General features: G+C 42.4%; 1 protein-coding gene across 1 annotated transcript; it reads right to left on the reverse strand.

Moving 5' to 3' along the window:
* Nucleotides 1-25,701: 25,701 nt before the first annotated feature.
* LOC126252418 (forkhead box protein C1-like) lies at nt 25,702-80,435 on the reverse strand. Its single transcript, XM_049953308.1, has 3 exons — nt 80,168-80,435; nt 34,609-34,864; nt 25,702-25,798 (listed from the first exon to the last, which is right to left on the reverse strand). The coding sequence occupies exons 1-3, from the start codon at nt 80,433-80,435 to the stop codon at nt 25,702-25,704; spliced, it is 621 nt and encodes a 206-aa protein (XP_049809265.1).
* Between the last annotated feature and the right edge of the window lie 63,744 nt (nt 80,436-144,179).

Here is a 144,179-nt window from a genome sequence, read left to right on the forward strand (position 1 = left end):
ACGTTAACCCCCCTGATCTTCCTTCTTTCTCTTCTTTCTAATCTATGAAAAAAGGACAACTGGTAATTATGCAATACTTGCTGAGAAAAGTGTCGAACTTGTTAAGTACGAGAAAAGTTGTTAGACCATTATTAACTCATGTCTGTTAAGGCAGTCCTACTCTAGACTATCTGAACAGATATGACTTAATAATGGTATAAAAAGTTTTAACTTGATAATGACATAAAAGCCGAAATCTGGGCAGTACATAAGATTAATATAATAGTACACACTCAAATGGCAGTTAACTCTTTTAAAAAGTATTGTATGACTGCGGCTCAATCCAATCGAAAAATTTTTACAGTTGAAATCCTTTTAAATGTGTTTTGAAACAGTCAGCGTAGTCCCTTTTTGAAAATTCGTTTAGTATTGCAGTAAAATTTTCTTGGATATTCTTAACTGCGTCATAACGCTGTCCTTTCATTACCAACTTCAATTTGGGCAACAACCAGACGCTGGGGCCAAATCCGGTGAATACAGTGTGTGTTCCAGGACTACGGTCCATTTGATGACCAAAAACTCGTGCACAGTCTTCGCTTTGCGGGCTAGGGTATCGACGTGGAGGGGCAAGTAGGAACCTGCCTATCGGTATTCAGATCCACAAACGTTGGAGGACTCATAAAACTTGAAGTTGCCTCTCTGCTCCATTTTCCGACGAGTGTCAGGTAGGAACTGTTAATTCGCGTCCAGGATGCCTGCTGCAGCAGTGCTAGCGCGTTGACTGTTTACATAGATGTTTTTGAAACTGCAACGCTATGTCGCCATGAGATAACATTCCAGTTTGAAATTTCGCACGAGCAGTCTTAATGGAACTGGGACACACTGTGTATTTCCAGATATCTTTGTGCTTGTTCTGTTAACCTGTCGCTTCCAACTATAAGCTATTATCAGACTTAGGGCATCTTCCACTGTTGTTAGTAAGCGCCAATCTAATAACAGCCCACTCACCAGAACTCATGCTCCACCACTGTAGTAATTGTGCAAGATTTATCAAAAAGAATCATCAAAAAATCGTAACTTTACGTCATTTGAGATACGTGCATGAACAGGGTACTGTTGGAAAGAGCAAACCCACCAGTTTTACACGGTTGCCGCTAGACAGCAGCAGTGTGCGCCTACTTCAGTTCTAGTAAAAATGGTGTTGGGACAATAAAAAGCGTTTTGTGTTCTACGTTTTGTGCAGTGCGGGTCAGTAATACCTGTTCAGAGTGACTTTCGTATTAGGTATGCTGTGGACCATCCTACAGCGCAGAGCATTAGACGGTGGCATGAACAATTCCGAGAAACAGGTTGTTTGTGTAAAGGCAAATCGTCAGGACGTCCCCGAGTGTTTAAGACAGGCGTCGAACGCAACCGCCATAGTTGCACAAGGAATCCGCAAAAATCCGTTCGTCTTGCAGCTCGACAACTCAGCATGGCCCCGACGTCCGTCTGACGTGTGTTGCGTCGACGTTTCCACATGAAACCGTACAAAATTCGGCCACTGCAAGCTCTTCGTGAAGCTAACAAGCAACAATGTGTGGAGTTCTGTTCAAAAATGGCTCTGAGCACTATGGGACTTAATATTTGAGGTCATCAGTCCCCTAAAACTTAGAATTACTTAAACCTAACTAACCTAAGGACATCACACACATCCACGCCAGGCCGTAGCGGTCGCGCGGTTCCAGAATGAAGCACCTAGAAAGGCTCGGCCACACCGGCCGGCTGGAGTTCTGTAATTTCGTTCTTTGCACTATGGAGGACGACAGTTCTTTTTTCTACGCTTAGTGTTTAGTGACGAGGCAACATTCCATTTAAACGGAAAGGTGAACCGTCAGAGTGTGAGGATATGGGGTACGGTACAACCACATGAAATTGTACAACATGAGAGGGACTCTCCAAAATTCGATGTGTTTTGTGCAGTTTCGCGGGAAAAGGTGTATGGTCCATTTTTATTTTCCGAGAATACTGTTACAGGAAGCATATATCTCGATATGCTTGAGAACTTTTTTTTTTTATAACAGTTGGACACGGATTCGAACGATTTCATTTTCCAACAGGATGGGGCACCGCCACACTGACATCAGGGATTATAAAAAAACTCTGTTTATGTGCCTCCGTTAGCAACAACAATGAATGAACTGAGCCATGCATAAGAACAGATGTGGAAGCTGTAACTCAAAACAGGCTCGGTGCAGTGTGGGAACAATGTGAATAACGTACTGACATATGCCTTGAATCTCAGGAGGGGGCGGGGTATATTGAAACCTTTGAAGAGGTATGGAAAGAAAAACTTTTTGAGTTCCCCGTTCATCAAAAAACAAAATACATTCTATATGTTTATTAGTTTCAGGAATATAGGAGTGCCAAACGGGATGATTCTTTCTGATACTTGTGGTATAAAAATTCCACTGTGTCTCCTCAGGATTACTGGAATGAGGAGTCGAAGGAAAAAAATCGGATCTTAAACAAAGCTGCTTATGCATTACGGTGCAGATTGTAAGTAGGCTGTTTGGGTTTTTATGTTGGTAACGCCACGTAGCGCTCTATATGAAAATCACTGACTGTTCTGTGTGAAGGCTGTGGTTGGTTTGCATTGTTGGAGTATATGCTATTGTAGTGTTGGGCAGTTGGCTGTTAACAGCGCGTAGCGTTGCGCAGTTGGAGGTGAGCCGCCAGCAGTGGTGGATGTGGGGAGAGAAATGGCGGAGTTTTGAGAGCGGATGATCGGGACGTGTGTCCATCAGAGACAGTAAATTTCTAATATTGGATATCATGGACTGATACATATGACTTTTGAACACTATTAAGGTAAATACATTGTTTGTTCTTTATCAAAATCTTTCATTTGCTAACTATGCCTATCAGTAGTTAGTGACTTCAGTAGTTTGAATCTTTTATTTAGCTGGCAGTAGTGGCGCTCACTGTATTGCAGTAGTTCGAGTAACTAAGATTTTTGTGAGGTAAGTGATTTGTGAAAGGTATAGGTTAATGTTAGTCAGGGCCAGTCTCTTGTAGGGATTATTGAAAGTCACATTATTGGCGGTGAGTTTAGTGTTGATCAGAATAGGTAAAGAGCGAAATGTCTGAGTACGTTCAGTTCTGCTCAGCTGTTTGAAAATCAAATAATGTAAGAGGTTTATGAGCACAGTAATTCATTAATTTTTCTAAGGGGACAGTTAATGAACCTTGTCTCTCAACCAAGGACAACGGAAACACTTTTCGTTCATTCACAGGTGTTGAGACGTTGGGCGTCTACGTTCTCATTGAGGTGACTACTTTGGTTTTGGGTGGTGGGCTGCATCTGCAGAATTAATGTCGACCAGTTTCGTGTGTGTTTAAACAGGTTTGCACCGAGAGAACGTGGGCAGTGTTTAGCATAATATCGGCCATTCATCTCCCGTGTCGCCGTCAGTGGAGACTGGCAGAGACGGCGTCGGTAGCGGCGACGGAACAGCGGTCGCCTAGCGCCCGTCTCTCCTCTCTCATTGTATGCAAATCCCAAATAGGCACGTGAACGATTCGCCGGAGACATTCCATGAAAGTGACTTCTTACTATTTTTTCTCAGTCGCGAGCTGAACAGAACATTAAGAACTACCCCTGAAACGTCTTTTCTAGTAAACACAACAGTTTTATCATATTACAAAAACTGCTGTCGTATCTAGTAGCACGAAAATGCGTCGATGTCGTCGGAATTTCTGCCCGAATACTTGGAGTTTCTGGTGTATGAGGTGAGATTTCATTAGCGTGCCCGGCCGCTGTGGCCGAGTGGTTCTAGGCGCTTCAGTCCGCAACCGCGCGGCTGCTACGGTCGAATCCTGCCTCGGGCATGGATGTGTGTGATGTTCTTAGGTTAGTTAGGTTTAAGTAGTTATAAGTCTAGGGGTCTGATGATCTCAGATGTTAAGTCCCATAGGGCTTGGAGCTATTTGAATCATTACCGTACTTAACGTTCAGAAAGGATTGCCTACTTTCAGAACGAATCCACAGTCATTTGAAGGTAATGGAGAGCCATTGGTCGTACTTCATCACAAGTGCACTGAATAAACAATTCACTGCACTGAGAAAAGCAGTAATTCTGTAAGGACTCAGCACACAAGTAATACTCGTTAATCACTCTAACCGTATGTACACACAATAATTCTGCTACGAGCACACCGCCGATCAAATCGATGATGTAGTAAACCACGACTTGCACCAAGAGTTTAGGGAAGCTCTGTATGACAACACATTCACGCAGCTTCAGACGCTGCTCCAAGTTGTGCCTTCTGGGAACCAACGGAACAGACAGCTCTACGGCCCTGAAATATACAATTATTACCCAGACGATCCGTCAAATCCATTACACTTTCTCGATGGTGCTTGCTGGTTCCCTGTGAAACGCAGTCTCTGCGGTGCTCGACGTTCTGCCGTGCCTTCCCCGACCAAACAGGATAGGGCAGCTCTACAGCAAACAACATCGGACGTACCGCACTGCAGCAGATCGGGCAGCACTCTCTTCTTAATGGCTGTCGACTGAATCACGGCTGCCTAGGCAAGCGGGCAAAGCCATTCAGCCCGGTCGTTCGGCGGTGCCTCCAGGTTGCCTGTGCCTTCTGATGTATCTTCTTTTGTGATGCCCAACGTTCTGCCTTGCAACATACATCGATCTCTCTCTTCGGCTCCGGGGGACGCTGGTGGACTGTGGCGTCCGCTGTCACTGCCGTCGCGCTGCAGTGATGGCGCCGACACAGCTCTAGTTGCGGGGACTTTGAACTTGTCGCTGACGGTGACGTCTAGTGAGGGCGCATACTCGTAGATGTGTTTGTTGACTAGGGACAACTGTGACGATTTATAATTTTGCTTTGTGCTGTTTCGTGGTTATAATTTGGCAACAGTGGAGACTGGGGCGACGTGAACTTTGTTCCACTACTTAGATAATCAAATTTGTATGGAAACCTCGGCAATCCAGTCCTACTCGCTCTTAGCCAGATTTTAAAAAATTTAAAGACAAATATTCCATGAACATTCTGTCTGAACTTTCCAGTATTGGTTAAAAACAGTCTTTGTTGCAATTCTATTTTTTTTAGTTTCTTTTATTTTTCAACGACGCGTTTCGCCTTGTTTAGGCATCTTCAGGTTATCTTTTCTAGATGGACGCGAGAGGCACCAAGATCTGCATAACGCGTTCCCGTTCACAGGAGCGAGTAACGGGAACGCGTTATGCAGATCTTGGTGCCTCTCGCGTCCATCTAGAAAAGATAACCTGAAGATGCCTAAATAAGGCGAAACGCGTCGTTGAAAAATAAAAAAAATTAAAAAAACTAAAATTGCAACCAAGACTGTTTTTAACCAATACTGTTAAGCACTGGTTTGCTGTTACGCCACATACGGACTGTAAGAATTTCATTCTTTCCACACAACCAAAGGATATGATGGCTAACGACCCTGACATATCCAAATTTAATAAGTATCAACATTTTTATTGAAATGTAAGATCATAATGCAGGTCGAATGCACATTTTACACCCTATCAGATACGAAAAAAACATACTTCTTTCATGCTGACCATTATTCAGAAGTTTAAATTTGGTTTCTTTTTGATATTCTGTCGTCAAGAGTCCACAGTTAGACACATCTTGGGGTGCAAAAAGATTATGGCGACTCTTTGTTTGTCCCATGCTGTATTTGGTTGGGAATTAATATGCAGCTACAGCATATGCTAGCGAGGCGCATTCGGTGTTGTTTATAAGTTGTTTCCTTTGTTTATACCTGTAACATAAGGGATTTTAATAAGAAATTGCGTGTGGAAATTTTTTCTGTTTCTTTTTTGGATAACGTGTGAAGATATTTTTGTGCTCACGACCATTAACTATTGTTAAATTTGTGACAGCTGTAGTTCACTATGCAGTAGATTATGGTTACAATTCTTTTATCCTGCTCACCTTCATAGCTGAGTGGTCAACGCGACAGGCCCTCATGCGAGGATCCAGCCTCGATTCTCAGCCGTACCATGGATTTTTCCTTGGTGGTACACACAGGTTCATGATACCAGCTGAGAAACTAACTGATAGAGAGGCAGCAAATGGTTCAAATGACTCTGAGCACTATGGGACTCAACTGCTGTGGTCATCAGTCCCCTAGAACTTAGAACTACTTAAACCTAACTAACCTAAGAACATCACACACATCCATGCCCGAGGCAGGATTCGAACCTGTGACCGTAGCAGTCGCGAGAGGCAGCAGCACCAAGTCTGAACGTCGACAACGGCTGGGACAGCGGTATACTGACTCCGTGCCCTCCCACACCAGATCCGAGGTCCCGCCGGAGGTTCAAGTCCTCCCTCTGGCATGGGTGTGCTTGTCCTTAGGATAATTTAGGTTAAGTAGTGTGTAAGCTTAGGGACTGATGACCTTAGCAGTTAAGTCCCATAAGATTTCAAACACATTTGAACGTTTGAACCAGATCCGATGATGAATAACTGAGGAAGACATAATGATCGGTCGACTGTCACGTGGTTTTCTGGATATGATCACGGGGTATCCATTTCCCTGTTTTTCTTATTCTCTTGTACATGAATATGCTTAGTCGACGGCCATATGGAGAGGCACGGGAATGTTTTAGTCAAGAAGATTCGATGGAATCCTTCGAAGTGATGTCGAAATTCCATGAGGGGGAGACAGCAGCAGAAACTGAGTTGCCTGAACCCTAGGAAACCGCACCAGCAAACGAACAGAGTGAGGCTAGCGTGACTTGAGAAACGTATTTGACAGTGGCACAGAGCAGCTCAAATTTCGGAACCAAGGAGATATTCTCCTCTGGATAAAACATGTTCTACAGGAAGTTGAGGAGCGGAAGGAAATAGGAGAAAAGCCCGATTCAGATAGGAAACAAGCAGAGGAGAGAGATAGAAAGGCCGAAGCAGATAGGAAACAACGTGAAGCAGACAGGAAAGAATCTAAAACAAATAGGAAGCAATTTTGGGGAAAGACAGCAGCGTTATGTTGAGAATTCGGTGGCTGATTCAGATCTATTGACAAAAAGCTGGTCGAGGTTTCAGAAACAATAGAAAGCGACTTGACAAGGCAGGCTCAGGCTGAGTCGAATTTGAAGAATTTAGGGTAGAAAAACACCGCTCTTTCTCAAATAATGCAGGTTCTGTATATGTAGTGTCTGCTTTTCCGGACATGTCTGAAAGAACAGACATTATTTTGATCCTGCAGCCACTATGAATCAAGATACAAGGGAATTAAAGACATTAGCTGCCAGTGGACATTGATTTATATCGACATGGCAAGGTGAAATTTTGTGCTAGAGCAGGATTCGAAGTCGGGTCTCCTGTTTACTAATAAGATGTGCTGACAACTGTGCCATCTGGACATAGTAGTCACCAGAACTGCACCGACTACCCCAGCACGCCTCCTGTCACACCCAAATTTTTAACTTATACCACACACTACTGATGTAGTGCCTCTACTCATTAGCCTCGTTACTCACTGTATCTCGCGGATTCCCAAAATAGTTCGAGCTTCGTATGCATTTGGAGGTGCGAACTGAATCTGAAGCTACAGAACTGGTTCAGTTCTCAGAAACCGAGGAATTTCCCTGTTCGAACGACATCCAGAAAATGTAAGGATGAGATTGTGCGACCGCAAGCCACTGAGCCATTACTACCGCTAGCAGAGAGTAGATTGAGTATCAATAATGTGTGGCATACTTACAAGAGTTCGGAGCCTAGTGGTGAGCCATCAGCAACACAACACAGGGAACGTTATTGTACTCAAAAAAACTGACTTGGCTTCCTGAGTTACACCAAAAACTGATTCTGCATGAGATTACGGAATGAAAGTAAACGAAATGTGGAAGCTTTTGTAGTTTATATCAGCTATGGTTCAAATGGCTCTGAGCACTATGGGACTTAACTTCTGAGGTCATCAGTGCCCTAGAACTTAGAACTACTTAAACCTAACTGACCTAAGGACATCACACACATCCATGTCCGCGGCAGGATTCGAACCTGCGGCCGTAGCGGTCGCGCGGTTCCCGCCCGTAGCGCCTAGAACCACTCGGCCACCTCGGCCGGCTTATATCAGCTATCTCTGACACGTTCACACGTGAATTGTTATTTTTTTAGACGCTTCAACAATTATTCAGCATTAACTATTGAATTTATATTCAAGATATAATTGTAAGAATTTAACATTTTCAACCTCTTCTACCTACTTGGCGTTATACTTTAGGAGTGTATTTGGAAAGCTACTCCGAAGTATTGCCGGGTTCGCTAGTGAATTTCGCTGAGCTATTGGAGTCTGCAAAATTGAGATATCGGATGGCAGGCTTCGTGGGGTGTAAAATCCATGTGCTCTCCAGGGCGGAGTTGATGTTTCCGTTGTATACTAGCCGCGCGTGTGGCCGTGCGGTTCTAGGCGCGTCAGTCTGGAACCGCGGGACCGCTACGGTCGCAGGTGCGAATTCTGTCTCTGGCATGGATGTGTGTGATGTCCTTAGGTTAGTTAGGTTTAAGTAGTTCTAAGTTCTAGGGGACTGATGACCTCAGCTGTTAAATCCCATAGTGCTCAGAGTCATTTGAATCATTTCGTTGTATACTTCTGAAGGCACGAGCAGATGATCATTAGTGTTCGACCAAGTTACTTATCGCGTACGGCACACTGAGAAATTCCGGAGTGTGTTCCCAGGTGAGGACGTTGAATAAGGTTAGGCACTTCCCCATTTTTCTCGGTGACTGTTACAGATTAGTGAGAGTGGACTTGTATGTTACTGAACTCGGAATAACAAACTTCAGTTAACTTTTTTGACATTTTATCATAACGTCTACAACCTTTTGATTTTAAAAAATTTACGGTGGATATTACTTTTACTGACGTAGTGGTAGCTGTATACATATTACTCTTCTGAAAGCTAACGTAAGTCAACCCCATCTTTTCAGTAGCAGTTACGAAATGCTAGTAAAAAGTTTTCCAACACTGGAAACATTTTTACAAATGTACTCATTAACTTCTATGCTTGTTTAATATATTCATCTCTGATTTTATCAATCTCCTCCTTTACTTCATCCCATATTCTCTTTATTTTGTTACCTTGTGTGACTATCTTTTCCTCGTAATATATTTGCTTTGCTAACTGTATTACCATATTCACCATTCAGTAATATGTCTTGTAGTGAACATCAGAACCATTCCTGACTGACAGATAGTACTACTTTATTTTTCCTTTTTTTTACAATTAACTATTGTTTGAATGAAATATGACTTTTTTGTAGACTCGGTTTAACCTGAGTTAGTTTTGGGGAGAAACGAGTTCCAAATAAGGCACAAACATCATTAATGAAAGTACTGTATTTTTCGTTCTCGTCATGAACACTGTACAAATAACGCCAGTTCATGTCCTTGAAGGGTTTCCTAAGATAATTAGTTTTTGGTTAATTGACTACCCTCTTACATTCAGAGCTAGTACGTTTTATATCCTTGTCAATATTAACATTTAATGAAAGAAAGTACATGTCATGGTCTGAGAGGTTGTGCGAAAGAAAAAAAATGTTCAAATGTGTGTGAAATGTTATGGGACTTAACTGCTAAGGTCATCAGTCCCTAAGCTTACACACTACTTAACCTAAATTATCCTAAGGACAAACACACACACCCATGCCCGAGTGAGGACTCGAACCTCCGCCGGGATCAGCCTCACAGTCCATGTATGTAGCGCCTCAGACCGCTCGTCTAATCCCGAACGGCATGTGCGAAAGAGCTCAGGAAGTTATGCTCCTACAGTCTTCCCACATCATCCTTTGAAATATGTGCTGATGTTCTGTCTTGTTTTCTTCTGCACATCACCATGAACATCATGTGGAAATATGTTCCTAAGAACATATATTGTATTGTTATTGAAGAAATCACACTCTACTCTTTCGTTCCCGAACTTTGTTACATTAATGACATCCTGTGTATGAGCCCATTTTAGCTGATTATTAAGTGACGTAATGATTACTTACGGTAATGGAATTACACCTTACTAATGAAAACACTTGAACATGTCCCGACCTCGCTCGGAAGGTATGATGATGAAATAAAACATCTTCTCATGTGTTCACAATAGCCAAACTGCAGTGCCACTGAGACGCTGTTGCCTGAATAGCAGTATTATTTTAACTACTGCTATTCAGGCAACAGCGTCTCAGTGGCACTGCAGTTTGGCTATTGTGAACACATGAGAAGATGTTTTATTTCATAATAATAATAATAATAATAATAATAATAATAATAATAATAATAATAATAATAATTATTATTATTATTATTTCTTTCCTTTCTCAGACCTTAGGTCTGGTTCGAAATGAAAGTGACACGGACCTTGATCAAGCGTGACTTCCTTTTAACTGTACGGTATATGTTACATTGCGTTTAGGAACTTTCGGGTAATTGAACATGTATCAATAATTACGGATTTCTGTAGTTGCATATATATGTTTGGATGTAGCTGTATTGCGTTGATGTACTGGTGGATATTGTGTGGTATGACTCCTGTAGTTGATAGTATAATTGGTATAATGTCAACTTTATCCTGATGCCACATGTCCTTGACTTCCTCAGCCAGTTGGATGTATTTTTCAATTTTTTCTCCTGTTTTCTTTTGTATATTTGTTGTATTGGGTATGGATATTTCGATTAGTTGTCTTAATTTCTTCTTTTTATTGGTGAGTATGATGTCAAGTTTGTTATGTGGCGTTGTTTTATCTGTTATAATGGTTCTGTTCCAGTATAATTTGTATTCATCATTCTCCTGTACATTTTGTGGTGCATACTTGTATGTAGGAACGTGTTGTTTTATAAGTTTATGTTGTAAGGCAAGCTGTTGATGAATTATTTTTGCAACATTGTCATGTCTTCTGGGATATTCTGTATTTGCTAGTATTGTACATCCGCTTGTGATGTGATCTACTGTTTCTATTTGTTGTTTGCAAAGTCTGCATTTATCTGTTGTGGTATTGGGATCTTTAATAATATGCTTGCTGTAATACCTGGTGTTTATTGTTTGATCCTGTATTGCAATCATGAATCCTTCCGTCTCACTGTATATATTGCCTTTTCTTAGCCATTTATTGGATGCATCTTGATCGATGTGTGGCTGTGTTAGATGATACGGGTGCTTGCCATGTAGTGTTTTCTTTTTCCAATTTACTTTCTTCGTATCTGTTGATGTTATGTGATCTAAAGGGTTGTAGAAGTGGTTATGAAATTGCAGTGGTGTAGCAGATGTATTTATATGAGTGATTGCTTTGTGTATTTTGCTGATTTCTGCTCGTTCTATAAAGAATTTTCTTAAATTGTCTACCTGTCCATAATGTAGGTTTTTTATGTCGATAAATCCCCTTCCTCCTTCCTTTCTGCTTAATGTGAATCTTTCTGTTGCTGAATGTATGTGATGTATTCTATATTTGTGGCATTGTGATCGTGTAAGTGTATTGAGTGCTTCTAGGTCTGTGTTACTCCATTTTACTACTCCAAATGAGTAGGTCAATATTGGTATAGCATAGGTATTTATAGCTTTTGTCTTGTTTCTTGCTGTCAATTCTGTTTTCAGTATTTTTGTTAGTCTTTGTCTATATTTTTCTTTTAGTTCTTCTTTAATATTTGTATTATCTATTCCTATTTTTTGTCTGTATCCTAGATATTTATAGGCATCTGTTTTTTCCATCGCTTCTATCCAGTCACTGTGGTTATCCAATATGTTATCTTCTTCTTTAGTGTGTTTTCCCTTGACTATGCTATTTTTCTTACATTTGTCTGTTCCAAAAGCCATATTTATATCATTGCTGAATACTTCTGTTATCTTTAGTAATTGGTTGAGTTGTTGATTTGTTGCTGCGAGTAGTTTTAGATCATCCATGTATAGCAAATGTGTGATTTTGTGTGGGTATGTTCCAGTGATATTGTATCCATAATTTGTATTATTTATCATGTTGGATAGTGGGTTCAGAGCAAGGCAGAACCAGAAAGAATGAATCTCCTTGGTATATTCCACGCTTAATCTGTATTGGCTGTGATGTGATATTATTTGTATTTGTTTGGATATTAAGTGTGGTTTTCCAATTTTTCATTACTATGTTTAGGAACTGTATCAATTTAGGATCTACTTTGTATATTTCCAATATTTGTAGTAACCATGAGTGGGGTACACTATCAAAAGCTTTTTGGTAATCAATGTATGCGTAGTGTAGCGACCTTTGTTAGGTTTTAGTTTGATATGTCACCTCTGCATCTGTTATCAGTTGCTCTTTACATCCTCGTGCTCCTTTGCAACAGCCTTTTTGTTCTGCATTTATAATTTTGTTCTGTGTTGTATGTGTCATTAATTTCTGTGTAATGACTGAAGTTAATATTTTGTATATTGTTCGTAGGCATGTTATGGGGCGATATTTAGCTGGGTTTGGTGTGTCTGCTTGATCTTTAGGTTTCAGATAAGTTATTCCATGTGTAAGTGTATCAGGGAATATGTATGGGTCTTCAATGTAACTGTTAAATAATTTAGTTAGATGTGAATGTGTTGAGGTGAACTTCTTTAGCCAGAAATTTGCTATTTTATCTTTTCCAGGGGCTTTCCAATTGTGAGTAGAATTAATAGCTTGGGTGACTTCATGTTGCAAGATTATCACTTCAGGCATTTGTGGTATCATCTTGTATGTGTCTGTTTCTGCTTGTATCCACCGTGCATGCCTGTTATGTTGTACCGGGTTTGACCATATGTTGCTCCAGAAGTGTTCCATGTCTGTTATGTTTGGTGGATTGTCTATTTTAATGTGTGTGTTATCTATTGTCTGGTAAAATTTCTTTTGGTTTGCGTTGAATGTTTGGTTTTGTTTCCTTCTATTTTCATTTTTTTTTGTATCTCCTAAGTCGTTTGGCCAATGCTTGTAATTTCTGCTTCTTCTCATCTAATTGCTCTATCGCTTCTTGTGAGATTTTACCTAACGTTTTTCGTTTTTTTCTGACATTTCATTTCTTATAAATTGTGTTAGCTGTCCGATGTCCTTTCTTAGTTTTACTATTCTGATCTGTAGCCTGTGTTGCCATGCTGGTTTTGTGGGTTTCTTCTGTGTGTTGGTTGGTTCTGATCTCTGCCTAGTGTGTATATTTAGTGTAGTGAGTGCTCCTATATAAACCAGTAGTTGTAACTCTTCCATAGTTGTATATTCATTTATTTTGTTTTGTATGATTGTGTTGATAGTTTTTATTGTTGTTTCGACTTGTGGGTTACTTGGCAGTCTATGCAAGAATGGTCTAATGTCTGTATTTGTGTCTTATTATTATTATTATTATTATTATTGAGGAGGAGCAACATGTTCTATAGATAAAGCTGTAAAAGCAGGAATCTGACAGCTAGCAGTAAAGTTTTCGAAGATGATATTAAATGGTGTTTCATCTTTTCTTGACACATACGTAAAAAAATAAAACGTATGTTAGATGGACGCAACAAAAGTGGACCTGCACATCTTGAGAGGACAGAGTTCATAGCAAACATAATGACAGAACCCAGAGTATCGCAGGTGAATTGGGGAATAATAAAACATGTAAAAAACTTTAAAGGGATATCTCTGAAAAATAATACCTTGGCCCCAGGCAAAGACAATGGGGGATACAGCAAAAGATCAAATCATAACCTGGCCGGATAGCCGCGAGCGATAGCCCATCGCTTCTGCCATTCGGGAAGGCGCTCTGGCCCCGGATCGAACCAGTTCTGCAGGGTTTTTAAGCTGTATATTACATCCGACAGGAGAATACTGGCGTTGGTACATTCATTCCGCCTCAGTTACACGGTCCGCAAACGGTCTAACTTGTGGCAACCTTTCACATGGTGGAACCTTAGACGCAAACAGACGAGGTACACAAATTCCATCCAGAGGGAGAAGAAGTGACGACGGGAAGACTGTCTGAAATTCCTCTACCATGAAAATTGTCAAACACAGATTAAGATCGCGACTCCACTAAGACACGGGATAAGGCAATGTGAAAGGAGGAGGAAAAGACAGTATGAGCTTTGGAGAAAATTAGGGACATCATTCGAAAAAGGAGAAAACGTTCCTTTGGTTGCGTGGAAAGAATGAGTTCAGGCAGAATGTTCATGGAATATTTGTCTTTAAATTTTTAAAAATCTGGTTAAGAGCGAGTAGGACTGGATTGCCAAGGTTTCCATACATATTTGATTATGTGGGACAAAGTTCACGCCACCCCACTCTCCACTTTCGCCAAATTTATTCAAGTTGGTGGCAATAGATATGGCATTGTCGCAATGACGTCATAGTGTCAAGTTCAAGTTTTGATTGGAGGATAGATCAATTCGGCTACCTCCAGTAACCTAACCCCGTCCCCCTCCACCTCTCCTGTCAGCCCTTCCCCTCCCCCAGAAAATGGTGGGAAGTTCAAATTCCAACAGGACAATGCAACATACCATGGCTACCTCCACTAACCTCAGAAAGTGGCAGGAAAATAGGTCACTTGGGCTACTTCCACTAGCCTAAGTTATCCGGCTGCCACCTCTTCCCAGGAATTGGCAGGAGAAGGACTCAGCCTGTGCTGGATAGAAAGGACGTAAGTCTTTATTATGCAGCCAGTATTTATTTAACACCAAGGTCTGGAGTCCAACTGACGTACACAGTACCGCCGTTAGAGGGCACCATCATCCCTCCCGTGACATAATCCAAGATGGCAGTCTGGGGGTGAAGGGGGGGGGGAGGAATGGTGGGAAATGGAATCACGCTGCGCTGAGCATCTAGAGAGGAAGGACTGTACTATATTTATTTTGGAACAATTTATTTAGGGACGGATGTCACATAGTTCATTTATTACACTGATATGAAGCACTATACACAGCTTACAGACCTGCAAACTACTCGTAAATCACCGAAATAATGCAGTACACTGATGTGCAGACACGTTCACTAATTATAAACTGTCGAAATAATGCATACAATTTATTTAACGATGGATTTCACCTACTTTATTTATTACACTGACACAAAACACTCACCCTGGCTTGCTTGAGGTCGCAGTAAATAGTCTGCAGACCTGCAAGCTACTCGTAAATCACCGAAATAATGCAGTACACTGATGTACAGACACGCAAACAACTCCTAAACTGTCGAAACAATTGAAACGTCCCCTTTGAAAAATTTATACAAGACTGTCCTTATACTGACACACAATATTTTTAGCGCAACGCAATCTGACTTTCACTAATCTCTACAAGAGAATGGCCCTGACTAACATTAACCTGTACTTTTCACAAATCACTTACCTCACAAAAATCTTGGTTACTCCCACTACTGCAATACAGCGAGCGCCACTACTGCCAGCTAAATAAAAGATTCAAACTATGGAAGGCACTAACTACTGATAGGGATAGTTAGCAAATGAAAGATATTAATAGAGAACAAACAATGTATTTACCTTGATATCATCATATATATATATATAGAGCAGTTCATGACAAATTTCAAAACTCCGCCATCTCTCTCCCCACATCCACCACTGCTGGCGGCTCACCTCCAACTGCGCAACGCTACGCGCTGTTCACAGCCAGCTGCCTAACACTACAATGGTTGAGTATTACAACAATGCAAAGCAGCCACAGACTGCACACAGCACAGCCAGTGATTTTCATACAGAGGTGGCGTTACCAATAAAAAAACCTAAACAGCCTACTTACATAGCCCCCATGCTCCCCACAAAAAAATTTTACAAAATTTTTTGGGCACTGGCCAATACAAATTTGTTAAAATTTTTTTCACAATTACAATAACAAAGAAATCAAATGCACACACTTATTGATACAATGTTGGTTAAAAGCTAAAATTTTCTCACAGTCCATAAAGACAGTCCTGATCATTCATCACATTGCAGTGTTTTTCTCAAAGTCTGAGCAGTAAAAGAAAATGCACACGGAAGTAGTGGATTTCCATGCAGTCTTGAAGAAGTAGTGTTGTCCTTCCAACGGAAAGACAGTGCTGACTCGACATGCAGACAGGTAATGGGCCACAACAGAGTAAACCCACAGCAGAGTCAGTCGACGTTTTGAAGAATATTGGTAGTTAGGTCATCATAGAGCAGACCCACTGTAGTCCTGGTAGAGATAATGGTATTGGTGGGCCACCAGAGGCGCAGACACACTGCAGTCCTTGTAGAAATAATGGTATTGATGGATCATCAAAGAGGTGGACCCACTGTAGTCCTTGTAGAGATGGCCAGCAGCCAGCTGTTGCAAACGTGCAGGTACACAATCACCATCGAAGAGTCTTGCGGACAATATAGCAAGTCCATAAACCACCACTTGTGCACTCACAAAGTTTTTTTTGGAATTGTCCTTAGAACCAGCAATGCTGTTATCCAGTCCCTTGCTGAATTTTTTAATACACGTGCAAGCACTAACAGTCCCTACTTCTCACATATTGTCCATATACTATGACCAACAGAAACGTGTGCAGTGAAATGTAACTTGCAAGTCACTTAATTTGATGAACTGGTATCAATTACAATTTTATAGCATAAGAATACAATAACAACGGTACAAAATACATCATTAAAAACATAATAATACAGATAACATTTGTAGGAATAGGGGCTTTACAAAAGAGTAGAAATAAACATATACATCAGTGTTACAGGAATTATGACATGAGTACTTACATAAAAGATCAGAATAACTTTCACAGAACAGAATTAATAATGTCTAAACATCTTTACAAAGTAAAAAACATATTATTAATGCCAATTGTATTTGACGATAACAGTATTCCTCATCATAGTCAATGTAACTTAGTATTAGAAGAGAAAAAAGTTCTATGAAACAGTACACAGAGACAGGAAGAAAACAAATACACAAGGGTACACAAACACATAGGGGGATAACACAATGGAAAGGACAGGGTTCGTTTTCAGTGTAACTTTTGGAACTGCAGTATTTTGCGAACAAAACCTATTTTGTTCTTGGACATCTCCCTTCGTTCATCATTATTCCCAAAAAGTCCTATCTATACCTGCTTTCTGTATTCTATTCATATTTCTTTCAAAATAATTATTTCTCAGTGCACAATACTCATTTTTGCCAAATCTGTTTCATATAACCTCCAAAGCATTCTTTCCCTATTCTCCATAGTTAGGTTCATATATAGTCTACCCCCTCCTAAGCTAACTTAAATCTACTGAGCTCAGATATTAAACTAAGGGACGAGGCAATGCAGCAGCATAGAACAATTAAGACAAACAACAATGATAAAAAATAGAAAAGGCAAAGCAAGCAGCATAAATTAGCAAATCAAATGCAATATTACAACTAATATAAGGCAATGAGCAGCAAACAAGAAAAATAAATCTGGCTTAGCAGAGTAACACAAATTCAAATTCAGCAACACTATGCCTGGCAAACAGCAGCAGAAAATGAAATATCTAAACATGACATAGCTCAAGCAGAAAAAATAGTACACTAAAGATAACAATGCAGATAAGGGAAATGTATAATCACATCTTAATATCTAAGTAATTAAAGTGGTGCACCACAGGAAGTTATTCTACCAAAAAAAATTACCCAGTAGTTGAAAAGAAAATTCCGTATGCAATTCCTGTGAAGGGAAATATCTTTATATGCTCCTTCGTTTTTTTGAATAGATCATAAAGTTATTTACTGGATCTGTAGGCATAAAATATTTATATTAGTACATCTATAAAATTTTATTTTAACCAATGCTGCAGTGCAGCTAGAAACTAGATATTAAACAAAATGAGTAAATATGTACAAAGGAAGGCATGAAACATCATTCATTAGCCATAGGGCATTTCATAAGGTAGTACAGAAAATCTCTCAACTCTCGTAGAAAGACGCTTGTCATAATCAGGTGTGCAGATGTAAAAATATTTCTCGTCATTTCATTAGGCATTTCTGTAAATATCATAAATTAAGAGCTCCACAGTGTCAACATATGTTTTCAAGTTCGACCGTGTCGTTTTTGCGATGCTCTCTACAAAGGAACGTCAATAGCGAGGATAATGGCCTCCCTTTTTTTTTTTTTCTACCTGTGCCGGTGGAAGGCACACGCTAATGGCTTTTTTTCTCGGGCGGCTGTCACCCATCTGGGTGCCCACGACATATTATGTGCAGGTGGTCACTTAACTTTCTTACGGAAATATTTACAACAGCAGTTTCCGCTACAGTGGCAGTCTTATATAAAAATATTTCACCGGTCAAGAATTAGCATTGCAAATCTGTAGAAACAAAATCCTATAAATATAAGTGTCCAAAAAAAGTATTCGTCAGCATTGTGATACAGTCACACATTTACACACATTTCATAACCTTGAAGTACGATTCTTGGGTTCCAACAACCTTTTCCACAAGTCAGAGTCCCTAATCACTTTTCATTACTCCTTACCTTATTACACATATACATATTCGTCGACACGTCAATCTTGCAACGACACTTCACTATTTCATCGTAATAAATACACAGCATAATCAAATTCCCCATATAGCATCAAATTGTTCATCATAAACATACCTCAACAGCATAATACACATCGTCGTAAAAATAACATCATAACACCTCAGTCAAATCTCAAAATCGTCGTAGCTTCCTCCAATAATTTCAAAACCTAAAAAAATTCTCTGTTCATGTCAAAAGTGTCATCTGCCTCAAACGTACTTTAAAATCATGATCCCATACCAAATACATCATTCAAAGCTCTTATAGTATCACAATGGTTCCGAAAAAATATGAACAGGTCACAAAGTACTGACAAAATGCAATTTCATACGTGTGAAGTTATTCAACTGTGTAATTACGTAAACATCTGTTACTAATGTAGTAAAAAAAATGTTTATCTCTCAGTTACATGATCAGATAGCTGTGTAATTTGTGTGTTAGAGAAATATGGTACCGATGTGTATAGTTGTATAATCAAATACCATATTAGCTAGGGTTCCTTGTGGTTGCCACACACATGGTACACAAAGTAAGCGTGTACCCCCCTGAGGATTAATGTAATTATACCCTCAGGTGTTACAGATTACAGCAATGGAATGAAATGTATCATGGAAAACTTTCTTTGTAATTCAAAAATCTTGAAAAATAAATGGCATAAGTACAAAATTAATCTCTCAAATGCGTGTCCTGTAGCGCTAAATGTGTGTCTTGCTGCAAGATAATTCTGTGGAAGTGTCGTAGTTATCGTCCTCTGAAAGCTAAGTTCTGCAGAAGTCAATGTACTTACCTCATGATAAACAAAAGTGAAATGCTTTGTGTATAGATATCGTAGTTATTACGCTTATTGGCGTGATGAAGAAAGTACTGTACAGTAACGTATTGTTGTGCCACGAAAAAGGCTGTCTCATTGTTGCTATACCATAAAAGTTACTACTAAAACATGTTTTACTTTCCAGAACAATACAGAAAAACTGTGCAGATATAAAACAGAAACACTGCAACAGCAACATTGTAAACTGTCACTCATTAGTAGCGTTGTGATAAAAATCGTGTAGCTGTCACATAAACTAACCACTGTGTCGTCTGGTATCTCACAGAAAGCACTTTAATTTCAGAATGTATTTTCAAATAAACCAAAATGTTGCATTAAAATCTCATTAGCGGTGCCGGTATATGTTCTAAGTATGTCAGCCTTATAGTCGTTACGTAATCGTGCAACTAACACGCAAGAATGTACAAATAACAACACTGTGTCGTCTGTTCACTATAACAATGCAATCGTAATTTCTGTTTAAAAATGTTCCCTAGGTTCTAGACTGGATATTTAACTTCAAACATTTTTGCATGTTAACAGTGTCTCAGTGTGACAAATTGTACTAGTAGTGTGGAGTGAAAAATTTTATGGCAAAGACTAAGTTAAAAAACAATTTATCTCTCAGTAAGCGGTTTTACATGTGAAGTGTGGTGCAATCCTTTACTCTTCATTGTACTCAGAGTTTGAACTTGAATGCAATTATCATGCGGTATGCGTCGGTAAAGAATACTGGAATTTTTCTCAAGGTTAGCGTCTTATGTTATTTTTCTCGGAGCCAGCGGGAGCACGTGGCTGCCTGCTGTGCGAGTCATTGTCTGTCTCTTTGTTGGCGTGCGTCGTTATTGGGATTTGGAGACCTAACTTCTACAAATTCACCGTGACGAGAGGGCCCTGCTCTGTTTAAATCCCGCCAGTTCTGATGCAATTCAGGTCTGTCGTTACGATCATATCGTCTATCGTCATGTCGGTAGTTTCTGTGGTTTCTTTCTTGTCGGTTAAGTGGTGGAGAATATCTCCCTGAATCGTAACTGCGCGCTGGACCGTTTCGTCTAAAGTTATTCTGTCTCTCGTAATAATAATTGTTTTGGTTCCCATATTGTCTGTTTCTCTGATTGTCTCTGTGATAGTCATTACCGCGGAGAGGTGATCTTTCCCTGTAATTATTACTACTCTGCCAACGGTTGTTATACGGGTGGTGTCTGTTTCGGTCACGATTTGTGTTGTGAGAATAGCCTTGTCGCGTCCAGTTATTATTTCTTTCATCGCGGAATTGCGACGGATGTGATCTGTAATTTTTGTGCTCCTGCGTTCCGCGATTGTCAGTGTCAATTTCCAGTTCTTGTAACAGTCCCTGAAAAGCTTTAATGTCGTCTTTGCAACGTCCTGCCAAAATAATATGTCGTAAATGTTCAGGTAATTTGATTAAGCAAATGCGGATGAGTTCTGAGGGGCTGTATGGGTTTGACAGGTATTAATTCTTGTGCAACATGCCTTCAAAATATTTCACAAGACTGGAAAATTCAGATTGTTCGAAATGTTTCATCATTATGATGCTATGTTTTACTCGGTCTTGTGTAGCTTGAGACCAATATGCTGAGAGGAAGGCATGGTAAAATTCTCCTTCACTGTGGCAATCGTGAATGACCGATCGCATTCTTACAGCTGGTTCATTCTCTAAGTAGCCACACATAAATTCTAATCTGTGTTCTAACGACCAGTTGGGAGGAAAACAATGAGAGAATTGATGGAGCCACGCTTGTGGATGAATGTCGTTGCCAGAATTCTTAAATGTTTTGAATTTACGTGTAGTAATGAACAGCTTATAGTCAAAATCATCATGTCGGCGAATCGCATATCGGTCATTGTTAGGTCGTGTCGGCCGTTCCATCTCGAAATTCGGTGCACATTGCCAGTTTCTTTCATAACTTCCGAAATGCCCTGTGTTATTATTTTGCGTCTTTTCCGTATTTCTAAGTCCCTCTTCCCGTGTTGGGGCGCGAGTGTCCTCTGAAATACGTAATTCTTGTATTACCTGTGTCAGCTGATCTTGTACTTCCCGGATTTCTCTTTGGTGTTGCGTATTAATTTGATTCTGATTTTGTTTGAATTTCCTAATTTGTTCATACTCTTCTGTGTCAGTGAAGGCTACGGGTCTTGTGTCATTCAGATCATCATCTACCTTTGTAGATAAGTTAGTGACCTGATCCGAAAGTTCGGCTACTTTATCCGATAGTGTACTTATTTCCTCAGTGTGTTTTTCTGAACCAAATTTCAGAGTATCTACTGTGTCCTTTAAGTTTTCCTGAGTTTTTGCAAGTTGCGTAACCGAATCGGTAGATGCAACTGAGTCAAATTTAGCTTGCAAGGTCTCATGATTTTCATGAACAATAGCTTGCAGTTCTTTTATGGCTGCTTCGTGATTCTGTAATGCATTTTCATGCCGCGAAAAAACAGGTTGAAAATGCTCACAAATTTGTGTTTGTACGTCATTACAGGCTTTTTGACATTTCGATTCAATGTTATGTAACTCAGTAGTTAAATCTTCACGTGTTTGTTCAAGAGTTTGTTCCAATGAGTCTAACTTTTTAAGATTTTGTTCCACTGTGTCTAACTTTTGAAGCTGTTGCTGTGTTTGTCTCTGATTTTGTTCCATTGTGTCTAACTGTTGCTGTGTTTGTCTCTGGTGTTGTTCCATTGTGTCTAACTTTTGAAGCTTTTGCTGTGTTTGTCTCTGATTTTGTTCCATTTGCTGCATTAATTGCAATAATAATGTGTTAGTGTCTGGAATCGGTTCCTCTCTGCTTTTCGGCACTGAATTTGCACCGGCAACATTTACATTTTGACAAGCAGAAAATGTGTCTTGACTTATTTGAGAAAACGGAGAGGATCCAAAACCTGAATCTACAGTATTTGAGAGATCGTGTCGTGTCATTTCGGATTCCTGAGCCGAGCTATTGCCGACCGATCGATCGATAATGCTTCCCTGCTCACTAATTGTTTCACTGCCTACGCCATTGTTTGCAGCCCGCTCCATTTCCCTATGCACAGTTACCAAATTACTACTTTGAACGTCTGTTAATTCATTACACAATTGTGCTGGCAAGCTACGCTCGTCGTCACTATTATTTCTCAGTTTGCTTTGGAGCCTAGTGTTACGTTTTTCACACGCCATTATTGTCACAGTATTTCACACGACAACACAGAAAAACACAATTTGAAGAGCAAAAATAAGAGAACACATTAACGTAACACTGAAAATAATATCTAGTTAATTGCAGCTGCGAAATACTTGGTGCAAATCTACATGCATGCCACAACTGTTTTACTGTACAACAATGAAAGACTGCAACTACAAAGGAGATTTTCTCTACAATTACGCGCTAGCAATAAACAAAAGCTACACTAATTACACAAACTACAAGAAAAAAACAGAAGATTCCAGGGAGGTATCCTAGGCTAAAGGTCGACATATGAAACGTCCCCTTTGAAAAATTTATACAAGACTGTCCTTATACTGACACACAATATTTTTAGCGCAACGCAATCTGACTTTCACTAATCTCTACAAGAGAATGGCCCTGACTAACATTAACCTGTACTTTTCACAAATCACTTACCTCACAAAAATCTTGGTTACTCCCACTACTGCAATACAGCGAGCGCCACTACTGCCAGCTAAATAAAAGATTCAAACTATGGAAGGCACTAACTACTGATAGGGATAGTTAGCAAATGAAAGATATTAATAGAGAACAAACAATGTATTTACCTTGATATCATCATATATATATATATATATATATATATATATATATATATATATATATATATATATATATATATATAGAGCAGTTCATGACACATTTCAAAACTCCGCCATCTCTCTCCCCACATCCACCACTGCTGGCGGCTCACCTCCAACTGCGCAACGCTACGCGCTGTTCACAGCCAGCTGCCTAACACTACAATGGTTGAGTATTACAACAATGCAAAGCAGCCACAGACTGCACACAGCACAGCCAGTGATTTTCATACAGAGGTGGCGTTACCAATAAAAAAACCTAAACAGCCTACTTACACAATGCATTTCATAGTATACGGACACGCAAACGACTAGTAAACTGTCAAAATAATGAATGTAAAACGTTCTGGAGACACACTAGCTAACTATAAACTGTCGAAATAATGCATTGCACAGCATAGAGACATGAAACAACTCGTAAATGGTCAAAAAATAATGCATGTGTAACGCTACACAAACACGCTCACAACGCTTAAACAGCTGAAAATAATGTAGCGCACAAACACTCACGGCATGTTAAAAACGCTTTCGAACTAATGACAACTGCAACGTATCAGCGAACTGTTCCAACACGCGAAAGCACTTTGCAGGGCCAGCTGGATGCAAGCCAGCACCATAGCGCGAGCCATCGTTCTCACGACGCTGCAGTAGGCAGCCAGCAGGTGAAAGTTGCGTCTATTTTCGGGTACACAGTTAGAGTTCTTCGAGTGTTATACTAACGTCACATGTCTATGTAAATAAGCGCCACGTCACCCTCTGGGTTGTACATGCGTGTTTACCATTGCTGATGCGAAATCTCTCTACCTATGTGTACTGACATCACAGGTTGCGCTACAGAAATCTGTTCCATTGCTTCCCATAATAACACTGAATGCTTTCTTTCTCACAACCCTAACAGGACACCCCATCCATTACTTACCAGTCCCTTGTAGGAATTGTGTCACAGAAATAGTTAACCATTGCTTTTGTTGTCACTTTCGTGATGTCTCAGCTTGTCTGAACTGAAATTCTTGTCTTAACAGGACTTGTTAACGTAAATCGCTCAGAGTAACATCGATTGCATTCTTCCTAATGGTCCTAATGAGGCATCACGTGTTACACTTCCCGGAAATCGTAATATCCTGCTTTCAACATACGTCTCAGAAATGGTAAACTTCTCACCACTAAAAACGTTATTACTTGGAGAGAGAGAGAGAGAGAGAGAGAGAGAGAGAGAGAGAGAGAGAGACGATGGTCGCATCAAGCCCTTCCAGAAATAGTGACGTTTGATAAAAGCTTCTCATTGGCTGTACATTCATATTAAGCTCTCTCGTTGGTCGCCTCAGTCTGTATATAAACCCACAAACAACCTCCATTCCTCAGTCCGCTGCTGTCCACCTTATGTTGCATTCCATTGTCTCTCTGTGTGCACTTGCTCTTTCCTCTTCACAAGATGAAGGGAGGTAGCTGCAGCAACGCTTCAGAGTGTACTGGCAACAGGCATAGAGATCTGGAGACAGGATTACCAATTCCTATTTTGAGTGTAAATTTTCGTGTGTGTATGTTACATTCGCCTTATCAATTCCGTCTTTTGGTTATAGTACAACTCCAGGAATTTGTTTTGGAGTGTGACAAGAGACAAGAGGGGCTTGGACCATGGCAGACTCTCGAAATCCAGCCTCTTGTGTTGGCTTTACACCCATAATTGCCATGTGAGTATAATTTTCATTTTAATTTGTTCTTGTGTAGTAGCAGTTTAAAATTTTCTTATTTCATACTTTTTTTATATTTTTATATTTTTTATTTTTTTGTTACCCTCTAGCTTACTTGAAGCAATGCAAACTGAGCTGGCGGCTGAAAACAACTATCTACTGCAGAAGCAGCAACGCTAAGTGGAAGAACCTCCAGTTGAGGATAACCAACAACAACACTCACATAAGTACAGGAAAAAATATCCACCTGTGAACTTTCTGTGAAGCTCGACATTCAAAATAATTAAAATTACGTCTCATCATGTTACAGGAACAGCTCTAGAGAAGTTAGATTTGTTGGACAGGCAGCTGGAGGCTTTTCATCAGCAGATGCAATAACAGCCTCCAGCAAATAATGAGATGCCTGAGCAACATACTTGCAAGTGAAAAAAAATAAAGATTACGTTTTGTATGTGCCTATAGTAGTAGCGATAGAATTAGTAAAGAAATTTTTTTTCTGTAACAAATCGGCTTATGTATTTTGTTTGCTGTAGTTCTTGTAGGCGAGACAGACCAATTGCCAGATTCTGACAAGGAGAGGTGCTCTGATCTGGCCCTATTAGATGATGATGATGATGACTCTTTTGAGGGTGCAGTGGAGTCAGCCGTTGAAGTGTTAATGCCCCGCAGCCAGAGCAAGAAAGGTAATTACTCACTCTGCTTATAGCCTTGCGATAGTCAGAATTCTTTCTTTCACTGCACCAGCAGCGGTAAGCAATGTACTTAAGTAATATTTATTTCATCTCTTCTTCTACAGCGGTCGCGCCTCTGCGTTCTCAACACAGTGTGGCGCGCATACCGGTGGCTGCTAAACCTTATTCCGCACCAAACGGAGCCCAGAAAGGCATGCATCGCCAATAAGGGCGCTGCTACTCGCTGCGCGGGAAGTCACCACTGCTGCCGCCGCCGCCGCCGCCGCCGCCGCCGCCGCCACCACCCCGGCACCACCGCTCTGGCGTCCGTGGACTGAGAAACGAACGACCGCCGTTCAAGTTACCGGGTCAAGTCTACAACAGCATCGGGAGCCATCGGCGCAGCCTGGCTGTTACCATCACGCTGACCAGTTAACACGGCAACATCCTCCTCTGTCATCATCATCATCATCATCATCGAATGAGCCTTGTCGGAATCGGCATAAACGCAAGGTATGTGTGCCTTACTACATACCGTCTTGCCCCTCCCCAACGCCATCATCAACGGGGTGGACTCAGAATAGTGTTAATACTAATATAGATGATCCTGTGGCTAGTGGCAGTTCTCTCCCTTTAATGAAGGCATCAAGTCAGTGATACCATACCGCAGTTAGATTACTTGGTGATTGCAGACGCTTTTGAGGAGCAAACCTGGTTCACAAGGATTGAGAACCCGGCAGGAAGGTACCGCAACCCTGTTGGTTTTCTAGGTGCATGCCTTCCTGTCGTGGAAACGGAGTTCCTCAAGGTAGTCAATGATCCGCAGTATCCCGCCATTAAACGCAGTGTTGTTTTCCGCATCAAATTATCGCAACACCCCAAAGTTGAGTCGGGTGTTGAAGAATGTAGGCTTCAAAAAAAAAAAAAAACAAAAAAAAAAAAAAGAAGTTAATGGTATCCCTGAAATACGTACCCTCAGACTCAGGGTTGAAATATTGAAAGTTTTGGCTGGTTTCGTTGCCTAGGGGTGGGATACGTAGTTGCCACATTATATGCCTAATACTGTTGAGTCTGCAGTATACAATATGAATTAACGCATGAGTCGAATGGTTGAAGATTCCTATCAATTGGCAATTGCGAATTTTGAATGTAACATAGAAATTTATAAATGAAAGATTGCAATTAAATAAAATCTACAGGTCCTATTTGAATGACTTTAATTGATGAGTACGATAGCAGAAGTACATTTAAGAATTCTGTTTATTTATGCAAAATGCTTGTTGGTGTCAATGGTCCAGCAATTAAATAAAATATAAGGTGAGTAACAGGGAAACAATAGGTTCCTAGGCCGGCCGCGGTGGTCTAGCGGTTCTCGGCGCTCAGTCAGGAACCGCGCGACTGCTACGGTCGCAGGTTCGAATCCTGCCTCGGGCATGGATGTGTGTGATGTCCTTAGGTTAGTTAGGTTTAAGTAGTTCTAAGTTCTAGGGGACTTATGACCACAGATGTTGAGTCCCATACTGCTCAGAGACATTTGAACCAATAGGTTCCTACTTCACATAATTAGTTATGAGCAACAACATAGCCCGCGAGATACTCACTTCTAAACGCATTCTACGTCTTCACTGCAGAAGCCACGGAAATCTCACAAGTGCACCAGTCGCCACTACGAACTATTTGTATATCCCGCAACCACGCGCAAACTGTTCAACACTCTCCAAATAGTTCCTGTGACCATCCATTGCGCCTTCCCGTACAACACTCTCCCTTGTCCTAAGCAACCCGATGCTCCTCCCCCACTTCCATACGATCTCTCCACTGACTTCGGTCATCACCTACGTAGTGTCAAGTGTTGTGATTGGCTAAAGCCCTCCCGCCATATCTCCAAGCCAACACACACTCACAAACATATTGAAACTCATACAAAATACTGGATTTACAGTTAAATAACTTGAAATTCAATAAATATTCATACAGCTGGACGATAAACACGCTCTAAGACACATTACTAAATACATAAACAGATTAAATAAACATATATCAAAGGAATAGAAGCAAAAGTAGGACAGTAGACTAATGTCTCTGTGCTTTCTAAAACACAGTAAATATTTGACCAATTTCTTCACGAATAGTATATATCAACAAAGAAATAGACGAATAAATATATTTGTAAGTATGCTGCTACCGTTTATGCGTGTAACTGGGGAGTACTTATGGCGTCATGCGAGCAATAGTAAACTGCCACTTTAACTTCCAACAACTCATGCACTATCCAAGTTACATGCCTGTAATTCATACCAATTTAGGCTTACACTAATAGCTTTCTAAAGACACATCGATCGACAAAATCGGATGAACGGTTTAGATTTTGGAAATTTGTTGCTGTGTGTTACTTGTATAATTTACAGTCAGACACTTAACTTAAAACTTATAAAGATATTGAAAATCTGATTCCACTATCAGAATTGTCGTGTAAATAATGGTAATGTACATGTCTCTTTTTAAGGTATCATGATTCCTCTGGTTGTTATTAATTTCTACATGAATTGTGAAATGTCTGCCATTATGGTTCCACAAAGTCCGCCATTTTTGGCACTCCTGACATACAAATCACGTTCGTTGGCACAAAGCACAGTCCTCGACACAGCGCCAACATGGAATTCCCAGCCACGCTGTCAGCATGGACCATGCGCAGGGGCACCCCTCTTGCTCCGGCTAACGTTCGGCACCACGCGTTTCCTGATGAGCCCCGCCTTGCCGAGCACCCCGTGTGGTCACCACAACTCTGAACTTAGAATATTTTCAGGGCGCCACAACTCGCCTCTTACCTCCCAAGAGACAACTCTTCATTATCTTTGCAGAGAAAATGGCGTGATAACGTGGAGCACATCAATCACCGAGTGGCTTCATAAATCCACCTTGAGTGCTATACTGGCCTGGTTTTCCAAGAGGGAGGTCAAAGGGTCAGCTAAAGCACTCAGCCGAATAGTACACCTGGACATCCATATACATATCTACGATCCGGTAAATGGAGGGTCAAGCTATTTCAAGCTCCCTAAAGATTTAGCTAACACAAGGGCATGCACTAATGTTGAAAATAGAAATGATCAGGCTTGTTTTGCGTGGTCAGTCCTGGCTTGCGAAAGAAACTACAATTACAGGGATCATCCTTACCGTCCAAGTACATACCATGTAGGTGATAAAAATGGTTCAAATGGCTCTGAGCACTATGGGACTCAACTGCTGTGGTCATAAGTTAGAACTACTTAAACCTAACTAACCTAAAGACATCACACACATCCATGCCCGAGGCAGGATTCGAACCTGCGACCGTAGCGGTCGCGCGGTTCCAGACTGTAGCGCCCAGAACCGCTCGGCCACTCCGGCCGGCGTAGGTGATAATATTTGTGGGTGTTATAATTTTGATGATACAGAGTTCCCCGTCAAGATCCAGGATTTACCTGAATTTGATGTGCAGAATACTGGCATACCGGTTCATGTTAATGGCCTGGAGAAGAAAAGCAAGTCAGATGAGCAAAACAAGCATATTGTCGTCGGCCCCCTCCCTTTCTCAAAATCTGTTGGTGAGTGTGAGCTGCATGAAAACATGTATCTCTTCTCTGAAACTGATAATTATCACTATGTTTGGATTAAAACATGTCCCAACTATTAACTAATCATCATGTAAAACTTATTTGCTTAAAGCGCATGAATTATTTCTTCTCAGACAAGTTATTAGCGGTGCATCTAGTAGACTGTGCTTCCAAGGACGCAGTACATGTTATTATGGCTATTGAGGAAAACAAATTCATAAAGTTCAAGAATGCTCACCACCAGGACCCTACAGCCTCTTATACCACCTTAACAGAACAACACGTACCATATGCGGCAGTGTACCAAATTGTATTGTCATATGATTCCAGTCTTAACCACTAAAAAACTTATGTTGGGGATAATCCAGCGGTTTGGCTGCTCACTGAGCTCGAAAAATTTTTGTGGGAGAATGAATATTTGTACAATAACGCAGTTGACTGCCGTATTTATGGGCTGCCGTTAGACAGAAATGCAGGAACTCCTCGTCGGGACAACTGTCATCTTACGGGGAAGTTCTGTGGTGCAGCTCACAATGCATGGAATTTGAAGTACCAGCTACCAAGACACATAGCCGCTTTCTTCCACAATTTAAGTGGGTATGACACTCACTTTCTAGTTGAGCACTTGGCTGATTTTGGTTTGGGGAAAGATCAGGTCAGTATCCTACCTGAGAGCGTCAAGAAACAAATTTCATTCTCCAAACAAATGACGCCAAGAATTATGCTCCGCTTCCTTGATACGCTACGTTTTATGCAGCTGCCACTCCAGAAATTCGTTGCAACTCTACCTTGGGGAGATATGCATATCACTCGAGCTGCATTTCCCGACGTGGATTTTCTCATATGAGCATGTAGATAGTATGGCACAACTCAACGAAACCAAGCTACCAGACATAACTGCACTCATCAGAAACCCTACAGGCGATGCCATAACGGATGTAGAGTGTGAGAATGCCGTGAATGTCTGGTGGGAATTCAATATTAGCCCTTTAGGAGAGTAAGCATGGCTTTACATGGACACAGACGTGCACTTGCTTGCACACGTTTATGAGAAATTCCGGAATCTATGCATGACCACACAATCTCTGGATCCTGCCTTTTATTACACTGCACCTGGATTGTCTTGGGACGCAATGCTCAAGAAAATGAAGTGCTGCATTGAATTATTGACCGATGCTGACATGCTTCTTTTCTTTGAGCGAGGGATCCACGGGGGACTTTGCCAATGTGTCCATAGGCACGTGAAGGCAAATAAGCCGCGGATTAGTGACAGGTTCAATGCATTCCTTGATTTAAGTTACATAATATACCTGGACATAAATAACTTATATGGGCACACCATGCAGCAATCACTGCCGATCGCTTATGGGTTGGCTGTATTTGTGTGAATCGACTCCCGATTTGTCTTCGTGATTGCACAGCCACTACTTAGTGTCTTTCAAGTCTTCGTGCAAGCGTTTGTCAAACTGTGTGTGTATTTTGTGTTATTTCCACTGACAACTTGTTTTAAATGTTGACGGCGCACTGGCAGTGAGTCGGTCGGTTGGAGCGGATCAGCAAGCAAGTCTCCGCGCGGCACAGTCGGCGGGGCCACTGGCGATCTCTACGCAGTGTCGGAGCGTGTGGGGGCTGTTCCAAGTGCTGCGAGGTTCGTGGCTCACCGACCTAGGACATGAAAGTTGAGTGGTGATTTTACTAACGAAGCCACGTCTGTTCACGTTGTCCCCTTGTTTGGTGGTTCGCTGTTGGCGGTATTCCTGGGATCAACAGCGAGTGTTCGAGTTGGTGAAGATTTAGTCACCGTGTGGTGGAATTAACTGTATTTGTCGGTTTTTAAATTCAAGTGCACCAGCGAAATTTTCTGCCTTGTGGCCGTTAGTGTTCCGGTTACCTGCCCTGGTCACTGACATAAATTCAGGCAGTGTCCTTTCCTCATATGTTGCCGCTGTCCAATATCGTCTGTAGTTTTTGACAGCTTAATGTACTTTTGGTTGTGGGAGGCTATGCCTGTAACGTTTTGGCTTTGGAATTCTCGTATACTGGTCGGTGGGTCCCTGACTGTCTCTTGGTTATGTTGCCGGCGGATCGAGTACAGTTGGGCAGACTTCTTGTCTCACCTAAGCGAGCGTTAAGATGTCAGAGGCAGACCGAGCCCTCTGGAAACTTCTGAGCGCCGTAGCCTATACTGTCTTTCTCGTTGACGTTTATTTGTGTATTTTTAATGGTTCATAGCCGATGGTTCGAATTTGTATGCTTGTAATTGTGTTATTAAAATCAAAGGCCTTGAGACGTTTTAAAAGTAAGTTTCTCTAAATTGGGAAAGTCTTACATTGTCTGAAGATAAAGCTTGGGCCTTCTGCCTGTTGAAAATTTATTGCATTGTTTTAAAGCATGGGCCCTCCGCCGCTTTAAGTTTTAAGGTTCTTACTTATTAAGTATTACATTTTTTCAAGATAAATCTGTGGGCCTTCTGCCTGTTGAAAATTTGTCGTAGTTGTATTGTTCTTAAACTGATGGGCCTTCAGCTGCTTTAAAATTTAGGATTCTCACTTAACAAGTCTTAAATCACTTGGGCTTGAATACTATTCAAGGTTAAAAGCTTCGGGCATTCTGCCTTGGAAAATTGATTGCAGTTTCTTTTTTAACAAAGGCCTTCAGCCGTTTTGGAGTAAGGGTTCTTATTGAGCCTTCTGCCTATTGAAAGTTATTGTAGTTATGTGGTTTTAAATTTATTGGCTTTCAGCCGCTTTTAAAAAAACTCAATCTATCTGACTAGTCAAGTCTTACATCGCTTGGCCTCAAATACTATTTAAGGTTAAAGCGTAGAGCCTTCTGTCTCAAAGAAAAAAAATAATTATAGTAGCTGCATTTAATCAGCCGTTTTAGAATTAAAGACGTTTTCTGTCGATAGTCGAGCTTAGAAGTTGCGCTGTAATCTTTGGGCAACTAAATAAAGTGTTATGTTTGGAGTATAACTGACAGCCGCTCATTCTGGCCCCCTTCCACAATTCCTACTACTTGTCCCGTCCTGCGAGTTTAGAAGGGCGTCTCAATAACAGTTCCTGAAGGAAATGTTTGTTTTAATTTCAGTTTGAACTGTTTTGTGTACTTTCGCATTTGATATTGTAATCTGTCATTTATTTTATTACTTTTGGAGTTATATTAGCATGCCATGTTAACAGTCAGTTGCATGTATACTGAGGGGACAAAAGTCACTGCTTGCAACAGTGACATATGCAGATAGCAGTAGTATCACGTACGCAAGGTATAAAAGGGCAGTGCATTGGCGGAGCTGTCACTTGTACTCAGGTGGTTCGCGTGGAAAAGTTTCCAACATTATTATGACCGCACGACGGTAATTAACAGACTCTGTCCGCGGGATGGTAGTTGGATTTAGACACAAGGGACATTCAGTTTCGGAAATCGTTGGGGAATTCGGTATTCTGAGACCCACATGGTCTTGAGCGTGTTGAGCCTACCAGATTTCAAGCATTACCTTTCACCACACGCAACGTAGTGGCCGACGGCTTTCACGTAACTAGCAAGACTAGAGGCGTTTGCATAGAGTCGTTAGTGCCAACAGACAGGCAACACTATGTGAACTAACCGCAGAAATCAGTGTGGCAAGTATGACGAACGTATCCGTTAGGACAGTGCGGCAAAATGTGGCGCTAACGTCACATGTGTCTCGACTTCAGTTGGTAAGAGCAGAAGATAGAGTTCGAGGCTGGGGCAGACCCCAAGAAGCCATGGACCCAAGTCGTCAACAAGTCAATGTTCAAGCTGGCGGTGGCTCCATAATGGTCATTCTGATGGCCTCCAGTACTTCATCAGCAATAAAGGCTGAATCTTAGACACTGCCGGCCACTGGTGCAGTAGGAACATGACAAAAATCGTTAAACAAGTGTCGGCCGAAGATCCGGAGACAGAAGCGAACAGGCAGTTCGCCGACAAGTAGCTACGAATGTCTCATCAAGCTATTATTACACAATGTTATTTGGTTCTTCATATTATTTAGGTCTTCATATTACTTAGTAATATAGCATTGTTTGAGAAACCCATACAACAAAATGACTTATAAGCAAAGGGGCCCAGGTTTGATTACCGACTGTGTTCCACTAGTGGGATGTCCACTGGCCGAAAGCCAAAAAAATAAAAAAAATAAAAGGGCTGCAAACTACAATGGTACTTGGCACTGGCAAAGTGGAGCAACTGATCTATTTTGGAGAATGCTTCATTGTTCACAATTATTTTGAATCCTCGGGATGTACTTAACAATATTTTGCCTGTTTCAATTCTTAGGAGTCATGATCCGAAACTCGTCAAGTGGCCAAGATGGGCTGTTCAACAGGCTATTTATGTAATAAGCGCTGGTTCTGATGATGACCCTTTAGGGTCGAAATCGGTAAGCTGTTACACGTCCATCCAGTGCGACCAAGATTGTTGTTGTTGTTGTGGTTATCAGTCCCGAGACTGGTTTGATGCAGCTCTCCATGCTACTCTATCCTGTGCAAGCTTCTTCATCTCCCAGTACCTACTTCAGCATACATCGTTCTGAATCTGCTAAGTGTATTCATCTCTTGGTCTCCCTCCACGATTTTTACCCTCCACGCTGCCCTCCATTACTAAATTGGTGATCCCTTGATGCGACAGAACATGTCCTACCAACCGATCCCTTCTTCTAGTCAAGTTGTGCCACAAACTCCTCTTCTCTGCAGCTCTATTCAATACCTCCTCATTAGTTATGTGATCTACCCATATAATCTTCAGCATTCTTCTGTAGCACCACATTTCGAAAGCTGCTATTCTCTTCCTGTCTAAACTATTTATCGTCCATGTTTCACTTCCATACATGGCCACACTCCATACAAATACTTTCAGAAACGACTTCCTGACACTTAAATCTATACTCGATGTTGACAAATTTCTCTTTGTCAGAAACGCTTTCCTTGCCATTGCCAGTCTGCATTTTATATCCTCTCCGACCATCATCAGTTATTTTGCTCCCCAAATAGCAAAACTCATTTACTACTTTAGGTTTCTCATTTCCTAATCTAATTCCCCCAGCATCACCCGACTTAATTCGGCTACATTCCATTATCCTCGTTTTGCTTTTGTTCGACCAAGATTATAATGAATAAAAAAGACTAAAGACGTATCACCAGTAGTAACAATTATAGTCGGTAGGGTTGTTGAATGACCCGAGAAGAGACATACGAGGTATTGTGGAAGTTGAGTAAGAAAAGCCACGGGCATACTCCACATGTGTCGCCCCTGAAGAGCTTTCTCGGGCACCGGAAACTTGAAGGTGGTCTGCTACTTGTGGCGTTTTTTGAGCCGCACTGTGGGCGCCCCGGCTGCGCCAGCGCCCGCGCCTGCGCCGGCGGCTAGTCGCGCGCCGGCATGTGCGTGTGTGTGCGTGTGCGTGCTGGAGGCGCAGCTGTGGCGCAAGTGTAGCGCCGGCAGCCAGCGGGGGGTACGCAGTGTCGCGTTACGCGCAGCCGCCGCTGCCGATGAATGGGCAGGCGGCAGCGGCGGCGGCTAGCGCCACTAGCAGCGGCGGCGCGCCCCGCTCGGGCTCTCGCCGGCCGCGGCGACCGGCCGAGGCCTTGAACCCGCGTTGGCTGCCGTCGCGCTGACGTCAGCGCCGGCGCCGCCCGGCCGACCGCGCCGGGCCTGCCGCGACGCATCCACCGCGGCGGCGCTCCGCATCTGCCGCACTTCCGCGGCCTGCGCCTCTCCACGTGTCGCCGCGTCCGCTCCGCGGCCTTCAGCGTCCCGCAGTGAGATACGCAGTTTCTGGACTCCTGTGGCACAGCGCGGAACGTCCCCGTACGGGATACGCGGCTTCTACCGCTTTCTTCTCGTGCAAGGGAGCAACATCACATGTACACCATAATAATGGCTTAGAAAAACTCAAGTAACATGCAACTGATGGCAGTACACACACATGATTTTAATCGTACTTAACAAACAGAATGCAAAATGTTGTGCTGAATAATTTAAACAACATAGGAAGGGTAGAAAACATTAGTCTCTGGGGATAATAAACGGATTCCCACAGGGTTCAGTTTTTGGTCCTCTCCTATCTCTCATACACTGACGGAAAATAATCGCAATATCAAAAATTCATTACTGTAGAGTAATGAAACTTCAGGAACACAGTTACGTGATAAGCATTGCAAGTTTATGAGTTAATGTTAGTGCAAGGTAAGCCATTGCAAATGTGAAATGCTGGTACACTAATAAGCATTATAACCGCCAGAATGTTGAATGTAAGCACGCAAACGTGCATGCAGTGTGTTGTACAGGTGCCGCATGTCGCTTTGTGGGATGGAGTTCCGTGCCATTTGCATTTGATCGGTCAAAACAGGGACAGTTAATTATGTTTGTGAACGACGCTCAAGTTGTCGTCCGATGATGTCTCATATGTGCTCAATTGGGGACATATCTGGTGATCGAGGAGGCCAAGCCAACATGTCGACACTGATGTTGGGTTACGACAGCTGTCTGTGGCCGAGCATTCTCCTGCTGAAAAACATCCCCAGGAATGCTGCTCATGAATGGCAGCACAACAAATCGAATCACCGGACTGATGTACAGTTTTGCAGTCAAAGTGCGTGAGACAACCACTGGAATGCTCCTACCGTCATGCGAAATCGCACCCCACATCATAACTCCAGGTGTAGGTCGAGGGTGTCCAGGCTGCAGACAGGTTGGGTGCAGGTCCTCAACTGGCCTCGCGGCCGGAGTGGCCGAGCGGTTCTAGGCGCTTCAGTTTGGAACCGCGTGACCGCTACGGTCGCAGGTTCGAATCCTGTCTCGGGCATGCATGTGTTTGATGTCCTTAGGTTAGTTAGGTTTAAGTAGTCCTAAGTTCTAGTGGACTGATGACCTCACTTGTTAAGTCCCATAGTGCTCAGAGCCATTTGAACCATCGACTGGCCTCCTTCTAACCAACATAGGCCATCACTGCCACCGAAGTAGAACCAGCTTCCGAAAACACAGCAGATATCAACCCTGGCCTCCAGTGAGCTTCCACTTGAAACAACGGAAGTCGCAAATGATGTGGTTTGGAGTCAGTGGAATGCACGCTACAGGGCGTCCGGCTCGGAGCTGTCCTTGAAGTAACCGATTTGTAACAGTTCGTTGTGCCAACTGCTGCTCATATTGCTGCTGCAGATGCAATACGACGTGCCAGAGCCATACGCCGAACACGGTGGTCTTCCCTCTCTGTAATGCCACTTGGCCGTACGGAGCCCAGTCTTCTTGCAACCGTACATTCATGTAAGCACCGCTGGCAGCAGTCATATGCAGTGGCTACATTCCTGCGAAGTCTATTTTCAGAATCGCAGAAGGAACATCAACTTGATAAGGATCCTCATAGTGGTGCTACCAACGCCACTCTTACGCGACTGGCTCGAAATTTGAATAGATTTCATCTTCCGGAAAGATGCCTACCAACGTTTATTTTCGTCGTACGACTCCTTCTTGGTGTTGCGACTTTTTTCCCTCATTGTGAATATGAATGCCCTTCCACTTAACATTCAACAAAGACAACTGCTACATTTTGCAGACTTTACTAACGTTATGCAGAGTGATCCATTGATAGTGTCCGGACCAAATAGCTCAAGAAATAAGCATCAAACGAAAAAACTACAAAGAACGAAACTCGTCTAGCTTGAAGGGGGAAACAGGATAGCACTATGGTTGGCCCGATAGATGGCACTGCATAGATCAAACGGATATCAACTGCGTTTTTTTAAATAGTAACCCCCATTTCTATTACATATTCGTGTAGTACGTAAAGAAATATGAATGTCTTAGTTGGACCACTTTTTTCGCTTTGCGATAGTTGGCGCTGTAATAGTCACAAACGTATAAGTACGTGGTATCACGTAGCATTCCGCCAGTGCGGACGGTATTTGCTTCGTGATACATTACCCGTGTTAAAATGGACCGCTTACCAATTGCGGAAAACGTCGATATCGTGTTGACGTATGGCTATTATGATCAAAATGCCCAACGGCCGTGTGCTATGTATGCTGCTCGGTATCCTGGATCACATCATCCAAGTGTCCGGACCGTTCGCCGGATAGTTACGTCATTTACGGAAACAGGAAATGTTCAGCCACATGTGAAACGTCAACCACGACCTGCAACAAATGATGATGCCCAATTAGGTGTTTTAGCTGCTGTCGTTGCTAATCCGAAAATAAGTAGCAGACAAATTGCGCGAGAATCGGGAATCTCAAAAACGTCGGTGTTGAGAATGCTACATCAACATCGATTGCACCCGTACCATATTTCTCTGCACCAGGAATTGCATGACGACGACTTTGAACGTTGTGTACAGTTCTGCCACTGGGCAAAAGAGAAATTACTGGACGATGACAGATTTTTCTGTACGCGCTCTATTTAGCGACGATGCCTCATTCACCAACAGCGGTAACGTAACCAGCATAATATGCACTATTGGGCAACGGAAAATTCACGATGGCTGCGACAAGTGGAACATCAGCGACCTTGGCGGGTGAATGTATGGTGCGGTATTATGGGAGGAAGGATAATTGGCCCCCATTTTATGGTTCTAAGCACTATGGGACTTAATATCTGAGGTCATCAGTCCCCTAGAACTTAGAACTACTTAAACCTAACTACCCTAAAGACATCACACACTTCCATGCCCGAGGCAGGATTCGAACCTGCGACCGTAACGGTCGCGCGGTTCCAGACTGAAGCGCCTAGAACCACTCGGCCACAAAGGTCGACACAGTATATTCAGCTCAGAATAAAAATAGTCATACTAACAAATGATTTAGTACATGTACTGAAGTCAGTAAGTAGTGTAGAGTGCTCCACATTTTTGACTGTACGTGTTGATCCAATCTTGAACAGGAATAAGCATATTACTGAGTTTCTCAAGCAATTAAGTTCAGCTACTTTTGCTCTTCGTACAATTGCTAACATTGGAAACAAAGGATTTAATCTCATGAAATATTCTGCTCATATCGTCTCAATAATGTCTTATAGAATAATTTTCTGGGATCACTCGACTCTTGGAAAGATAGTACTGAAAGCACAAAAGCGAGCAGTAAGAATAATATGTGGACGTTACATAGGTACCTTTACAAGGAGCTAGGCATTTGAACGCTCGCATCTCGTGGTCGTGCGGTAGCGTTCTCGCTTCCCACGACCGGGTTCCCGGGTTCGATTCCCGGCGGGGTCAGGGATTTTCTCTGCCTCGTGATGGCTGGGTGTTGTGTGCTGTCCTTAGGTTAGTTAGGTTTAAGTAGTTCTAAGTTCTAGGGGACTTATGACCACAGCTGTTGAGTCCCATAGTGCTCAGAGCCATTTGAACCATTTTTAGGCATTTGAACTACACTGTTACAATAGATATATTCGCTAATGGAATTCGTCATAAACAATTCATCACAATTTGAAAAGAAAAATGAGGTCCATACTTATGACACAAGAAGGAAAATGACCTTTATTACTCATTATTAAAGCTGTCGGTGGCTCAGAAAGGTGTTCAACATGCAGCAACAAAAATCTTAGATCATTTGCCTAATAAAGAAAATATCTGACAAGTAGCAAAGTCGGCCTGTGTGGGCGAGTGGTTCTAGGCGCTTCAGTCAGGAACCGCGCGACCGCTACGGTCGCAGGTTCGAATCCTGCCTCGGGCATGGATGTGTGTGATGACCTTAGGTGAGTTATGTTTAAGTAGTCCTAAGTTCGAAGGGACTGATTTTAAGTCCCATACTACTGAGAGCCATTTGAACCAAGTAGAAAAGCAAACTTTAATCTAAATTTTTATTTCGAAGCTGGTGGCTGTAGATAAAAAAATTATATGTTCATTAATGGTAACACTAATCATGTACATAGCCTGAAACCTGACTCGTTGGACTTCATTTCGATAAAAGAATCGTTCAAATGATGTATGGGACACGTAACTAACTAACAAACCAAGACCGACTGGCCCGTTAACGTTGTCCACTGTACAACGTCCTCTACACACACACACACACACACACACACAGAGAGAGAGAGAGAGAGAGAGAGAGAGAGAGAGAGAGAGAGATGTTCCGAAACCTTATGACCACCAGCTTAATATTAGGTTGGTCCGCCTTCTTAACGCAGTACAGCAGCGATTGTACGTGGCATGGCCATATCCTTGCTGGATTTTCTGGGATACGTGGCACCAGAAGTCCTCGCACACTCCGCAATTCCCGTAAATTAACGGGCCGGTGGTTTCTGAACGCGGACTGGCACCCGATAACGTCTCAGATGTATTCAGATCAAGCACTTTTATTGGCCAAAATATCAACGTGAGGTCATTTCATGCTCATAAACCATTGTAGCACGCTTCTGGGTTCAGGACAACGGTCAATCATTCTGTTCGAAGAAGCAATCGCCTTCGGGGAAGACATCAAACATAAAGGGATGCATGTGGTCCGCAACACGCTCCAAAACTACTAAATGAATTTTCATTGGGTTTTCACACGTAACTTGAGAGTTGCTTGCGGCAACATGTATGCTTTATTTATCCAAATCGGATTGCAAACAAGTTAATTTATAGTTTTAGAAGTCTGCCTGCCAGACGCAAGGCTCCAACACTGACCCCCACTCGCTGAAGTCGCGCATGGTTCGGATGTTTAACTTAGTGACACGACAGTCACGGGATAGCACACCGAAGAACCCTTAGATGGTGCTGTTAGTTTGTAGTACATAGTAAATAGCGCTGTTAGCTTTATTTACTACAGTGACCGAAGTTCCCCATTTTTGGCAGTAACACAATTAGATGCCCAACCTTATCTTTACGATACAAAGTAACATTGAATTTCAGAATTAGATTTTCACTCTGCAGCGGAGTGTGCGCTGATATGAAACTTCCTGGCAGATTAAAACTGTGTGCCCGACCGAGACTCGAACTCGGGACCTTTGCCTTTCGCGGGCAAGTGCTCTACCAACTGAGCTACCGAAGCACGACTCACGCCCGGTACTCACAGCTTTACTTCTGCCAGTACCTCGTCTCCTACCTTCCAAACTTTACAGAAGCTCTCCTGCGAAACTTGCAGAACTAGCACTCCTGAAAGAAAGGATATTGCGGAGACATGGCTTAGCCACAGCCTGGGGGATGTTTCCAGAATGAGATTTTCACTCTGCAGCGGAGTGTGCGCTGATATGAAACTTCCTGGCAGATTAAAACTGTGTGCCCGACCGAGACTCGAACTCGGGACCTTTGCCTTTCGCGGGCAAGTGCTCTACCAACTGAGCTACCGAAGCACGACTCACGCCCGGTACTCACAGCTTTACTTCTGCCAGTACCTCGTCTCCTACCTTCCAAACTTTACAGAAGCTCTCCTGCGAAACTTGCAGAACTAGCACTCCTGAAAGAAAGGATATTGCGGAGACATGGCTTAGCCACAGCCTGGGGGATGTTTCCAGAATGAGATTTTCACTCTGCAGCGGAGTGTGCGCTGATATGAAACTTTCCTGGCAGATTAAAACTGTGTGCCCGACCGAGACTCGAACTCGGGACCTTTGCCTTTCGCGGGCAAGTGCTCTACCAACTGAGCTACCGAAGCACGACTCACGCCCGGTACACAGTTTTAATCTGCCAGGAAGTTTCAACATTGAATTTACTTGATTAAGACACACAGATTTATTGATTTCGCTTTCTGTATTAATATGTAAACGAATTTGCTTTGCTTCTTTTGATAGGTTTCATTAATATTTGACTTTCCGGCTGAAGAAAACAAATTTCTTGTGTTTGCCTTGTGATTGGCTATGGTTCAAATGGCTCTGAGCGCTATGGGACTTAACATCGGAGGTCATCAGTCCCCTAGAACTTAGAACTACTTAAACCTAACTAACCTAAGGACATCACACACATCCATGCCCAAGGTAGGATTCGAACCTGCGACCGTAGCGGTCACGCGGTTCCAAACTGAAGCGCTTAGAACCGCACGGCCACAAGGGCCGGCGCTTTGTGATTCGGAAGGTTAATTATCACATTTTGCTCTAGTTTTGTTTACGACTAAAAATGCATAGAAAACACGTAAGTCTTTCTCAGTACACTAGAACTGGTAAAAGACTGAGGACTATGTGATCTCAAAAATCCAAATACGATCGTGAGGCAGACTTATTACGGCTTGAGAACAACACTCTTTAACTCGCTCTTTGGAAACTCCTTCTGAAAGCGAGGCGCGACGTAACTCTGATCGCGAGCATCATGCAGTATCTCGCTCCTCACTACATATTATAAACAAGTCGTCTGGCCACGGACACTTAGTACTACCTGTGCAAAACCAGGAGGATCCCTACTTCACTGAAACTTCAATTTTCTACCTCTGCTTGTTCCTGAGAAAAGAAGGGGTCTTAACAGTGAGACAGATAGACAGACAACGGAGTGATCCTATTCGAAGGCCCTTCTTTAACTTGCGGTGCTTAGTACGTGACTGTAGTTAGTAGTAAATATTTATATGACTTGACGTGCTGAACATATTCACCACCACTCTTATACTGGGTGATTCTTATTAACGTTTGAACACCCCCGAAATAATGAAGATGACGCCGAGACAAGTAATTTAATATAAACACATGGGGCCACAGATGTCGGGAAGTACCCCAGAAGTAGACGAACATTTGAAGTCACCAGATGACGTACCTCACTGCACTTGCGGAAATTGGGTTTCTCGATCCTATCCTCGCCGGTAGAGGGCTGTGCTACACGCCGCTCCGCTAGGCTACACTGTTTTCGAACACCTTTTGTAAATGTGATGAGTTGTAAATATAAGAAAATGGTTCAAATGGCTTTGAGCACTATGGGACTTAATATCTGAGGTCATCAGTCTCCTAGAACTTAGAACTACTTAAATCTAACTAACCTAAGAACATCACACAAATCCATGCCCGAGGCAGGATTCGAACCTGCGACCGTAGCAGTCGCGCGGTTCCGAACTGAAGCGCCTAGAACCGCCCGGCCACCGCGGCCGGATGTAAATATAAAAGATACAAAATTATTGGCCTCGCTATAATCGAGCAAGAGCCGTTCTTCCTTTGCGTTTTTTTTTTTGCCCGTTTTTGTTTACAGACTTTATTTAGTAAAGAACACGTAGGTCATTTACTGGTAGCGATGCAGTCCAGAAGCTTATACTTATTTATTTGTGACGCAATATAGTAAGTTTTTGTTGTATCACACTTTTCAATTAACCAGCGGAGTCCACTAGATCGGTAAATAAAATAATAAATCTTAACACAATGTGAACACTTAAGTGGCTAACGCAATGCAAAAAACATTGCCTGCCAGACTCAAACTCTAACGCTGAGCCCCACGCGCTAAAGACGCGCCCGTAGCCCGGAGCCATGGACGTATCTATTTTACTTGGGTTGGGATGAACTGATTCGACACCGCTGCACGTAAGGCGAGGTACGTCGTCTGATGACGAAACATGTTCTACATTTGTCATCCACTTTTGGGGTATTTCCCGGCAATTGCGGCCTCATGTGGCTTATATCGAATTACTTGTCTGCGTGTCATCTACATCGCCTTTTCAACAAGTTATACTTGTACTCCATCGTAGACGAAGGAAACATTGCACTGCGTTTCCTTATCTAAGTATTGCACTGCTGCAGCTGAAATGACAGGGTAGATTTCTCACTATTCCAGTGTCAGTAATCAAAGTCCTGTACCAATCCAGCTACTTTCAGTAAGATTCCGAGATCCGACCACTGGAGTGGAGTATATACACCGCTAAAAATTCATACACCGCTTCCAACTGCCCGCTGGCAACTCTCACCGATAATCACCGCCGCAACAAAACAGCAATACAGTTCTTAAATCATAGGTAGAGTGTCACATAAAAACTTCATTCTCAGATATGCATGAAACTTATTGGCCTGAATTAATCCTATCCATATCCTTCACTTTTATCCATTACCATATCAAACTGGTTAATTCCTCCACACTCTGCTCTGAGATCTGTGCTTTTACCGAACAAGTTCATACTCATTAGTACCTAACACTGTGAGAAAAATGGGAAGTGCCTAAACCGAATTCAGCGCCCTCGCCCAGGAACATTCTCCGGATTCTCTCAGTATTCCATACTGCATTAAGTAACTTGGTCCATCAGGAAGAATCATGTACTTGTGCTTTAGAAGTACACAACGAAGCACCATCTTCGTCCCAGAGGGTACACGATTTGTAAATCTCAAGAAGCCTGCCGGCTGACCCGGTAATTTTGCTCAACGAAACTATTAAGCGTCGGGAATTGAATTCAAACATTTCCGTTGGCCATTTCCAGTTCCCAATAATAGAACTCAGCAAAGAGCTGCTACCGGCCAGGGCTTTCCAAATTTATTTTTCAGAGCGTTTTAGGAAACACCAACAACCCTGTGGAAACTACTCGCTTTCGGAAACAGCCTAGCCCGCTTCGACCAGTCATCTTAGAGCTGAACAAAGACTCTCTTCCCCAGCAGCCGGAAAATGGGTGAGAGACTACAATAGTGGCTAAGCCTAGCACCTTTGGACGGCTGGGCTATGATATGATACGTTACGTATACTCGAATAGTTCCGACTGGGATTACCAACCTCGTTTACAACTGCGAGGCAAGGCTAAATACTCTCAACTCCTAAATGTCATGAGAGCCTTGTAGCGGTCTAATCAGATGAGACCATTGGGATATACAGACCGTCACTGTAATCTCTTAACTAGCCATTTAATAATAATAAGTTTATTGCAGCCAAATAGCCAAACAAATTCAATGTACAATGATAAACGAAATTAGAAATTTTACATATTGTGATGTGCATAGCCAGTTATTGACCTTGTCCTTTTGGTACAGAGTTCTATACGGTAACGTTTGCATATTTGATGACACAATTTACATTCACATACTGCATTTGGTTCATGATATGACGTGTCGTTTCAAATAAGGTGGTGGAAAACATGGACTGTCATTCTGGTGATAGCGTGTCTCATTTCAAAGTTTTCCTTTGTCCATTTTCCGTCAATCATGGCGCCTGTGCTGTAAAATTCTGGAGGTACGTCCTCCCTTTTTTACTTCAATGTTTTAAGTAGACTTTCCAAAGCGCTACTGTTGGGTAGCATCCGATTTGTCCGTAGATCTTGAATGAGGAAATGTCCCATCGCCAGCAGTTATACAAATCTGGATCGTGTTGTTTTGAACACTCCTATAGCTTTCTTTATACAGGTCGCTTTGGTTCTTTCTAGTGTCGTTAGGTTTTTCACTGTAAGATGTGGACCGATAATTTCTATGCCGTAATTCAGTATTCGGAAGATTTTGGCTCCGAATAGTTCCATTGCTGTCTCTAGACCAAGGGATCTAATGTATTTTATTTGCTTGCCATTATTGCTTGCCCTGCTCTCTCTGTTACATGTTTTATGAAACATTGAAAGGTCTCTGTTGGATTCCTTTCATGTTTGATTTCTTAAATCTGTTGTCATTTATGGAATAAATTCCTCTTCTAAATTTACTGTGGCGTTTCTGACTATCTGGGAGGAGACTGAGTAGTGGAACGTGTTACTTTTACACGTAAACAAGAACGACCTGTCACACCACTACACTTTAAAACACAGTTTATATGTAATTCATGTCACACAGTCTCATACGGAACCTACATCCGCTTTCTGTTATATACTGTATATGATAAGATACTGTCATCCCCCTTCCCTTCTGTGTGAGAGGATGAATGATCAAATGTGTTTGTAGTTGCATGCTTGAGGGTAGCAGACAAGGCTGTCTGCTAGAGAACAGTAGGACCAACGTCGGAACAGGTAGCTACGCTTTCTTAAAGCAGAGAGGTTTCTATCCTTAGTATGGTCCTGTCCGTCCGTTGTCATGTTGGTATAGGAAGCTGCCCCTCTGGCCCCTTCCGTTTGTCTTTGTGAGCCACCCTCAGGAAGCACGCTCGGTAGTAGGGAGTTGCAGTCTGGCGGTGGCGAGCGTCTGAAATGGTAAGATCTCCGGCTAAGCGCGTGTCTGCTAAGTCCGTAGGACAATGGATTTGTTAAGTTCAGCCTAACTGAGAATTTAATCACCTTTATTTCGGGTTAGCTCTAAGATATCTAAGGTTATCTTAAATTGCAGCGTAGTGTAATTCTCGTGTGAAGTTCATATTATTTTCCGGTAGTTGCTTTGTCACTACTTTATGAGTAAAGTGGAACCACGTGTTGGTCAGTAACTCTAACTAAGATCAATCTTAAATGCGAATGCTTGTGTGATTATAACGTCTCGTCTTGACAATATTTTCAATATAGCAACTTTTCTTTATGTTCAACCCACGTGGGGTGTACTTTGTGAGACCAGTACCACGTGCTTATATAACTGTTTGACCCGTCAGGTTAACAGTAAGACGTTAGTAACCAGTTCGAGGTTTTTCTTTTGTAATTTGCTTTTCGATCTAATTTATTTTAATTATCAAAATTATTGTGGAGTTATACGCTTTGTGTAAACCAAGTTGACCACGTGAAGCATGTGGTGTAATCATCAAAGTAGCCCTCAGCTATTCTTTTCGCGAAGATTTCACAAAGAGTTAATATGAATTTAGTATACCAGTGTGTGGTAATTACATGACGGACAGGATTGTGCTTCGAACGTAATTTCTTTGGGTAAAATTTTGAATCTGTTTGTAGTGGTTAACTTTCTCTTGCATGCGTTTCAACGTTCTTTGTGTGTTGTTTTATGAATGCAGTGTTGTATGCAGACTCCCAATCTTGGCTCCATATTTGATGTGTTCTGTAAGATTTTCACCATCCTAAATAAGGCACCAGCTTGTTACGAATAGAATTTAATGTGCTGAAATTTCAATGACCAATCTTAAAAATAAATTTCCAAATATAAACTGATTTCTTTCTTTTTATTCAAATTCTCCTTTTTATATATATATTACCGGTTGTTGTATGACTATTAAAAGATTATCATTAATGTTAGTCTGTTTGGGAATTTGGTAAACCTGGACTAGATACCTGATGAAACAGTTGCTTAGTAATGCAAGATTAACTTCCCCAGACAGCTCACAGCTTTTAACCCGCTTTTATTGGCTAGCAGTAACGCTTTCATCATACCAAATTAAAGTAGTACAACGTTACAACATTTTGCAACTGTTTGTATCTTGACGCCTAGGTACTTGCAGTCTGGTACAATCCTCAGTTTCCTGTCCCCTATGAAGATCTCAGCTGATGCAGATGCTCTTCCTCCATTTCTGAGTATCATCATTTCTGTTTTCGTCACATTCAGTTCGAACCCGTGTTCTATACCCCAGTCATCCATATTGTTTATCGCTTCTTGTAACTCTGCAATGTCCTTTGCGCCTATTAGAATATCGTCTACAGGTGCATATGAGATTACACCCTTCCTTTGGGGTATTCTTACAATTTATTCCTCTGAAAGGGCAAATAACAGAGTACTCGGTGGGTACTCCGTTTGATTGGCGTATTGAGTCCGATAGGGAGAGGTTGTCTGAGAACCTTATTTCGTTCCATTGTAGTATTGCTCTTATGTCCGCCCCTGGTAGCTGAGTGGTCAGCGCGACAGAATGTCAATCCTAAGAGCCCGGGTTCGATTCCCGGCTGGGTGGGAAATTTTCTCCCCTAAGGGACTGGGTGTTGTGCTGTCCTTATCATCATCATTTCATCGACGCACAAGTCGTCAAAGTGGCGTCAAATCGAAAGAGTTGCACACGGCGGACGGTCTACCCGACGGGAGGCCCTAGTCACACGACATTTATTTATTTTATTGCGCTTATGATTTGTGTCCATATGTTCTTTTCTGCTGAGGCTTCCTATTGTTTTTCGGTCAGTAATTTTCTGTTTCTGTAGCCAAAGGCTTTTGTGAAGTCTATAATTACCACATAAAACTTTTCTCTGCTTTAAAGGGCTTCCCATGCGCTCTTTAGCAGGAACTCTATTGCCGACAGAGTTGATCTTCCCTTCCTGAATACCGTTTGGCTTTCAGGGACTTGTTCGTCGATTGTTTTCTTTATTCTTTCTGTTGACACTTTGAAAGGTAAGTTTTCTAGAGCTATGCCTCTGTATTTGCTAGGGTCTCCTTCCGTTTATATAGCACTTTTACTATTGCCTCGAATGGAGGCTGCTTCTATTCACTTACTGTAGAGTTTTGTCCACATTGGCGCTAGTATCAGGGCACTGTCTGTTAAATATTCGCTATAAATTCTGTCAGGGACTTCAGATCTTTTGTTCTAGGCTCTGTTTTTGGCATCTATTATCTCTTCTGTGACCAAAGGGGCCTATTCCATGGTTGTTTGTGGTATTGTATCCTCTCTGTCCTTTGGTCTCCGTCTTAATCCTTCCTTATTCAGTGTGTTGTCAAAGTGCGTCTGTCATATTTTCATATCGATGTAATGTGTTTCATCTCGTTTTCTGGGGTGCAGCGTAATGTATAGGTCTTTTGGGTCTTCCTTCGCCAGTTTCTTTCCTTCTCTTGCCCAGAACGTTCTCTTCTGTTCTTTTAGAGTTTTCTTATAGATATTTCGGTTTTCGGCGTAAATCCTGAGGAGTATAGGGTACTCTGAGGATTGTTTTAGTTGATATAGGCTTTCTAGTACATCTTTTCTTAGATTTTAACACCCTGTGTGGAACAATTGTTGTGCTCTTCTTTTATACCTGTGGCTGGCGGCTTGTCTTAGTTCTCCTATCGCTTATGTTGCTTCCTATAGTCGCGAATTGTCTACATCTACATACATACTCCGCAATCCACCATGCGGTGCGTGGCGGAGGGTACCTCGTACCACAACTAGCATCTTCTCTCCCTGTTCCACTCCCAAACAAAACGAGGGAAAAATGACTGCCTATATGCCTCTGTACGACCCCTAATCTCTCTTTGTGGTCTTTCCGCGAAATATAAGTTAGCGGCAGTAAAATTGTACTGATGTCAGCCTCAAATGCTGGTTCTCTAAATTTCCTCAGTAGCGATTCACGAACTAGCGCCTCCTTTCCTCCAGAGACTCCCACCCGAGTTCCTGAAGCAATTCCGTAACACTCGCGTGATGATCAAACTTATCAGCATTTCGACTTGTTTTATGTCGTCTGATGTTGCTTCCACTTTCCCGATGTCTATTGTTCTTCCACTTTTACTTACGCTTTTCGCCATGCTCCTCGGATATTTATTTCCAGAGGAATATGTTTCGAAAGTGATGTGTGGTCTGCAGTCCAGAGAGATGATATATTACCCCTGGTTGGTCTTCTTATGAATGCAGTGCCTATTTTACTTTTGCCATTGGGGTATGTTGGCCATTTACGACGTCGTTGGAACCTCGAAAGGGGATAAGAGTTCAGAACTATCCGAGAAAAAATCAAAGCAATTCATTTTGCACAGAATCAATATTACTTATTGTCCTCTTCTTTCTGTGGGTAGGTAGTTGTAATGTCACATAATACGATCACCGCCTGGGGTTAAAGACTTCCCTTCGAAAAACAGAACCGTTGATACAATTGCATACTCCGTGTGAGCTATCTGTACCTGAGATCCGATACCTTCAGTTCAGTCGAAATCTGCTTAAAGAGAGGATAACACACAGAGAAAATGTTTAGCGCGTTCTGTTTCCTGCAGAATGCAAAGATCTCTCACTTCGTACATTCCAAAGGACTCATAACATCGTCACAGATTTCCGGAGACCAGAGATACTCCCAAAAATAGATGTACATTTTTACTTTTGCTCAGTCACTGCTGAACTTACATATTGACCGTCTTCCATTGGGTCTGCCTCCTGTTTCGCCAATAACATTACTTTGATAAGTACTGTATGCTGAGAGAATGTTTCGTTACATAATTAAAGCGACATACGCGTTGAAACAATGTTCGTGCTGAAGTACGCTGCTGGCTACTAAAATTGCTACACCACGAAGATAACGTGCTACAGACGCGAAATTTAACCGACAGGAAGACGATGCTGTGATATGCAAATGATTAGCTTTTCAGAGCAAAAAAATGGCTCTGAGCACTATGGGACTCAACTGCTGAGGTTATTAGTCCCCTAGAACTTAGAACTAGTTAAACCTAACTAACCTAAGGACATCACAAACATCCATGCCCGAGGCAGGATTCGAACCTGCGATCGTAGCGGTCTTGCGGTTCCAGACTGCAGCGCCTTTAACCGCACGGCCACTTCGACCGGCTTTTCAGAGCATTCACACAAGGTTGGCGCCGGTGGCGACACCTACAAAGTGCTGACATGAGGAAAGTTTCCAACCGATTTCTCATACACAAACAGCATTTGACCGGCGTTGCCTGGTGAAACGTTGTTGTGATGCCTCGTGTAAGGAGGAGAAATGCGTAACATCACGTTTCCGACTTTTATAAAGGTCGGATTATAGCCTATCGCGATTATGGATTATCGTATCGCGACATTGCTGGTCGCGTTGGTCGAGATCCAATGACTGTTAACAAAATATGGAATCGGTGGGTTCAGGAGGGTAATACGGAACGCCGTTCTGGATCCGAACGGCCTCGTATAACTAGCGGTGGAGATGATAGGAATCTTATCCGCATGGATGTAACGGATCGTGCAGTCACGTCTCGATCCCTGACTCAACAGATGAGGACGTTTGCAAGACAACAACCATCTGCACGAACAGTGCGACGACGTTTGCAGCAGCATGAACTATCAACTCGGATACCATGGCTGCGGTTGCCCTTGACGCTGCATCACAGACAGGAGCGCCTGCGATGGTGTACTCAGCGACGAACCTGGGTGCACGAATGGCAAAACGACATTTTTTCCGATGAATCCAGGTTCTGTTTACAGCATAATAATGGTCGCATCGGTGTTTGGCGACATCGCAGTGAACGCACATTGGAAGCGTGTATTCGTCATCACCATACTGGCGTATCACCTGGGGTGATGGTATGGGGTGCCATTGGTTACACATCTCAGCACCTCTTGTTCGCATTGACGGCACTTTGAACAGTGAACGTTACATTTCAGATGTGTTACGACCCGTGGCTCTACCCTTCATTCGATCCCTGCTAAACCCTACCTTTCAGCAGGGTAATGCACGACCGCATGTTGCAGGTCCTGTACGGGCCTTTCTGGATACAGAAAATGTTCTACTGCTGCCCTGGCCAGCACATTCTCCAGATCTCTCACCAATTGAAAATGTCTGGTCAATGGTGGCCGAGCAATTGGCTCATCACAATACGCCAGTCACCACTCTTGATGAACTGTGTTATCGTGTTGAAGCTGCATGGGCAGCTGTACCTGTACACGCCATACACGCTCTGTTTGTCTCAATGACCAGGCGTATCAAGACCGTTATTTCGGCCAGAGGTGGTTGTTCTGGGTACTGATTTCTCAGGATCTATGCACCCAAATTTCGTGAAAATGTAATCACATGTCAGTTCTAGTGTAATATATTTGTCCATTGAATAACCGTTTATCATCTGCATTTCTTCTTGGTGTAGCAATTTTAATGGCCAGTAGTGTATTTCTTTCGCGATAACCTCGGAGCTTCCGTGCCGCCGCGCGAAACTCTACTCACAGCTGTGGCCAGAGTCCATACAGTCTTAGCTATTTGCAACGGCCGTGAGAAACTAGGCTGAGTACTTCTCCGCGGAATTAAACTGAAACGTTTACTGAAAGACATAGAATAATACTCTGCAGTAGCAAACATGTAAAATGTCTAAAAAAGGGTCACCAGTCTCGCTTTGACAAGCGACACAGAGTTAAATTACTCACTAATCCAGGATCAATAATGAAGATCGGTTTTGCTATCTATATACACTCTCTAAACTTAAGAGATCCCGCCAGTGGACTGGATTATGTTTGCAGGCAGTTCATACGGAGCTTCCAAGTGGATCCTAGCAGCCACAACGACGAAACCAGAATACAGTGCAATTTAACAAAGAAAGAGTCACACAGAAACACCATTCTCAAATCTCCATACAAACAAATATCATGTATTGGCTTGTGGTCATCTCCCTCGGACGTCGTATAGTTACCTCTTCACGGAGCTTGCCACTTTAAAAGTGCCACTACAGTACGTATTTTCGCTACTGAAATTCGTCATAAATAATCCATCACAGTTTGAGAAGAACAGTGTTGTACTTACCTACAATGTTAGAAGGAAGAATGATCTTTTTTTACCCACTGTTAAAGCTGTCAGTGGCTCACAGCGGAGTTCAATACGCAACAATAAAACTTTTCGATCATTTTCCCAATCACATAAAATGCCTGACAGATACTGAAGCAAGTTTTAAATCTAATTTAAAATCATTTCTGTTGGACAACTCCTTCTTTTCCGTTATTGGATTTCTGCTTGAAAAATGGTAGCCCAAAGAAAGTTTTTAAGCGTAGCTGCCTTAGTAGGAATAACATGATAATGTGTTCATTAATGCTAACAGTATGCATGTGTAGATATTGTGTAAGCTGACACGTACCACATCATTTCGAAAAGAGAATCGTTCAAATAACCAATGGAACATGTAACTAACTAACTAACCGAAGGCAACACTCTCCAAGATAACCACTGACTCAAGGGATCGCAATTCCGATTCTTTTAGAGCTTCCGTTCCGGAAAAGTAGGTTGTTTGATAACTTCCGATAAGTACTGACTTCAGATGCACACTTTAGCACACTACCTCCTCCCCAAATGGCACACGACACCACCTACACCGGCGAGGGATGTCGATAGACTTCGTGATTTCTTGAGTTCCCAAAACAGTTTATAAAATTAGTTATCTAGGCCCTCCGGCGAATCAGAACCTGGCGCAGAAAGTAGGCATTCCTAGCGGCAACTTACTGATGGTGTGTGTAGCGCTTTTGTAAGGTGCTGCTTCCAGCCAAGACTTTCAGAAGTTTCTCACCAAATTGTAGTGAATAACGTCAGCCGTCAAGAGAAAATTGTTCGCCTTTGAATTCAGTTTAGTCGGCACCGACCCATTATTTCCTGATGCAATAAAACCCCATCCCCGCAGCAAACGGAATTTCGTCATGGTGAGCACAACAACGCACAGGACTGGCACACAGGTTTGCCTGCGAAACGTTAAAGCCATTCTATGCAGGACAGAATTCTGCTAAAGTTTCTGAAAGACTCCAGCCACGAACACCGACGTTCGACAGCGACTGTATGTTGAAATGGGACGATTTGAGACAAAGAAATTTTATTTTTTATTTTTGGCAAGTGATGTTTTTTAAACGTGGCCTATTCTTTAAAAGAAATTACAAGCAACGTTTCACAATTATGATTATTATTATCAATATCGATATGAACCTGTTCGCACAAACCCGCGTGTTACCAGGCCGCTTCCGGGGTTGGGGAGGCTCGCCAGCGCCGGATCAAATCCGTCCGTTGGGTTAACGACGGCCAGTCTGAATGTGTGGAGGTGGTTTATGGGCGGTTCCAGATATCGGCCTGGCTGAATACCGAGCTGGCACATACGTCCCTCTTAAGTTCTCATACTTTATTATAGGATAACACTAGACGATGACAGATGGAGTAGACACGAATTTCATCCCACAATAACATACCGACACCGTGAAGTCATAGGATATGGACAAGAAATAATATTTGTAAATGAGATCTCTACAGCTCTGCGGATCAAAGATCGTAAATCAAATTGAAATTTTCCTTAGCAAAAGTCCAACCGAAATACACTAAGACGACAAAAGTTATCGGATAGCGATATGCAAATATAGAGATAGTATCGCGCACACAGAGTACGAAAGGGTAATTCATTGAAGGACCTATCATTTGTACTCAGGTGATTTATGTCAAGAGGTTTCCGATGTGATTCAGGCCGCACGACGAGAATTAACAGACTTTGAACGTAGAATGGTAGTTGGGGCTAGACGCAGGGGACATTACATTTCGGAAATCGCTCGGGAATTCAATATTCCGAGATTCACAGTGTCAAGAGTGAGCCGAAAATACCAGATTTCAGGTTTTACCTCTCACCATGGATAACGCAGTGGCCAACGGCCTTCACTTAACGACGGAGAGCAGCGGCGTTTGAGTAGAACTGTCAGTGCTAACAGACAAGCAGCACAGCGTGAAATAACAGCAGAAATCAGTCTGGGACGTAGGACGAACGTATCCATTAGGACAGTGCTGCCCGCTAATTTGACATTGATGGGCTATGGCAGCAGACGACCGACGTGAGTGGCTTTGTTAACAGCACGACATCGCCTGCAGCGCCTCTCCTGGCTCGCAGATGCATCGGTTGGACCCTAGACGACTGGCAAACAGTCGTTTGTGCAGATGAGTCTCGGTTTCAGTCGGTGAGAGCTGATGGCAGGGTTCGAGTGTACCGTAGCCCTCTCGAAACCATGGACCTAAGTTGTCAACAAAGCACTGTGCAAAAAAATGGTTCAAATGGCTCTGAGCACTATGGGACTCAACTGCTGAGGTCATTAGTCCCCTAGAACTTAGAACTAGTTAAACCTAACTAACCTAAGGACATCACAAACATCCATGCCCGAGGCAGGATTCGAACCCGCGACCGTAGCGGTCTTGCGGTTCCAGACTGCAGCGCCCTTAACCGCACGGCCACTTCGGCCGGCAGCACTGTGCAAGCTGGCGGTGGATCCATAGCGGTGTGGTCATTGCTTACATGGAAAGGACTGGCTCCTTTGGTCCAACTGAACCGATCATTGACTGGAGACCATTCTTGTTCCCAAATAATGATGCCTTTTTTGGGAGTAAAGAGCCATGTCATCAAACTAAAATTGTTCGAGATTTGTTTGAAGACCATTCTGGACAATTCGAGCGAATGATTTGGCCACGCAGATCGCCCGACATGAATCCCATCGAACATTTATAGGACGTAATCTAGGGGTCTGTCCGTGCGCAAAATCTTGCAGCAGTAACACTTTCACAAATATGGACGGCTATAGAGGCAGCATAAGTCAATATTTCCAACGACTCGTGACGGTTTGTACAGCTCTTCCTGTCTAGCACGCTGTCGGGTGTGACAAAAGAGCGTACCGCCGCGTAGTTCTAATATCCGAGTGACCCAAGTGAATCTAAAGTAACTAAACCGCACAAAAAATGACACGTATCATCAGCGTTTTGGATAACAGTTCATATCTACAGCTAGATTGTTGCATATTTAACTTTTACAAAAATTACTAGCAGAGGAAAATAAGCCAAGACAGCATTTCATGTTGCATTACAGATAACTTCCATCAATCGTGACTTTAAATTATTGAAATATTTCTTACACACACATCGTTTTATAACAATTCCTCTAGCACTGTTCTTATGATAATTTTGGAATAATGTATATTCTAGTAACACCGAAACAGCCCCCTTTTTACTATCCGTAAGCGTCATGAAAAAGCGAAGTGTCATTTTAATGACGAAAACAAACATTTTCTTTACGCCAGGCACACCTCACTACAGAAAAATTAATCCTTGCTGGCACGTCACAGAAATATTGGTTTTATTTAGACAAAATTGCAGTGGAGTAAGAAATATTCTTTGGCTTGCTTATTGAGCTGCATATCGAGCATACTCAAAGCAAAATGCAAAATGCGCCGACGCCAACTGGTAATGTACGAATGACTGAAATTTAAGAATACCGTTTTCCTGAAAAATCTCTAACTAAACGGAGAAAACGAAAATTGCATTGTCCGACAATTTTCTTAATAATAATTTCCACAGTAGAAAAAATTCCTTCTGTGATCGCTATTTGATTCTTCCTGGTGGAGCCTGAATTATACCGATAGTCTTCTCGTCGTCCTCCTGAACGACATACCTTTCGTTATGTCAAGGCCGAGAGTCCGACGAAAGCAATTATTTAATTTCTGAAACTGGTTAGAAGCAGTTTCGAATAAAATGCTCGATATTATCCTTTCCTACTTTTCCAGATTTTAATAGGTCACACGACTTGCCACTAAAAATTGTTTCTTTTTTCATTTTTGGTCCTAATATTCCTTGAGGTTCCTGAGGACATGTATAACGGAGTAGAAAGAGTAATCCACTGATACTTATCTCTGTCAACGCTGTATACGAATTTTTCATAGCATTAATCGATTGCACAACTGACACTGTCTTTTTTCGTCTCGGAATCATGAAGTGCGGTTTGCACGCAGTTCTTTCACGAAACAGGACTGATCGACGCTAAATATGAGATATGGAGATAACGGTAAGTTTCATCTTTACGTTAACTGTGAATTAAAAGCGTCTCCTCTACACTTTTACTTGAAGCAAACCAACTAGTTATGCGACTTCCTGTTTGTACACTACTGGCCATTAAAATTGCTACACCAAGAAGAAATGCAGATGATAAACGGGTATTCATTGGAAAAATATATTATACTAGAACTGACATGTGATTACATTTTCACGAAATTTGGGTGCATAGATCCTGAGACATCAGTACCCAAAAAAACCACCTCTGGCCGTAATAACGGCCTTGATACGACTGGGCAATGAGTCAAACGGAGCTTGGATGGCGTGTACTGGTACAGCTGCCCATGCAGCTTCAACACGATACCACAGTTCATCAAGAGTAGTGACTGGCGTATTGTGACGAGCCAGTTGCTCGGCCACCATTGACCAGACGTTTTCAGTTGGTGAGAGATGTGGAGAATGTGCTGGTCAGGGCAGCAGTCGAACATTTTCTGTTGCCAGAAAGGCCCGTACATGATCCGCAAAATGCGGTCGTGCATTATCCTGCTGAAATGTAGTGTTTCGCAGGGATCGAATGAAGGGTAGAGCCACGGGTCGTAACGCATCCGAAATGTAACGTCCACTGTTCAAAGTGCCGTCAATGCGAACAATAGGTGCCCGAGACGTGTAACCAATGGCACCCCATACCATCACGCCGGGTGATACGCCAGTAAGGCGATGACGAATACACGCTCCCAATGTGCGTTCACTGCGATGTCGCCAAACACCGATGCGACCATCATGATGCTCTAAACAGAATCGTTGAGTACATCATCGCAGGCGTTCCTGTCTGTGATGCAGCGTCAAGGGTAACCGCAGCCGTGGTCTCCGAGCTGATAGTACATACTGCTGCAAACGTCGTCGAACTGTTAGTGCAGATGGTTGTTGTCTTGCAAACATCCCCATCTGTTGACTCAGGGATCGAGACGTGGCTGCACGATACGTTACAACCATGCGGATAAGATGCCTGTCATCTCGACTGCTAGTGATATGAGGCCGTTGGGATCCAGCACGTCCTTCCGTATTACCCTCCTAACCCCACCGATTCCATATTCTGCTAACAGTCATTGTATCTCGACCAACGCGAGCAGCAATGTCACGATACGACAAACCGCAATCGCGATAGGCTACAATCCGACGTTTATCAAGGTCGGAAACGTGATGGTACGCGTTTCTCCTCCTTACACGAGGCGTCACAACAACGTTTCACCAGGCAACGCCGGTAAACTGTTGTTTGTGTATGAGAAATCGGTTGGAAACTTTCCTCATGTCAGCACCTTGTAAGTGTCGCCACCGGCGCCAACCTTGTGTGAATGCTCTGAAAAGCTAATCATTTGCATATTACAGCATCTTCTTCCTGTCGGTTAAATTTCACGTCTGTAGCACGTCATCTTCATGGCGTAGCAATTTTAATGGCCAGTAGTGTATGATTTCTTGAACCTGCTTAACAAACTCGAAGGAGACTTGAAATCAGCAATGTTCATCTCAGTTGCGATTCGGAGGGCATAGTTTCTTAGAACTCCATCGGTAATGGTGCATTACCTCCCACGATCAGCTATACATTGTTCATATCTCAAGAAAACTCTTCCATAGAAGTGTTGCTCATATTATTCATTATTAGCAGTTTATGTGTCAGGTTTTACGGAGCAAAACCAAGTTTGCGCACTGCTTAAGATTAAGCAGTAACTGCAGACAACTGTTTCAGAGAAACTATCAACGGAAACTGAAATTCACTTTTAAAATTGTGATCACTCTGAGTCGTACTATCTGTTTAACGATGCCAAGAATATGCGCCTACGATGTTGAGCATGCACAGTTCGCTACAGCTCCGATAGGGTTGTACAATTGTCCAGCCACCTGCAATAAAATAAAAATAATAATAAAAAAATCCTCGCTGTGTGTCTCAGCAGCTAAAATTTTGACAAGGTCTTTCTGTCGGTGTGTTCTTCCTGCGTAAAACGTTTCAGACTTGTTCAACAGGTCGGACTAAAGCATTCCCTTTAGCGACCTTCTCTGACATTAGTGGCACGGGCATTGTGACACAGTACCACAGTAGGTGTTGACGTAATTACTTCCACCACAAACATTAGACTAATCCTAGACGGGGGAACCACACGGCGTTCAAGAATGGAGCACATAAGCATTACACACTGCATACGAATCGCTCTATAAAAGAAACGAACCGTATGCAAGCGAGAGAGACATTTTGAGCGGCTTAAGGGAAGCCTCTTTATGCCAGTGTTTCCATCGGAGCTTGCACTGAATTCATAATGCGAGACTGGAACTTAGCTACAAAGAGATAATTACACAAGCCTCCAATGTAATGTTTAAAATCTGTATACCTTTGTATAGTAATTGGAATTCTGTAGAACATCAAAGTTAATAGCTTTAACCTTCGATAATTCACAATTTCTGCATTAGTTAGCACTATTAGAATGCACAATCTTCAGGCCAGTCTATGATAAACGGTGTAATCATGTGGACAACCGGGTGATGATCTTAATACACCTCGACCGAGGACACAGTGTAATCGTTGTCCCCGATTATGGATACCTTCTCTCTTGGTTGTTATACTGACTGTGCCAGTACTCCCAAACACCATAAGCAGGATGCAAGGAGTTGATCATGACGACCATCGATTTGATTCTGGTCACTATGAACATTTATTATGGCGGTTACTCGCATGATCCATCTTATCACAGAGATGGTAGAACCAAATCAATGGAAATAAAGCAAGATCATTAATTACGACTGAAAGATTGATTAGTAAAGAAGGGCATAGAGAAACTGAAGAATCTAAGGGTAGATTTCAGGTGCTGTTGGAGGCCAAGCAACTGTCGTCCTTGGACGATACTAGCGCGATCCATGTCGTCTTATATGCCGGTGCCTCATCAGACAACTGCCACATTCCTCAGCCATAAATGAAATTTGATCCGGATTAGATTTGCACTTAATCGAAACGTTTGCATTTCAAATAAAAGTAGTGATCAAAATGTTTCCGATTGAAGTCCGTACAGTAAAGAATCGATACGCTAACCAGGAAAAATAGCAGTGAGCACTGAGGCAATAATTCCACCGACGCACCAGGTTGAAGATACCCATTTGGTAAAACACCTTGTCGTGCTGTGTGAAGAAGTCCGTAACTGAATGCTAAAGATTCTCGTTCGACAGGGATTGTTGACCATTCAAGACCATTTTTAAGGGACCTTCGGGTTTATAATCTCGCTGACGGAGGGATCATGAGTATAAGGCTGTAGCGGGACTTTGAATTTCGCCGCGTTCTAATCTATTATAAAAAAAAGTATAATTTTCTTAGTTTAAATATTTCACATGCATATTCTTTTAAATTTATATGTATTTGTATATGTGTTAAAACTTTGCATATTGTCAACATATTTTGAAATGTGACCACGAAATGTAAGCTTTCATAGTTAACGATGTAAACATGCTGGGACACAGTGAACTTTGTTAAAATGTAAATATGGCAAGTGTTGCAAACCGTGTTAAACTGCGAACGTTATAAACGACGAAATTTGTGTTATTTGCGAAACTTATGGTGCATAAACCAGATAACTGTTTGTAAACCGATATAAACTGCAATTTACTTCGACGATAATGACTATTTTCACACTACAAATGAACGTTTGTTGGCGAGTGTAAACAACATGATGAAACACCTACCTTTGCGAACTTCGACGCCGTTGTTCCTGGTCGGCCTTCAGATGCTTTGGAGACAACAAACTCAGCACCTGTCGTAGGCGATGTGGAGCCTAAAACTACATCGACCACACACGCCCCGGGAACAATAGTCATGAAAACGCACAAGGACCTCGAGTGTTGTGTCGTAACAGAAGACATGGACATTGCTTCAGATCACGCACACGCTCAATCTTATGGTGTCACCGGACTTAAAATGCCATTTATGCTGGAATAATAACTTGTAACGAACACTATGTGAAAGTGAATACTGTGCAAGACTGTCATAACACAGCGATTTTGAAACTGCCGCACGCGAAATTCAGTGATGCTATTGCGCATGCGCTGCCAGAGATGCATTGGGAAACCAACGCTGGAAGCACACAACATTAACTGCGCTGCCGAGCAGCTTGTTCAAACAAACTCTATGTAAATATATATTAATTTTGTAAAAAGCATCAAAACTGTAACAATTGTATTTAGTATATAGGTTTAGAAAGTAAGTATTGACAAAGATTATCCCCTATGAATGCACGTGGCCTTTCCTTTGAAAATATGTGTATATTGACATTTAGGTATATCTATTATATTGTTTGCTTTCCTGCCACGCTAAATGTTTTAGCGTGACAGTCGAGGGGGTGATGTAGCGGGACTTTGAATTTCTCCGCGCTACACTCGTTCCCTCAGATATAAATTATACCGTCGCAGCAGTATGAGCGCTCGACGGCAGAAAATGAAGGTACAAAAAATTGTAACTCCTTTTTTTTTCTATCCGTCTTTTGTCTCTCGAGAGAGGAAGCTTAATTCAGACGTAAAAAAACTTATTAGCTAGTCTTGGTCTGATTAAGACGAAAAAAACTTATTAATGTGCAGACGTATTGTGGAAGTTTATATGTAAGCAGCAACGTAAAATACATTGCATTCAGTATAAAGATGGTTTTGATTTGTATAAATTAGTGATTCCTGGACGATTGCAAGATTTCGGAGCAGCTACTACTTTCCACGAAGAAATGAAGTAGGAGATTTTTGAAGACCTGGACGCCGCACGAAAGAAAACATGTTAACATGGTAAAGGAGGAACTCTTATCTACACCATTTCCCCCTGTTAATAACATTTTGTTATTCTCTGTTCTCTGTCAAATAATTATTGTAGTGGAAAATGGTTTGACTTTTGTTCAGAAACGCCACAAGGACCACCCCAACAATAGCTTTTCCAAATCACGAAGCCCGATAACTTTTCTGTAATACGAAGTCCGATTTGTATTTCATTCTTTCCCTTTTTCACGGTCATTAACGATTTTAAAACCCCTTTCTTATTCACCATTTCTTCCCACATTTTCTTTTCTTTCCTTCTCTTTTTCTTTTTAATTAACCACTACATGGCGGATGCTCGAGTGGTATCCAGTTGGCGTAACTCCTGCGTTACGACATTTGCGATGCGGGGGCGTCTTGTGCTGAATCGCAATCAGCGCGAAACTTCAGACATCATTCCACAAGAGCGCTTTTCAACAGACTTGCCACCCCGTATACAGTCTTCAATTTCGATGAACATCTATCGGTGTTTGTCCTTTGGCAGCCTTGTTGGACTCATTTATTAACAACGTTGCTGTAGTTCACGTTTCCGCTTTTACCGCTCTCATTTCGGTAAGACAGGAATGGACGCTAATGCCTTGCCTACATGTCGGTGTTTATATACCACCATAGGATTCGCGCCACTTTTCTTATGAGGTGGAGTAACGTCCTCAGATGGAAACTATTTGGATGCCCCTTATACATTTGTACCAAGTAGGAAATGTTTCACACCGAAATCAGTGGCGGCTTATAACAACACTTTCGCAATCACCTCGCTAGAAGCTTGATTTCGGCCATGCGCTTAAAAGTGTAGATGAATATTGATTTTCTGCACTGGAAGCGTCAGGAATACGTAGTTCCGTTGGCGACATTACTATTCGAACTAGTACTTACTGACTCAGGATCCCACACCCGCTGGTTCAGGGGATGCTCTTCCGAGATCCGGGAAACAAACTGCTAGCCCTCGACTGTGCTAGTCTGCATGCCACTCTGCCATTCACACGTAAGTACCTCTCTGAGGGTTCATCGAACCATTTTTACACTATTTCTACATCGTTCTACTCTTGACCAGAGTCTGGGAAAAGTGATTACTTAAATCTTTCCAAACGGGCTCTGATTTTCTTATTGAGTTATGATGATCATATCTCCCTATGCAAACTGGCCCCAATGAAATATTTTCTCATTCAGAGGTGAAAGGTAGGAGATCTTGTATTAGTACGATCTCATCCTAAAACTTCGAAGATCAATAAGGAATGTAGAAAATTCTTCTTTATCTTTGAAGGTCCATATGTTGTTCATAAGATTGCACATCCCAAAGCGTTACTTCTTATGGAACCTTCATCAGGTGTAATTAAAGGATTATATAGTGTCGATCAAATTAAACCCTTCATTCCTAAATAAGTTAATATTTAGTATATGTTACATATGGACTAGCGTTCATAGTTTATTCATGTGAAGTTTTTCGTGATAGTTACGTGTTATTTTTAAAGAAATGACAGGAAGTTTAAACAAGTGTTCTACAATAATCTACCGGTACTTCAAAAAGGGAAAGATAACTAAAAGAGGATTTATATGGAAGAAAGTTTTGTTATTAGGTCAGAAGGAATTTTGTATATTTTATATTTACTCGGATAGTAGGAACCAAAGGGGATGGTTAATAATTTTAGGGACCATGGGCGTCCAGAGCTATATGGCTCACGAGAACATAGCAGAGTGCCTTTAAAAGAGATTTATAATAGTGTTAATATAGAACACACCAAACGGGGCTCTCTCGCTTGTTTCTCCTAAATAAATTGCCACTACCCAACAAAATGTCCGAAGGTAAAGAAAGCCGTGCCGCGATTCTAAAGAAAGTTTTGCTTGATTTCTTCTTGACCTCAGGCATAAATAAAACATTAGGAAAAAAAACGACGTAAAGTAAATAGTACTATTAATTATTGTGAGAAACTTATTACTAATATATATTTTTGGAAAGAATAACTCTAGTAAGTGAATAAAACTGAAACTAATCTATCACAATTTGAACGCTCTGTCCTAATGTAACAACGTTAAAGAACGTACTAAATTATTATTTACTAACAACTATTAAATGAAAAGGAGTAATCTCCATATATCCGGTTGTGAATTAGCATAATAGCACAATTAAAAGGAAATGACAAATAGTCACAACGATATCGTCATAAAAGGATTGAATCTATCTAAGAGCAAGGACTCTAGATTACGGAAAATTTGAGAAAAATGTATAATATTAACAGTTAAATATTGTATATAGAAGAAGTTTTATTTTCGGTTAAAACCTGACAAACTGAGCTTGTGGGTGGAGTATGTAGTGGGACGCGAAATTGAAGCGTCACCCATCCACCAGTGTCAGCCCAGTTTGCAGGTGAATATAAGTTTAATTTAGTTTTTGTTTATGTATTTTTGTAATATTTGAAATGACTGTGAAATATCTAAAGTTTTGTATTTATTTTTTATGTTTCATGTACGGAGAGGGCGGCGCAACGAACGGAGACAGCATCTTCACTGCCGGGACCACAGAGAAAATTGCTGGCCACTATACGTCGCGGGTCGACAGCCAAAGAGCAACAGAAGATCCTGAAACCGAGTTGTTGCGTCGTGCTTCTAAAATTGAAAAAGAATGAGAATTTGTAATGTTTGTACAACAATGACGTCATAGAAAGTTAATCATGTTGTAAATGTTCAGTTCTGTCTTGTCAAGGCTCAGGTTCACGTCTATATGTAGGAAGATAATAAACCAGTGGATGCTACTAAAGTTTAAATACGTGTTCCGAGAATTTATTTATGAAGAATTATGTTACGTAACTTATTTGACAAGATTAGTAATTTTTGACAACGTTCATCGCGAGTTTGAATCTCGAAAGTTTATTCAATGTGGTTCTAATATTTATTAAATCAGATCACATGCATTAATATAATTTCTGAGAAGAAACAAACGACATCTAAATTGAAAAAGTTTGCGCAAACCAATTGGCCTGAGTGACGTAATTCTGCGCATACGACTCAAATGATGATGTTTTAATTACAGTTTCGTTCAAGAACCATTTAGAGACAATTTAAAAAGAATTTAAATAATGTTTGAAGTGTGTTGTAACTGACGTAGGTGACGAAGTCTGCACATGGTCATATGTCAAAAGAAAATCATTTATACAAAACTTACGTCGTTACACTACAACATGCTTAGTGTAAGCAGTCTCTTTAGTAGACCCGCTGGATCTTCTAAGTGTTCTTACTCCATATTGATGTCGTGTCTAAATCATTTTCCAGCTGCTTTTGATTTTCCAATGACTTAACTACACGCCAAATAACAGCAGTGTCTACAAATAATCTAAGAAGGCTGCTCTAACTGTCGCCTAAATCTTTTACACGGGCGGTCAGAAACAGCCTGGAAAGCATGTAAGGGTGTGTTAAGAAATAACTGATAAGAAATCAATTCAGCACAATGCGCTGTTTCTGAGTTAATTAGCACTGAAATTAGCCAGTGAGGCCGTTGCGCTCGCAAATTCGGGAGCACCCATACCTATGAGCAAGGAGTTGGGGAGGGGGAGGGGGGGCGGCCCTTGTCTACCCCCTCCATAGCTCGTAGGGAAACGAAGAAATATAGCGTTGTCAGGTGTTTTTCTTGGAAGAAAACGATTTAAATGTCAGTGTGGTTTTGAACAGGATCGTACTCGAAAATTGTTTGTGGCTACTTACCGGTCGCCATTCGTCTTCCAAAATTTTACAAATATACCATAAATCTCGTCCGTTCTGCAAATATCGTACGGGCTCCCTTGCGCAAATAGAGGGAGACCTCTGGATACAATCAGTGTCAGTTTTCTCAGTTTTGTACCCTAGATGATAGCGCACGAGATTGATCAGGCTGTAATCTTACCCTCCCACACATCACTATTAAAATTCTCTGTCTTTGCACAAATTTTGAAAGTTTCGAGAGGCGTAAGATATTCAAAAGAAAACTGTTTACTTATCTTCATTACATTGTTGTTGTTGTTTTAGGCTCCAAGTCTTGTCTAGGGGTACTATCTTGCAGCTGAAATTTTGATATAACGTCCTGGGTTCCTGAAGACGAAATAACTGACGAAGCTTTGCCTGTTGCTATGAATATCTTTTTATTTTATCCCGTTCTTCTAAATCTCACAGACTTTACAATTTTCATTTCTACCACACAAAAAATTACATTGTTGTTGACATGTTTAGCAAGATACGTGCGTTTCCAGCAAAGGTCTGCCCATGACAACTAACTTTGTGCGGTAATAAACATATTTCAAAGAGTTTACAAAGCAAAAGAGTTTAGAGACTTTCTTGACACAAAAGGAATTAACTAATTTACATCATTATTTTATAAACTAGTCCAGAATTAATTATAGCCGCACGGGATTAGCCGAGCAGTCGAAGGCGCTGCAGTCATGGACTGTGCCGCTGATTCCGGTGGAGGTTCGAGTCCTCCCTCGGGCGTGGGTGTGTGTGCTTGTCCTTAGGATAATTTAGGTGAAGTTGTGTGTAAGTTTAGGGACTGATGACCTTAGGAGTTAAGTCCCATAAGATTTCACACATACACACAATTAATTATAATAATTAGCCTTTGATTGTGCAATTAACAATATGAATTTTAAGTATACCAGAAATTCCGCAATTCAAATATTTCTAAAATAAGACTAGTTTCAACCGTCGTTACAGAGTGTAACAAATTAGTTTCTTTTCATACATTTTAGCCCGAAGCATAACACATCGTCTACAAAATCATATGAAGTTCATTCATTTAGAGAGCTGATATAATGTTCACCTATACAAAAATCGACAGTATACGTGGTATCGGTTATTTCTATAATAAAAGGTAATGTTAGAGGTGGGTGACCCATTGAAGCCTTTGGCTCGGGTTGGACCATTACTAGCATCCCATGTTCAATTTCTGCATCTCTCTCTTGCTCGGTTTTAGTAAATCAAAGGAAGAATATGTTTGACGACACCGTCTGTGTTGGGTCACTTCAAATTGCGCGCGCAGCGGCCTGATTGGCGAACTTCATTACTAATTAACTCGGAAACGACACAACGTCTCGAATTTATATTCTTAACAATTATTTCTCAGCTTAGCTTAACCTGCAACAACTTTACAAGCTTTTCAGACTTTTTGGCCAACCTGTCTAGATTAGGAAAAGCAGACGCCCTATGACACTCCCTTGCGGAACGCCAGGTAAATCTCCAACTTGGTCACAGAGTCGTTTTCGGTCGCAACTCTGATTGATAGTGACGGTATACGATCCAACACCTGGTTGGTTGGTTTGTTGGTTTGTGGGATTGAAGGGACCAGACTGCTACGGTCATTGGTCCCTACCACCTGGAGAGACAGACAAAGATCGTTAACAATTTAAATGCGGGTGGAGAAAGGAGTGAAACAGCCTCCTTTCAACGCTTTTACACGTCGTCGACGAGGCGGTCGTCCTGTACCGTAGAACACAAGACGCCCACGGGAAGTGGGCGGTGCCGGCGGCGGCCGGCGTTGCTGTTGGGATTCGTGGAAGTGTCTGGGCGGCGCGACGCGGCTGAGGCGGCGGTGGAGACGTACAGAGAGAGAGAGAGATAGAGAGGTACAGGTGGGCCTCTGTTCGCAGGACACGTGCCGAGGGCGTCCCGCAGATGGCCGCCAAAATACCCTCCCCGTGGCGCTGCCGTTAAGAGGCGCGCGCTTTCTCGCCGGCCGGCCCATGCATTAACCATGCGGCACGTCCGCCGAGGTCCGCGGGCCACGCGTTCCGCGAGCGTACAATGCGGCCGCCACCGGCCTATCGCAAATCGGGCGACACGCGCCGCATTCTACGCCCACGCTGCCGGCTATTGCTGTCGGCAGACCGGCGCCGCGCCGTCACTGGGTCGCGCTTCGGTCACAGGCGGGAGGCCTCAGAGGCTCCGCCGAGCTGTCTGCGGTACTCGTGGAACCATCACTTCTGCTTAAAAAGGGATTACCAGGCACCGGGAATGAACTGACTGTCATCATTATTACAAATGGCCCTCGTGTCTTACCTACACAGCTATTCGCTCACTTTAGGGAATACAGGAGTACTATACTCGAAAATAATGCCATCAGCTATGACAATTAAGATTTTTGATGTAACAAGATTGTAAATAAAGACAAAGTATACAAGAATTTGGAGGGTCATATACCGTAATGAACCAAATAGAAATATGGACATTTTGAGTTTGCTACTGCAAAGAGCCAAAGAAACTGGTACACCTGGTTAATATTGCGTACGGCCCCCACGAGCACGCAGAAGTGCCATGTATAGACGTATCAGTGCTTTCATATCACTCCGACTGCATACACCCATTACAGAGCCACCACCATGTTGAACAGTCACCTACTGACATGCAGCGTCCATGGATTCATGATCCTGACGAAAAATAAAAACACCTACAGCCGTCCTTACGATTTTATTTTGTCGCTACCAGTTTCGACGTTTCCATTGCGTCATCTTCAGGCTGTTTTGATGCGGTACGGGTTGATACGATCCCCATGCATAACCCATCAGTTGCAAACATTACCGGATTCGCAGATAATGTGTTAGCACTCCAACCATCAACTGTCAGCTGCGAATCCAGTAATGCTGGCAACTGATGGGTTATGCACGGGGATCGTATCAACCTGTACCGCCGACCGGAGTGGCAGCGCAGTTCTAGGCGCTACAGTCAGGAACCGAGCGACCGCTACGGTCGCAGGTTCGAATCCTGCGTCGGTCATGGATGTCTGTGATGTCGTTAGCTTAGTTAGGTTTAATTAGTTCTAAGTTCTAGGCGACTGATGACCTCAGAAGTTAAGTCGCATAGTGCTCAGAGCCATTTGAACCATTTTGAATCAACCTGTACCGCATCAAAACAGCCTGAAGATGACACAATGAAGCGTCGAAACTGGTAGCGACAAAATAAAATAAAGTCATAAGGAAGGCTGTAGGTGTTTTTATTTTTTGTCACGCTAATAAACGGCCGTCGTCCCAGAGATGTCCTGTTAAAAGGATGGACAAAAAAAAAAAAATGGATTCATGAGGTTGCATCCATACCCGTACACGTCCATCAACTCGATGCAATTTGAAATGAGACTCGTCCGACAAGCAACATGTTTCCAGTCATCTACAGTCCAATGTCGGTGTTGACGGGCCCAGACGAGGCGTAAGGCTTTACGTCGTGCAGTCATCAAGGGTACACGGGTGGGCCTTCAGCTCCGAAAGCCCATGTCGAGAATGTTTCGTGGAATGGTTCGCACGCTGACACTTGTTGATAGACCAGCATTGAAATCTGTAGCAATTTGCGGAAGATTTGCGCTTCTGTCACCTTGAGCGATTCTCTTCACTCGTCGTTGGTACCATTCTTGCAGGATTTATCTCCGGCTGCAGCGATGTCGGGGGTTTGATGTTTGAACGGATTTCTGATCTTCACGGTACACTCGTGCAATGGTCGTAAGGGAAAATCACCACTTCATCGCTACTTCGGTGATGTTGTGTCCATCGCTCGTGCGCCGACTGTAAAGCTACGTTAAGACTCATCGAAATCTTGATAACCTGCTATTTTAGCAGTAGTAACTGACCTAACAATTGCGCCAAACAATTGTTGTCGTATATAAGCATTGCCAACCGCAGCGCCGTATTCTGCTTGTTTACATATCTCTATACTTGAATACGCATGCCTATACCAGTTTCTTTGGCGCTTCAGTGTATAATAATTTAAGTAAAAATAAATTTTGATTATAGCGAGACTGTAAATCGGACTGAAAAGTATAAAATAATTTTGAGGGTGTTACACCAGAGTGAACCAACTAGAAATTGGGACATTTTGAGCTTTCTGTGTGATATGATATAGAATATCATATTTATGTGATATAACGACTCAAGACTATGGTTTGACAGTGAGGGGTGTTTTTAATATTGTCGCTTGTGGCATATCTCATATCTACGGCTATTTCTGACTCAAAAGTGAACTAAGTTCACTGACAAGACGGCAGACCTTCTTGCAGACGGAAGTTCTCGTAAGTAAAATGAAAATGATGTTGACATTCAGGACAGTTCCAGTGGCCAATATGTGCCATTCTCAGGCCAGTCTAGAAGTGAAGGTACGTTTCACACTTAAAACTAAATAAACGTGGTTACATAATTTTTAAAACAGTGTCGTGCGGAGTACGGTTACGTAAGTCTATGATGGTAAGCGAAAGTGAACTAACTACTCGAGGCTGCACTGTGCTTCTATCTAGGGAATATAATGTGAACTGTGCCGAGCGGTTCTAGGCACTTCAGTCCGGAACCGCGGGACAGCTTCGGTCGCAGGTTCGAATCCTGCCTTGGGCATGGATGTGTGCGATGTCCGAAAATTAGTTAGGTTTAAGTAGTTCTAAGTTCTAGGGGACTGATGACCTGAGACGTTAAGTCCCATAGTGATCAGAGCCATTTGAACCATTTTTGATGTGAACTGTGTCGTGGAATACATACAATCATCGACATTTTATTTGATTATTATAGCCTTTCTGAACGTTGTGAACCTCAGGAATGTAGCTGGTTCGCTTTAGCATGTGAAAAGTGTGAAGCATCCACTTTGAAGGCACATTTGTTGTCAAATATTATTTAACTTCTACGAATGCTATGTTGGTTTCGTGAAGATACAAATGGAAACACGAATGCTATAGATTTACACAAAGAATTATCTTTTGAAGAATCTATTGGAACTATTAAAGCGGAGCACTATGAAGACAGTAAAAACACACGGAGCCAAGAAACAAAAGTTCTATGTGGTGGAAATGAAAAGTGACAATTACTTCAGCTTTGACAGTTTAACATTAGTTGTAACAAATAGTAGAAAACTATAGGTACTAACTGTAGCTTGAATGAACATAAGACTCATCAGAAAAGCGAAGAGAAGCGTAGTGTAATATAGTGTAAGTCCACTCACAATGACGATGCAGACTAATATAAAGTTCTTTAGACGGATTAGGGATCGGCCAGCTTAACTTCATAACATGGCCCTGGACCTCAAGCATCCCAGAGAACGACAATTTAAGAGTCGAAAGATGAAAGGCCTTGACTCAATACTGTGCTCCGTCCCCCAGTTCTCCACGACTTTTGCAGGAACTTACCTAATGTTTCATAGATAGCCTCAAATTTCAGTAAAGATTTGTTGTCTGTTGTCAGAAGATGAATGAGATCCTCCAAAATTCTATTTCAATTTGACAAAGCATTGTTTCTTAATAACACACAACATTTTCCTTAGAGAAATGCAACAAGACTGTTATACAGGTTAAGATTTGTGATGAGACAGTTAAGTTGTTCATTTTTTATTGCACTTTCTTGTAACAACCATAATTTTGTCAAGTCTGTAATGTTTCTTTGGCTGAAAAGCCAATAAACGACATTATATGTGTTATGAGTCTATTGAATGCCATGTACTACCCTCAGTGTCACATTTTTTTTTCTTCGGTGGTTGAACATTAGAACTGGTTATCTGGAAAATGCAATTCGTTGTTGGTTCACTCTGGCATAGGACACTCCATTTATCTTAGCACCATACAGATTCCTAGCTTCAAACAGGTAGTCCTGAAATAGTTTATGTTGGCCTGATATCGATTCCTAACTCTATACAGATAACACTGAAAGTGTATGAGTATGAATTTTTAATAAAACAATTCTTGTTACATTTGTAACAAAAAAGGTGGTGCACATGCAATACATGATTTATACATGAATATTATCTATTGCATGTACCCATATTCTTCATAATGAATCTTACAAATATTACCATAGCTACTAAAAATTCACAACCACAAATTTTTAGGAATCTCTAAAGGGCTAGAAAAAAATATTTTATACTTTTTCGTTCAGATTAAAAACTTGTTATATCATAATCTTGGTTTTAGTCAAATAATTATTTTCTGCTTCTACGTCTTGTAAATGTGAAATTGCTCAGAGCATTTAAAATGTATTGATAATGATACAGTTTTTATTAAATAATTACTAGTGTACTAGCTTCTTATTTGTTGCCTTGCCAGTGCACGCATGTATCACTTGCATTGCAAAAATCACCTCCTCCTGCTATGTCTGTTAACCTCCTCTTACCCTCCTCTCTGTTGAGCAGTTCATTCAGATACCACCAGAACAGCATTCTGATACTACCCATACAACACCCCAGTCCTGGAGTGCAGCCGAGACTTCAGGCATTACCAACCACTGTCACTCCCCCACTCCCACCAATCATGCCAACATGAAAGGGAGTTGATATTACACTGACGTCTACTTCTGAACTATGTTCAAAATTTCATGTCTGGGGTTCATTTAGAATTTAGTTTAAAAACAGTTTCAAAATTTCTAATGGACAGACAGACAAGAAAGCAAGCTAATAAAAATCCATTAAAAACTGACTAATGAATTACTTGAATAAATACAACCTTCTTCGTACATCACAGGTTCGATTGAAAAGTAGAAGAAGTAGACAATCAGTCACAGAACAATTTACAAATGTGGTACGTGATGTTCTGGACAAGAATGGGAGTGTGAAACACAATCTTAGGTCTTTGTGAGGCTTTCATTCTGGTGACCATAACATTGTTCTAAATATGGTAAAATCATTAGGAATAAGATGCGTAGCTTTGACTGGCTCTAAAATACCTAGGAGGTATGGTACAGAGAATGAAGGTAACAAAAATCTCGAATGAAACCATTGTTTTAGTGAAACACTTAACAAAAATAGATTGATGCAGTTGTTCTTCAGAGCAGCATGTTACAACCATTGGTGTTCCTAATATAAGACAGTGACTTCCACAGTAGTGTGAGCCAAGTGGAATACAATTTCTTTGCTCATAACAACAATATTATAGCTTCTTAGAAAGTAAGAATTTCTTCCAGCGAAAGAAAAAAAAAAAAACTTAACCAGTTTCCGTTTGCTCAACGTGTAACTAAGTTATAAAGAACATAAAGAAAACAGAAGCAATAAATACTAGCATGAAGAGTGAAAATGACATTCTCATATGTAGATGATGCCTCCAAAACAGATTTCTTATATGTGAATATTGATTCTATGTTGCTATGAACACAGAAAGATGCTTGCAAACCGAATGAAATCAGCATAGTATGCCCATAGCGATCTCTCATCAGTGTGTAACAATGAGTGTGCTTTAGTTAGATGCTGTTAGTTAGTGCACTTAACACTTAGCTATGCACTTCTTTTCCGACGAAAAGTGCACAAAATGTCCATCAGTGTGAACTGCGCGAAGGGCCAAAAAAAAAAAAAAAAAAAAAAAAAAATTAGCAACTGTGCTCATTGTAAAGATGTGTTCGGAACATCTAGGGTTTCAGCTATACCATGTGAGTAAATTTAGAAATCAGTTGTGCAATAGAAAATAACTTTGATAATTACTGCACAAATAGCTCGGTCCATCACATTGAATAAGATACAGGTTGAATTTACAGTTACCAAGAATAAGGTAAAACCCAAAATAGTTAAAAAGTACCTGTCATGCAATACATTCTAAGTAATGAAGAATTAATTAGCAAACAGAGATTATGGATTTATAAAATAATAATAACAAAGCATCTCTATCATTTGAGAAAACACTTTTGCAAAATAATTTTTATTTTTTTTAATTTTTTTTATTTGGCCTTTGAGTGTGTACTCAATTTAGCCATCGGCAACACATAGTGATAATGTACACATAATTGAATAAACAAATACAGAAATGCATATTTACAAGAATAAAAAGCTTAACTGTTACAGTTTTGTACATAATGTTTTAAAAATTGAATTGAATTGAATTGGAAAATAATTAAAAGTGTCTTGGCTTACAATTCACACCAATTCTGAAATATCTTCATCAGCAAGACATATTTATAATTGACGTACACCATTAAAACCTACAGATTGTGACCAGTACTCTTGATGAAGTTAACGATCACTTTATATAGACGAACGTCTTTAGTGCACAAAAGAGAAGAAGCTGATTGAGGAAGATGGTAGCCCATACTCAGCAATATCTTCAAAAAGACCAACCGTTCACGGTCAAATCTGGGGCACATAAATAAGATGTGGTTGACATCAGCTTCCGACTCAGGATCACACTCACATGCTGGTGAACTGTAAACGTTGATCCGATGTAGATGTTGTGGGAAAGAGGCATGATTGAAGCGGAGTCTTATGATGGTAGAAATCGTGGATCGGTCCAGATGTGTCCTCATGAACCACGGCTGTGAAGGAATCCGAGGTTGTAGCACTGCGTAATAACCGCCTTTTGTCTGTTGAGAAACTTTCCACATTTCCTGCCATTGTTGTCTTGCGTGATCCTTGACTGCACGTAAGTAGTCTGTATAAGGAAGCTGCAGATCCAGGACGGTGCCTAACGTTGCCGCTTGTTTGGCTAATGCATCGACTTCATCATTATAGACGATACCAGAGTGGGAAGGTACCCACAACAAATGGATCGTCCGGCCCGTGCGTGTGCTGCGAATATATTCAGATATCACATCCAAGATATAACTGTTGGTCGTTTTGTTCCATCGACTGTACTGAATGTTTTTAAGAACGCTTTGCGAGTCAGATACTATCAATATCTTGGGGAAGGAAGTGCTAGACACAAACTTAAGTGCTTCCAAAACTGCCACTGTCTCCGCCGTAAAAATAGAAGTGCTCGTAGGCAGTTTGAAGGTTTTGCGGATCTGGATCTGAGGGCAGAAAAAAGCGCATCCTGTACACTCTTCTTGCGGAATTTTGGAGCCATCGGTATATACACAGAGGAAACCCGGCCATTGTGCTTGAACGATACGATTGAAGCCAACGCTGACATTAGTACTGTCGAGCCAGGTCGTACTTAAATAATGGACTGGGATCTGAGAGCAGAGCGTTTGAAGATCATATTCAAAAACATAAGTCCAACCCCTCGTCCAAGTCGTGGGAGATGGGCAACGGCACAAAGTAGGGGACTGCCTATAGGGGCGATGTACAGCGGGGACTTCGTGTGCCCCAGGACCGCTACGGTAGCTGGGAAGGCCCTATGAGAACCCTGAAACGTGACGGCTAACGGGGCTCTGGTGAAGCTGCGATAGGCCTAGCAAGCCAGTAGTGGATAAATCAACTGCTTTTAAAAAGGGAACATGCCTCGGATCACGGAACGGATTTAAAGGAAACCGACCAAGCAATGGAAAAGGATTACGAGATGGTTTACGACTGAGCACCTTAAACGTAAGGACTCTAACTGGGAAGTTAGAAGAAATTGTAGAAATGATGGAAAGGAGGAAATTGGACATCTTGGGACTTGCTGAGATTAGGTGGAGAGGAGTTGGTGAAAAACCACTAAGTAAAGGATGTAAACTGTACTGGATAGGGAATGAGAGGGGAAGAAATGGAGTGGCAATAGTGGTCAGAGAGGGTCTGCAGGAGGAGGTGGAAGGTATCAATGATCGAATGATAAAAGCCAGAGTACGAGTGAAAGGAAAAAGCATTGAAATCATCCAAGCATATGCCCCACAGGTGGGGTGTACAAAAAAGGAGATGGAGGAATTTGAAGATGACATGCAAAAGCTGCTAAATGGAGGTAATCAGATTATAATAGGGGACCTCAATGCACATGTTGGCACAGACAGGAAAGGGTTCGAGGAGATAATGGGACCAGAGGGGTGGTGGAACCGAAATAGAGAAGGAAAATTGTTGCTGGAATTCTGCAAGAGGAATGGGCTGGCGATCGCAAATTCCTGGTACAAGAAGAGAAGTAGCCACAAAATAACTTGGTACAGTGGAGACTGGTCCCAAACTTCAGTAGCAGACTATGTACTAGAGGATAGGCAGATGATGAGCAGCCTCACAGATGTTAAGGTCATTCCATCTGAGGCCTTAGACAGTGACCATCGGCTGTTGGTAGCCACCCTGAGAGAGAAAAAAGATAGGAGGGCAACAGATATACAGGAGAAAAGGTTGAAGACATGGATGCTGAAAGAGGATGAACGGAGGACCCAGTACCAGACACTGATCAGGAAGAAGCTGCCAAAGGAAGATCAGAAAACAGTGGAAGAAGAATGGGGAGATTTTAAGAGAGCTCTAGTTGAGGCAGCTGAGACTGTGTGCGGAAGAACTAGCACAAAGAGGAGAGGTAAGGAAACCCCATGGTGGAACAACATATGTAAAGAGGCAGTACTTCGAAAGAACAAAGCCTTCAGAGAATGGTTCCAGACCCGAACAGAGGAAGCTAGGGTAAAATATAAGGAAAGCAAGAAAGCGGCACAGACCATAGTAAGGGCGGAGAAGAAGAAGTGGATGGAAAAATGGACAAGAATGTTAGAAGAGGACAGTGAAGGGAACAAAAAAGTACTTTACACCATGGTAAGTAATAAGAGGAACGACAGAAGCGAGTGCCTGAGGATCATGGATAATAATGGAAGAGTTGTGGAGGAAATGCATGAGCTCAAAAAGATTTGGAAGGTGTACTTTGAAGATCTGTTGAATGCCACCAAGCGGGTAACTAACAGTGATGGAGAGCCTAAGGCAGCAGACGATTATAATAGTGGGGAAATTGATGATCTAACTTGGAATGAAGTGGAAGAAGCCATAAAGAGGATGAAAGGGGGCAAGGCACCAGGTTGGGACGAAGTAACAGTGGATATGATACGAGCAGCAGGAGTAGTAGGAACCCAGTGGCTATACAGAGTGCTGAGGGTGGTGTGGAAGGAGAACAGAATTCCTGAGGATTGGAAGAAAGGAATTATAGTCCCGATCTTCAAGAAAGGGGATAAAAGGAGATGTGGGAACTACAGAGGAATCACCCTGCTATGCCACTGTGGAAAAATCTATGAAAAGATCCTGGAGAAGAGAATAAGAAGAAGTATTGAAAGTAGACTGCAAGAGGAGCAGTACGGTTTCAGACCGGGAAGATCAACAACGGACCTCATATTTGCGGTAAGGCAACTGCAGGAAAGGCACTATGAGTACGGGAAGGACTTAATCATGGCCTTTTTAGATATTGAGAAGGCGTATGACAGTATCTGTAGGGATAAGCTCTGGGATGTGCTGAACGCAAAAGGGATAGATGAAGAGATAACACGAAAAGTCAGAAAAATGTATGAGGGAAGTGAGAGTTGTGTGAAAGTGGGGAGGGAACGTACTGCATGGTTCAAGCTGGAAAATGGGCTGCGACAGGGAAGTGCACTTTCGCCTTTATTGTTTATTATTGTTATGGATGAAATCCTACAGCAAGTATCAGATGCAATTGGAGATCATAAAATGAAAGCAGTGCTTTTTGCCGATGACCTGATGTTATGGGGAAATTGCGAGAAGGAGGTGCAAGAGCAGTTAGATGTATGGGAGGCAACGGCAGCACAATATGGAATGCATTTCTCTGCAAAGAAAAGTGAAATAATTGTCACAACAAGGAAGAAGAATAGGCCAAATGTGGATATAACTTGTGGAGGGGAAAAACTACAAGTGGTAGAGAACTTCAAGTACCTGGGAAGCATGATTGAAAGTAAGGGGGGAAACGCAATGGAAATAAATGAAAGGTGCAGAAAAGCAGGGCAGTTCTACAAATGCATTAGGGGGCTTATTTGGAGCAAGGAGGTGCCACAGAAATCCAAGGGAATTATATACCGAACCTACTTTGTCCCCATATTGACATACGGAAGTGAGACATGGGTAATGCACAAAAGCGACAAAAGTAGAATACAGGCTAGTGAAATGAAGTTCCAGAGGAGCAGGTTGAGTGTAACAAGACGAGACAGATTGCGAAATGTGTATGTGAGGGAAAGACTAAAGGAGGAACCAGTACAGGACAGGATAGAAAAATCAAGACTGCAGTGGTATGGACACATGAAGAGAATAGATGAGGGAAGAATTCCAAAGAGGATGTTTGATCTGCAACTGGAGGGGAAGAGGCCCAGAGGAAGACCAAGAGATAGATGGGTGAAGGGAGTGAAGGAATGTGTGACGAGAAGAGGAGAGAACTGGAAGAAGGTGGAAGAGGGGGAATGGTGGAAAGACAGAACACGATGGAGAGGCTTGTGTTCCCGACAGACCCAGCCAGTGGCTGGAAACTGTCCAAGATGATGATGATGATTTAAAAACAGGTAGATGCGCTGAACGCCGTATAGAATGTATGACAGGTGACCAAGTGTCAAAGCTGGCACAAACGGCTGGCACTTTATTCCTTCTGTGGGATGCAATCCACAGTCGATAAATGCAGTCTCTACTTTGATAGACGAAACTGTCCATAATGGCCATGCCTTGAATGTAGAATTTGTCCGATAACATTTGGCGCCTAATGCTCAAGGGCATCTCCTATGCTTCTATTAAAAGGTCGTTGGTGGGCGTCGATCGCATGGCTCCAAGACAGGTACGAATGGCTCTATATTGAAGAGTAATTTGGAGAGATGAATCTTTGACGCAATGTGGTAGAATTGACAGCCATAGTCTAATCGAGATCGAATTATCCCTCGGTACATGGTGAGTAAAACACTCTGGTGCGCTCCCCACCAGACACAAGTGAGTGATCTGATTACATTTAAACCTTCTTCACACTTGGTAACGTTGGATCGGATGTGGGGCGCCCAGCTTAACCGAGAGTCAAAAATCATCCCCTGAAATCGAACGTGAGATTTTATTTGGAAGGTGTACTTGCCACAGGTAATGTGATCTTCAGTGCGAGCTGTCGTCGACTTGGAGAAGGGAACGACTGCTGATTTCTCAGCCGAGATCTCCAGCCCATTGATAGAGAGCCACTCATCGATGTGTGCGATGGTTGTGGTTAATGCCGTTTTGGCCTGAAGATATGAAGCAGCAGCAGAATAAACACATATATCATCAGCATACTGTAGGATTTTTGTGGGGGGAGTAAGTATGCGTTCTAGGTCGTGCATACATAGAGTATACAGGAGAGGACTTAAAACTGCACCCTGGGAGACATAAAAAGGTCCGATCATGGTACCTTTGAAACGGACGTAGATCGTTCTTTGAGTAATCAGGGTACTGATACCGTAGATCATCCGTGAAGGAATTCCGAATCCTGCCAGCTTGTCCAAGAGTATCGGTATTTGTACGTGATCATATGCACCCTTAACGTCAAGAAAAGCTGCCATTACTGTCTCTTTCGTTTGAAAGGCTTACACGTCATATTAAGCAAAAACAGGTTATCCATGGTCCCTTTGCCTTTTCTGAAGCCGTATTGACTCCGAGGCAACAAATTACTTTTTTCAAGCCACCATTCTAGTCTCCTTTTTACCATTCGTTCCAGTGTTTTTGCAACACACGACGACAAGGCAATAGGTCTATAATTAGTACCGACATTTGGATCTTTACCACGTTTGAGAATTGGAATTATTACTTGCGTCGTCCATGTTGATATGAGGTCTTTCTTCATCCAGTACTGATTAAAAATGTTCAAGAGAAAGTCTTTCGCTTCTATAGGCAAGTGTGCAGGCATAGAGTAATGTATGTGATCAGTGCCAGGGCAACTGTCGCTCGATACTTTAATAGCTTCGTTGAGTTCTTCTATAGAGAAAGGACGAAGGAGAACATAATAGCGGTCTTCTTCAGCAGGGAACCGATTGTTTAAAAATGGCACCGTGGGAGGAGCGATTGTATCTATGAATTCCTCTAACCAGGCCGAGGTGGCAGGAGGGGAGGAAGACAGTCTTCTTGTTCTAAAAGCTTTTACTTTATGCCAGATGCTTGCCATACTGGTTTCATTATTTAGGGACAGGCAAAATTGTTTCCAACTGTCCTTCTTGGTTTTCTTCAGGAATTTGGTAACTCGCGCATTCACTTTTTGTACAGCCAAGAAGTTCTCCAATGAAGGATTCTGACGATAGGTTTTCAAGGCGAGTCGTCGCTTCGCAACTTCCCGAGAGCATTCCGAATTCCACCAAGGAGGAGAACGGTGCTTTATTACTGTAAACTCTTTTTTCTTAGGGATACTGATGCCAGCTGCGACGTTCATAGCATTGAGTAAAACTGGGTATGCATCTTCGTCCCGTAAGTCACGTCTCGTATTTGCGAGTGCCCGCCGAACCGTTTCCTTATAAGAGGCCCAATTGGCTTCCTTGATTTTCCACGTACTATTAGAGTAACAGATGTGCGTAGTATCGACGTTGATGTTAATGTGAAACTCTATTGGGAGATGATCGGATCCCATTGAATCCTTTTTAACGCACCAATTAGATATTTTAGTAAAGCAGGGGGTGCAAAGAGTTACATCAACTGCGGAGGGTCTACGGAGAGCCATCGTTGAGTATCACTAGGTTATTATCTTCGATAACGCTTATCAAGGTCCTGCCGTTCCTGTCTGTCACGTCTCCTCTCCACGCTACATGGTGGGCATTCACGTCTCCAGCTACGATAAAGGGAGGACGAAGTTGACTTATTAATTGTCTCCAGTCATCTTCCACGATACTGTGGTGGGGAGCGTTATACAACGAGACAACTGTAAAGGTTTTGTGGGCAGTTCGTATCTCCACAGCAACTAATTCAAGGTTGGTGACAGGTACGTGTAACGGGTGTGGTCGATGCGGCAGCGAAGTTTTTACCAGTATAGCTACCCATCGAGACGGTCTTCCCTTACTATAGAATAATTTTGAAAGCGAACAGTTCGTTCGAATTTGAACCAAGTTTCACATAACAGAACGATATCAGGCTGACTTACGAACAGTTCTCGTTGCAAGCTTTCTCTATTAGAATTAGCCGATCTCGCATTCCACTGCAATACTTTTAAAGCCGCCATAATTTAGGGAGAGAGAGATTGAAATATGCCAGTAACGAGGTGTCGGTTATCGGAATTGTTCATAGCACTATTTTGTCTCATGTTTTGCATGACAATATCAATCACATTTATTATCTTATCTATAAGTTCAGCATGACGTTGAGGCTGTCGTTGATTCGGCGCTTGTGGGGTTGCTAATCTGTGAGCAGCAGTCTGGTATGGATTTTGGCTGACAGGAGTGAATGAATGTTGCATGGGATATAACAGGCTGCGGTACTGAGACCAGTCACGAACGTTACTTTGGTTGTTTACTTGCGCCTGCCGCCGGGGAGGCCGGTAAGCGACGTGTGTCTGATGGGGCACAGTTGCACACTGAGTTGCGTCCCCACTTCCGCGTTGTTGACTCTGCATGCTTGCGGCGGACAGCGGCGGGAAGAGTTGTGGGTTTTGAAAGTCCGGAGAGCTCAAATTTGTTGGAGCAGGAATGATCGGAGCCGGCAAGTGATGTTGTTGAACCCCGGTGACGGATGCATAGGTTGGCATACGAGCAATAGACAGCGCATCCCTGAAGTCAATGTTGTTGAACGTAGCTAATTCTTGAGCTCGTCGCCGTATGTGGTATTCCGGGCAGGAATGGTCCGTGGATGCGTGTTGTCCCCTGCAATGAGCGCAAATAGTGATAGGTGAGACACAGGATTCAACATTATGTGGACCACTACATTTAATGCATCTCACCTGAGATCGACATTGTTTGCTGATGTGCCCGTAACGAAGACAATTAAAGCACTGCCTGACAGTTGGTACATAAAGGTCTACGGGACATCTTGTTCCATGAACAGACACGGCTTCCGGTAAGGTTTGAGAGTCGAAGGTTAACAAACAGGTCTGCAATTTAACGATTTGGTCTTTACCATATCTCTTCGTAAACCTTCGAACGCCTACAACAGGGAAGGGAGATTGTACGACTTCCAAAATCTCCGCTTCTTCAAGGTTGGTGTCTACTTTCCTGATTACTCCCAGCTTATGGACAACAAAGGAAGGAATGTAAACTTCTATATTTTTTGACTTTAATACCTCACTGGTAACTAGGAAATTAGCCTTGTCTGGGGTTTTCAGTTCCACCTTAACTTTTGTTTTTCCTGCTGAAGAGATGTTAAGGATAGAATTCTTCACTTCTGGCAAGGAAATATGCAATAATTTCCCTAGTGCCATAGGGTGCAATCGGCCTAAGTTTTTGTCCAAATATTCCATGTAAACTACGAATGGTCCCCTATCTGTACGTTTGTAAAAGTTGAGAGACCTCGGAGTAGGTGCAGGTCTCACAGGAGGGGTGTTAGTTGCAGCATGTTGGTTAGGAGTGAGCCCAGACGCAGTTGCTACAGGGGGGTCAGCTACATTTGAAACGTCAGTTACAGGTAAGAGTTGATTAGCGTCTGCTATGAAGATTTTGGAATTTCTTAAATCCAGACTGACCTCACTTTGTCGCTTGTTTCTCGTAGCGGAGAAGCTGGAGGAATCCTGTTCCGATAAATCCATATGCTCTTCTGCCGGCTGTATTCCAGATTCTCCCCGAACTACTGCTAACGAGTGGCTGATCACAGCCGTCGTGTTGTCCAATGTAGTGCCTGGAGGAGCTGGTAAGGGTGCTGCATCTGGATGTAGCCGCTGGGCAGGTGGTTGTTGTTGATGTTGTCCCATAGGGGCGTCGAAGTCACCACCCCCTTCTCCATACACCCCACCATACATGGCGGGACTTGCAGTCACCGATAGTAATGTCAGGTGTTAATGTGCCTAACAGAAAACCGTACCAAACGAAAGCTGTTACGCGCGTGCACTAGTAGGTAAACACAAGCGTCACACGGAAGAGCGACCGCGCAGCACGTCTTAACACTTCCGCGTCTGCAAGCGAACTGTTTGCAAAGCAATGCTTGTTTATCCTTTTCTGAAAGTAACTATGCAGTGTATAATACAACCACCATCTCCTCTTTCTAAGCGGAATGGCTCACGCATTGTGGAGGGATGCTGACTCAGTTTTTCAGGCAAGCAAATAAGAAGTTGTGACACACAAAATGGAAACCAAACATCGGCGCTATAGTGCTGATGTCAGCTGATTGTGTGGATAATTTTACATTACGAAATCATGCGTGTAGAGTGTGTGTGTGTGTGTGTGTGTGTGTGTGTGTGTGTGTGTGTGTGTGTGTGGTGATTGGTAGTGCGATCTGAATGAAGCATTCAAGCATTAACTTTTCACGTTATTAAATAACTTCTTTGCAAAAGCGTTGTATGTAAGGGGTAAACCGAACGAGGTTGTGCTGTTTTAAATACAGTTGCCTTGATTTTGGAAGGGTAGTGGCTGCAGTCTCCATCCAGTTGTCGTGATTTAGATTATCCGCGTTTTCCCTCAAATATATCAGTCAAATGGCTCGTACTGTAAGATCTCGGCCAGCTACCTGACCCATTCTTGTCAATCTTGATCAATAGGTATGTAAATGCCTGTACATATTTTTTCCTACTTAAAATACAATACCATGGCAAGCCCATTACCCATGCAAAAAGATACACGGATTAATAAAACTACTATTACTGCTCTTACTACTGCTATTACTATTAGTGCCATCACAGCGAAACAATAGCGCAATCGGAGCTATACTTGGTAAATACGTACATATGAACTCCTCCAGCAAATGATCTGCATTTATATCTTTACTCATACACTGCAAGCCATATCATGGTGTGTGGTGGAGGGTACTTCTGGTTTCATTATGTTCTCGCAATTATGATATAAAGTCACGCAGGAAGAATGCTACCATATTGCATACCAATAGGACTACTGTACATTTGTCATGTTTTTCACTAAATAAGGAGGCATCAGCTGATAAACCGAGGACTTTATTTGACGGGTTTCGGGGAGAACCTATCCTCTGACTGTCTACAAACCAGAAATAGATAACAAATATGAGAACATTTGATTATGCAAAGAATATACAAGCGTACGAAACTACAAGTATCGACAAAACTAAACAGCGGAAATACACATCATGAACATCATGATGACGAGACATATAAAGGCAGTTTGTGACAAACGAAGCTGTCATGGCAGACCAACTGCTTAGATGCAACGGAGTTGCCGGGAAGACAATTTAAGCTGCCCCCCTTCCCCTATTCCATGTTACATTCAAGAATGTTACGCTGGAAGAAGAAGCATCAGAATCTCTCCTTACGAGCTGTATTTTCACCGATATCCTCATTGTGTGGTGCGATGATATCTGTTTAATTGAAGAATGTGAATTACGATTTCAGATTGGCTGTGTATTTGCATAATCCATATAAATTCGCCTGTGTCGGCAAAGACATCGCATAATTCAGTTGCATCCCCAACCAAACTCGATTTTCTTTAATATGTAAGTCACTGTATCAAAAGAATAATTCTAGAAATAGTATTGCAGGCTCTCCTGTCGCCAACAAGAGAGAGAAAATATAGTTAGAAGAATAATAGGAATGACGACATTATTTATTTGCTTCAAGTTCAACTGCCGTCAATTAATTACTCGTCAGTGACTGGCAATGAGATTGTATATGGCTTTCCGAAACAGAGCAAACGAAATTCTTCACTTACGTAAAAATATGAAAAATAGATTCAGACTTGTAACAAGACACGAGTGCTTCTCTGAGGAGCGATGGCGTTCGACGCATTGCGCATAGTGTCTAGTAAGAAGTCAGCATGGCTCGGTCTTCAGAAGCGTTACAAATTCTGCCAGTGATCAGCCGATACCTGAAAATGTGAACGCTATTTCCATAGTAAACATGTATCAGTTTCAACAAATGTTAAAACTCTTGAAACTGCGTAGTGCATACATTTCGTCAGCTGTTGCAAGTAGCGAATGTCGCAGATAAGTTTCTGGCGCTATAGAGATAATTTCGGGAGATGTACGTGGGGAGAAACTGTATTTTTGCCGACAAACGAAGTCCGAGAATAGCCTCGCGGTCAAGATACACTGACACGCGCCGCAGTGATCCGCCAGTGCGGGACGCCAGGAATTGTTCTTCTGTTGCCTCAGATGAAGAGCTGGATATTCATAATCCTTGTAGAGCTACGCAGGTTATGGTTGGAGCCGACTAGACTAGCTTAAAGGCTTCTGATTTCCCAATGGGGTTGGGGTTTTTCAAAATCCACGGGACAGAAGCTTCTGAAGGTCCTGGCAAAAATTAGCAGGCTACAGAAACGCCATTTAGATAATATGGAAAGGCTAATGAAAATGCCTACATAATTATTCTGATTCTGACTTGCTAAAAGGGCTAAATGTTACATAATTTCGTGGAGGGTTTTGGAGTTCGCAAAATAGAACAGTTGGCCAGCATCAGTCGTGGGTTTGAGGTCGCAACTCGTGGACCCTGCCGGGCGAAGATGGTGTTTGGCGGTGTTTCGCTTGACACAGGAGCTAATGATACTTGGTGATCGACAAAGTTACTTCTCGTTTACGGAAAGACTACGAGAATTTGTATTCCGCTTTCCTTCCACGGGCATGGAATCTTGGTTCAAATGGTTCTGAGCACTATGCGACTTAACTTCTGAGGTCATCAGTCGCCTAGAACTTAGAACTAATTAAACCTAACTAACCTAAGGACATCACCCACATCCATGCCCGAGGCAGGATTCGAACCTGCGACCGTAGCGGTCGCTCGGATTCAGACTGCAGCGCCTAGAACCGCACGGCCACTCCGGCCGGCATGGTATCTTGTTTAGTTTCTCAGGATCGGGTAAGACCACCACCATTTAGCTGGATTAACGGGAGGTCGAGCTACGCTGAGGTATTTTCCCTCCCCCCCTGCCCCCTCCGCCCCCCCTCCACCTGCCCGCCATCCCCGGAAGCCGGAAAAACGTTCGTTTGAGCAGTTATTAGAGAGCTACTTTCAAGCTACAGAAAACAGGCGTTAGTACTCTTTCACAGCTACGATGAGTCATGGACCCTGTGCTCGATGTTTGCTCAAACGCTTTTCGTCCCATCTGTGTTTAGAATTTTGTGCATCCTGAGGCATCACGTGGCCACGTGCAGCACTGCGGCACGTTGTTCATAGGGGAAATACGGAGGCAACAGTTTTATCATGTGCTATTTATATAAGGAATGCAAAAGAAGCAGCTCGTGGTGTAATATTCATTTCGAAACAGACTATAGTTCAAAGTGTACTAATACTTTGCTATGTGGTGACTTAACATAGATTTTTGTTATTGGTAGGCTGCAATACTGTTAAGATATAGCATTTATAGTCAGATTAAAATCTACACAGCAATGCAGAAAGCTAGTAAGAAGGAATACAAATTTCTTGCAAAAATAAAAAATGAAATTGTTGATTGTATACACCAGGATTGGTTGTAAATACCAGAACTAAGGACAATAAGTTATTTCATGACTGTTTCAAGCTGTATAAAAAAACCAAGAAACTACGCAACAGGCAGTTTATATTCTACACTAGGGATAAGTCACATGGGGAATTAAAATGATAAAACATGGTGTGCTGCCAGTCTATAATTTAGCAAAGAATTGCATTTTTAAAATTGAAGACGTAAACAGCGAAATTAAGAAATAACTTCAATCCCAGACAAGGCACCAGCGAAGTCTTGAAACATGTTTTTTCATCTACAAAAATTGTGGTTCTCGGAAGCCAGGTTTGTTAAAGTAACCATATATTCTACGAAAGCTGTCAATATATTTGAAATAATATGTTTCATTCAATACTATTAACCAAATGCGCCTGCTTAGTCATCTTCAGGTAAAAATTTATGTATTTTTAGGAAGAAGAGATTAGTATTTAGCGTCTCGTCGACGACGAGGTCATTGGAGTGAAAACTCGGATTTCGGGATGCCAAGTTTTTTTGTAGCACCGGTGCTATGCAAACTCATGTTTGGTTCTTTTTTACGGCGTAATACCATACGTGACAGCAAATGAAAATGTGCACTTGAAATTGAGCGAGCAGTTGGAACTAGCCAGCACTGTAGCAGGAAACAATTTGTTTCGAATAAACTGGCTGCCCCTAGGGAAAAGAACAGTTTATATTATGTGATTAATAAAAGCCAAATCTACAGGCCTACAACGCGCAGCAAGTGAAATAGGCCAGATACTTTCCCTTTATTGAAATAAATGGCTGGGATTTAGTTAAAAAGTACCTCTTTAGAAAGCAATTCACAGTTCGTTGGTCCATGTTCCCTGAATTGTTGAAAAAAATAAAAAAACTCACTTTTGAGAAAGAGCGCTCTTTCATTGACATAAAATCAGATATTGCAGACCATACTTATACTCAGTTAATAAGAGGGTCAGATAAACCATTTAGGAAACGTGAAGACGAATAAAAAATATTTTGGTACAGCAGGACCCCACCTCTATGAACTACGCTCCACTGAATGTGTGGGACATATGGTCTCCAGGGAGCTTTTGTCGCCCATATGGTGCTAACTGACCTTTTCAATTATAACAAATCTTCAGTTTTCTGTTGCCTTTGAGTGGCGTAGTTTCAAGTTATAGTACGGAAACAGCCAAACACGAAGATTCTTTAAACACCGTCATTTTACTACTACAAATCGTGCCAACAACGACGCCTTTTCGAGAGGTGCTCAGTTTGCTTGTCCATTAAAGCAGCATACATATATACATGGAACGTAAGTTATAGTATCTTCAGCCTATCTCAGTCCACTGCTGTGTACAGGCCTCTTCCATTTGTTTCCATTGTCTTAGATCTTCAGCCGATCCAGCCACCACCTTCACGTCATCTTTTGGGGTCTTCCAATGCCTCTCTTGTGGTCCCATGGTCTCCAATGAACAATTCTAAGGATCTGCCTGCTGAGATCTTGTATAGCTACGTGCCCGACTCATTGCCACCGTAGGCTTGTAATTCTCTCAAGTACCTCTCTTACTCTTCTAATGTCCTCTGATCGAATCCTATCCCTGAAGGTGCCTCCTAGTATATGATATTCCTTGACTCGTTGTGTGCGTTTTATTTTACAAGCACTTGCCTTTGCATCATAGACTCCAGGCTGTGGGTTGTAACTGGTAGTAGTAAGCAGGTTATTTGGGACATCCTTAGTGGTCAGGATAAGTCTTAGTTTCTGGAACGCTGCTCAGCTCTGCCCTATTCTGCGAGGAATTTCTGTAGTTTGATTGTTTCTCCCTACTGCAAATTTTGTGGTCTAGATAGATGTATTGATCAACAGCTACTGCAGAATGGTTTTTGCCTGTTAATGGTTAGTTGTCTAAGCTTAGAATTTTCGTTTTACTGTATATTCATTCTCAAGCCTATCTTTCCAGAGGCAAGTTTAGTTCTTGGATTATACTCTTTAGCTCTTCCAGATCTCGATTTATAAGTACAACATCGTTGGCAAAGTGCGGATGGTTCAGATATGAGCCATTAATTTTTATTTGTCTGTTATTCCAGTCCAGTGATCTGAATACATCTTTCAGTGCAAGGAGGGAACAATTTATGAGACATTGTGTCAGCTTGGCGAACTTCTTTCCCAGTTAGGGCATACTTGTAATAAGGCCTTCATCCACTTTGTCATTGTTTCTTGTTCCCAGTCGTATTTCAAGAGCTTTATATGCCCTGAATTTATCCTGGCATTTTCAAGCGCTTTCACGATTGCCAAAACCTTCACGGAGTCGAAAGCTTTTTGATAATACATAAAGGCCAGAGGAATCCTGGTGTTACACTGTTTTCTCAAGAAGAAGGCGAATAGTTTGGATATGACCCATAGACGAAAAACCTTTCCGAAATTTCTTTAACAGGTTGTTCGCTGTGGAGCAGTTTGTTACAATTTTAGTCAGGAGTTTGCAAAGATGCGATAACTAACTAACGGGTCGATACTTATCCAAGTTTTTCTTGCCATTGGTTTTGATGAGTAGTGCCACTTTAGCATTTTCCCATTTTTTTGGTACTCTGGTATTCCAGAGTTGATGCATTTGTTGATTAATATCCTCAAAGTTGCCTCCACCTGGTTTCAGTATATGATTAGTTATTATGACCTCTCCACAGGCTTTTCTTTTGTTGTTGAAGAAACACTTTCCAACCATCAACTGTTTTTGTTTGAGTCTATAATATCCTTCTTTCTCCAAGTTAACTGAAATAATGTACTAATTTTCTCTTGAATGAATGTGTACTGTACTGGGCGACTGTGCAGATAAGAAAAATAAAAAAAAAATTATGAATGATTATGAAGTTGATAGCAGGACTTTTCCTAGCAAACATTTTGAAGATTCTCTGAAAATAATAATAATAATAATAATAATTGCAGAATGAGATTTTCACTCTGCAGCGGAGTGTGTGCTGATATGAAACTTCTTGGCGGATTAAAACTGTGTGCCGGACCGAGACTCGAACTCGAGACCCTTGCCTTTCGCGGGCAAGTGCTCTACCGACTGAGCTACCCAAGCACGACTCACGCCCCCTCCTCATAGCATTACTTCCAGCAGTACCTCAGTTGGTAAAGCACTTGCCCGCGAAAGGCAAAGGTTCTGATTTCGAGTCTCGTTCCGGCACACACTTCTAATCTACCAGGAAGTTTAATAATAATAATTATTATTATTGGATCTCCAGCAATATAGATTCGCTGGAGGAAGAGTTCTTCTGAATCTCGGCGATGTTGATCCCGGGACTCCACAGCTGCGGTGATCGACATTTAGTATTGGTGTTTCTGCATAATGTCAAAGAAAAACGGGAGCAGATCCTTAATTGTTGTAGCGAGAATAAATCCATGTCCGGTTTATTGAATGTTACTTTTGAGAAAAGACAGCAGTGTCGGTCGTCGCTGGGTTTGATCCGTGTTGTTATAAATTCGATGAAGGCTCTTGAAGTAATTTTCGCCACGGGATGTAAATCTTGCTGGTAAATGTGAAGTGTCGGGATTTTAAAAGAATGAATTACCTTTTCCTGTTTTGTTGTCTTTGACGATGATTATACTTGCCGTTTATTCATCAAGATGAGCTCTTTCGAATTACAGTGGTTTCTAATCTTTCCATCTTTTCTATATAGACACCAAACATTTAAGTTACAATTCTGACTGCAATGGGGGACTATCCCTTTCATACAACAATATATGCCTTTCTCTACTCTCGCTAGGAAGACACACACACAAAAAATGTGAAAATGGAACAAGTAATGTACACAAAAATATAATAGAGATACATACATAGCATAATCTGTTCATGAGTAGTTGCAAGGCAAAAACAGGTGTGGTGAATACACAAATCATTTCCTTTTTTGGTTGATAGAAAATCCAAAACTTCATAATAGATGTAAGAAAAGAACACAACAAGCTCCACAAAAGACTAATAGAAATGTGCTCAACATACCAACATTTAAGTTAATGAGGAACAAAAGGTAAGAAACCAAAGAGTTAGGAGCTGTACATGTAGTCTCTGTAGTATAAGCCAAGGACCTAATCAATATTCTATAATTAAAGTTCATACCCAGGACTAGTTGACAGCTGATGAGAACTAGATAGAATATCTTTGGAAGACATCTTAGTCGAAATAAAATGTAAAAAAAGATGAAAGTGAAACTACAACCTGGAGACCGATAGAAGCCATATAGAATAAAAGAATTACAACAGTAAAAACATAAATAATGAACTAGCAGCATGTTATAGTTGCGGATGCTTCCGCTGCCAGAGTCAGTTGACATAAAATATTTCTGAGTCTATAGTAGACCCAGAAGAGGGCCACTGTAACCGTGGCCGAAATGTTAGTTTTGCCACATCATGACCCGGTACTATACAAAGAAAACTTTTACATTAACTAGTAGCATAATCACCACGCAGCAGTCAAAAAAGAGTGTAAATAAAATAATAATACTGTTAATGACAAATAAAAGCGTGTTTTAGGTAATGTTTACACGTAAGTTAAAGCGTGAATTAAAGCTCTTAAATAGATTAAAAACTAGTAAGACGGAAAAATATACAGTCCATCGATGACATAAGCGATGTCAATCGATGACATAAGCGATAAGTGCGTAATAAAGGATTACACACGTGATCAGCCGGCCGGAGTGGCCGAGCGGTTCTAGGCGCTACAGTCTGGAACCGCGCGACCGCTACGGTCGCAGGTTCGAATCCTGCCTCGGGCATGGATGTGTGTGATGTCCTTAGGTTAGTTAGGTTTAAGTAGTTCTAAGTTCTAGGGGACTGATGACCTGAGAAGTTAAGTCCCATAGTGCTCAGAGCCACACGTGATCGTCGTCTCAAGTAACCAGCCCTAGTTGAAAGTGTGAAATTGCAGATAGTTATCCATACTGGAAATAGTAACCTAGATACACACAGTGAACTATTTTCGTTACGATGTATAGTCTAATAGTAAAATGTAGATGTCAAGAAACATAATGTTACAGACCCGTGAACAACAATAAATACAAAATGGTCCATCGGTGGAATACACACACACATAAATATATATATACCAAATATGGGCCTCTACTGAAAACGATGAAACCCAACGTCCCCGAAGTTTTTCTTGTAAAGTAGAACATCTTGCATCACATTGGCCACGTTCCTCTTCACGAAGAAAAACTCTGATTTGTCTTATTCAGACTATCCCGCTACAGAAAAAAACTCACTGCTGAGGTGTCACAAAGCTTGACCAACCGCTAGTCCACGAACGCTTTGTCGTCCAGTGTTAAGTCGGCTTAAAAGTGAATGGATTCTGTCCGCGACGGCGACTGGAACTTGGTGCGACACCACGGAAGTTCCGACGAGGGATGAAGAGAACTTGCCAGTACTCATGGTGCGTGGAGACGACCGAGCCGCTCCTTGGCGTGGCCTCGCAGCGCACGCAGAGGCGCCGCCCCCTGCTAACGGGCCGTCCTCTCGTCACGACACGAGTGATTCTCGACGAGATAAATGGCCGAGGGGTGGGAACGGCCGCGGCGCCATCAAACGGCACAAAATAACAACTGCTCTTCACGCTTTCCAGATATAACGCTCAGATAATTGATAAATTATGTGGGAAACGCGCCGGAGACAGAGTGAAGCGACCCTGTTTTTTGCTGTCAATATTTACTGACCCGCTCCAGCCGTGGAGCGCATAGCCCGAGGACAGGTGTAGACACGCTTCGCGTATTATCTGTATATACCCCCGGTCCCGTGGAAGGATGCGGACGTGGCGAGGTCTCAAAACATTCGTTCGCTTCAGCTAACACGAGAGGAAGAGAGGGCAAAGGCAGCAGGAGAACACTTGCGACTACCGGCAGAAGCATCACGATAAAGAAATTTTTACAACTTCTTTCTTTCTTTGTACTCTGTAACAAGACGGCTCAGTTAGTTAACTTAATTTGATATTGTTACGAATGCGATATTTTATTCACACACGTAACTCGCAGTATTTTACGTCTGCCTTTTTTAGCCCCTTTACAGGTTTAGAAATAAATAATTCCATTACAGAGACACGTAAGAAACGTAATCCTGCCATAACAGTAGGTCTATTAATCAAACTGAAGGCTCGAATACTCCACGTATTTCCATTCTAGTATGCGAATCCAAGGTAAATACCTGTTGACTTTAGTTACAGACAGCGTAATGTACCTATAGTAGCAAAATACAGGGTGCCACGCGAATTGGCATGCATTTCAGATTCCTCATATAACTTTCAATAAATATTTAATCATCAGAACGTGTATGCTCAGCGAGCATACTCGTTCAGTATGATTGCCAAATTGACGTTCTACGTCTTCGAGACGAATTGTAATGTTTCCAACCACCCTGGACACAAGTTTTCTGTGATTCCCTGGAAAACAGTTGTGACAGCTGCTCGCAGTTACATTAGACGACATGGTTTGTTGCGGTAGACACTCTCCTTCAAATGTTACGAAAATAACTAATCATACAATTAATATCCGGGCTATATGGCGGTCATATTGAACCGGCTGAAAACGATTTCGTCTTTTTCTCTTGTCACTAAGGACTATAATTTTTTTTAAGAATTCAAGGGAGTTTCGAGATGTGGTACTATTTCCAGCAAAAACACGAAATAATTTTCAAGCATATCTTATAGAATGCTGGATAGTTGAAAACTATATGTCCCAGTGGTACAAAAGTGCAATCACAACTTTGTTATCTTTTTGTAAATTTTTACTTGTATTCGTGGCATGCTGTCATAATAAACGTTAATTTTGTGAAAAATTTTAAACGTTAGAGAAGATAAATTTCTTTTTCAAACTAGCTAATAATGTTTCCTCTCGATAACCGGTTTCGGTAATCAGTGTTATCAATTCGAGATCTGGAAAGCATTGTCAGAATGTGACCATACCTAGCATATGTAATATACAGACTAAGATACAATGTAAAAGAAAAAAAAAACAATATAAGAAAAAAACAATAATCCTCAACAAGCAGGTGATTGCATATGTCTTAAAGTAACAGTAAAACTCTCTTTCTCATGAATTTGAGTTACATGCAATGGCTTGTAGGCCGAGATCTGTTTCTCTTATTATTTTTTACACCTAACACTGTATATTACAAAATGGTTCAAATGGCTCTGAGCACTATGCGACTTAACTTCTGAGGTCATCAGTCGCCTAGAACTTAGAACTAATTAAACCTAACTAACCTAAGGACATCACACACATCCATGCCCGAGCCAGGATTCGAACCTGCGACCGTAGCGGCCGCTCGGCTCCAGACTGTAACGCCTAGAACCGCACGGCCACTCCGGCTGGCAGTATATTACATTCGTTTTGTATAGTCACACTGCATAAATGCTTTCTAGATCTGAAAATTGAAATATTGTTTACCGGGACCGGTTATCGAGGGTAATGGTTATTACTAGCGATCCTGAAAAAGATCTAGTGTACTGCATAAAATCTTTTCGGTTTTCAAGGCGCGTCAGTTCGATTAAAATTCTCGAGCTTTCGGGGCTACTTCCACCATTGTGGTCAGGACTAAAACTACTGACTGCCGGGACTCGCACGATTTTCCGCTCATATACCCACAATTACATGTACGATGCCCATCCCAGCATTAAATTTACCATCGAGATGGAGAAGGATGAGAAGCTACCGTTCTTGGATGTTTCAGTTGAGAGGAAAGCAGGACGTCGGCTTGGTCATTCAGTGTGCAGGAAACCGACACACACGATTCATATCTGAATGCCGATATTTTTCACCACCTTGTATACGAGAAAGCAGTATGAACACGTAAATACAAAGACTCAGAGTTATTTCTGACGACGACCACCTACACTATGAATTGCAGCACTTGAGACACTTGTTCAGAGAGAATGGTTACAGCAAAAGACACACTGCACACGCTTTCAGGTGTCACCGAAGAAGGACGCTCTGGGAATCGGCAAAAGAAATCAAGCCAGCGACTTTCCTGCCATACTGTGGGGCAGTGCGCAGGAAGTTAAGACATGTGCTGCAGAGACATGGACTGAGACTAGTGTTCCGGCCCTTCCCCACGATATGAGAATGTTGCGCCCTGTTAAAGACGACATAGCTCTTCGTGCGCTCGGTGTGTATGGCGCCCCTAGCGAGTGTGGCAGCATCTATATAGGCCAGACAATTCGTACAGTTACAGAGCGTTGTACCGAGGGAAAGAGAAATATTAAAGAAAGGAACTCGACAAGTCAGCCATAGCTGAGAATTGCCTGGAAAACAGACACAAAATACAGTTTGCGAGTCTTGGCCCATGAGTCAACATATCGGGATTCCGTTATAAAAGAAGCGGCTGAGATTAGAATAAACAACAATTCTACCATATACCACGGGTACATACTGAGCAAGGCGTGAGGGCTGGCTTAGGGAGTCGAAAGAAAGTAACGACGGAAGCTTGACGCTTGCAGGGAGGCGGGAGCGGCAGTTCCAAACGTGGGACCGGCCATCGCGCCACCTGTCGTCAGTGGGTTCCGCTGCGGGCCAGAGCTGCTACGAGCTGCCCAACTCAGCTTCCGCGCCCGCGTTGATTCGGCTCTCTCTTATTTGTGCCAGCAGCCGTGATCGTGGGTATATAAGCGGGAAATCGTGCCAGCCCCAGACATCCAGACGGTTGCCGCCTGCCGCTTGCCGATCGCCGCTGTGGTGTATGTTGCTGGCTGCCCGCCGCCTCTGCCCGCCGTCGCTGCCCGCCGCCGCTCCTGTCGTTGTCGCCGTCGCTGTCGCCGTGATGTCGCCGTGCTGTTTCTTCACCTTTGTCTCTACCTCCGTCTTCATTTTCATCTGATGCGTCGTCTGCCCGCTAATCGTTTTCGGTTCGTCAGTGGTATGCTCATCTCCATTTAAACATGGACACCTCAACCACCACCTTTATCTACACCTCGCTTCTAGGCGCTTCAGTCCGGAATCGTGCTGCTGTCACGGTCGCAGGTTCGAATCCAGTCTTGGGCATGGATGTGTGTGATATCCTTAGGTTCGTTAGGTTTAAGTAGTTCTAAGTCTAGGGGACTGATAACCTCAGATGTTAAGTCCCATAGTGCTTAGAGCCATTTGAACCATTTTTTCTACACCTCGCCTTCCTCTGCCCTCAACATCACCTCATGGAGTACCTCCTCTGACCCTCCCTTCTTATACCCAGCCTCCTCTCATTACTCAATAGAACGAAAAACTGGTCCAAGTTGCAAACTTATTTTTCATTTGATGACTAGTTTTGGGCCAAGTCCCATTTTCAAATCAACATAACAAAGTCGAAAATTTTCCAAAGATGTCAAAAAATATTTAATGAACATTAACAGTATATACAGATAACTCATTACTGTTTCCTCCCCTTCCATCTTCTCCTCCATATTGTATCCCCACACATTTCAGTCCACTCCCACTCCTGCCCCTGCCACCTCAAGGGTTTCCCCCCTACAACCCCAGCACCTCCATCACCTGTCCAGGTCATAGCCTGTGGGCCGCAATAGTCAATGTATTGACACCACCTCATGTTGGCACCTCTGAACCCCAGGAAGGGCCTGCCTCCTGTCACCTACCACTCCATCAACGCATCCCTCACCCATCTTCCCAGCTGCTGTCACATGAAAACCCCCTAAATGATCTAGTGTCAACCATGCTCCCACCCCCTCCACTAAAAAACCACCGACTGCTCCCATCCCTTCTGACCTGCCATAGAGTTATCCTTATTCCCAGAACCAGTCGCCTACCATGCACACCTTCATCCTCTTCCACACTGACCCCAGGTTCCTCGACATCCACACCCTCACCTTAAAAATCTGCAAATATCTCCCAAATGCCCCCATTTCTGAACCCATTCCCCACAAAGACTCTGCCCTCACCAAATCACCCAAACCCTCTCTCCACACTGACCTCTGCAAAAAGATCTCCCATGTCACCTTTGGCCACCATACCACCCTTACACCATTCCTTATTCCCTTCTCTCCCTGCCAGCCTCAACAACCTCAAAGTATGCTGAGGGATGGGAACAAGGTCGCCTTGGAGGTTGGAAAGAAACTGATGCCACCGCTGGAGGGAGGCAGGGTTGCAGATATGAATGTTAAGGTCTGCAGCAATCACATAGGTGGAGAAGGTGTGTCAATATGGGAGGTGAAGTCATAGGTGATGGGTGTAACAGCAGGACAGACGTGTATGATGGTACAGGTGATAGTGAAGATGGGGAGAAATACACTGAGGATAAGGTGTTGGTTAGGGTCATTGAGCAGGGGTAGTGACCGAACAGAGATATGCTTAAAGTGACCAATAGTAACTCCACCTTGCTAACTCCAACCTTGCCTTCCGTCCTTGATGTAATACCTGGAATCGAGCCCACCCCACTTATTCCTCTAAATGTACAGCCAAATGCCCTCCCACCAAACCAGAGCTCACCATCCCCATTCGTCCCACTGATCAACCCCTCCACCCCAACTATTCCCACCACCCATCCCCAACAACAGAAGACATCACACGCTTCCTTATAATTGTCCTTCAAACCATCCACCTTCCAACACCCATAGATTTCCCTCGCCATCTGTTCCCTTTTTCACCTCAATATCTATGCCACCTACTCCCACAATCAAGCACACTTCATCTTTACCCAGCTCGACACCCTCATCTAGGCCTCTCTGGTCCCACTCCTTCCCCTTCCTCTGTCTCCAGCCTGGGGCGACGTCTGTATCACCTCCATTATCAAAACATCCACTCCTTCCCTGCCAACAAGCCTCTATTCATGCACACCCTGTCCCAGTACCGACACCTTCATTCTCAATGAAACCTTTCTCCAACCTCACCATGTTGTCTGCACCTCTCCCCATGCCCTCCACTGTACTGATATTCCCTGCCCCTTAGCAAGGTGGAGTTACTATTGGCCACTTTAAGCATATCTCTGTTTGGTCACTACCCCTGCTCAATGACCCTAACCAACACCTTATCCTCAGTGTATTTCTCCCCATCTTCACCATCACCTGTACCATCATACACGTCTGTCCTGCTGTTACACCCATCACCTATGACTTCTCTCATATTGACACACCTTCTCCACCTATGTGATTGCTGCAGACTTTAACATTCATAGCTGCAACCCTGCCTCCCTCCAGCGGTGGCATCAGTTTCTTTCCAACCTCCAAGGCGACCTTGTTCCCATCCCTCAGCATACTCATCCCAAAAGTAACACCCTCCCCCCAGTGTCGTTCTCGCTTCTTCCAACCTAGTCAGTCATAGATCCTACTGGCAGTGGCCACCTCCTAGTCCTTCTCATGATCTCGTTTGTCTCTCGCCCTCCCCAGAAGCCATCCCTCCCCTTCCACCATCCTGATGACATCACTCACACCTCATCCTTCCTCCAAAAGACTGTCTCTGATGCTATGGTGGTCCCCATTCCCACCAACCTATCGAACTCCACCATCGTACTCTTTCACCACAGGCCAAACTCGTTCTCCATGAATCCCACAAACTCTACCATTCCTTCCTCTGCACTCGTGACTGGGACATGCTCCTCTGTCACCAGCAATTACAAAGACACGTTTGAAACCTTCTGACAGCAAAGAAACGTGAGGACTGGTGCTATAAATGCACATGACTTAACACCACCCTCCCCATCAACTCCTTCAAGTACTGGTCTGCCTTCCACTGACTTAATAGTAGCCATCCTGCCCCACTTCACTCACTCCTCTGTGACAACCTTCCCTTCCCTGAAAACACCAGTAAGGCTAACCATTTTGCTTCCCACCTCTCTGAAGTCTTCTCCATACCTGATGGCTCTCACATTGATTACTCCCTCTTCCCTGACGCCATTGACTGCACCAGTACCCTGTCCTGATGCTTGCTCCCAGCTTCCAGTACTTGGACCAGTGCCTGCCTTCTGAATTGAACACTCCTATCACAGAAAGTGACATTAAGTTCATCCTGCACCCCAAATGGAACACTGCTCCTGGTCACGATTGCATCATGTACCACCACCTCGAGAAATGCCCTCTCTCTTTCATCCTTTTACCATGATCTATGGAAGATCTCCGACATCCTGTTGTTTCTCAAATGTTGTTTCTCAAACCCCACAAACTCCTTTCTCACACCTCCTTGTAGCCCCATATGTCTCACCTCTATGTTCAGTAAGGTTTTGGAGTCCCTCCCCTCCCACCTTATGCATCACCACCTGACTCAACACTGCTTCCTCCCTCTTACAAAGTGTGGTTTCTGGTCTTCCTTCCCCAATGACAACCTGCTCCTCAACCTTACCCATCTCCTCTCCCTCTAAATTAATTCCTGTCACTCTGCTATTTTTGTTTTCCTCGACCTCCAGAATGCTTATGACCATGTATGGCATTCTGGGCTCCTTTTCAAGTTCCAGACCTACACCCTTCCTATCAACTTCATCAATCTTATTTCCTCCTTCCTTTACCATCATTCTTCCTTTGTCACCATCCATAATACCAATTTCCGTACCTTCTACCTTATCACAGGTGTGCCCCAGGGTTCCATCCTTTCTCCTCTACTTTATCTCCTGTACACCACTGACATGCCCAGACAACCCTCACCCATCCACGTCCTTCAATATGCTGACGACACTGCCCTCCTTGCCCTCTATTCTACCCTTCAGCAGTTCCAGCACTCCCTTCAAACCCACCTGGACCAGTTTACTACTGGTACAATCAGTGACTCCTTTGAATGAATCCTTCAATCACACCCTCCTTCTGGCTCCATGGCTTCAGTCTCACCATCTATGACCATCCTATTTCTATGACTGTCCTATTCAATTTACTCCATCTTGAAATACCTTGTCCTCACTCTTGACCCTTACCCTACCTGGACTCCGCATCTACTTACTATCCAATGCAAAGTCCACAAACTCCTGTCTGGCCAGATATGGGGACTTCATCCCTCCACCATCCTACACACCTTCAAATACCTAGTTCATCCCACACTTTGTTATGCCAGTGTCGCCTGGATTTCCACCTCTCCTAAAGTCTATAAAGCCCTGTAAATCTTTGAATGCTATGTGATCTGCCTCCCTTTCCAAATTCGTCCCCCATGAGGTTTCTCTTAGACTTCATCATCTGTATCCTCTACACCAACTGCTACCTCGATCCCCCTCATCCCCTGGTGTCTCCTTTCCTCTCTACTGCCCACATGCTGCCACACCTCTATCGATGTGTATCTCTCTGCATCTCCACACCCTCCATCTCCTTTCCCAAAGAAACTTTCGGCATCTCTCCATCGTGGAAGATATGGTTTTCCCAAATATTTGTCCTTCTTTCCAACTCTGACTCTTCTCTTCCTCTCCCCTCCTCCCTCAGTCTCCCTTGCTTTCCTGTGTGCTGTCCCCCCTCCTACTCTCCTGTCCTTCCAGGTCCTTCTGTTCCTTCCTGGGTTGTTCCCTCAGTTTCCCTGTCCCTCAGTGTGATATCAGCTGCCCCCTCCTTCTGTCCCTTCCAGCTTCCACTCCTCCAACGTCCCCCCGCCTCTCCCTCCTCTTTCCCTCCTCTCTGGCCTCCTTTTCCTTGGCAGGTCCTTCCAGTTTTAACCTGGTTACACTCTGTCATATTTTTCTGCTCATCGTATTTGTTACATAAGTGTCGTCGTCCCGTATGGCTTTCATACTGCGAATGCCATTGTAATCATGCTCTCCATGCTGGCAGTGTTTGTGTGCTACGTCCTCGTGGAGTGTCATTTTACCTAGATGTGGATTTTATGTTAACATGCCTTATCAAAATCCTCCTTCTGTGCATCTTTCAGCTTCCACTGTTTCCCCTTCTCTTGTGTCCATCTTTTATTCCTGTATTTTATGTATTTATTTCTCCTGTGATATTTTATACAGTCTCTCTGCTGAAGAATGGCGTACTGTGTTGCTGCCAACCCACCCCTGTTCATATGGTGTAGCAGTATAATATCAATTAAAAGAAATCCATCCCAGTTAGTCAGTAGTTTTACTCCTGATGAAGAGTCCGGGGAATGCAATCGAAAGCTCGAGAATTTTATTCGAACTAACATGGCTTCAAAACCGAGAAGATTTTGTTCAGCGATGCCACTCTGAGTGACTCTGAGGACATTTAATGTATTATCTAAGATCGCCCCTTGCTTCTCAAAATGAGTAATTTAAAAAAAAAATCAAAATTGCGAGCGAAAGTGTTACCGCCCCCTTGAGTACTTTTTGCAAATTTCTTCTTGTATTCGTGGCTTACTATGATGACAAAGGTACATTTTGTGAAAAGTTGTATAATGGAATTTATTTAGATTGTTTGGACTCAGACGGTTAAATAAGGATCAGGAGCGTTGTTTTGAGGCGAGGCGGAGCAGCGCGACGCAGGTGTTGACGGAGTGTCGCGGCTTGGGCGGCGTCACGCGGCGAGTTACCGCCTGGCGCGGCTCCAGCGGCCCACGCCGGGCAGCGCGCGGCGTCCGCTACTCGCGGCTGTTTCATTCACTGCGAGTGCAGCGCCATTACTCCCAGACAAAGGGCCGCGGCGCGCGCCGGCGCGTGGAGCGTGATACGTCGCCAGGCGGCGCTCATTCCCGCCACAGCCGTTTCTTTATTTGCGGTCCGCGCAGACCTCCCAGCCTGCCGCTCTGTGTACCAGGGTGTTTCTAAAAGTAAAGAGCATTTCGACCTGACGAGACGCGCAGTTCTGTCCCCAACCCCGCCACAGTCTTGTAGACCTTCGCTAACTGTTGGCGCCAGTACGAGAGCAAATTGCAATCAGGTGCTGTGGTTTTGCTATTTATTTGTGTAATTTTAAAATAAGTGACAAAGTCAACGACCACGCCAAATTTTAGGTTCGTAGCGTAATACGATTTCTGAATACGAAAAGATCACAGACAAATAACAGAAAGTTGTGGAATAGTGATGACTGCTGCTTCAGATCGAAAATAGTTAATCATCTACTGTAGTGGACAAACGAACATTCATGATAAATGGCCATCAGGCCAAACTGTGACTGACTATCTCCATCAATGATTGATGAAGAAACTCAATAGGAGAGACCCTTCACAATAGATGGACTGAGCCTATGTCTTCCTGAGATTTCAGCCACTTCTTTATTAAATTGTTGTTGGTGTATAGGTTAGATATAGTGTGAATTAGTGAAGTTCGGTGGCAGGAGGAACAAGACTTCTGGTCAGGTGACCACAGGGTTATAAACACAAAGTCAAATAGGGGTAATGCAGGAGTAGGTTTAATAATGAATAGGAAAATAGGAACGCGGGTAAGCTACTATAAACAGCATAGTGAACGCATTATTGTGGCCAAGATAGATACGAAGCCCACACCTACTACAGTAGTACAAGTTTATATGCCAACTAGCTCTGCAGATGACGAAGAAATTGAAGAAATGTATGATGAAATAAAAGAAATTATTCAGATAGTGAAGGGAGACGAAAATTTAATAGTCATGGGTGACTGGAATTCGAGTGTAGGAAAAGGGAGAGAAGGAAACGTAGTAGGTGAATATGGATTGGGGCTAAGAAATGAAAGAGGTAGCTGCCTGGTAGAATTTTGCACAGAGCACAACTTAATCATAGCTAACACTTGGTTTAAGAATCATGATAGAAGGTTGTATACATGGAAGAACCCTGGAGATACTAAAAGGTATCAGATAGATTATATAATGGTAAGACAGAGATTTAGGAACCAGGTTTTAAATTGTAAGACATTTCCAGGGGCAGATGTGGACTCTGACCACAATCTATTGGTTATGACCTGTAGATTAAAACTGAAGAAACTGCAAAAAGGTGGGAATTTAAGGAGATGGGACCTGGATAAACTGAAAGAAAAAAAGGTTTACAGAGTTTCAGGGAGAGCATAAGGGAACAATTGACAGGAATGGGGGAAAGAAATACAGTAGAAGAAGAATGGGTAGCTTTGAGGGATGAAGTAATGAAGGCAGCAGAGGATCAAGTAGGTAAAAAGACGAGGGCTAGTAGAAATCCTTGGGTAACAGAAGAAGTATTGAATTTAATTGATGAAAGGAGAAAATATAAAAATGCAGTAAATGAAGCAGGCAAAAAGGAATACAAACGTCTCAAAAATGAGATCGACAGGAAGTGCAAAATGGCTAAGCAGGGGATGGCTACAGGACAAATGTAAGGATGTAGAGGCTTGTCTCACTAGGGGTAAGATAGATACTGCCTACAGGAAAATTAAAGAGACCTTTGGAGAGAAGAGAATCACTTGTATGAATATCAAGAGCTCAGATGGCAACAAAGTTCTAAGCAAAGAAGGGAAGGCAGAAAGGTGGAAGGAGTATATAGAGGGTCTATACAAGGGCGATGTACTTGAGGACAGTATTATGGAAATGGAAGAGGATGTAGATGAAGATGAAATGGGAGATACGATACTGCGTGAAGAGTTTGACAGAGCACTGAAAGACCTGAGACGAAACAAGGCCCCCGGAGTAGACAACATTCCATTGGAACTACTGACGGCCTTGGGAGAGCCAGTCCTGACAAAACTCTACCATCTGGTGAGCAAGATGTATGAAACAGGCGGGGTCAGGGATTTTCTCTGCCTCGTGATGACTGGGTGTTGTGTGTTGTCCTTAGGTTAGTTAGGTTTAAGTAGTTCTAAGTTCTAGGGGACTCATGACCATAGCTGTTAAGTCCCATAGTGCTCAGAGCCATTTTTTTTATGAAACAGGCGAAATACCCTCAGACTTCAAGAAGAATATAGTAATTCCAATCCCAAAGAAAGCAGGTGTTGACAGATGTCAGTATTACCGAACAATCAGTTTAATAAGCCACAGCTGCAAAATACTAACACGAATTCTTTACAGACGAATGGAAAAACTAGTAGAAGCCGATCTCGGGGAAGATCAGTTTGGATTCCGTAGAAATACTGGAACACGTGAGGCAATACTGACCTTACGACTTATCTTAGAAGAAAAATTAAGGAAAGGCAATCCTACATTTCTAGCATTTGTAGAATTAGAGGAAGCTTTTGACAATGTTAACTGGAATACTCTCTTTCAAATTCTAAAGGTGGCAGGGGTAAAATACAGGGAGCGAAAGGCTATTTACAATTTGTACAGAAACCAGATGGTAGTTATAAGAGTCGAGGGACATGAAAGGGAAGCAGTGGTTGGGAAGGGAGTAAGATAGGGTTGTAGCCTCTCCCCGATGTTATTCAATTTGTATATTGAGCAAGCAGTAAAGGAAACAAAAGAAAAATTCGGAGTAGGTATTAAAATCCATGGAGAAGAATTAAAAACTTTGAGGTTCGCCGATGACATTGTAATTCTGTCAGAGACAGCAAAGGACTTGGAAGAGCAGTTGAACGGAATGGATGGTGTCTTGAAGGGAGGATATAAGATGAACATCAACAAAAGCAAAACGAGGATAATGGAATGTAGTCGAATTAAGTCGGGTGATGTTGAGGGTATTAGATTAGGAAATGAGACACTTAAAGTAGTAAAGGAGTTTTGCTATTTGGGGAGCAAAATAACTGATGATGGTCGAAGTAGAGAGGATATAAAATGTAGACTGGCAATGGCAAGGAAAGCGTTTTTGAAGAAGAGAAATTTGTTAACATCGAGTATAGATTTAAGTGTCAGGAAGTCGTTTCTGAAAGTATTTGTACGGAGTGTTGCCATGTATGGAAGTGAAACATGGAAGGTAAATAGTTTGGACAAGAAGAGAATAGAAGCTTTCGAAATGTGGTGCTACAGAAGAATGCTGAAGATTAGATGGGTAGATCACATAACTAATGAGGAGGTACTGAATAGGATTGGGGAGAAGAGGAGTTTGTGGCACAACTTGACCAGAAGACGGGATCGGTTGGTAGGACATGTTCTGAGGCATCAAGGGATCACCAATTTAGTATTGGAGGGCAACGTGGAGGGTAAAAATCGTAGGGGGAGACCAAGAGATGAATACACTAATCAGATTCAGAAGGATGTAGGTTGCAGTAGGTACTGGGAGATGAAGAAGCTTGCACAGGATAGAGTAGCATGGAGAGCTGCATCAAACCAGTCTCAGGACTGAAGACCACAACAACAACAACAGGGCCATATGGAAGTATAAACACATAAACACAAAAAATAACAAATGGAAATGCACTGGCATTTTTCAATTGCTAGGCGACACGTGTGGCAGGATGTTTTGGAACCACATTCTTGTGACGATAAATAGGTTTCGAATGAAGTTCAGAAATAAAGTGCCAACCAAATAAATATTAACATTCACGATTTCGCATTAAATAAATAAATACATACATCAAAGAACAAAAAGCGATATGGCCAAACATATCAGTGACTACACTGTGGTGCTCAAAACAAATTTTAAAACAGAGCGTTGACCATATATAAAACTACCTAAAGTATCAAGATACTGAGTGAAAAAGTACTGATCTCTTTCACCAATATAGTTTTTGATGTACACACATCAAAAGAAGTTTTGCATCACCTCTGTAACGAGAGTTCCGGAACCTGTACAGAAAATTGGAATAGAGATCAACATAAACATCATTTCCGCCCTTTTTATTGCTCATGAAAACCACATATTTCATGTGTACCACCATACAGCGAGACCTTCAGAGGTGGTGATCCAGATCGCTGTACACACCAGTACCTCTAATATCCAATAGCACTTCATCTTGCATTGACGCATGCTTGTATTCGTCGTGGCATGCTATCCAAAAGTTCATCAACGCACTGTTGGTCCAGACTGTCACGCTCCACAACAGTGATTCGGCGTAGATCCCTCAGAGTGGATGGTGGGTCACGTCGTCCATAAACAGCCCTTTTCAATCTATCCCAGGCATATTCGATAGGGTTCATGTCTGGAGAACATGCTGGTCAATCTAGTCGATCGACGTCGCTATTCTGAAGGAATTCATTCACAAGATGTGCACGGTGGGAGCGCGAATTGTCGTCCATGAAGACGAATGCCTCGCCAATATGCTGCCGATGTGGTCGCACTATCGGTCGGAGGATGGCATTCACGTATCGTACAGCCGTTGCGGTGCCTTCCATGACCACCAGCGGCTTACGTTGGTCCCAAATAATGCCACCCGAAAACAGCAGGGAACCTCCACTTTGCTGCACTCTCTGGACAGTGTGTCTAAAGCGTTCAGCCTGACCGGGTTAACTGCAAACACGTCTCCGACGATTGTCTGATTGCAGGCATATGCGACACTCATCGGTGCAGAGAACGTTATGCCAATCCTGAGTGGTCCATTCGGCATGTTGTTGAGCCCATCTGTACCGCGCTGCATGGTGTCGTGGTTGCAAGCATGAACCTCGCCATGGACGTCGGGAGTGAAGTTGCGCATCATGCAGCCTATTGCGCACAGTTTGAGTCGTAACACGACGTCCTGTGGCTGCACGAAGCGCATTATTCAACATGGTGGCGTTTCTGTGAGGGTTCATTCGAACCATAATCCGTTGGTAGCGGTCATCCACTACAATAGTAGCCCTTGGGCGGCCTGAGCGAGGCATGTCATCGACAGTTCCTGTCTCTGTACCTCCTCAATGTCCGAACAATATCGTTTTGCTTCACTCCGAGACGCCTGGACACTTTCCTTGTTGGGAGCCCTTCCTGGCACAACGTAACAATGCGGACGCGATTGAACCGCGGTATTGACCGTCTAGGCATGGTTGAACTACAGACAACACGAGCCGTGTACCTCCTTCCTGGTGGAATGATTGGAACTGACCGGCTGTCGGATCCCCTCCGTCTAATAGGCGCTGCTCATGCATGGTTGTTTATATATTTGGGCGGGCTTAGTGACATCTCTGAACAGTCAAAGGGACTGTGTCTTGATACAATATCCATCTGAGGTGATGCAAAATTTTTTTGATGTGTGTATGTATGCAGACTAAAGCGACGAACAAAAATTTCTACCAAGACTGGGATTCGAACCCAAGTTGCCTGTTCAGTAGGCAGATGCGCTAACCACTGAGCCACCATGGCACACTTCGTCCGAGCTGAAGTGCTATTCCAATAATTTAGAGCTTCTGCAACGCTATTCGAGTTTTAGGGGGAATACCAGGTGGGTCGTGGTGTGAATGGGGAGTAGGACTAAGAAGTGAGGCTTGATGGGATATTCTGTGCGGCTGTGCAAAGCCACTTTGCTATCGTGCTGTAGTGGTCAGAACATCTGCCTAGTAAGCAGAAGAGCCAGGTTCGCATCCCAGCCTTGCTAGAAACTTTTATTAACCGCTTCGCTTTGCATGTATCATAGACGTCTGAGACAAGAAAAGCTCTCTGGAATCGTATCGTTTCATTTGAATTAAACTTTTACCAACATCTCATGCAATAAAAGACAAGAAATAAAATTTGAAGATACATACTTCAACAATGCAGTGAAACAGACATTTGTATCCATTAAACAGTCCTGTTTTTGAGGTCTTAAAGTCAATTTTTTCTGCGAGTTGTTCAAAGTTGAGAAGATTTCTCAAATATTCTGCCAATATTTTTCAATTATGCCTGTTGGTGTGGACAATATTTCCGTTTATATCGTGGAGTTGTAGTATCATCGGGCTATATTTTGTTATTTGTTTTTTAAAAGTCTTATAAAAGTTCCTTGTACTATTTTTGGTGAAGTCTTCATTGATTTGAAAGAGGATTTTTTAATTCTTGTTGTATCTTGCTCACTAATTTTCTTATGTTTAAGAAGTTTTGTAGCTATGTTCATTTCTCTACGATATTCAATGTTGGCTAGATTTTTTTCGTGGTTCAAGGAGTCTTTCACATTTTTGTGTCCACGTTGCATGTTTCTTGGCTTTGGTTATGTGAGCTAATTGTTCGTCTTTACTTATAAGGCCTTCTTTTATTTGATCCTAATTTTTGTTTTGCATGTTTTCAGTTTCAAGGGGAAACTGCTTGGAGTTTATTTTCTTTTCTGGCTCGTATTTCCTTCTTTTTTTTGTGAGGGGAGGGGGTTGTTGGTTCCGTTTTTTCTTTTTGGGATGATTCTGAGTTGTGTTTTTGAACTGTAGTGTTCAGAATCTAGACTGGCCCCTGTTAGGACTTTCACATTTTGTATTTCTTTATGGAACCTTAATTTGATTACCACGTGATCAATTTGGTTTTCACCTAGGCGTGTTCTGTTTCCGAAGTAGCTTTTTAAAGGCTGTGGACTTAAGGATCATGTTGTGTGCTTGGGATGATTCTATCAGTCTGATGTCATTTTGGGTAGTCCTGTTATGTGCTGAATAGTTTCCAACAACTTTTTTGTATTGATTCTCCTTTCCTATCTGAGCATTGAAGTCTCCCAGAAGTAGGACATCGTGTTTTTCTGGGACTTTTTGCACAACGTAATCAAACTTGTCCCAAAAACGTTCTATCATTCCGTGGTCTTTTCTGTATTCTTCGTCTGCGGGGGAATGTGTATTTTTGATGGTGTATACCTTGTTAGTTGATTTGAAGGTAAGTATGGAGTGTCTTTGGAACAGTGATTCAAAGTTCATAATACAGCCTAAAATATTTGAAGCCAGCTCCAAGGTGCGGTGATATATATATATATATATATATATATATATATATATATATATATATATATATATATATATATATATATTAGCCTATCTTTCCTTTATATATTGTTCATCGAAGAATCTGGTTTCTTGTAGGGCACTTGTGAAAGTGTTGTGTTTCTTGAGGGTGTCTGTAAGATGGTTAATTTTTCAGTTTTTTGAAGAAAATAGGTAGAAAGAAAGTTATAGAAATAGAAAGAAAGTAGCTACGTAACTAGTTTTTCTACGTTTAACCTTGCTTGTGGTTCAAAGACGCTCCGACTCGTCACCGTGTAATGCTAAAGAATCCCCAGAACACGACTGTCTGCTTGCGCACTTAAGTGCGGTGGATTGTCCACCTGGGATAATTTGTTTCACATCACACTTCCATGATTTATAATATTGCGTATGGGGTGGCTCCTATTGTTAGAGCCATCGGTTTACAGCCACGGTTGTTAGCCCTGGAGGTTCTTTCCAGTCCCCCTGACCTGGGGAACAGACATTGACCAAAAGCCGCCCAATCTGAGGACAGCGGTCCTTGGATTTTGATTTCTGTGTTGGTCATCGGGTGGTATTTTATTTCCCACCTACCCTGCATATCTGAGGAGCCTTGCCCTCTCAGCCACCTGAGGAAGCGCTCGGTAGGGGAACAGAAGACCCCCACCCCTCCACCCTGGGAAGTTTTCTTTCATTATCTTGAATAAAAATGCTCAAAATCCTTGAATAAAACTACTGCTTTGCCCTACTGCTTAAGCCGTATATACCCTTTTAACGTAGTTCGTGTATAAAGCATAATGTGAACATACAGGGGATGGACAAGAACATAGAAACACCAAAAACACATTACCATGCCTAATAGAGTGTAGGAAAACAATCAGCGCTCAAAACAGCTTTCAGTCGTCTCGGAATGTATAAATACAGATCCTGCATGGTTTTCAGTGCAATCCTATAGCAGTCTTCCGGCAAAATGGTGGCAAGTTCAGGTAATGATGATGGAGGTGGACAGCGATCACGCACCCTTATCTCCAAAGTAGACCATTAAGTGTAATATTGCGGTCTGGTAACTGGTGGCTGGTGCCAAATTTCATCCTCGTGCCCACAAAACCAGACCTGAACGACGCGAGTTTTATGAACGGAGGCTCTCGTGTTTTGGAAAACAGCATCACCATTGGGAAACGTTTATTGTGCGGGATGGACCTGAGCAGTCAAAATGGCCACATGATCAAATGGTTCAAATGGCTCTGAGCACTATGGGACAACTGCTGAGGTCATCAGTCCCCTAGAACTTAGAACTACTTAAACCTAAGGACGTCACACGTCCATGCCTGAGGCAGGATTCGAACTTGCGGCCGTAGCGGTCGCGCGGTTCCAGACTGTAGCGCCTAGAACCGCTCGGCCACCCCGGCCGGCGCCACATGATCCTCGGCTGTATTGAGACACTGCAGAGTAACCAGGGGCTCATGGAATCCCTCGACATGGCTGTCCACATCCATGCCATATTTCACTCTTGGCAGCAAGCACTCCACACTGTAGGCTTAGGACTGTGTACGCCGGATCTAAACTCGGCCACAAGCTGGAAACAGTGTGAAACAAGACTCATTCGACCAAATGACTTTCTTGCGTAGCTCCCTTTCAAGGGTATTTCCATTACTGATGAGTGGTTTTTTAAATCCATCTCGCCCTGTAAACCCCAGCTTAAGGAGCGTCTTTCGTGTTGTTTTTGTGCTGACAGGGCTCGCAATCGCGACGTTCAGCTCTACAGTGAGTTTTTCAGCGATGCAGCTGTTGTCCTCTTATGCTTGGTCACAGTCCTCTTCAATCAGCGCCTGTCATGATCATGCAGTAGACACTTTCCTCCACGTTGTGACTTAGTGGATGACCATTTTCCGTCTTTCCCGTATGCGGTATACATTTTCGATACAGTGCCTCTTGAAGCCCCAAACACTTCGGCTACCTTGAATACGGAAGAACCCTAAGTAGGAACACCGAACATTTTCCCATCTTCGAATTCGTTTAACTCCGATATAATGTACTCACAACCGCTCAAAAAACTGATATGAGCACGACTGATACATGCAATGTATTTACGGCACTGCACAGGTGCCGTTTGTGGTCAAACGCCACAGCGGCACTTGTAGACTTAGCTAGCATCTGTGGCTACTTCCGAAGATGCATTCTTCGCGATGTTTCCTAATTTATGTTTACGCTGTAGCTGTTTGCGTTATTCGGTTTTGCAATCCTCGTACGAAACAGTACTCTTTAATGCACTGTACACTGCTGGAGACGAATACCTAGCCAAAGAGAGTATCATCTTTGTCTCAAACCACGATGGCGCAGAAGAAGCCCCTTACACGTCTTCTTTCAAAATATTGTGCAGTATCATACCTGAATGGATTCATACATAAACGAGTTATGGCTCAGGTATAATATCTATTCATAAAGCGACTAGATGGCACGGCACACCCCGTAACAAATTCCCTCTAAACTACCAATTCCTTTTAGCAAAGCCCCATAGTGACTACGTCTGATCCTTAACTATACCGAAATTCTCCGACGCTAGAATTATATCCAAACTTCAGTTAACAACAGTGGAAGACCGTTGAGAGTTGAGATGGGAGTGAAACAGTGTTGTAGCCTATCCCTTGCATTGCTTAATCTAAGGCTTGAGATAGCTTTAAATAAAACCAAAGACAAGTTTGAAAATTAAAGATGAGGGGGATGAAATAAATATTTGAAGTTTGCCGTTGACACTGTAGTTCTGTCATAGACGACGCAGGACTTGGCAGAGCTTTGACAATAATCAGTAGAATTCTGAAAAGTGGATGTAAGATGAATATCAACAAACGTAAAATAATTGTAATGCAATGTTGTTGAATTAAATCAAGCTATGTCGAGGGAGTTAGATTGGGAAGTGAGAAGCTAGAAGTAGTGAACAAGTTTTCCTGTCTGACCAACAAAATAAGTGATAATGACTGAAACAGAAAGTGTGTGACGTACAGCTGGCGGTACCAACAACAGCATTTATGAAGGGAAGACATTTCTTAAAATCGAATACCAATGTAAATGTTAATAAATACAGTTTACAACAAAAAAGTCACATCATGAAGAAACTATCAGAACGGGACGGAGATCGGTAAATATGATGTACACGTACAGACAAAAAGATTATTGCGATTAAAAAAAATAAAAATGGATGATTTATTCAAGAGAAAGAGCGCCACAAATTGAGCAAGTTAGTAACGTGTTGGTCCACTCCTGGGCCTTATGCAAGCAGTTATTCAGCTTGACATTGATTGATATAGTTGCTGGATGTCCTCCTGAGGGATATCGTAACAAATTCTGTCCAATTCGCGCGTCAGATCGTCAAAATCCCGAGATGGCTGCAGGGCCCTACCCATAACGCTCCGAACGTCCTTAATTGGGGAGAGATCCGGCGACCTTGCTGGCCAAGGCAGCGTTTGGCAAGCACGAAGACAAGCAGGAGAAAGTCTCGCCGTGTGCGGGCGAGTATTGCTGAAACGTAAGCCCAGGATGCCTTGGCATGAAGGGCAACAAAATGGGGCGTAGAATATCGTCGACGATCCGTTGTGCTGTAACGGTGCCGTATACGACAACCAAAAGAAAAGAGTCCTGCTATGAAATTATAAGTAAATGGCACCCCATACCATCACTCTTGGTTGTCGGGCCGTGGTGGATGGCCGTCAGAGTGGTAAACTACTGCTGTAGGGGCGTTTCCAGATACGGCTTCGCTCGTCATCGGAGCTCAGTTTGAAGCGGGACTCATCACCAAAGATAATTATACTCCAGTGAGATTCCAGGCCCTGATGATACAGGGCGAAGTGTCTGGAGAGGCCCTGACGGCGGTGGGATACCAAGCTGTCACCCCCTAGGCGGTCCGCCAACCAGGCGTGAGAGTCTGGGGTGCCCTTTGGTTGTCATCCGTGGCACCCTTTCAGCACATCAGTACGTCGATCGTTTTGTTTCCCTTCATGGCAAGCCATCCTGGGCTTACATTAGTCGCCCGCGGCCGCGCATGGCGAGAGATTCTATTGCTTGTCTCCCTCATTGACAATCCCTATCTTGGCCCTCTCCATGCCCGATTTAGGTTTTCGTATGAATGTGAATTTGCTCCCAAGCACATGATGAAAACATAGTAGTTTGTCACATAAGTTGCAACAAAAGTACGCAACAGTTTCACAATCACACAGTTTCTCTGTGCCCTGTGAAGACATATGTTTTTAACGTTTTTGACGTTGCGTTCCGTTTTGGAAGTTTTTACTCTTGAATTCCTGTGTTGTAACGTAGTTCACGCCGTTCATTTGTTGGTTTCCTTTCTGTGAGGCCTCTATGTGGTATCTAGCCTGCTCTCGCTATTCATTACATTTACTTGCAATGGTAATGTATTCTTACCAAATGATTCATGTTCTATAACAAATGTATAGTTTGATAACTGACAAGACTACAGTATAAGAGCAGACATTTCAATGACAGGACGGACAGTTCATAATGTTATGAAAAAAAATTAAAATAAATGGTATAAGGGAGTTCTGAATACTGCTCGTCTGCTTTACAGTCCAACACCCTGACCACTTAACCACGACACCGTAGCTCGATGTTCCAATTGTTAGATTTGTTGATGTTGTACTGTTCATCGTGTCTTGCTTTTTTCACAGCGCAGCACATATTTTCCCTGTTTTCATGCTTGATCTGTGTTAAGTTTTTGACGGGATATCCAGTGGGCCAGCTTACCTATAAATCTGAGGGGGCTGCGATGGGTAGTTACCCTTGTAAGTCTCGAATATAGCAAGCAGGTTCAAATGAATGTAGGCTGCAGCAGTTCTACATAGTTGCTGAGGACAGAGTAGCGGGGAGAGCTGCATCATACCACACACACACACACACACAAACACACACACACACACACACACACACACACACACACACGTACAGGAAAGTTCCACAGGAGTCGACTACAGTTATTATTAGACTAACAGGTGTTTTGTGTTGAAAAATATCGATATACAGTGTAATAATGGGATAATACCCTAAAGCTAATTATTGAATAGCAATACATTTATGACACTTGTGCTAGATAAATTAGGTAGTATGGGGTTGTGTCGTTAGTCAAACCGTTGAATATATACATTTTTCAATCTACGTTGACCTGGAGATAAGATTTGTTTACGACAGCCTGATACAGTTCTTCCTTGTTATACAGCTTTTCCCATTATGCTTATTTTAAAGTACTTAGCCGAAATAGGGAGCCATTCGGCTACCATCAGTGACATGGAGAATGATTTTGGGCAACTAATGTTTTGGTTTTCCTTAGGATGAACGAACATAAAATATGCTGTAGAAAATAAATCAGGATAATTTATTTCCTAAAAATATTTCAAACCGTGCTCGAAGCGCTTTACAGAAGAATGTTTTGATAGGGACCTTTGCAGGTTTGTGTGTGTGTCTGTAGCAGTTAGTAGAATTTGTTGAACGTTTGTTAAACTTCTTGAATTATTTCATACACCATAATTTTTGTTCCGTAATGTAGTGCCCAAACGTGAATAAAACCCAATAATCAAATTTTATTAAAAGTCAGCTATTACTGTGGGGTTGCCTGATAGAAAGAGAGAAATAAATAAAGTAAAATAATGGTCAAACACGATCGCGAAGTTGCTGCATGCCATTACATCATCTTCCGTATTTTTCTTGACATTTCGACTTTGGCGTTGTAGAAGGGCATTTTGTATTATAATTTATTAAATCAGAAGCTCAGCTATGCAGTTATTTGGAGCAGGCTACAACAAACAAGAGACAGACCTATGCATTTATGTCTTCCAATGTGTAAGCTACGTTTTTTGCAAGTATTCAATGCCAGCTGATAAAATCTCTACGAAATGTGTGTACAATCTGGAGAACGCTTGTGAGGAAACGTTACACCGTATCGAGTCAAGTGACCTAGGAGGCATTGTATGTTGACAATATAAATCCTGTTCGTCGCTTCTGAATGCCTATTCTGAATGGCCGACGCCGAAGAATGTAACTATACCTTAGATGGACCTAAAGTGCGTGACAATTAAAAACACAGACGTGGACTAGAGAAACGAATGAAAAAGAAACGGAGCGGTAGAGATAAAATTTTTGATGGTGATACATTGTCAGTTGCATAAAGTATTTGTTCAATCAACGTGTGGACTAGAGACGTCTGAGAAGGAATGTTGACTGTGATGGAACTGAGTGCAGAGAGAAAAATATACGCTCGCTGTGAAAGTACGTGGTAAACAAATGACGTAAAGCTAAAGGTAATTAATTTTGCCTACGAGGATGGAATGGTGTGAGTGCACATCTTACAACTTTGAATAATGAAATAAAAGCTATTAAATTTCTGTGTAGCACACTAGAAACTTCAGAGCGTACAACATCAATGACGTCCAGGCCGACAGTCATTCAGCTGAATATTTCACCATTTCCAGAACAGCAGAATTCAACGTCGGGCGAAGGTATTGGGTAACAAACAATGTTATTAACCTACTGAATGAGGATGGCGAAAAGTGTTATCGGACAGTTTATCGCTGAGCTGCGTAAATTATATACAGATAGACGTACAACGCTATAGACATTCATTAACAAAAGTAAAATCGCTGATCTTGTCGTCTTCTAAATAAAACCCTGACTCCCCCCCTCCCCTCCCCCTCCCTGTACCGGCTGGTGTGGCCGAGTGGTTCTAGGCGCTTCAGTCTGGAACCGCGCTGCTGCCACGATCGCAGGTTCGAATCCTGCCTCGGGCATGGATGTATGTGATGTCCTCAGATTAGTCAGGTTTAAGTCGTTCTAAGTTCTAGGGGACTGGAGACCTCGGATGTCAAGTCCCGTAGTGCTCAGAGCCATTTGAACCACTCTGAGCTCACGTTCACGAAACTGATAGAAAACGTCAATTTTCAATCTATTTTTTATTTGTTAATAGAACTTATGGACAAGAAATTCCCAAAGTTTCAATAACGAAATCCCATCCGACATGAATATCCAAAATTAGTTACCATTAATGATCAAAATGTTTGGCATGAACATTAACGTAATCTTCTAGCAGTATTTGACGCCATAAATAAATAAATAGATAAACTGAACTCAAACAAATTGAGACACTATTCCAGTCAACGAAAGAGCGGATCTCGCAGTTACTAGTAAAGGCATGCTGTTTTATAATAACGACAGGCATTTGCTATGATCTTCTCTATCGTCGATATACCACGTAGTTTATGTTCCACTAAAGTTCGAATTGGGTAGGAATAGGTATAGTAATGATACGATATGTAAAATTTATATAAGGTTATGACCTACAGAGAAACGTGTTTCTACTTTTTTTTTATTGTGGATAGACCATCTGAGGACCACGTTCAAATTACAGTTCTTTGTTCTTTTCAGAACCGTCTGAAGAGAGAACGAAGAGACATAGTGAACATCTACCCTGCCTTGGAATCCTTACATTTTCAATACTTTTTCCCGCAAGGCTTCTCTGTTGTTTATATCTTCAGTTCTTGTATAGTTTCTTTATAAATCCTTTTTTACTTCGTTGACCCAGGTTGTTGTGGACTTCTCGCCCACAAATATTTGAAAATCTTATTAGTTAATCTACCGTCTTGCATTCGAAATAACTGTCCAAAAAACATGAGTCTTTTTTTCCCATTGCGTGTGAAATATTTTCTATATATTGATATATTTCAGCAAAACTTCGTAATTTCCAACCTTCTGCCCTGTTTTATGGTCCCAATATTTTCCTTATAATTCGCCTTTCTAATACTTCTAATTTAACTAAATTATAGTTTAATGACAAGCATTCGCTTGCATATAGGCTTTCTGCCTTCACTACCATCTAGTAATGCCTTACTTTTGCAGTTTTGGATAGGCGCTGTTGATTGTAGAGGTCTTTGGTGAAACCATAATAAGCTCTCTCCATTTTATGCAACCTTTCCTCTATTGCAGATTTTTCCAAAGCATTTTCTTGGATTGCCTCCTCTATATATTTGAATTTTCTTACCCTCTCTATTTAGCCAATATATGTTTTCAGGAATTTCTTCTAGGAGATTTATTTGTATTATAGCAGATACCACATTTTCGGGAAGTACAGCAAAATCATCTGCAGATGCAAGACACTTCTTTTCAAACTTTTTCATTTCTCTTTCTAACCTTATAGTCGAGATGTTGAGTTCAATAAGTTTTTCATTCCAAATTCTTACTACATACATCAAAAAACGTTTTGCATCGCACCGGTTTCCAAAAATCCTGAAGACAGACGTTGTGGGTATTGTATCACAGACACAATCCCTTCGACTGTTCAGAGATGTCAGTAAACCGGCCCAAAGATGTAAACAATCGTGCATGAGCAGCGCCTATTACACGGAGGGGGTCCGACGGCCGATCAGTTCCAGTAATTCCACCACGAAAGAGGTACACGGCTCGTGTTTGTAGTTCAACCATGCGTAGAAGGTCAATACCGCGTTGTTACTTTGTGCCAGGAAGGGCTCTCAACAAGAGAAGTATCCAGGCGTCTCGGAGTGAACCAAAGCGATGTTTCTCGGGCATGGAGGAGATACAGAGAGACAGGAATGTCGATGACGTGCCTTGCTCAGGCCGTCCAAGGGCTACTATTGCAGTGGATGACCGCTATCTACGGATTATGGCTCAGAGGAAACCTAAGGGGAATGCCACCACGTTGAATAATGCTTTTCGTGCAGCCACAGGACTTTGTGTTACGACTCCAACTATGCGCAATAGGCTGCATGATGTGCAACCACTCCCGACGTCAATGGCGAGGTCCATCATTGCAACCACGACGCCATGCAGCGCGATACAGATGGGCCCAACAACATGCCGAATGGACCGCTCAGGATTGGCATCACATTCTCTTCATCGATGAGTGTCGCACATCCCTTCAACAATCGTCGGAGACGTGTCTGGAGGCAACCCGGTCAGGGTGAACGCCTTAGTCACACCGTCCTGTGAGTGCACCAAGGTGGAGGATCCCTGCTGTTTTGGGGTAGCATTATGGGGGGCCGACGTATGCCGCTGGTGGTCATGGAAGGCGCGTAACGGCTGTACGATACGTGAATGCCGTCCGCCGACAGACAGTGCAACCATATCAGCCGCGTATTTGCGAGGCATTCGTCTTCGTGGGCGCCATCTTCGTGCACATCTTGTGAATGACTTCCTTCAGGATAACATCGCTCGGCTAGAGTGACTAGCATGTTCTCCCGACATGAAGCCTACCGAATATGCCTGGGATAGATAATGACTGTTTATGGAAGACGTGATCCACCATCCACTCTGGGGGATCCAAGCCGGATCGCCGTTGAGGAGTGGGACAATCTGGACAAACAGTGACTTGATGACCTTGTGGATAGTATGCCACGACGAACACAGGCATTCATCAATGTAAGATGACGTGCTACTGGGTATCAGAGGTACCGGTGTGTGCAGCAGTCTGGACCACCACCTCTGAAGGTCTCGCTGTATGGTGGTATAACATGCAATGTATGGTTTTCACGTGCAATAAAAAGGGCGGAAATGATGTTTATGTTGACCTCTTTTCAAATTTTCTGTTCATGTTGCGGGATGATAAACCTTTTTTTCTGTGTTTATTTTCTCTAACGCACTGGGGATAGGCTACACCTTGTCGTACACCTTTTTTTATTTTGAAAGGATGTGAAATTTCTGCCATAAATTTTACTTTATGGACTGTATCTGTAAGTGTTTCACGGATTAGGTTTGCCAGTTCAGACTTTACGCCAAATTCTCTAATTAATTTGTCTATAGTTTCTCTGTCAACAGACTAAAAACTTTTTGAAATTCAAAAACATAACTACAATATCCTTTGAATTAAGTAATCTGTGGCCAATTGCTGGTTTGAGATTAATTATTTGTACTGAGCACGATCTTTCTGTTCTAAAACCACCTTGACATTCTCCTAAATGAATGTCTAATGTTGTTTCTATTCCGCTTAATAAAATCTTGGAAAATACTTTATATGCTACTGGCAGTAAACAGGTTCCTCTGAAGTTGTTTATATCCTGTTTATTACTGTATGTTTTTGGGGAGTGGATCTGTCAATTAAACTCTTCAGTCCTCTAGGATTTTTTCTGTTTTCCAGTTTTCTTCCAAGAGTAAATTTAGCTCCTTTGCTATATTTGGCAAGGACCACTTCAAAAGCTCAGCCGTAACATAATATTCTCCACTAGCTTTGTTGTTTTTGAGGGTCTTAATTACTTCCTGAATTTCTTCTAGAGCTGGTAGTAAATCTTCTTCCAAGTTTTCGGTAATATTTGAGAATTCCAATTTATGACTTAAAAGGACAGTTCAGAAGCTGATGAAAATATCTTGCTAGTATTTCACAGTTTTCGCTTTTGCTTGACCCAATTTTGCTGTTTTCATTTTTGAAACAAAAATTAGGAGTTTAGCACACATTTAATTTGTTCTTAAAAGTTTGATAAAAGTCAAGAGTGCTATCTTTTAAAAAAATTTTGTCTATTTCCAAAAGTTGCTTCCTTTCAAAGGCTCGTTTGGTATTTCTCATTAACCAGGCTATTTCCGTTATTTGTCGTTTAAATTGATCAAAATCTTCAATTTTCTTTGAGCATTTCCGTTTTTCCCGCTTTTTGGTCCTCTCTGCTATGTCTTCTTCGCATATTTCTTCCCACCATACTTTCCGTTTATTTTTTATTGATCCAAATGTTTTTCTGTGCAGCATTATTAATTGCTTTGGATATTTCTTGTCAGCTGACATGTTTAGCCCCTTTATTTTCGTCTTGATAGTTTTATATTGATTCTTTTGTTATAGTAAGTCTGTATGTATTGTATTTTATTAACCTTTGTGACGTTTTCTTTGTTCTTTATTGGATAGGAGTTTGGATTTAATTTGAAAGAGGTAATGATCAGAATCAAATTCTCCATTCTTTACTACTTTCATATTCATAATTTCCATTGTAGTTTTTTTGCGAAATAGCCAGATGATCTAACTGAAATTCTCCTAAGATTGGGTTCCGATATGTCCACGTTATAGCTTTTCTTGGGCGTTTCCAAAATAACGTTGACATTAGTTTCAGGTGAGAGCTGAACTGATTAGCCTCATACTACTTGCATTGGTTCTCCTATGAGCTGGTTATTGTCCTACTATATTTTTAATTTTCTTTTCTGTGCCTATTTGTGCACTGAAGTCAACTAATAGATGATGTTCATCTTTGTAATTTTAGATATTTCAGTTTCTAAATGAACCCAGAATTCCTCTCTTTTTTTGGACTTTTCCTGTTGTCTTCATTTATTGGTGCATGGCAATGAATATGTGTCTGTATCTTGTTTTTGAATTTAAGTGATAAGAAAGATACTCTCTCTCAGGTGGATTTAAATACCGTAACATTTCGTATTATACTTTTAGAAACATAGAAAGTTGTACCCAATAATGGCATCCGATTCATAATTTTGATTGCTGGTTTGCCTCTGAAGAATCTGTAGTTACAATTACCTGCTACATTTTCATCTAGTAACTTTGTTTCTTGAACTGCCATATTTTGCTGTTCTCTAAAGGTATTCCTAGTTCTTTTTGTTTACCAGTCTTGAGTAGAGAATTTACATTTCAAGAGCCTAGAAAGTATTTGCTTTAAAATTTTATTTTAGAAGGATTCCAAGGTTGCTCCGATTCAAGCTTCTGACTGCGGTTGTTGGGACTCCCCAGAACCCTTGGTCCCTATCCACTGTGTGACGCAACGGTGGATTTCTCTCAAGAGTTACTACCTTGGATAGTAAATTCATTTTGCGGACTTTCCGTACTGCAGTTGCAATTGTATCTCGTTCAAAGTAAGGAACTGAATTCCAAGATAAGATCGGATCGTTAGCCCGAAATTTGATTTTTTGTTCGTAGTTCACTCCATTAGGCTCTTCCATTCTCCCCACCGTTGGGAATTAAATCAAACTTCCTCTTCCGCCTTCGAGACCGTTGTCTGGGTCTCACCTGTAACCCCAGACAGGGGCCTTTAGAGGGTACAACAACCCAGAGCCAGATGGACCCAGGTTTTTTACCGAGATTGCTACTCCTGCCCGTCCTCCTTCCCCGTCACTTGCAAGACGTGGCCCCGCGCTTGGGACTGGTAATAGCGGAGTTACTTCTTTCTCTGTTATATATGTAATCCGTAACTCTAAGCATACATAGCAGTTGAACCGTAGATTTTCTTTTAAAATCTTTTCTTAAAGAATTTACTTTATTTACTACCGATTCATCAAGAACATTAACACATTTAATCACACTATGTGAGCGTGGAAGTAGTTGCCAGTGGGTAACTGATGAAAACAAATTAAATTTCAACAAATGGAAATTTTATTCCTAAAAACCCTTTCTTTTTATAAAAAAAGTTAAACATTATAATCAGAAAGCACCCTCTTAATATCAATTTACAATTTATTCAGACACAGAAATAACAATTTTTTTTTTACAGTATGAGATTTCGGGCTGAGAAGCTTGCCGCTTCCTTTTAACACGGCCGTAGTCACGACCGCTCACAACAACCTCTGAAAGACTACACTGGTGCAAATTTGCAACACACCAGATTACTTTAAACTAAAAATTTTAACAACTCACACAAACACATAAACTATGCACCCCGTAGCAGGGATGCAAATGGTACAAAACACTCACATTAAAAAAAAATTACTTGCCACCGAAAGCGCAACTTGTTTTTAAAATGAAACTTACGGTGGAAGGGTGACAACTTTATATACTAAAATAACCATTTAAATAAAAACCCATGAAGTGCAGTCTTACATAAAATGTACAAACATGCTCTACATTACACATATACCGCCTCTCAAGATGATAGGCAAGACAAAAACATGTTTCAGGAATTCGGCTTTTACACCTTAAGCAATAAATTCGTTAACACCGAATCCGACAAACATTACAGAGACAGATATTAACGTACGGCAGACCGACAGACAGACAGACAGACACTAACTGCCTAGCAATTGGCGACTAACCAAGAAAACAAGTGGAATTTAACAAGTAAATGAAACAACATACCAGGAATCACTTAACTTCTCATAAATTGCGATGTCTGGCGAAGACCTGGCGCAGCACCCCCAAAACGCTCTCCCGAACCGTCCGCTGCCAGCCGCTTCAACGGACGCAGGAAGGCGCGCTGATCTCCCGTCTCACGGCGTCGCAGCTCGCAGCTCGCACCAGCCAGACTGATGTCCTGGGTTGACTCCTGTTGCTCTCGTGTCGGCCGCGAAGCCACTACACCTCTCTATACGGAGCGGCCCACTGGACTGACGTGGCGACCTCACATGCGCCGACGCTCAAGACGCACAAGTCTCAGTGCGCGACCCACCAACCGATCGATCCAACCGCCAATGACCATTGCCTGAACAGTATGTACAACAGCCAAGAGGAATAATAAGAGTGAAGGACGAAGCAAACTGGCGGCCTAACAAATACTAGTACTCCGGACGACAGACAGACACTAACTGCCCCACACTGACCCGTCTGACCAACTGACCAGACCCGCCAGACTGACAGACTGACCGACCGCCGAGCTCATAGCGCCCCTTAAATGCACGTGAACAGGCAACTTTTCCCCTTTCCCACCAGAGGGAGACACTGAAGCTCCGATTGCCGTAGCGGCGCCACCGCCAGAAACGGAGGGCGACTGCTTCACACAACGCGCTGCGGCACGCTCTTCAAAACAGCAATTATTACCACGACTCAGTAGTGAATTGGTCTCATCTCAGTCATGCAAGAGCACTGCAACGGACGCTGTTTTTGACGGCTTCTGTTGTGTATTAGATCAGGGTGCTGTGCTTGTCTCACATGGGAGATGAGAGGTTTAATGATGGTAGATGCTGTATGTAGACAGGGATAAATAATCTACTGACGATAGTGCTAAACGTGAAAGTGTTGAAGCATACATGCTTGGGGACTTACAGCAGTATATGTCTGCTATAAATTCTTAACAAAGCGTATCCGATAATTTTAGATAGTTTTGCCGCAAAACAAGAATGTTTGATGAAATGCCAACTTCCTCTTACTCCCGCGACTTATCCATTAGTCGAATACTAGTAGGGACCGTACATATTCTACTACATCAACAGCAGATTGTTGTCCGCAAAAGAGGACACTTCCTGCCCTTCCTCCCCTCCCCCTCCACCAACTGTAATCAATTTTAGAGACTTCTTTATAGAATTCTCACACACTTCGAGATATGTTTGCCTATGAATCCGCTAAACTGCATGTTTAGGCACTTTCCGAGTAAGGTGGTCAGCCACAGTGAGAAACACTCACGTCTCTATCTGACCCCTAGTCCGTACCATACGCAACACTGTCGATTTTCTATGAAAAAAATGTTCACGGTTTCAGAAAAATATCAGCGGTTTAAAACTTGCTGTAAATCGTTTATTACAATATTCATGATTTTATCACTGTTTTCAAGAGTATAATCAGTTGTTTCTTACGCTTTATGTGACGATTTATTCGGGCTGATGAGAGTCATGATGGGCCATGGGGTGGATATCGTCGTGCTCTCTGACTTGGCTACAAAAAGCACACAGTCGTTAATTTTTCATGAAGTCGTGTAAATGGGTTTGAAATAATTATTCCGACGACAGAATAGCTGTTTCATTATCTAGTATCTCATTTGAAGATAATAACAGTATAAACACAAGTTAAGGTACTCACAGAATGGTGGCAATATGAGTAGGTATATCGAGTGAAATCGAATGCCGGTAATCGGCATTGACTTCTTTCCGAACGTTAACAGCTTCAGGCAGCGGGCAACACGGTGTTTAATGCCTTCAGAATCAGAGACACATTTTTCAGCGATCGCTAGTTCATTGTAACGCTTATGCTTCCGTACATGTAAAAACAAAAGGTAAAGCAGTCACCAAACGAAAGGTTTGTTTGAACACCGACTGCTTTATTCGGCATGGTCCAATATAGGATGTGGTATCCTGTTACCTTCCTCTGACCTTCTAAGTTACTTAAAAGTTTAAGTGGATTACAAACGTCGGTTAAATCGGTATCTTTCATACAAGGGTTTCCCAGCACTGCATTTTTTTCTTTAATAAATCTTTATTGAACGTAATGAGAATTACACAACGAAAGACTGGTGTTTTTTCTGCACACCCTTTTTTTTCCACCTTCCACGCCTTCCTCCAGTGCGGAACAAACGCGTGTATGCCCTGTCGGTACCAATCCTTGTCCTGGTGGCGGAACCATTGCTTCATTGTGTGATCACCTGCTGAATGTCCTCAAAATGTCTTCCACGAATGGCATCCTTTAGTGGGTGAAACAAGTGGAAGTACGTGGGGGCTAGGTAAGGGCTGTAGGGTAGATGAGGTAACACCGTCCAACCCTGTTTTGCGATGTGTTCAGCAGTCCTCAGACTTGTGGGCGACAGAGCGTAACATCTCCTGGGTGGCTGTGGCGCCGAAATGTGTTAACATATGCATCTGAAGTAATGGAACCGCCTCTCTGCAACAATCTATGAGAATCACACCTTCACAGTCCCAGAACGCTGTGAGTATGACCTAGCTGGCGGAAGCAGTAGCCTTTTTTCTTCTGAGGGAGTGGCTCCACTCCATCGACTGTCGTTTTGTTTCGGGCTCAAAATGGTGGACCCAGGTTTCATCACCTATCTCAATCCGGGACAAGAAGGCCACCCTCTTATTTTCAAAACGTTGCAGCAAATCAAGATAAACGCTTTTTCTGTGCGATTTGTGGTCCACCGTTAGACACCGTGGGACCCATCTTGCACACGCTTTTGAATATCCAAGAGTGCGGATAATCTCATCCTCACTTCTTTTCTGATAGATGCAGCACAACTACCGAGTCGTAATGCGTCTGACCTCGCGAATGACAACATCAGCTCGTTTCCGCATGTAAACTGTGACAGCCGTCGATCACGGAGTAGCAACTGGAACCTACGCTCTCAGTTATTTGCTGGATGTATTCCAGTCTCAGGTTTTTTCTACAGTTTTTGCCCTCTTCAGCTTCCTTTAGCACTATGGAAGTTATTCCCTGATGCCTTAACAGATGTTCTCTCATACTGTCCCATCTTCCTGTCAATGTTTTTCGTATATTCTTTTTGTCACCGATTCTGCCGAGAATTTCCTCACTCCTTACTCTGTCACTCCACCTAATTTTCAACATTCTTCCGTAGCACCTTATTTGAATCGCTTCGATTCTCTTCTCTTTCGGTTTTCATGGACATGTTCACTGCCATACAATGCTCTGCTCCAAACGTACATTCTCAGAAATTTCTTCCTCAAATTAAGGCCTATGTTTGATAACAGTAAACTTCTCTTGGCCAGAAACAGCTGTTTTTTCTCGTGCTTGTCTGCTTTTTATATCCTTCTTGATTCGTCCGTCATGGGTTTTTTGCTGCCTAGTTAGCAAACGTCCTTATCTCCTCCTATTACGTGATCCACGGTTCTTATGCTAAGTCTATCGATGTTCTCATTCCTGCTACCTTTCATTACTGTCGTCTTTCTTCGGTTTACTCCCAGTCCGTAGGTTGTAATCATTAAGCTATTTCATTCAATAGGTCCTATAATTCTTCCTCACTTTCACTCAGGATAGAAATGTCGTCAGCGAATCGTATCACTGATGTCCTTTAACCTTGAATTTTAATTCTACTTCTGAACCTTTATTTTAGATCCACGATTGCTTCCTCGATGTGTAGAATGAACAGTAGGGGCGAAAGGCTACATCCTTGTCTTACACCATTATTATTTTTAATACGAGCACTTCGTTCTTCGTCCTCCACTCTTATTATTCGTCTTGGCTGTTGTACATACTGTATATGACCCGTCTCTCCCTATAGCTTACCCCTACTTTTCTCAGAATTTCGAACATCTTGCACCATTTTACAACGTAGAACGCTTTTTCCAGGTCGACAAATCCTATGAACGTGTCTTGATTTGTCTTTAGTCTTGCTTCCATTATTAACGGCAATGTCAGAATTGCCTCTCCCGTGCCTTTACCTTCCCTGAAGCCAAACTGCGCATCTAGCGTATCTATAATTTTCTTTTCTATTCTTCTGTATATTATTCTAGTCAGCAACTTGGATGGATGAGCCATGCGGTAATTCTCGTACTTGTCAGCTCTTGCCATCTTTGGAATTGTGTGGATGATGCTTTTACGAAAGTCAGATGGTACGTCGCCAGAGTCATATATTCTACACACCAACGTGAATAGTCCTTTTATTGTCACTTCCCCCAAATGATTTTAGAAATACTGATGGAATCTTATCTATCCCTACTGCTTTATTTGATCTTAAGTCCTCCAAAGCTCTCTTAAATTCTGATTCTGGTACTGGATCTCCTATACCTTCTAAGTCGACTCCTGTTTCTTCTTCTATCACATAAGACAAATCTTCCCTCTCATAGAGGCTTTCAGTGTATTCTTTCCACCTAGCCGCTCTCTCCTCTGAATTTAACAGTGGCATTCTCGTTGCACTCTTAATGTTATCACCCTTGCTTTTAATGTCACCGAAGGTTGTTTTGACTTTCCTGTATGCTGAGTCTGTCCTTCCGACAATTATTTCTTTTCCGATGTCTTCACATGTTCCCTGTAGCTATTTCATCTTAGTTTCCCTGCAATTCCTACTTATTTCATTCCTCAGCGACCTGTATTTCTCTATTCCTGAGTTTCCCGGAACATTATTGTACTTCTTCCTTTCGTCGATCAATTGAAGTATTTCTTCAACTGCACGGCCTACTAAGCTTTTCCTTATTGCTGTATCTACAGCCTTCGAGAACTTCAACTGTATCTCGTCATTCCTTAGTAATTCCGTATCCCACTTCTTAGCGTATTAATTCTTCCTGACTAATGTCTTAAACTTCAGCCTACTCTTCATCACTACTATATTGTGATCTGGGTCTATGCCTGCTCCTGGGTAGGCCTTACAATCCTTATCTGATTCCGGAATCTCTTTCTGACCATGATCTAATCTAACTGAAATCTTCCCGTATCACCCGGCCTTTTCCAAGTATACCTCCTCCTCTTGTGATCCTTGAACAGAGTATTCGCTATTACTAGCTGAAACTTGTTACAGAATTCGATTAGTCGCTCTCCTCTCTCATTCCTTTTCCTAAGCCCATATTCTCCAGTAACCTTTCCTTCTACTCCTTCTCCTATAACTGCATTTCAGTCTCTCAAACGTATTAGATTTTCGTATCCCTTTTATACTGTACTACCATTTCAATATCTTCATACACTTTGTCTGCCTCTTCATCTTCAGTTTTTGATGTCGGCATGTATGCCTAAACTATCGTTGTTGGAGTTGGTTTGCTGTCGATTCTGATAAGAACAACACTATCGCTGAACTGCCCTACCTTCCTACTCATAACGAATCCTACTCCCGTTATACCATTTTCTGCTGCTGTTCATATTACCCTAAACACATCTGACCAGAAATCCTTGTCTTCTTTCCACTTGACATCACTGACCCCTACTGTATCTAGATTTAGCCTTTGCACTTCCCTTTTCAGGCTTTCTAGTATCCCTACCACGTTTAAGCTACTAACATTCCACACCCCAACTCGTAGATCGTTATCCGTACGTTGTTTATTCAATCTTTTTCTCATGGTAACCTATTGTAAAGTGGCTGTAATTTCGCACCTTACAAGCACTCATCTACATACTTTTCCGTGATTTACAGCTGGAATTAGGTATCATTTAATAAGTTGTACATCGTACATATGAATATTTAAAGAAGACTTACATTGTCACCTACATCTTGTAGATAGTTGTTAACGCTTTCTGCATGAAAGGTGACGGAGTGTCTTTATTATCAAAACGGCGTAATGAATGATGGCCTATACTAGCAGAGGTTGGAACGCCAGTGGAAATGAAATGACAGGCGTAACTCAGGCCCTGGGTGGAATAGCCGGCACAGGTTTGTTGGTCTGCTTCAACACAGGAAGTATCCCATTATGGAGCATCGGGGCAGCTGAGCGCTGAAGCACAATACAGCGGAGAACGACCGTATTGTAGCGGGGCCGGAAGGATAACTGAATAATATTTCCTAAACTCGGAAAATCTTGGCTGCAGCAGAGAGGAACGAGTAAGCGTTACCTCAGAAATCACGCAGGCTGGGTTATTTCCGAGGATTTTTACTCTGAGAAGAGTACCATTGTACGAAGTCCTCATTGACGGGTATAGGTATTTCCTCGCAAACTTTCAGCGCTGGACGACAGAAGATTAAAATATGGTTGTTCGGTATTCGGAAGAATCTGTAGAGAGGAAGAATATTCCGTGGTTTCGAGAAGATGATTCGCCTTCTGCATTTACGAGGGGGGGGGCGGGGGGGGGGGAGATGAACTTTGCTGGGAAGCCAGAGGTGGAGAGAAATGGTCTTCCGTTTTGAGCGCCCACATCTGACGGTCGCTCACTATCAGTTTTGATGCTACAGAAGAACTTGTTGTCTTTGCTCTCAGGACATATTGTAGTTAGAACCGTCAGGCACTGTCCTGTTGCGAACTTATAAGTTTCTGGACTTCGCCTTCGGGTAGGGGGTCATCTTTCAGTGATTGAGAGCACTTCTTATGGCTATACTCACGATGAGACATTATCTGAACTCTGTCCTTGTGGCTGGGAGTTTGAGTTTCTCGTTTGTAGAACACGGAGAGGGGGAGACAGTATTAGCTTATAATAGTAAGAGGACCGTCTTCTGCCGTCCTAGTGCCTGAATGTCTGTTTTTTTTTTTTTAATATTTTGTGGCTGGTGTTCCTCAGTCGTCGCACACGACGCACCGGATGCAGTACATACGGTGATATTGCTAATTGCTTCAGGTTATTAGGGCTAAATAGCTGTGATCACGTAAAGTTTATTTCCAATGAGGTTGCACACCACTGTAGATCATCTTTGAGAGTAGTGTCTTCTAGTGTTTGGTACGCAGATGATGTCAGTCATCTCGCGTTATTTATATTAGATCGCTTAGTCATAAAAAGGGGCAAATTTGGGCAATTGATATATTAGTTAGGAAATTCATTTCTATCTCTTTATGTCCGTTGGACATTGATATATAAACATTTGTAATACGTAAAGGGGGTTTTAATCTACAATAAATGTATAAAGGGAAACAACATTTATCATTTAGTTGTTACTAGTTCCCTTAATCATTCATTTATGTTTATCTTGTAATTTATATATTAAAGAGCAAGAAGGAGGAAATAATATCACCATTAAGATATTGTAAGACCTGCTTTAGGGAGCAGTCACACCGGGCCAAATCTTCATTTTTGCGTTCAGTATTTTCCGTTGTGCACATTCATTTTTACACATTCCTGAAATAGCATCTTCGAACTTTCCCCTTAGCAGTCCCCTCCCGGAGATCCGAATGGGGGACTGTTCCGGAATCTTTTACCAGTGGAGAGATCATCATGACACTTCTTCAATTACAAGCCACGTGGCGCGTTTCTCCCGTCGGAGGTTGGAGTCCCACTCGGGCATGGATGTGTGTGTGTTGACCTTAGTCTAAGTTACTTTAAGTTTGATTAAGTAGTGCGTAAGCCTAGGGACCCATAGTCCATAGGGTCCATAGTCCTTACCACAATTTTCCAACTTTACTGGCCGCATGTCCTGTGGATACACGTTACGTGTCTTTAATGCAGTGGTTTCCATTGCCTTCTGCATCCTCATGTCGTTGATCACTGCTGAGTCCCACCCCACCCCAAGGACAAGAGAGTGCCCTGAACCTCTGTCCGCTCCTTCGTCGTCTTTGACAAGGCCGTTGGCAGAGTGAGGGGTAACTTCTTATGCCGGGAGTGTTCGACGACCAATGCTGATTACTAATCAACAGTGGTATTCGAACCCGTGACCGAAGACGTTTTGATTATGAATCAAAGTCGCTACCCCAAGATCACGGCTCTATTACAACCTGTAATAGGAGTACGAGAAGCTTTATGTTCCTTTTACGTCATTGTTAAAAGACATGGCAGGAACGTAGTCGCGAGAATGTACAGCTGCAAGAAGACCGGGCCCTGGACGGCCACTTGGCACTAACGGGAGGAAGACCATCGTATTCGGCGTATGGCTCTGGAGCATCATGCTACTTCTGCAGCAGCGATCTGCGCAGCAGCGGCCACCCCAGCGACCCAACGAACTGCTGCTATGTTGGTGCCAGTGGTGGTCATGTGTTGGTTAGAGTGAAGCCGGTGGAGGGCCTGCAAACAACGTGTTTGCTTGCTAGCAACACTGAACCCACACCAGGGGTGCTATCCTGTATGATAACGGGGGCACTCACGTGGTTATCCCACGCACGCTCGCCCACGTACCGCTGTTGTAATACAACATGCTCTACAGAGTGTCGACATGTTGCCTTGTCTTGCTCGATCACCGGAGCTGCCTCCAATCGGCACGTATAGAACATCATCCGACAAGGCCAGCGTCATCCACAAACAGCATTAGCCGCCCCTGTATTGATAGGCCAAGTGCAACACGCATGGAACTCCAGCCCACAAATAAACCGGCACCTGTACACCAAAATGCACGCACTTTATCATGCTTGCATTCAACATTCTAGCGGTTACACCGGTTATTAATGTACCAACATTTCACATTTACAATGACTTATCTCGCGCTTACCTTAACTTCTCATCTTGCAATGTTAATCACTAAAATATTTTAGGGCCGGCCACGGTTGTAGGCGCTTCAGTCCGGAACCACGCTGCTGCTACGGTCGCAGGCTCGACCCCTGCCTCGGGCATGGATGTGTGTCATGTTCTTAGGTTAGTTAGGTTTAAGTAGTTCTAAGTCTGGGGGACTGATGACCTCAGATGTTAAGTCCCATAGTGCTTATAGCCATTTGAACCATTTGAACTAAAATATGTTATATAGAAATTTTATTACTCTGCCTTAAATACCTTTTGTATTGCGATTTTTTTGCCGTCCATGTAACAGTTTTTCTGTGCCTCCTGTAAGATTTAGTTCTTGAAGTATGAAATATACCTAAACTCACCAAAAGGGCGGTCAGAAACAGTCTGAAAAGCTTTTGAGGGTGTCGCAGGGTAGGTTGTGCTGAGAAATAGTTGTTAAGGGAAAAATCAATACGTTCTGCTGTTTCCAATTTCATTAGCTTCGAAGTTAGCCAACAAGGCAGTTTCACGAGCAAATTCAGAAACCCCCCGCCCAGAAATGATGCCACCTAAGGTATTCTCCGTTTGGTTTCCTAAAATCGAACACGAGAGTGATACAAAAGTTGTACATGGGACAGTAGTAAGGATCGAACGCTAGCCAAGGGCTGAACAGTCCCGTGCGGTATTATCTACGCCGTGAAATCAACTGACAACACCGTAATTGCAGCTGGCGGGCTGCTGGATTTGGCGGTCGCAACGGTCCGATTGGCCTACTTCAGTACTAGTGAACTCGGAAACAGCGCAGCGTATCGAATTTTTAACTTATCAGTTATTTCTGAACACAGCCTGTCTAGTTCCGGCTAGCAAAGAATAAACTGGAGAGGAATTCCGCAATATACAATTCACCGTTCTATAGTTTTGTTGTACCCAGACTTCTTTCAGTACTTTATGAGGCTTCGTCAGTGAGGTTTCCTTAATTAGTATCTCAGAAGATGTAGTTATTTGTGTGTGATGATAGCTTCATACCGTTAATTCAAAAACTTCTCGTCGTTTTTTGTTGTTATGGGGTTCTTTCATTTGCTTGTATCGTGTAAAAGTACTAGTTTCTCTTGCTGATGCCGTTCCTTGTTGTTACACACGCATTTTGCACCACATAGTTTCTGTGACATTTCACATGGTCTTGTAATCATTACAACATGTGAAATAGTGACAGAAACATTGAGCTAGACTGAGAAAACATGCAAAATGCCTGTATTACAGCATAAAACGGCAGCAGCAAAGGAAATAAGTACTTTAACAGGCTACAGGCAAGTGAAACCACACCACAGAGACAAAAATATTAACCGAGTGAGGTGACGCAGTGATTAGCACACTGACCTCGCATTCGGGAGGAAGGCGGTTCAAAGTCGCGTCTAGCCATCCTGATTTAGGTTTTCCGTGATTTCCCTAAATCGCTTCAGGCAAATGCCGGGATGGATTTGAAAGGGCACGGCCGACTTCTTTCCCCATCCTTCCCTAATCTGATGGGACCGATGACCCCGGGATCTGCAACCAACCAACCAACAAAAAATGTGCAAGCTGCAGAATGAATAATTTAAGGCCACTATCATACACAAGTAATAATGTCATGTGAGAAAGTAGATAAAAATTCCACTGAAGATAGCACATAAAGTGCTGAAACAGGTCTGGGTGAAACAACACTATATAACAGCGTCGTCTCCAGTTTTTCCTCAGTAATGTGAAAGTGACAGTTTTAGAGTCTTGGCTCACCCCCTGCCCCATTCATTGGCTCACCCTCACCTGAACTGCCTAACCCAGAAAAGTACTTCGATTATCCCGGACATCTGGGTCATATCGGTTTATTCCACTGAGCCACAAGCTTAGTCTGTTGGTTTTTTAATATAAAACGAACGAAACCATCTACAGGCCAGTTCCCGTTCAGTAAACTCTAACAAACATTTGTTGAAATCAGTCAAATTTCTCCAGACCCAAAAACGGTCCGCTTTACCCTAGACGCGTGAAAAGGCGACCACGAAGCACCAGGACGCCCTTAAAATAAAGACAAATCGGGGAAACCCGGACGCATGGTAAGGTTACGGTGATACCCCTGAGTAAATTTCTATGGAAGGAAGATGGAACAGCAGAAGACGCGGTTTAATACGAAAGATCGATTGAAAAAAAAAAAAAGAAACGAAATATAAAGAATAGAAGCGTCATATAACTGGACTATTTTACCACGATAGATGTAGTAGTACACTGGACTCTCAGCATTTCGAATTGCTTTTTGTGCCGAAATGTATATAAATAATAAATCGTTCGCTGGTTCGAAGTTAAAAAAATGGTAGTCTAATAAAAAGATACCTGCCTAAAAGTAGTGAGAAAGAAGTGGTCGCATTAACCTTGGGTAGTTGTTGAAAGAGTATGAGTTAACTGTGTCGGACTTGCCTCATGGCACCCAATAACATTGATCAAGAAAATACGTCACAAATGCATTTTTTGAGATTTTGCTGCAGACTTCTCCAAGAGACTACACTTGGCTCCCCATGAAACTCTGCACACGATTGGGAAATTGTTGCTCTACTGAAATGATTAGCGTTGTTTATGAACCCTCTGCTTAAATTGAGCAAACAAATCCCCTTTTTAAGGCGAAATCTTGAAGGTCAACTCTTGATATTACTCTCATGTTATGTGGACTTTTTCGCATTTCCTGACGACATTTATTATTTGGGCATCACTGTAGTCTTTTTTCTACACAGTCCATGTTTCACTACCATACAATGCTGTAAGATGGCAAGAACTATGCTCCTTACATGAAGTAATTAAAGATCACCTAATTCACGTTGAGCGAACAGTAGGGCTAAACAAAAATGACTGACAAGGCACAATGCATCTTATGGACGTATTGGAATAATTAATGTCAGGTGATGGTTTTAAAGTAATTCACACGACATGAAAAACTTTGTGGAAACGCGTCGATTTACTAGAGGATATTTTAACACAGGGAAGTATACAGAGTGACCATGGCAGGCTGGCAGGGCAGTGGCGAAGGGAAGCGACAGTAGGGCGTCTCAAGCTCTGAGAAAGCGGTAACGGGGCGTGGCCTCCGGCTGCCTGAAGATAAGTGACATTGAGTCGGTGGTTGACCCCATGCTGGTGTACTGGGAAGCATACGGAGAACTTGTATGCCTGTTGATAAATGTCCGTCGTCCCGTTTTCAGTGAAACATGCGAGAAAGCCGCGCAAAGCGACGGTGGAGTGGTCAACAGAGATCGAAATATACGTGTTCGTGACTATAGCAACTTCACGCTGAATTCACAGTCCACAGAGCCTGAAGTAAATCAGGTGAAGAGCGACAGAGTGAAATACGCCGGCCTCCGATGGGAACATAGGACCAAGGAATTTGAAGTACTCTCCTGGGAGTCAGAATTCCGGAAAACTTGGTGTTTGTGCAGACGCTAACCTTGATGGGTGGCTTGGGAGGAGCCAAATAGCAGAAGTTGAGAGGAAGGGAAATTTTGTGGGAATTTATTCACTTCCCAGAGCAGGCATTGGTTGGCACTGGGAAGTGACGTATAATTAACATGACTTGTGCTGCAATTGGCGTAAGTGATTTTGCTGGAGGAGAAACCGAGGCGAAGAGTGGACTGGGAGAAGTCTCCGTAGAGGTCTTCTGTTCCCAGCTTGCCTAGAGAGTGGACGTGGTGTTCTTTACTCAGCTTGCCTGAGAAAGGGTGAGCATCTCTGCATTTAGGACAGCAAATGGAACGATTGAGCTTGGAGATAGAAAGTTTTGGTTCAGCTATGTACTGAGCAAGATAGCTAGGAGTGAATAGACGAGTGCAGCCTTGCAGCACCATGAGGTCGGCCGACGTCCGCACAAAGACACCGCTCCACCACGCTGAATTCGGTGATATTGCGCCCGCTCCGGCCACTGATTAATTTGCTGGATCACATCGGCAAAGTTTCCACAAGGGTTTCATGGGCCGTGTATTGTAGAATTCTTCTCGCACTTCGCATTACGCCTGGGTCAGTCGATAGGAATTACTTTTGATTTATCGCACTTTACTCCACGCAAACGCAATTTATTACCACTGCCTGTTAGGAGAGTCATGTAATGTGATGATTGAAGGTCGTGAGTTAAAATAAGTCTGTGATAATCGACTGCATCTGTTTTCAATCAAGTAGTTGAAATCCCAAGTCACTTTCTTAATTATTTTTATGTTTAACATTTGCATCTGGTGTTCAATAGCTGAATATAACATCAATGTGCACCCCTTTTTAATTAAAAGGGATCAATTCTGAACCAAATAATGTCAACACTACCACCGCAGTTCAATCAGGAGTCACAGGGCCTTATTACTTTCTTTGCGTTATCCAACATTGCGGCAGTTTTGCACTCTCTGTTGATCTGTTAGTCAATTACCTGGGGTGAACACACACCAAACGTGACAGGTGGGGTGTTACAATGCTATGTTCCAAATGTACATTCTCAGAAATTTCTTCCTCAAATTAAGGGCTGTGCTTGGCAGTAGTAGACTTCTCTTGTCCAAGAATGTCTTTTTTGCTCGTCTGCATTCTATGTTTTTGCTTCGTCGATCATGGGTTACTTTGCTGTCTGGATAGATCATTCCATTCAATAGATTCTGTAATTCTTCTTCACTTTCTCAGGATAGCTATGTCATCAGCGAATCTTATAACTGATATCCTTTCGCCTTGATTTTAAACGGAGCAGTTCGTTTTTAGTCTTCCAGTCGTTTTGTTCCCTCTTGCATGTTGTACATATTGTGTATTACCCGTCTTTCCCTATAGCTTACCCCTCTCTTTCCCATAATTTCGAACGTCTTGCACCATTTTACGTTGTAGAACGCTTTTTCCGGATCGACAAATCCTATGAACGTGTCTCGACTTTTCTTCAGTCCTGCTTTCATTATCAACCGAAACGTCAAACAGCTTCTCTGGTGCCTCTAACTTCCCTAAAGCCAAATTGATCATTGTCTAACACACCCTCAATGTCGCCCGTTGTGACCGAGATGTTCTAGGCGCTTCAGTCCGGAACCGCACTGCTGCTACGGTCGCAGGTTCGAATCCTGTCTCGGGCATGGATGTGTGTGATGTCCTTAGGCTAGTTGGGCATTAGTTCTAAGTCTCGGGGACTGATAACCTCAGATGTTAAGTCCCGGAGTGCTTAGAGCAATGTGAACCATTTGAACACCCTCAATTTTCTTTTTCTATTCTTGTGTATATTATGCTTGTCGCTAACTTGGATGCATGGGCTGTGAAGATGATTGTGCGATAATTTTCGCACTTGTCGGCTCCTAATATTTTTGTAACTGTGTGTGACAATTTTCCAAAAGGCTGATGGTACGTCGCCAGTCTCATACATTCTAAAGACCAAGGAGAATAATCGTTAAACTATCACTTCACCAGTGATTTTAGAAATTCCGATGGAATGTTATCTATAACCTTCTGCCTCATTTGATCATAAGTGGTCCAAAGCTCTTTTAGATCTGATCCTGATACCGGATCCCCTCTCTCCACCTTGTCGTCTCCTGTTTCTTCTTCCATCACGTCTTTAGACAAGTCCTCATCTTCACAGAGACTTTCATTGTACTCTTTCCACTTATCCTCTCCCCTGCATTTAACAGGAGAATGCCTATTGCACTCTTTATGTTACCTTCCTTGCTTTTAATTACACGTAACGTTGTTCATACTTTCCTGTATGCTGAGTCAGCCCTTCTGACAAACATTTCCTTTACGATTTCTTAACATATTTCACGCAGTCATTCTGCCTTAGATTCCCTGTGCTCCCTTTTTATTTCAATCGTAAATGACTTATGTTTCTATATTCCTTAATTTCCCTGAACTCTTTTTTTATTTCCTTCTTTCGTCGATCAATTGAAGTATTTCTTCTTTTGCTAACGGTTTCTTCACATTTACCTTCTTTGTACCTATGTTTTTCTTTACACCTTCCACTACTGCCCTTTTTAGGAATGTGTAGCTACACTCTGCAAAGAAAATGGAGACGTAGTGCCGTTAAGTGCTGAGTCCCTACACATCGTTCAGCTGACGTCACTTCGCACAGTGGTAATGAGGTCCTGACGGTGCACAGGAGAATAAACTGGGCCCGTTTGACGGCTGGCTGCTGTCTTCTGCGAGTCCGCGCAGTTCCCACAGTCTGCAGTGGGCGGGATAAATTTCGGCCGGTAGTTGTGGGTGGGCCGTGTGGGTGAGTGTCTGGTTATACCTGATCTCCATTACGTATGATGTCACGACAGTTAAAATACACCGCGCATGCAGCCGTCCAAGGTCTCGCGCGGGGCGCTGCGCTCGCTTCCAAAGACGGCACCTCTCCCGGGAACTCCGATGGACGATTCGTTCGGAGGGGTATCAAGCAGGATGCAGTGGACTTTGGTGCAGTCATTTCCCTGGAAACAGGACTTGCTGAAATCAATGAAAATATTTCGCCGTTTATTTCCAAAAGTATTGAGAAATCTGTAGAGGAATGTAGGTTACGATGGGGGGCAGAAGACTATCTAGCGTATTGATTTTACTCATATATCTTGTTCTTAGAAAGAAAAAAGTAGCCTGTTTTTCGTCTACTTGTCATGCTTTTCAGAATCATTTTGATACGTTCATTACTTATTGTATTTAATATCTCATGTAGTTGATATATTAAGATATATCTTACGTTACCCCGCCTTCTCCACACACACACACACACACACACACATGTTGTTGGTGCTGTTGTTATACTCTTCAGTCCAAAGACTAGTTAGCTGCCGCTCTCCACACTTATTTATCCAGTACAAGTGTCTCTTCATTTCTGCATAACTGTTGCAAGCTATATTCATTTGAACCTGCTTATGGTAGCTGAATCTTTCAGATGTGTGTGAAATCTTATGGGACTTAACTGCTATTGTCATCAGTCCCTAAGCTTACACACTACTTAACCTAAATTATCCTAAGGACAAACACACACACCCATGCCCGAGAGAGGACTCGAACCTCCGCCGGGACCAGCCGCACAGTCCATGACTGCAGCGCCTGAGACCGCTCAGTTAATCCCGCTCGGCGCTGAATCCTCTACAATTTTTATATCTCATACTTATCTATATTAGCAAATACTTGATGGTACAGGATGTGTCATATCAAGCAATTTATTTTCGGAAACTTTTCTCACGAAAGACTTTCCTCCCCGATTCCAGTTATTACATATTGATTATATTATCTATCCTTCCCTTTTCCAAGATTCTTCTGTTGCAACACATTTCAAAGGCTTCTGTCCTCTTCTCGTCTGCATTGTTAATCGTCCACGTTTCACTTACATACTCTGATACGCTCGAGACAGTATCTTCATGAGACACTTCCAAAAACTTAAATTTGTTTCTGGTGTCAACGTATTACTCTTTCTTAGAAAAGCTTTTCTTGCAACTGTCATCTGCAATTTATTTGACGCAGGAAGGGGCTATAATGACATTTTTAGCAGATAGGTGCCTGTACTAGGGAAAGATAACGTGCTAGTTTCCTGTTGCACACCACATGCGTGACCTACATCCGCCTTTTCCTGTTGCCTACCACACCGCAGAACTTCAGCCGTTATATTCTTCCCGACCGCGCTACTGATTGCATCATAGTCGCCTTACCAATCATATTGATTTTCACTAAATTTGGCTGCGGAAGCATTTGTTAGCTTATAGAGACTTGAGGCTTATTTATACACTAGTCCCAACAGATACAGCTACTTCTCGCACTCTGTGAGCTGTAGTGGCCAAAAGAGGTAATTAGGTACTAACTTACATTCAATTTATATGGTCTAATGATGGTTAATTAACCGAAACTGGTTACCAGTGAACAGAACTAACACGTTTCAAACCAAAACTACGTGTTGATATGTCGATTTATCGAAATTTGGAAAGTGATATTCAATTGGTCCCATTACTCCCACATATCGTCGCAATCTACACAACAATGTAGTCCGCAACGTAACTGTGGAAACAGGCCCTTTCAGCTTTGCCAGTCGCACCAAGATTTTTATGGCATTTTTCATCAGATCTCCTACTTGCTTGTTTGTGACAGTCAAAGCTTGGCTTCCTGGGAGAGGCCAGTTTGAAGGTGATGTCCATCTGTAACACCAAAACTTAGTCGTCAGGAGCGAATCAGGTGATGCTTTAGTGAAGGAACTGGGTTCATATGAGATAGAACAGGGCTACAAAACAACCTTGAACCTTGATTTATTTTCAAAGAATATTCTTAAGTCGAATTAAGTCGGGTGATGCTGAGGGAATTAGATTAGGAAATGAGACACTTAAAGTAGTAAAGGAGTTTTGCTATTAAGGGAGCAAAATAACTGATGATGGTCGAAGTAGAGAGGATATAAAATGTAGACTGGCAATGGCAAAGAAATCGTTTCTGAAGAAGAAAACTTTGTTAACATCGAGTATAGATTTAAGAGTCAGGAAGTCGTTTCTGAAAGTATTTGTATGGGGTGTAGCCACGTATGGAAGTGAAACGTGGACGATAAATAGTTTAGACAAGAAGAGAATAGAAGCTTTCGAAATGTGGTGCTACAGAAGAATGCTGACGATTAGATGGGTACATCACATAACTAATGAGGAGGTATCGAATAGAATTGGGGAGAAGAGGAGTTTGTGGCACAACTTGACCAGTAGAAGGAATCGGTTGGTAGGCCATGTTCTGAGGCATCAAATGATCACCAATTTAGTACTGTAGGGCAGCGTGGAGGGTAAAAATCGTAGAGGGAGACCAAGAGATGAATACACTAAGCAGATTCAGAAGGATGTAGGACTGAAGACCACAACAACAACAACATTCTTAAGAATTTATTTCATTTACTAGCGATTCATCAAGAACATTAACACATTTAATCACACTATGTAGACATGGAAGTAGTTGCCAGGGAGTAACTAATGAAATCATAACCAAATTCCTTTAAACAACTGGGAATTTTATTCACGTTAATAGTGCCTAAAAGCATTTTTTTAAAAGAAACAGATTTAAAATTATAATCAGAAAGCACCCTCTAAATATCAAAGTTACAATTTATTCAGAGGCAGAAAGAAACAAGTTTTGACTGTATGAGCTTTCGGGCAGAGAAGCTTGCTGCTTCCTTTTGACACGGTTGTAGTTACGACTGCTCACAACAGCATCTGAAAGCCTACACTGGTGCAAATCTGCAACACACCAGATAACTTTAAACTAAGAGTTTTAACAATTTACACAAGCACACGAACCGTGCACACCCCCGTAGGGGGGATGGAAATGGTACAAAACACTAACAATTAAAATATTAACCTTGCCACCGAAGGTGCAACTTGATTTTAACTTCTAAGAAAGTCTTATGGTGAAAGGGTGGCAACTTTATACACTAAAATGATCATTTAAATAAAAGCCCATGAAATGAAATCTGATATAAAATTCTACAAGGTTGGCCAAACAATAGTTAAGATGCACTACAGTACACAGATACCGCTTCTCAAGATCATAGGCATTAATATCAAAGTTTTCAAAGATCAAAACATATTTCAGGTAATAGGCCGTTACACTCCAAGCAATAACTTCGTTAACACACCAAATCCGACAAACATAACAGAGGCAGCTACTAACGTACGGTAGATTGATAGGGAGATTACCGAACAACCCGAACCGCAGGTTGCTCTAACACGCCCCTACTGCACAAGGGAAAAACGGACCACCCAATTTATAAACAACCACCTTCCCGCGGGTGGGCAAACGGAGAAGAATGGTGGGACGACCCCAAAACAAAGCGACTGGTGACCTCACCAAGAAAACTAGTGGAATTTAACAATAGTAAATTAAACAAGATATCACCAATCACTTAACTTCCAAAAAGTGCGATTTCTCGAGAAGACCTGCCGCAGCACCTCCAAATCGCTCTCCCGAACCGTCCGCTGCCAGCCGCTTCAACAGACGCAGGAAGGCGCGCCGATCTCCCGTCTCACGGCGTCGCAGCTCGCACCGGCCAGACTGATGTCGTGGGTTGGCTCCTGCTGCTCTCGTGTCGACCGCGAAGTCACTGCCCCCCGCTATACGCCGCGGCCCACTGGACTCACTTGGCGACCTCACATGCGCCGACGCTCAAGACGGACAAGTCATCTTGTGTCTCAGTGCGTGACCGACCAACCGATCGATCCAACCGCCAATGACCATTGCCTGAGCAAACTCGAGCAGACTGGCGGCCTAACGCGCAGACTCAGATACAGGAACTAAGCCCCCACCGGACGACCACTCGCTGAGTTCTCTTACTGGCGGAGTGGAAAGACTCTCATTTTGCCGGTTTTAAATGTTGATCAAACGACAGACATACTAGCACTCCGAACGACAGACAGACACTAACTGCCTAACATATGCGGACGAGAGACAGACTAGCAAGCTGGGGACGAGAGACTGACCCAGACTGACTCACTGGCGAGCACATAGCGCCCCTTAAATGCACGTGAACAGGCAACCTTTCCCCTTTCCCACCAGAGGGAGACACCAAAGCTGCGATTGCCACAGCGGCGCCACCGTCGAAACGGAGGGCGACTGCTTCACAGTACGCGCTGCGGCGCGCTCTTCAAAACAGCAATTTTTACCACGGCTCAAACCTCTAAATTTCAAAAAAATATATATTTTACATCTTTCTCTAAGTCGCCTCCGGATGATATCCGTGGAAATATTCTGGTCGATCTCTTTATCTTTCTCTGACTACCTCTCACCTGTTCCGATTCTAAAAATCGTGTTGTCGGTGGACCATCCTTCACATCACTTTCTTCGTTAGTCATGAATCTCTTCGTACACTTTCTGCCTTGGATATGGGAACAGGTGACGGTGAAACAGCAGGGAAGGGCAGGTCCTGGCCCGTGAGAAACGATAGTACAGGCGTAGTATACAATTTCCACTTTCTCTTTTCTACCCACTCAGCATTTCCAAGTTTCCGGCGGCGAAAACCTCAAGTTACGAAAGTATGTCACTTTCTCTTACGTAAAAAAAAAAAAAAAAGAAAACCAGGAGACAAAAAATTTGCTGGGGAAAAAGCAGTTGTGTTATGCAAAAAGTGACAGTGTGCTACGTTAAAAAGGGAAGTCAAAAAATTAGACATTGGTCAAATAGGCCACTTGCCTTACGTAAAACAAAATCGACTTCATATTCAAAATAAGCCACAAATGCTAAAACAGTATCCGCATCTCTTCCTCCTTCCCTTCTTCTCCAGTATGAGATTTCTGTAGTCGATTGTGGGTTTCTGTTGAACATGTCATGAGTTCAGTATTAGGCCACCACATTTTAGTTAATTTTCGTCAACTTCTCAATTTTTCCACTTTGCAAGTCTTGTACAAACTTATTACAACATCATATCAAATTACTCTCACGTCACCGGCCGGAGTGGCCGAGCGGTTCTAGGCGCTACAGTCTGGAACCATGCGACCGCGAAGGTCGCAGGTTCGAATCCTGCCTCGGGCATGGATGTGTGTGATGTCCTTAGGTTAGTAAGGTTTAAGTAGTTCTAAGTTCTAGGGGACTGATGACCTCAGATGTTAAGTCCCATAGTGCTCAGACCCATTTGAACCATTTGAAAAACAAATACGAGGATATTCTGAAAGTAAGTTCCGATCGGTAGCGAAATTGAAATCATTGTGACAATCAAAAATGATTTATTTGCAATAGTAGGCCACGTCTTACAGCTACTTCTGTACATAGTCGCCGCTCCCACTTTGATATTTGTCGTGGCCTTGTTCCAACTTTCAAATATCCTCGTCATGGAATGCAGCCACCCGTGCTGTCCGCCAATTCCCTACGCTCGTGTACGGCACTTTCTCTGTGCCAAACTGCTGTCTCCTTAGCCAGCGGTTTATGTGAACCGAGATGAAACTCAGGACGAGCCAGTTAGGGGCTGTGTTGTGGGTGATCACACACTTCCCATCGCAAACGCTACAGGAGCATCTTAATTGCCCCTGCAGAGTGCGGCCGAGATTTGTCATGAAAACGAAACACACGATATCAGGTGAAATCTCTCTCCAAGCCCTCATGCCTGGAGGAAAACACTATTTTCTGGGCATCTTCACGTGTCCACTGTGCGCTCCGAACTGACAAGAACGACGTGCCGCGATCGATGGGCGTACTAGAGACACTGTCCATCATATCTGTGCAAAACTTCATCGGATTTTCGCAGTGGTTTCCATTTCGCGACCCATCGGTGTTTACTTTCCGAATAGCTCTTGTATTAACACAGTACAAATTACAAATAAGGTCAGATGGGTGCGCCACTTCCGCATTGCGATCGATGAAGCAATGTAAACAGCATGAGAAAATCCTTGTTACATAGGAGTAGTAATTATGTTTGTGAGTGACTCATCGTATGTGCATACTGAGTGCCGTTTATTTAGCATCAGATGCAAGGTAAAATCGCCAACTGTGGACTGGAGATAGTCATTCGCTTTCCTGTTAGGAATTCCACAGAAAGTTTCTAAGGAATCTAAATAACGGGAAGTTATCTACACGTGCCACATGGTTCGTGGTAAGCTGTAGGAAGCTTACCACCCATGAACCTACAGCTAATGCTGTATACCTTCAAGAAACTTTCTATCACTTCTGTATGATTGAGCAGACCCAGCAGTATATATGTCTTTGAGTGAAATGAAGCGACAAGGCGGGCCTTTCATCGTCGCACAATGTTCTGTCATGCTCGTTCTAACATCCCCGGTGTCGTTTGAAAATAGTTGCAGACAGCGAGAATTCTTGCCAACAGATTCTCTTCAGTCGCGACAGGCGTCTCATTCATAAGACTTTTCATATGGCCGCACAAGGCGAAGTCAAGGGATAAGATCTGGTGAACCTGCAGGCCACAAAACAGTACCTCCTCTGGCAGCATACTTTTAAGGGAAAGTCTGATCCATGTGTTCACCGAGCCTTAATCAAATGTGATGTGAGGCTTCATCCTTTTGAAAATACATCCGTTGTCAGTGTCAAACTGGATTGCCTCCCTTACAATCTTAGCAACAACAATAAAATAAGGGAGTTTGTAACGCCGGAAATGCATATCCTCCTATTTCCATCTATTGTACTGTAAGTTTTTTCCTTATTTTGTTACCTGAATATATGACATTTCTGTGCCTTTATATATTGTAATTGTTTTGCTATTTGTATATATATATATATATATATATATATATATATATATATATATATATGCATTTATGTCGATGTATAATTGGTTTGTTTCGTAAATATTATTTGTATTTTTACGCTGGGTCTTGCCTAGGGAAAACTGCTATCGAACGATTACATCGATAGGTCGTGTGAAGAATCAAAGTGTGTAGGATCTTTGGTAGTGTTAACTCTGCCGCGTGGAGCGCGGGCAGGGCAGTTGGAGTCTCGCTGGAGTAGCGAGTGGAGCAGGTGTGTGGTGTGACGCTCCCGCGAGTTGCCGCGCTTTCGGGGTTTAGCAGCATGTAATTGCGCTCGACTTGCGATGATAGTTTCTGACATGGTGTCGCGGACGGGAAGCGTTAGCTGGCGCACATCAAGAGCCCGTTTCGCCTGGTGACCGTGTCGAGAAGAAGGCGCGCCAACATCCAGCTTCTGCAACAGCGACGGCCGACAATGAGTGACTGTCGCCACCTCCTCGATCGACGGCTTCAAACCTTCAATCAACTAACAAGGAAGACTAAAAGCACGTAAAGTTTCAGAACTGTATGGCAGACCTCAGCTTTTCAAATTGTTCCATTTGCCTCGCAAAATTACAGCAACTTAGCATGAACCTTTGTTGCTCATTGTCCCAATTGCATTACCAAGCAAGGTCCCTTCCTTTTCCGAAATGAAACCGAGTGTCGTTGAAATTCAGACGCCAGCATTAAAGTACTATCATTGCATTTCATTACTTTAGTTTCAAAGTGCAGTTAAAGCATTCATAGCTGGCTACAATAGTTAGATTACACAAGCACAAATTAAGAGTGCGAGTTTTGTTAGCATATTTTAGCTTACCTGTGACTGCAGCTCAGCTTGGTACGTACTAAATTTTACTATTGTTAATTATTCAGAATCATTTAATTCAAGTTCAAAGTTAAATCTCTTGTTTCTAAATTGCGTAGAGTCAAGTTGCTTTTGAAATGATTGTTGAGGTAGTCCAAGACTAACCGTATTCTGCTGGATTTCGATGTGCTTCAGAAAGAAAGCTCACTATTAACTTCAGTCACTAAATTAACTTTCGATTTTCCGGTTTTATTAATTCTTTTGCTAAATTAAGTCAGAGTGTAGCGAAATTTATTACTTCTGACAAACTTTCAGTTTTCACACTACACGTGTCAACCTTCAGTTGCCACGCTTCTAGTGCTAATTATATGTGTAATAACCTTTCTTTTTCAGTTACTATAGTAATTGTCCTTAGGACTGGCGACCGTGATTTCCCCCAAATCTCAAATATCTAATTACCGCTAGTAAATTGTTGACGTAACGGCCGCACATTTACCTTCTTTATTAACTTTACCCCTTTTCAAAATTGATTTCCACCAGTTTCATTTGCATTTTTCCTTTCATGAAGATGTAACCCTTTCCTCCCTCTTTACCGACAGATTAACTTCGGTGACGATTGCTTTCCCAAATTTCCCATTAGGTACACGCGGTTTAATTTTTCACTGTCATTAAGGTCGATAAGTGAGGGGGAGGTTACAAGTTATACATAGGACAGTTTCCCAATTTCGGATAGAGGGATTTCTCTTGTGTCGCTCTGTACTGGAAATCATTTCAGTTAGCTTGTAGTAGTGATAGGAGAGCATGCTGAGAGTTATTCATTTGTACTTTGAGATCCTGTGGGGTTCGAAGAGTCAAGCGTGTTTTGTTCAATTCCAAGTTTTTTGAGATGTTTTCTGAGCGAAGGATATACACAGATGGTTAGGTTTTATGATATTTTGTTTGATATGTGTAAGCAATATATTTCCTGTGTATAAATTAAATTACGATCACATAACCTAGACATTCGAATTGACCTTGTTAAATGCAGCGTTGCTACATTCCTAATCTTGGATGCTGCCGTTGCTTATTTTCTGATATCCAAAATTAGGAGCTATTTTGTATGGTATTTGAAGCATTGAGTTATTTACATAAAAAGCAATTGTTACCACGGGACTTATGCTTTAGATAAGAACTAATTTATAAGTCCCTGAAATTAAAAGATGTCGAAGGTTTTTATCTTTTAAGGGCCTTGCCAAAATATTTTTAATCAAATCCTGTTTAGGATAAACAGCTAATAGCCTATTTATTTTATAATGCTTACCTCTGATTCATCTTACCCGATTTTCTTATCCTGGACGTATCATTACACAGGGCTGCGACATAAAAATTGTTTCAATTTTATTGAGTGATTTTTTATAGTGTTTTCGTCGCTGATTTCGGGAAAAACAGTGAAAAAATTCCATCACGTACAGTTATTTCACAAACTGCTTGTCTAGTTTTAGCGTTTTTCGATATTTCAGCACTCTAGTGAGATTGAATTTTTGTTTTTAGGATATCCATAAACTGTTATTTAGCCATTTTTATACTAGACATACGTAAAATAAAGAGTAATTAGGAGAAACCAGCCATATTTTCATGTCAGTGCCTGTCTGTCGCGCTGCCCCTTCCCCCGCCGTCACCAAGCAGTGAGCTTTTGCTATTGTCCTTGTTCACAGTACCTCTTCAGTCTGTGCTGTGCACGTGTTGTTGTTACTAGTGCTTTAAAGTAGTGACTGTTTTCTTGTGTTGTGAAGTTGTTTTATGGACAATGGGCAATGGCTAGCAGAGAATGTATAAACTCGCCAGATTGCTTCTGCTACATTTGTGGTAACTATACCGTGAAACAGCAACAAAGAAATACCTTCGATTTTGTTGAAAAATTATATTTCGCCTATTTTGGTATAAAGTTAGGCGATCAAGATAAGCCTTGGGTCCCACAAAAAGTTTGTTCAGTGTATGTTGAAGAACTGAGGCAATGGTTTTAACGTAAAAAGCAGTCCTTACGTTTTGGAATACCAATGGTTTGGAGGTAGCCCAAAAATCATAGTGATGAATGCTATTTTTGTTCTTGCAACGTACGAGGCCTCAAATTAAAAAAAGTATATTTCTTACCCTAAAATTCAATAAGCCATTTGCCCTGTTCCTCATGGACCTGAAGTACCAACACCCTCTCCTCTAGGGTCTTTGGATGATATGGATGATCACGAGCCATTGGCTCAGCAAGGTGATAGTGAAGAAGACAGAGATTGCTGCGATCCAGGCACAATCGATCCCATTCCATTCTGACAATCTGAACTGAACGATTCAGTTAGAGACCTAGGCCTTTCTAAAGAATCAGCAGAGGTTTTAGGATCTACTTGAAAGATAAACATATGTTGGCTGTGTGTACATCCTTTTCTTGGTATCGATGTGGTTCAAAATGGTTCAAATGGCTCTGAGCACTATACGACTTAACGTATGAGGTCATCAGTGGCCTAGAACTTAGAACTAATTAAACCTAACTAACCTAAGGACATCACACACATCCATGCCCGAGGCAGGATTTGGACCTGCGACGGTATCGATGTGGTGCTTTGCAGTGATGTTCCTAGACTTATGGCACGTTTCAAAATAGAGTATGCTCCTGATGAGTGGAGTTTTTTTATTGATTCTTCAAAAAGAAGCCTTAAAGCAGTACTTCTACACAATGGCAATAACTATGCTTCTATACCAGTTGGACACTCGGTTCACTTAAACGAATGTTGCGAAAACCTTGAACTGGTTTTAAGCAAACTCTGCTATTCAGACCACAAGTGGACACTATGTGGATTTAAAAGTGATTTCAATGCTGCTTGGTCAACAAAGTGGCTATACAAAGTTCCCTTGCTTTCTCTATGAGTGGGACAGTAGAGACAGAAGGCAACACTACATAAAAAAAGCTTGGCCCTTGAGAAAAACCTTACAGGTAGAGGTTAAAAATGTTGAGAGGAAAAGCCTTGTGGATCACAAAAAGGTTTTACTTCCACCACTTCACATTAAGTTGAGGCTGATGA

The sequence above is a fragment of the Schistocerca nitens genome, chromosome 4, assembly GCF_023898315.1.
Source record: "Schistocerca nitens isolate TAMUIC-IGC-003100 chromosome 4, iqSchNite1.1, whole genome shotgun sequence".
NCBI lineage: Eukaryota > Metazoa > Arthropoda > Insecta > Orthoptera > Acrididae > Schistocerca > Schistocerca nitens.

Coding starts and splice junctions, on each gene's coding strand:
- LOC126252418 (XM_049953308.1), bottom strand. CDS start 80,435: ATGTATGGTGGGGTGTATGGAGAAGGGGGTGGTGACTTCGACGCCCCT. Junction 34,865..80,167: donor TACGAGAAACAAGCGACAAA/GTGAGGTCAGTC, acceptor GCTGTGCCACAG/GAGTCCAGAAACTGCGTATC. Junction 25,799..34,608: donor GGGGCGCGCCGCCGCTGCTA/GTGGCGCTAGCC, acceptor TTCGTTTCTCAG/TCCACGGACGCCAGAGCGGT.